This window comes from Oncorhynchus masou, chromosome 26 (genome assembly GCF_036934945.1).
Source record: "Oncorhynchus masou masou isolate Uvic2021 chromosome 26, UVic_Omas_1.1, whole genome shotgun sequence".
Taxonomy (NCBI): Eukaryota; Metazoa; Chordata; class Actinopteri; order Salmoniformes; family Salmonidae; genus Oncorhynchus; species Oncorhynchus masou.
Genome location: NC_088237.1, coordinates 22,543,217 through 22,664,932, shown reverse-complemented (window position 1 = coordinate 22,664,932; position 121,716 = coordinate 22,543,217). Strand labels below are relative to the sequence as shown.

The 121,716-nt window shown below is 42.8% G+C and overlaps 5 protein-coding genes and 1 pseudogene across 8 annotated transcripts; 4 read left to right on the top strand and 2 right to left on the bottom strand.

Annotated features, from left to right (window-relative positions):
* Nucleotides 1-7,453: 7,453 nt before the first annotated feature.
* On the top strand, nucleotides 7,454-20,062 carry LOC135515048 (diphosphoinositol polyphosphate phosphohydrolase 3-beta-like). Its single transcript, XM_064938858.1, has 5 exons — nucleotides 7,454-7,877; nucleotides 12,598-12,708; nucleotides 14,172-14,216; nucleotides 14,479-14,566; nucleotides 17,314-20,062. The coding sequence occupies exons 1-5, from the start codon at nucleotides 7,782-7,784 to the stop codon at nucleotides 17,520-17,522; spliced, it is 549 nt and encodes a 182-aa protein (XP_064794930.1). The 5' UTR covers nucleotides 7,454-7,781; the 3' UTR covers nucleotides 17,523-20,062.
* Nucleotides 20,063-25,937: 5,875 nt separating this feature from the next.
* LOC135515047 (plakophilin-2-like) lies at nucleotides 25,938-34,974 on the top strand (annotated as a pseudogene).
* Nucleotides 34,975-35,684: 710 nt separating this feature from the next.
* On the top strand, nucleotides 35,685-39,475 carry LOC135514570 (E3 ubiquitin/ISG15 ligase TRIM25-like). The gene is made up of 7 exons (XM_064938003.1): nucleotides 35,685-36,286; nucleotides 36,885-36,980; nucleotides 37,266-37,499; nucleotides 37,734-37,893; nucleotides 37,998-38,042; nucleotides 38,163-38,225; nucleotides 38,309-39,475. Exons 1-7 carry the CDS (start codon nucleotides 35,966-35,968, stop codon nucleotides 38,824-38,826), a joined length of 1,437 nt encoding a protein of 478 aa, XP_064794075.1. The 5' UTR covers nucleotides 35,685-35,965; the 3' UTR covers nucleotides 38,827-39,475.
* Nucleotides 39,476-39,880: 405 nt separating this feature from the next.
* Nucleotides 39,881-61,303, bottom strand: LOC135515046 (lamin tail domain-containing protein 1-like). Of its 2 annotated transcripts, none has more exons than XM_064938856.1 (10): nucleotides 61,233-61,303; nucleotides 45,492-45,544; nucleotides 45,329-45,402; nucleotides 42,877-43,060; nucleotides 41,862-42,045; nucleotides 41,530-41,649; nucleotides 41,139-41,314; nucleotides 40,876-41,012; nucleotides 40,627-40,706; nucleotides 39,881-40,383 (listed from the first exon to the last, which is right to left on the bottom strand). In XM_064938856.1, exons 1-10 carry the CDS (start codon nucleotides 61,245-61,247, stop codon nucleotides 40,270-40,272), a joined length of 1,137 nt encoding a protein of 378 aa, XP_064794928.1. In that variant the 5' UTR covers nucleotides 61,248-61,303; the 3' UTR covers nucleotides 39,881-40,269. The 2 variants fall into 2 exon arrangements, with proteins under 2 accessions (XP_064794928.1, XP_064794927.1); XM_064938855.1 differs by lacking the exon at nucleotides 61,233-61,303 and adding an exon at nucleotides 53,861-53,927.
* Nucleotides 61,304-72,329: 11,026 nt separating this feature from the next.
* On the top strand, nucleotides 72,330-109,272 carry LOC135515045 (ras association domain-containing protein 8-like). The gene is given in 6 exon segments (XM_064938854.1): nucleotides 72,330-72,561; nucleotides 97,736-97,909; nucleotides 99,602-100,539; nucleotides 104,959-105,043; nucleotides 105,046-105,087; nucleotides 105,367-109,272. Coding segments are annotated over 5 exon segments (1,317 nt in total). The 5' UTR covers nucleotides 72,330-72,561; nucleotides 97,736-97,773; the 3' UTR covers nucleotides 105,483-109,272.
* On the bottom strand, nucleotides 104,522-116,284 carry LOC135515043 (zinc finger protein 774-like). 3 transcript variants are annotated; one of them, XM_064938851.1, is made up of 8 exons: nucleotides 115,914-116,284; nucleotides 115,526-115,722; nucleotides 114,606-114,710; nucleotides 114,400-114,495; nucleotides 113,961-114,071; nucleotides 113,663-113,783; nucleotides 113,274-113,555; nucleotides 104,522-112,668 (listed from the first exon to the last, which is right to left on the bottom strand). In XM_064938851.1, exons 1-8 carry the CDS (start codon nucleotides 115,945-115,947, stop codon nucleotides 111,608-111,610), a joined length of 2,007 nt encoding a protein of 668 aa, XP_064794923.1. In that variant the 5' UTR covers nucleotides 115,948-116,284; the 3' UTR covers nucleotides 104,522-111,607. The 3 variants fall into 3 exon arrangements, with proteins under 3 accessions (XP_064794923.1, XP_064794924.1, XP_064794925.1); XM_064938852.1 differs by having other exon boundaries at nucleotides 116,176-116,275; XM_064938853.1 differs by having other exon boundaries at nucleotides 112,448-112,577.
* Nucleotides 116,285-121,716: the final 5,432 nt, after the last annotated feature.

The following is a 121,716-nucleotide window of genomic DNA, read 5'->3' as shown; positions in this document are numbered from 1 at the left end:
CCTGGCTACGGGGAGCATTCAGCCAGGTAGGGTTGGGCAGGCTCGGTGCTCGAGACCTCCAGTGCGCCTCCACGGTCCGGTCTATCCTGTGCCGCCTCCACGCACCAGCCCTCCGGTGGCAGCCCCACGCACCAGGATGTCTCTCTGTCTCCACCCTACAGGTGCTCCCGTTTATCCAGCACTGCCAGAGTCTTCCTCCTGCCCAGCGCTGCCAGAGTCTCCCGTCTGTCCCGAGCTGCCGGAGTCTCCGTCTGTCCCGAGCTGCCGGAGTCTCCCGTCTGTCCCGAGCTGCCGGAGTCTACCGCCAGTCCCGAGCTGCCGGAGTCTCCCGCCAGTCCCAAGCTGTCGGAGTCTCCCGTCTGTCCCGAGCAGCTGGAGTCTCCCACCCGTCCGGTGCTGCCGGAATCTCCCGTCCATTCGGGACCCGTGGCTCGGGTCCTCAGTCCAAGGTCGTTGGCGAGGGTCGCCGCTTTAAAGAGGCCACAGAGGCGGGTAGAGAGGCGGAGAAGGACTATGGTGGAGTGGGGTCCACGTCCCGCGCCAGAGCCACCACCGCGGACAGACACCCACCCAGACCCTCCCCTATAGGTTTAGGTTTCGCGGCTGGAGTCCGCACCTTTGGGGGGGTCCCCACGACAGCCGTTACAATAACAACTACAGCAGTGATGAATTAATATAATAATATATAATAATTAGAATTAGAATTACCTGTCCTGCTACATTCAAATAGAATTGATTACCTTTTTTTGTGTAGACGTACTGATTGCAGGGGTTGGGCATTTAGGGTCAAAGTGTTGTGACATCTATTAGAATACGATATTACTCAGTAGGCGAGCTTTGTGAGTGATTAGATAATAGCTATATGACACTATTTGAATATGTTGTAGATCAGTGCTTATGGAACACGCAAACCCAGTCCACACGTCTCAGAGGACAGAGATTAGGTAGCTAGTATGGGTGACATTGCCCAACAATGTCAACAGAGGAGGAATAATCTGCTTTAAAAGTGGAGAGAAATGAGTATGACTCTTAGCTAATTGCTAGCAACACACAACCAATGCTAGGATTTGTTGGGAGAAAGACAGATTTACGAACTGCAGTGAATTCCTGTTTTCCGACTGCCCATTTCAACACGGTTAGTGCTATCTATAAAAATTTAAAAAAATCCGGTATCCTTGGGCCGTCCCTGTCCTAAACCATAATCACTAACCTTAATCATAACCCTTGCCAAACCCTAATCCTAACCTTTACCCTTACCTTAACAATTTTAAATGTCAATCTCAATAGGGTAGGGATGTCCCAAGGATTCCAGATAGCAAGGACCCCTTCTACACTTCGAAATCCAGAACTGAGTCCGCATCTCATTTCCCAGCAGGCTGATGTTGATTTATGAATGGGGCATTACATAAGTAGCAAGGTACTCTGAACACTAGAGGGAGGGCTACAATTAGTGTCATGGAGCCTCTTATATTGTCACCTCTTCATCTTGCGAGTTCTATGGCTGACCAGGCAGGCAGGCCTGCAGAAATCAAGTCACAATGGTGGAAAATATTACTCTTATAGATAGATGATGCTGTCCTTCAGGTGTATCATCTGTTCACTCAGGCTTTAAGCCACAGTGTACTGCGCTATAATATAACCTGCTCAAGATTCCACTGTCCATCTAAACCCCCTCTGCAGTCACATTTGATGTGTCATTCTGCTTAGTGTTATTCATGGTAAAATTTGTCATAGATTGAAAATAATTTCTGTTTAGTTATTTTTTTTTAAAGCTATAAAGCCAGGTTAAAGCCATTGTGTCAGCACGGGGAGAGAAGTGCTGCCACTGACCAGATCTAGGCTTCCACTACAGAGGCTCATGAGACAGGGTAAAGTCAAAACAAAATAGCTTTATTGCCTATTAAGTTTACAACCTAAAGAATCAATAATGAATAAAACGTAAATGTTCAGCAACACAAACATGCGAACAGAGCTACCTGCTCTCAGTCCTCTCCTCTAAACCAGTTTTTCCCGACTCGTCCTTTAGTACCCTCAACAGCTCACATTTTTTTGTGAGCACACCTGATCAACTTGTCAACTAATCATCAAGCCCTCAATGAACCCCCGCATAAATCTAACTAGCGTAAAAAAAAAGCCCGTAAAATCTGTTAGTTTAAGAGAGATCTGTTTTTTTTGCATTGGATGAGTCTCTATTCGCCGATTTCGCACTTCCGCATCTGCGGTGAAATGTGACAGAGCTAAAGTGGTGTTTGTCAGACCATGAGACATCCCGAAAATCGTTCTTCTCACAAAATCTTCTGTAGAGTCCAAACGGTTTGGCCTTGAAAATATTATGATCTCACAAACACGTACTGTACATTTCGGTTGTTCTACTCTAGGACACCCACAGGCCTCTCAAGACTTGTCTGAAGGTCCCCGGTACCAGTTTAAAATATGTAAGTATATATGGAGAATGTTTAGCGGCAAAAATAAGGGGTATCTCTCAGATATAGGACAGACACTTCAGAACAAACTTCCTTAGATTTTATTTTGGTGGGGGGACTACCTGTTGTTCCATGTAGTGAATCTGTTATTCAATGCATTTGAATGGGCTCATAGCAGTAAGGCCAAAACATTTTTTTTTCATCAAATATTATTTTTATACTTCAAGGAGTCTTAATTTAGCTATTTGATTTGGAATTTTATCTTTGGACCTTCTTTAAAAAAATCCATATAGTTTAGTAGACTACCCCAGCATGAGCGTTCCAGGCTGACTACATGTCTAAAGTTACCCGTTAAGTTTCTACCCCACAAGACACCACACCATAAAAGTTGCTTTTTCAGTTCAAGTCTACTTCAGAAGCCCTAAGTATAATAAAACACATATTAATCCACTGCCCATTCAAAGAATGAAGTGAACTGCCTTTGTCTACCTGGAGGAGGTCAGACTGTTCTCCACAATATCCTCTGTCCTTGCTGTGTATTTTGATTCAGAGAACTTTCCCACAATCTAGCAATTACACTGTCGCTCCCTGGCCTTGTTTACGTCTCAGCACACTGTTCTGCCCATGATTACAGCATGTCCATGTTTGTTCCAGCTCAAGGAGACAGTGCTATCATTGTGAGTGTAACACAACAGAGGACTAGGTTGTTTTCCGCAGGGGGAGGTAAAACAGGCCTATAAGTAACTGTAGTTGGTAATATAATACCATTACACATACATGCGCACACACACACGCACGCACGCACGCATGCACACACACACACACACACCCACTCACTCACACAGAGACACCCACAGAGAGGCAGTGAGGCACATAAACACACACATATGCACACATATACCCACACAGAGAGACACACACATAATAGCGTAGCTTATAATGTCAGGTGGTCCGTGTCTAAGTGATGTTTTCCCTATCCTAATGAAAGGCCATGAGAGAGACCTGGCCGTGATAAACACCCATTGTTAGTCTTATATCTTTAAGAGCAGGTTATTGTGATGATATAAGGATTGTGAAAGCTGTGTTTACTTATGGCCTCATTCCCTGTCAAATAGTTGCTCTGTTTCCTTTACCTTATGACATTCCCTAATCCTATAATTTTGTTTGTTTGCTTGTTTGACCCTTCAATTTATAGAGTTAGGGTCAGAGGGCAATGTACTATTGACCTTAGGGTCAGGGAAGAAAAAAATAGATATCAAATTAAGCCAACAGCCATTTGTTTGGTATGGTATAGAACATCTACCAGGTTTCCTGGTGATCAGTTATGACAATTGCTGTGAGTACACGTGTACAAATGTTTCATGTAATGCTTATAAAGGCTTTTTAAGAGCCTTATATGGTAACCTAGAATGACGCTGCATGATTTTGCTCTTTGTGGTTCTATTTTTGGGTCAATGATCATTCATTTGTAAATACTGATATGGAGGCAGAGGATTCTGTTTCACACAGATAGAGGGGAGTTCTATATTCAATAGTGACAACAGCAACATTAGATACATCATGGCCGTCAAAGCACTTAATCATCCGTTATTTGTCTCTCAATGAGGACACACTTGTCAGAGTATGACATCAAGAAAAACTCGCATCAAGTGGATGGATATCTATTATTGCTCAGAAATAGCCTCACTATTGTTATTTTACTACAGCTCTTTAATAATTTGTTACTTTTATTTCTTATTCTTATTTTATTTGTAGATATCTTTTTTAAACTGCATTGTTGGTTAAGGGCTTGTAAGTAAGCATTTCACTGTAAGGTTGTTGTATTCGGCGCTTGTGACAAATACAATTTGATTTGATTTCTCTAGGGAGAGAAAAAAAACAACAGTCTCAACATTAAAACATGTAGAAATATTTTAAAGAATAGATATAACAATGATATTTTGATTACTGTTATTATTATTCGTAGTAATAGTGGTATTATTTCAAATTACACACACTTCAAATATCTAGATGTACGCATGATATATAGTTTCATTTTCAAGTTTTAAGTTTTTATTAGACGTATGTAGAGGATACACATGGTATACACTGTCCAATAAAATGCTTACTTGCAGTCTCCTTCTCGACAATCAACAACAATAATAAATAATAGAAGATAAGAATAGGAACATAAAGTAAATGACTCAGTAGAATAGAATACAATTTATAGGGAGCATTGGGGGACAAGTGTTTAAATTTAGCAGTATTAGCAATAGTAAATAAGAGTCTGGTTGCAGCATTTGTGTGTGTTTGTGTGTGTGTGCGCGTGCGTGCTTGAGAGAGAGTGTGGATGTGTGATATATGATAAATTATGCTTAAAGGACAATTAGCTTCCGCTAACCCATCCAGGCAGTAGTAGTGACCTATACATTACACCCCATGCTGCTTAACAAGCCATATATAAATATCCTAAAGTGACATTTTAGGGAAAGGTTTATGGGTCGTGGTGGGGGCTGTGCTATTGCTGCTCAAGAGCCTGCTGCTCTTAGAATTAACTGGCAATGGGCCATGCCCTCATGATTCTGGGAGATTCAAAGACCAAAGCACCTCCCCTTTAATACTGTCTAAAAGGGACTTACAGCAAGTGACTCGATCATCTCAAACTCAAATTGGCACAAAGGGCAATCCGAGCCGGCTGTGCTGAGAGAGTGGATCATTAGCAAACGAGGAAAGTGACAGAATAGATGAAGAACAGTCGGATTAGCCTAGCTGTGTGTGTTCTGTGTGTGTTTTGAGATTGCCTTGGCGATGGCAGAGAACAGATGTGTTAGACTGCGGCACTATCATTAGAGTGGTGACAGGAATGGGCAGAGGTTCAAATCTGGTACCTTCATACAAATCTTTCTGTCATCCTTAAAGCATGTGAAATCAAATCCCCCTTCTCCTTCTCACTTGGACTGCAGCTAATATTATGGGTTGTTGATATCCTTTCTACTTTGGGCAAGATGATGCTGTAGATGACTGCTTTTGGGTTAGATGACGATATTGACTTTTTGTCTATACTTTGGGAGTGTTGACTTTGAGACCCTGTCTATTCTAAGATAATGACAGAGATATACAGTACTTTGTGTAAGAGAAGAGGGTAGAAAGAAGTTATTATTTTGGTAAAAGTGATTTTAGAGACCAATTCAAGTTATGGAAAGATGGTAGAGATCCATTGAGACGGAAGATAACATTGAGGCATATGTTATTTTGGTGTTCCACAACACAGCCTGACATCTTTGCAATTCCGCTCATATTGTTACACATCAAAGGCTACCCCGTTGCCTTTCGTCACTCAACGCTCGTCGCTCAGTGCAGGCGGAATCATTGCTCTATCTGACGTAAGACCCTAATAAGATTTTTACTAGTAATTTCAAACTGTAACGATCAATTATATTTAAAAACCCCATGACCTAATCAATGTTTCTCTCTTTAAGTTCAATCCATCCTCTCTTAAAAACAATCACATCACGATACACTGGTTGTCAGTTCCAAAACTCTGATACTCTGTGAGTGACATCTCTTTGATGAAGAGTGTGAGGCAAGATGCTTGTCCTGCTGGCATACAGTTAGAAAAGTACATCGAGTTAATAGCTCTTTTGATTCAGTCATTGAATTCCAATTTTGACAAGAACACAGGTTTGACAGATGACTACACTGGCCTTACTGGTAGAGCAAAACCTTTAGAGGTGAAGGGTTAACACTTATAATTATATGCTTTTCTCGCTTGTGGTGCAGAGAGTTACAGCACCAACACACAGGTGTAATGAATGAACTCAGAGGTGTGTATATATACCATATATGCGTATGTTTGTGTGAATCTCACGTTGTCTTGACAAAGGTCTCTGACCGAAACATTGATAAAAGATTCTGCAGAGGAAAAACAGTGTTGTTCAGGAGACTTTGTATTTCAATACCAACTAAAGGATCTCTGTACCAGTAATGACAAATATAATATTCAGGTTCCGGTAGAGATGTTGTTGAATGTATAGCCTATACAATTTATCTACTGCTATGCAACACTAGTTTCAGTAAGTAACAAAACAAACTTGCATTTACAGTTGCTAAAACATTGGCTCAATAATAACTATTTTCTACTTTGACAACACCCTCAGCAAATGCTTGTCACATGCGTCGTAAACAACAGCTGTAGACTAACAGTGAAATGCAGTGACTAAGATAGAGGAACTCCTATACAACATGTCTTTGTATGTGTATACACTTAAAAAATAATGGTTATATCGCTTGCTTCATCTATGGAACCCCCAAAAGGTTCTATATAGAACATTTTTTATATGAGGGTAAGGTAGACCTGTCTGACCTGTCTTCTATAACGTCAAAACTATACATTGACACACAAAACTAGACCTCTTCAAGTGGGCCCACCTTCCTTTATAGGCTATAAACAGAACAAACCTAGAAGAGATCTATACCCCTAACTTGCTTCCAGTCAATAGCATGAATAGTCGTCACAGAGTAGCTAAGGTAGGCTATAAAATTGACAGTGCTTTATTTGTGAAATTATTATTCTGATGTGAATACAGAAAAAGTGGAAGGTCAGAAACCCTATTTTCCACCACCCCCAATCCCAAGACAGACGTTTATAGTGGAGGCTATTATAAGGAGTCTTTTAAAGATCTCGATTACTGACATTTCAGGGCAATACGTCACATTACACTTTATATTGAGAAAATACTCTGATGAAGTTATAGGTTTAAGGGTTAAAAATTGTAACCTTACTATTTTCTAGATTGCTTATCCATATGGGTGGGCCCATGATACAAACAGGATAGGATACTTTTTAAGAAAGCATGAAGTCAGATGGAGTGAGCAGTGCATAGGTGTTCAATCACAGCTAGATTTGTCCTACTTTTTTAAAATCCTATCCTCCAACAGTTATCAGACGTATGGTGCGGTGCGTAACAGCGCTCCGCTAGGTTGCCTTCTGGCTATGTACAGTCAGCGACTGCGCAAAGCCTACCTTGTAGGCTACTACCTAAGGTGGGAGGACTTCGGAGGAGGGTACATTATCGACTTACTCTACTTAAATAAGAGATTGCACATAGAAGTGGAGGTTATGGGGGACTGAACTGCATCCATTAACCCAACATCACGGAGGGAATTCCCTTACACGAACGCACTAAACGCAATTGGAGTGAATGGGAAAATACACAGTCGATGGGTAGATTGCCGGTATATCGCGTTCTTGTACCTCAGTGATACACATATGCCGGTTTTCTCTTCGCCATCCAGAATCTTGGTTTGGTGACTCACACTTCATTCGTTCATTTTCTGGATTTCGTTGCCTGCCCGGTGAGGAGAGGAGTAACCTACATAATGAAGTTCAAGCCGAACCAGACCAGAACTTATGATGGCGAGGGCTTCAAGAAACGAGCGGCATGCTTGTGCTTCAAGAACGAACGTGAAGAAGAGGTATAACGTTAGATGGTTATATTTCTCATTGACAGTTCAGGGGACCGATACTGTCCTGTCTTTAAACCAAACCACTGTTCTCGGCTATATCCTACACTTGTTAATATGCTATCCATAATTGCCTATTGTAATAGACTTAAATAGGTTTTTATTGTGGTTTTACCACTTAATTACTCAGAAAATGTCGATGTGCTGTCTTAATAAATGCTTCTGCGGGGTTTTCAAGCCGAATGATTAGAGAAGTAGGCTTGATGGTAAACACCCCCCCCCCAAAAAAAACAACAACAAACAACAACAACCCAGGAGTGTTATAGTCTATTTATACGCTTTTTTAGCCTCCGTTCCATGGCTTTTGGAATACGTCCTCAGTGGTGTTGTGTGCCTGCCCGCGGCTATCCAGTTTGGGCTAGTTTGAGAGAAATGCAAGGGGGTCGAGGCGCTCTGTTGCATGTTTCATTTGACGGGCGGGACATCAGTCCAGCCATTGCTACATTGTATGACGATACCACTGTACTAATGCATACGAGTTTAAATACTAGTAACAATATCACCGTCATCATTTTACACCTTGTAATCTCTGCTGCCTCATAAAAATGAAATGAAAATGCGTTATTGATGAAGTGGCCATTTTGTAAGACAGGTTTTCAAGTATCCTAGGCTGAAACCAAAGGTAGTCTACTGAAAAGTAGTCTCAATCAAGGCTTTGCTTTTATATTTCTGGTTTGAGAGAATATTCTTAACAAACTGCTGTAGACCTAGACATATTTCTCGTAATAGTTTCTGGTTTTTAACGGGCTTCACCATAGCCTACGTACCACCATGATGCAAGCCTTCACTGTCTATGGTTTGACAAAATGGACTATCTACCCAAGTCAATTTCCCCCGAAATTATAACAACATATAGGACTCGTTCCACACATTTTTAATAAACATTTTTTTGATTAAATCGGAAGCAATTATTTCCATGTAATTGGCTATATTGTTGTGCATGTGTCCTTTCAGTCAATATAGCATGTTCCAATTGTTTCTGCCTAGGTCTATTTAAATGTTTAAAGGCACACTTTATACAGATATGACTTATATCTATTACCGTAACAAGTTAAATTGGCCCACTTTAGCATAACCAAAATCTACGGACCTATTCCATTGTGATGTGTTACTATTTTTATTTAAACTGCATTGTTGGGTAGGGCTTGTAAGCAAGCATTTCACGGTAAAGTCTACACCAGTTGTATTCTGCGCATGTGACAAATACAATTTGATTGATTTGATTTGTTGTCATAGGAGACTTAGTAAGCAAATGATGTCATTTTTCAGTGCATGAACTAAAGTCGAGAAGACTATTAAGGCGGGTCATTATTGTAAAAGTGGCGATGCTTTTCATCTCTTACTGAGCCACACGCCTTGTTTATGAACAGCTCCTACATTTGGATTTGTACTGTCTGATAGAAATCCACATCTGTATCAGACAGTTCAAGACACTGCAGCCCCTGACTTCCCTGCACCACTGTTATGCAATAAATAAGATGCAGACTTTATCTGTCTGTCATGAAGAACTCTATCAGAGCACTCAAGTATTTGTACTACACACACACACACACACACACACACACACACACACACACACACACACACACACACACACACACACACACACACACACACACACACACACACACACACACACACACACAGAGAGAGAGGTGGCCTGAAGGAGAGACTGTTGTCCCTTATGACTGCGGGAGTTCTCTCCCTCATGTATAGCCGGTTCTTTCAGGAACAAGGAATAGAGATATATCAGTTTGCTGTGTGTCAGTGTGTTCCGTGCCATAGGCACATTGCATTGTGGTAGGGCAGCTGGGTAGCTGGAAGTTATATTAATGAGACTGCCCAATCTCAGTCTCAATGCTGCATCCCAATCTCCCTTTTGATTTTTACTTGGGAAATGTTTATTAACATTAGTAATTATCTACACATACAATCTTGTTGCTGATATTTAATTTGTGATGCTATAAAACAAGTCAACCTTTGTGTAATATGTTAGCTTGTTTTAATATTTAAGATACCTGTGGTGGAACAAATGGAGACCATCTTCAATCACCCACTTGTGTCTCTGGTCAAGGATATTGTTAGGTCAAGAAATGCTTCGCCCGTGTCTGTTCAACTGTTACTGAGCTGTTGTAATGTATAGAGCCCACCCCCAGGAACATCTTTACAGAGTTTGCTCTGGGACTGTCCAGCTACTCTGTCCTAATTGCATGAACTCGTTAAGCCTGAATAGGAGAAAAGCCTCTCTGGCTCCTGAGTGGCCGATACTGTCTATGCCAATGCCACCTCTTTGTGCCAATCCCATGCTGTTGAATCCCTGAATTCCCCCCCCCCCCACACATGACATGTTAGACATGACCCCCCCATTGAGAGGGCCTGAGTAGGTTAATAGGAACTCTGTGATGTCAGAGACTTTGTTTAAGGAATGGAAAAGGAGAAAGAGGAACCCCCTGGGTCAGGTGTTCAGTGACAAGGTTTAAAGTCCATCAAGGGAAAACAGGAACATGACATCCCTCAGGGCCAGTGGGTGGGTCATTTGCCTCCAACAACAGTAGAGACTAGAAGAGCGTTCATGCCGGAGGGTAGGAGCAGTCTGTTATGGGTGTCTTCATCCAGCAATGGGTGTCTCCCAGAGACTGTATTACAGTACATTGTGTGTTTTCAGTCCATTGTGTCACTACAAGACTAAGGGTTTGTTGACACTTGGTAAAGTTGAAGTACGGTTTATTGTTGGTCTGGATGGACTAAAGGGTAGCCTATTACTAGGCAAATGATGTTGCCCTACTTGTACATTGCTAGATAGAATTTAAAGCTGTATTGAATGTGTGGTCTGGAATTGGCATATATTTGGGCGTAGTTTTTTTATACCGACTAGGCTGAAAGTAGGTGTATTTGGTGTAAGGGGCAGCAAACTTCCGTATGTTGACTTCATACGTCTATTTTGGTTATGACTAACCACTCTCCTAATGCATTGAAATAGTCCCGTCTAAAACGTCAACCCTCCGTAGGCTGGCATGTGGGACACTGGTTTATTTGACAGCCACAGTGTTGCTCCTCCGAGAAAGTAGGTGTTTATTTCCTCCCTGAGATTTCTGGCCCGTTTAGCAGGCTTACAAAACACACTGGAATCTCGCTGGGAGACGCTGCTCTATTCCCTTTGATCTCCCCTCCTCCATCTGCACCTAACCTTTGACCTATCTAATATGTTGGTGTGGCGTTTTGCTCCTCACTGTGCCGAGTGTTCCTCAGTGGCATGATTTTTCAGTGGGGCATACCTTGTTACCCTAAGCTGTTGACATAAATGACATGAACATTTGTATATTGCATGAATTTGTATGAGGTGCTGACAAGCCTTGTGTCTTTCCTGGAATTAGTTAAATTCGTAACATTTCATTTCACATTTTGAGCAAGAAAGAGAAAAAATAGGACATAAAGTGAGGAAAAAATAACACTGGCAGGATGTATAACTAGCTTTGTTTTGTAAACTCCACAGCAGACACTGTCAAACACAGTGACATCCCTGAGCAGCTTAAAGCCTTGCTCCCCCAAAAATATATTTGCAAAAGGCACACAACGGTGCCCCACCCCCATATATAAACACAGGCAGTACCCCCCCAACACACACACACACACTTGTGTACACACACGTACACTCACATTCTGAAGCACTAGCAGTCTGTTATAAATAGGTTAGTCGGTTCATTCTATCTCCATGGTTTATGGCTTTATAATGTAGGGTACTAAGCAGACAGTCTGGTCTACCCCAGTTGGATCCCCTCATCTGTATGTGGTGCCCGTAAATATAGCTAACCGTCCCACTCCCTGTCCACCCTCCATCCCCTCTTAGCCCGGGACGAGCCAGATGAGATGTCGGCTCAGTTAAGGCCCGTGAACATGACATGGGGACCCAGAGTGGAAGGGTGACACGTGCCGTATCCACTGGGTGGCCTCTCTTGGCCACTTGAATTGTCACTACCTGGCTCCAAGCTCGGACCACAACAAGTCTGCTCCAGCAATCCCACAATCCCATTAGAGCAGCACAGAGGAGTGTCAAAGCCGAGCTGCTAGCTGATATTACATGGCTGTCAGGCTGACACACGGGTCCCGTATAGAGGGGTCTGGATGGGGAAAAGATGGAAGGTGAAAGCCACATTAGCTGCAGCTGACGCTGCATTACTGTCGTATTCGACTGACTTGAGTTGAATGTTTCCTCAGCATGGTGAAAGAGACAACTGAGCAACTATGAGCCCCATAGTTCATGAGTGTGTGTGTGTTTAGGTCATGTGTGTGTATTGCATCATGAAAATGCAGATACAGGCTCATTCAATCTGTTCGGATTGTTGTACACAGCAGACTGTCGTGTAATTTAAGCTCAGGCACCAGCTTCGAGGCTCCCAAAAGGACCTGATCTGGGTCAATCGATTAGCAAAGGTGGAACAGAGGGCCCTGTGGTGGAGCAGAGGGCCCTGTGGTGGAGCAGAGGGCCCTGTGGTGGAGCAGAGGGCCCTGTGGTGGAGCAGAGGGCCCTGTGGTGGAGCAGAGGGCCCTGTGGTGGAGCAGAGGGCCCTGTGGTGGAGCAGAGGGCCCTGTGGTGGAGCAGAGGGCCCTGTGGTGGAGCAGAGGGCCCTGTGGTGGAGCTGGACTTACAGAACTATTGTGTTTTCTGTTCCAGGTCTTGCTGGTGAGCAGCAGTCGGCACCCGGACCAGTGGATCGTCCCAGGTGGAGGGATGGAGCCTGAGGAGGAGCCCTGTGGCGCAGCGGTCAGAGAAGTGTTTGAAGAGGTGAGATCACCTGTCATCATCATCATATACAGGAAAGATCCAACCATTTTGAATGTTATATTGTTTTTGTGCATCTCTGAGTGATGTTGTATCAATTCCCGGGGTCATTTCATGTTTTCATATGATGCAAAACCTTTTCAGATACACATACAAATTAAAGAATGACCTGGGAGTCGATAGAGCATCGCTCAGAGATGCACAAAAACAATATCACATTCAGAATGATTGGATCTTTACTTTAATCCAATCAATCATCACCATAATCATCAGTGATGATGAATTTGAAATGAATCACAAAGTGGGTGTGTAACTAATAGCTATATGCACGCACAAAACACACATTGATCTGATGGTCATTCATGGATTTGTCTGTAAAGAACATGCCTTTTAGTGATGGGTGAGACTATTGTAATGTGTTAGTTGTAAACTCTGGCTTCAAGTCATGTAGTGATCATGTCATCTATATGAATATCAAAAGTATTGCTGGCCCCTGATTGGTCATTTAAAGGCAACGTGCAGGCCCTACATTTTCTCATATACACTATGAGAGAGAGAGACACTCTATAATTCACCACTGCCTTCCTTGTGGCATGTGACTGACCTTGTCGATCTCCTGGGATATCTCACTGGCACTTCATAGCATGTCCTCTCCAAAGTGGCTTCACAGCTAAAAAGGGTTCCATTCTGAGAGACTTGATGTATGCAATGATAGTGGGTGACGGGAACTCACTTATGACATGACACAATTGGGAGGTACATTTTGGTGGGTCCAAAGTGAGATTGTAGAGAAAGGACTGAGGAGCTTGTGGTATTCCAAAGGTCCAGCTGGTGGGAAACCTAACGTACTTGGGTACGTCAGCAGGCTAAACTTGGCTCCCTGCTGGATTCCAGCACATTCACAGGTCCTAAAGCCTGTCCAGTGGACGTGGGCAGATTCTTTGTGAAGCTTGATAAAGGGGCAGGAAGGGGAATAGGGGATGGGTCTTTGTGTTGTGTTTTTTTGGAAACAGTAACCTCTGATTTTGACCTTTAAATATACAGCAGGACTGGGTTTGTGTTGTGATATTCAATCATGTTATATTGGTCAACGTGTTCTGATCTCTCTCTCACACACACACACACACACACACACACACACACACACACACACACACACACACACACACACACACACACACACACACACACACACACACACACACACACACACACACACACACACACACACACACACACACACACACACACACACACACACACACTCTCTCTCTATCTTCACATCTCAACACACTCCTAACTCCAGTCAAAGGTTTTCATTCTAAACCCCCACACAGTATTGTCAAGTATTGAGATTTCTCTACTTTCCTTTTTAATCTAACACAAGTGTTTTGGTTTGTCAAATAGCCATAGGCCCAATACTTCATCTCACATCCCCCTAATGCCTCTCTTCTCTCTCCCACCAGGCAGGAGTGAAAGGCAAGTTGGGACGTCTCCTAGGTGTGTTTGAGGTAAGGTGTGACTCTGGGCTGACAGTAATTATAAGACAGTTACATTTTTACTCCCTGAAAAACTGTCATTGCTCTCTTGTGTAAATTGTCACATGAATAGAATTCAAGAATAGAAAATGAGTGGATTTGGCCAGGTCAAGGGTTGATAAACTACCCTAAAGCATGTGCACCCTCTGAAAGCAGCTGTTTTTTCTTGAGGTGCCACAGGTAGAGATTCTTCCAACCTGAATTTTGAAATGTAGTTTTCTTTTCAACTTTACAGCAGAATCAAGACCGGAAGCACCGAACGTACGTTTACGTATTGACCGTGACGGAGACATTGGAAGCATGGGAGGACTCGGTCAACATAGGTGAGTTTATGGTCACATGACATCAGGACTAGAGGTCGACCGACTAATAGGCATGGCTGATTCATTAGGGCCGATTTCAAGTATTCATAACAATCGGTAATCTGTATTTTTGGACGCCGATTACATTGCATTCCACGAGGAGACTGCGTGACAGGCCTGTTATGCAAGTGCAGCAAGGAGCCAAGGTAAGTTTCTAGCTAGCATTAAACTTATCTTATAAAAAAAGAATCAATCTTCACATAGTTACTAGTTAACTACACATGGTTGATGATATTACTAGGTTAACTAGCTTTTATTTTTTTATTTTTTTATTTCACTTTTATTTAACCAGGTAGGCTAGTTGAGAACAAGTTCTCATTTGCAACTGCGACTTGGCCAAGACAAAGCATAGCAGTGTGAACAGACAACACAGAGTTACACATGGAGTAAACAATAAACAAGTCAATAACACAGTAGAAAAAAAGAGAGTCTATATACATTGTGTGCAAAAGGCATGAGGAGGTGGGTGAATAATTACAATTTTGCAGATTAATACTGGAGTGATAAATGATCAGATGGTCATGTACAGGTAGAGATATTGGTGTGCAAAAGAGCAGAAAAGTAAATAAATAAAAACAGTATGGGGATGAGGGAGGTAAAAATGGGTGGGCTATTTACGGATAGACTATGTACAGCTGCAGCGATCGGTTAGCTGCTCAGATAGCAGATGTTTGAAGTTGGTGAGGGAGATAAAAGTCTCCAACTTCAGCGATTTTTGCAATTCGTTCCAGTCACAGGCAGCAGAGTACTGGAACGAGAGCTTGACCTGCGTTTCGTATAATCGATGTGGTGTCTGTACATTTTTTATTGAATCACAGCCTACTTTGCCAAACGGGGGATGATTTAACAAAAGCGCATTCGTGAAAAAAGCACAAACGTTGCACGAATGTACCTAACCATAAACATCAATGACTTTTTAAAAATCAATACACAGAAGTATATATTTTTAAACCTGCATATTTAGTTTAAAAAAAATAATGTTAGCAGGCAATATTAACTAGGGAAATTGTGTCACTTCTCTTGCGTTCATTGCACACAGAGTCGGTATAAGCAACAGTTTGGGCCGCCTGGCTGCTTGCAAACTAATTTGCCAGAATTTTACATAATTATGACATAACATTGAAGGTTGTGCAATGTAACAGAAATATTAAGACTTAGGGTTGCAGCCTGTTCAATAAAATACAGAACGGTTCTGTATTTCACTGAAAGAATAAACTTTTGTTTTTGAAATGATAGTTTCTGGATTTTACCATATTAATGACTCGAATTTCTGTGTTTATTATAATTAAGTCTACGATTTGATTGAGCAGTCTGACTGAGCGGTGGTAGGCGGCAGCAGGCTTGTAAGCTTTCTTTCAAACGTTATTGTGTTTTCCTGCTGCTCTTAGCAATGCTTTCTTCACAGTGCTGTTTCTGACTTCAAGCCTATCAACTCCTGAGATTAGGCTGGCAATACTAAAGTGCCTATTAGAACATCCAATAGTCAAATGTATATGAAATACAAATGGTATAGAGAGATCGATGCATCATAATTCCTATAATAACTACAACCTAACACTTCTTAACTGGGAATATTGAAGAACTGGGAATATTGAACCACCAGCTTTCATATGTTTTCATGTTCTGAGCAAGGAACTTAAACGTTAGCTTTTTTACATGGCACATATTGCACTTTTACTTTCTTCTCCAACACTGTGTTTTTGCATTATTTAAACCAAATTGAGCATGTTTCATTATTTATTTGAGTATAAATAGATTTTATTTATATATTATATTAAGTTCAAATAAAAGTGTTCATTGTTCATTCAGTATTGTTGTCATTGCCATTATTACAAATATATAAAAATCGTCCCATTAATCGGTATCGGCTTTTTTTGGTCATCCAATGATCAGTATCGGAGTTGAAAAATCATAATCGGTCGACCTCTAATCAGGACTTCAATGTCTAGTATAATAATATGTTTTTCTAGGAAGGATATTGCCAGTTCCAACAGGCCTCACAGACAAAATAATGAAATCCCACTCATTGACTAAAAGGCCTGGGATTGCAGAAAACAAGCAACAAACAAGTTCAATATTTTTCCAATAATATCCGGCTTCACCTAATCTAAAGTTTGGAGTCATAACACATCAATTCCAAAGTGGCTGATTAAGACTCAACTTATGCTGCTAACAGCTAAATCACACCAGCCTGCTGGCTTTGGAGAGGTGGACTAAAATAGCTGGTAAAAGGTAGAGTAAATGTGAACGTGCGATTGGATTACCGAGCAGTTGAAATCCATTAATCATCCTTTAGACTTAATCAGTCTTTTTCCTGGGTGGCTGGAGCTTTCAGTCCTTATAGATCTTACAGTAGGCAGAATATCAGCCTCAGTCTTTCTTTCGGTTTTGTACCGTTCACAAGACTTTAGATAGGCTGAAATGGATAGTGGCATTTTGAATGTTTAGATGACAAACGTTGGGCATGTTTGCAGATTGGTAAGGGGATACCAGAATATTTTATTGACAGTGCCACATGGGGTTGATCCTGATCCCATTTCTTTTCGAGAAGATCCCCATCCCTCAAAGGGCAAATGTCACACTAAGTTCATGTGGAAAACCCCAGTAGTTCTGAATGCTGATTGGTTATTGGGAGTGTATTAAAGACCCCCCCCCCCTGTGGTCAACAGCAGGAGTGATTGACACTCAGTCTCTGTCTCCCCCTGCAGGTCGTAAACGGGAGTGGTTCACAGTGGACGAAGCCATCAAAGTCCTGCAGCACCACAAGCCGGACCACGCTGAGTATTTGAAGCGGCTTCATCTCAGCTGCTCTCCAACTAATGGGAACTCCCTGCTCCCCAGCCAGCCCCCTAATGACAACTTCCCCCGTTACGGCCCCCTCACCACAGGATCTGTTCTGGGACCCTCGCGCAGATAGGACTGGCCCCTTCCCACGCCTATGAACTATCTTCTACCTGTACAGATACACTGAAAACTGACATTTTGCATGAATATACGAATTCTCAGAGTCACGGCTCCCGCCACATGTATGTAAATGACTGTATACTTGGACAAACCAAAGCCATACTTGGAACTGTGTCTGGATGATTCAGTTAAGGAATGCATTTCAGTAACGTCTTTAAGAATGTTCTATTGGGGTCAATTGTATTGTTATTTTCATCCATAATTAAGTAAATCACACAACATGGCTGCCACAGAAAAGGGGTCATTGGCTGACAATAGGATGGAAAATGGCAGTGTCACTGGACCTCGGGAGCTGGAGCAGTGTTGACAACAAAGAGATGCTACCTCAGTTGGACGAGCACTGGAAGGATGTCTTAGTACGGTGTCAGATTCCCTTTGGCTGGTGTTTAACCTGTACAAACAAACTACAGCTCAAAAATATGACTGTTTACCTACTTCAAGTAGTACCATACTGTGTGGGCAGAAGACAAGGGCTCACTATTGTCCCTCCCCGTTCACCTCAGTAATTGGTGCTCTTCTTCAAGTTTAGCTGTAAAAACAACACATTTTGAATTTCTTATATGGAGAATTTCACATTTAATTGCCTTTAATTGTGTTGCCTTGATTGTCATCAGTTTCTCCATCTATCATCATCATAAATAACAATAATTTGATATACTAATTTAATTTTTAACCCCCGCCCCATATATGATCTGGTCAACCTTCAAAAGAGTCTCTTTACTAGTTGAAGGCAGGCCCTCTTTAATATAATAATATCTATATTTCATAAAATTTCCAGAAATGATGTCTCCTCAGTGCTGAGATAATGTACCTTAATCCACAGTTGAGCATCTTGTCTGACCACTGAATGAGCATTGAACCCCCCCACACATGGGACCTTTAAATACTCTGCTGCAGAGAAGTGTAGAGTTGTGTGTCTGGTTAACAGAAATGCAACCATAGGAACTTTTCTCCTCCATATTTGCAATTGTTTTTCTAATGATGTAAAAAAAAAGTGTTTCATGGAGAAAATGCTGTGCCATGTAGTGAAGGTGTGACAGTAAACCTTTTCCTCCTTTCAGTTCCACCTAAAAACAGAGATGAGATGACATGGAACAACAAATAGGGAAGTAGTCTGAAAGAGAAAGGGAATGGATGGAAATGAGTGCTTTCCGTGTTCGATTCATGGTGGAACGACACTGATGGTTAGGCTGAACATGGAAATGTTCTTACGATGGACATGGATGTGAGATATTGTAGTGTTTTACAGGAGATTACACAAACATAAGTGGTTTCACTTTTTAATCTTATCACTCAACCACTATCTCACACAGACTCCCAGCATTAATTTTGTCACAAGAATACCCCTCTGAGGCAGACATGGTCAAATACATACCAGTATGTCAACTTTCAAATACGTAAGGTATTGCTGGGTGGGCGGAGTTTGTACTTTTGGGATTATTCCATTGGTTCAATTTTACTAGGTAAGCTAAATCAAGAGCACTGTATTTTACAAGTGTACTTGACCATTGTCTGCCATTGTGGATAATGCTTGTTTTAATTTGAGCTCATGCTTCATCAAAGCAGTTTTTTGGGAGGCAGTGTTTAGGAGCAAGTAAATAACCCAAGAAAGTGTTAAAAGATGAAGGTGGGGTCTACTGTGAGTTTGATATTGACCCTTCTTAAAATCTGTTGCATGAAAATATTTCACCGGCCTGTCTGATTGAACAGTCATCTGGCTGGTCCAGTCTTTCTATAAAACCCATTATTGGATAATGTCTGCCACTTGGTCAGACTACATGTGTTGTTTGTTGCATACATTGTGTCTGTGACAAATAAATATCCATCCTGTGCCAAATTACAAATGTTTGGTATAATTGGCCAGGCAGAATGAAAAATCTACTTACTCTAGCCATGTCTAATACATGATAATAATAATTGGTACATTTTGTAATGTTCTAAGGATTTCAAAACAACATGGTTATGACCTTGAACCAGTTGTATTTTTTATGGATATAACAATTTATGGAGATTGGATTTATGCATACTGGTACACTACATTCAGGAAGGAAAGTAAGGACATTAATGCTATTTGTTCTGAATTTTACCTTCTTTTTAAAAAAATGTGCAGGAGAAAAGTGGAAAATGTACAGCAGCTGTAGTTTTATTTTGAATGAATTACCCCCATGGTCCCTTATTACTGACACTAAACAGTCCCTGTATAATGGGTGGGTGGGGGACTGCTGTGAATGTGTGCTGATCAACTTAGTTCCAGGGACTCTCTCACTAAGGCGTCTTGAAGAACTCACTTGTTTATCAATGCAAACAGAATTTCCTTTATGATCATATGAACAGTGAAATTGGATAAAGTAGATTGAAGACTATTCTGTTTGGCATAATAATGAATTAAAAGGGCATTACTTGACTCCATTCTGTCTGTAATGTCTGTACTGTATCTACTCATTTTGTTCAGTGTTTTCCCAGTCTTTTGGTAGGTTGTTGGTGCATGGTTGTGTGAGGGAGGTGTTAGTGGGTGGGGTCAGGTGTTACTTTGTGTTTGTTTAAAAAGACAGTATCGAACAGGAAGTCCACAATGATGCTGCATGGAAAGGGACTCAAGATGACTGCTCCAGGGCACTAAGGAGGGGTGCACGAGACATACTGGCCTTCAATATTTTTAGGGTTGTTGAAAAAACGATAGGCTGCAGCCCAATGAACTGAAAATAAAGTTGGAAAAAAGTCAATCAAATTGTTATTCTAAAGCCCTTTTTACATCAGACATCACAAGGTGATAGTAAGGTGTCTGCTCATGCAACTACATCTACACTGAAAAAAATATAAACACAACATGTAAAGTGTTGGTCCCATGTTTCATGAGCCGAAGAATATCTCAGAAATGTTATACACACAAAAAGACAACATCCCTGTTAGTGACCATTTCTCCTTTGCCAAGATAATCCATCCACCTGACAGGTGTGGCATATCAGAAGCTGATTAAACAGCATGATCATTACACAGGTGCACCTTGTGCTGGGGACAATAAAAGGCCACTCTAAAACAACACAATGTAGATGTCTCAGTTTTGAAGGAGCGTCACAACACAATGTTGTCCATAGATGTCATAGATGCCATAGATCCTTGTCCCATTTCTGGGAGGGCGTGAACAATTGGCTCAGTGATTCCTTGTCCCATTCCGCTCTAGTGACTCCTGTGGCAGGCCAGGCGTATGCACACTGACACGGTCGCCAGGTGTACGGTGTTTCCTCTTACACATTGGTGCTTCTGGGTTAAGAAGACATTGTGCCAAGAAGAAGCAGTGGGGCTTGGCTGGGTCATGTTTCAGAGAACACACGGCTCTCTACCGTACGGGAGTTGCAGCGATGGGAAAAGACTGTAACTACCAATTGGATACCATGAAATTGGGGAGAAAAAAGGGGTAAAAAAATATACAAATACAGTTGAAGTCGGAAGGTTACGTACACCTTTGCCAAATACATTTAAACTCAGTTTTTCATAATTCCTGACATTTAATCCTAGTAAAAATGTCCTGTTCTAGGTCAGTTGGGATCACCACTTTATTTTAAGAATGTTAAATGTCAGAAAAATAGTTATTTCAGCTTTTATTTCTTTCATCACATTCTTTCATACACTAAATTTAGTATTTGGTAGCATTCCCTTAAATTGTTGAACTTGGGTCAAACGTTTTGGGGAGCCTACCACAAGATTCCCACAATAAGTTGGGTGAATTTTGTCCCATTCCTCCTGACAGAGCTGGTGTAACTGAGTCAGGTTTGTAGGCCTCCTTGCTCGCACAAGCTTTTTCAGTTCTGCCCACAAATGTTCTATAGGATTGAGGTCAGGGCTTTGTGATGGCCACTCCAATACCTTGACTTTGTTGTCCTTAAGCCATTTTGCCACAACTTTGGAAGTATGCTTGGGGTCATTATCCATTTGGAAGACCCATTTGCGATCAATGTCACATGCTGTTGTGCAAATGTAATAGACAACAGGTGGCAATTATAGGCAATTAGCAAGACACTCCCAATAAAGGAGTGGTTCTACAGGTGGTGACCACAGACCACTTCTCAGTTCCTATGCTTCCTGGCTGATGTTTTGGTCACTTTTGAATGCTGGCGGTGCTTTCACTCTAGTGGTAGAATGAGACGGAGTCTACAACCCACACAAGTGGCTCAGGTAGCGCAGCTCATCCAGGATGGAACATCAATGCGAGCTGTGGCAAGAAGGTTTGCTGTGTCTGTTAGCATAGTGTCCAGAGCATGGAGGCGCTACCAGGAGACAGGCCGGTACATCAGGAGACGTGAAGGAGGCCGTAGTAGGGCAACAACCCAGCAGCAGGACCGCTACCTCCGCCTTTGTGCAAGGAGGAGCAGGAGGAGCACTGCCAGAGCCCTGCAAAATGACCTCCAGCAGGCCACAAATGTGCATGTGTCTGCTCAAACGGTCAGAAACAGACTCCATGAGGGTGGTATGAGGGCCCGACATCCACAGGTGGGGGTTGTGCTTACAGCCCAACACCGTGCAGGACGTTTGGCATTTGCCAGAGAACACCAAGATTGGCAAATTCGCCACTGGCGCCCTGTGCTCTTCACAGATGAAAGCAGGTTCACACTGAGCACATGTGACAGACGTGACAGAGTCTGGAGACGCCTTGGAGAACGTTCTGCTGCCTGCAACATCCTCCAGCATGACTGGTTTGGCGGTGGGTCAGTCATGGTGCGGGGTGGCATTTCTTTGGGGGGCCGCACAGCCCTCCATGTGCTCGCCAGAGGTAGCCTGACTGCTATTAGGTACCGAGATGAGATCCTCAGACCCCTTCTGAGACCATATGCTGGTGCGGTTGGCCCTGGGTTCCTCCTAATGCAAGACAATGCTAGACCTCATGTGGCTGGAGTGTGTCAGCAGTTCCTGCAAGAGGAAGGCATTGATGCTATGGACTGGCCCGCCCATTCCCCAGACCTGAATCCAATTGAGCACATCTGGGGCATCATGTCTCGCTCCATCCACCAACGCCACGTTGCACCACAGACTGTCCAGGAGTTTGTGGATGCTTTAGTCCAGGTCTGGGAGGAGATCCCTCAGGAGACCATCCGCCACCTCATCAGGAGCATGCCCAGGTGTTGTAGGGAGGTCATACAGGCACGTGGAGGCCACACACACTACTGAGCCTCATTTTGACTTGTTTTAAGGACATTGCATCAAAGTTGGATCAGCCTGTAGTGTGGTTTTCCACTTTAATTTTGAGTGTCACTCCAAATTCTGACCTCCATGGGTTGATAAATTTGATTCCCATTGATCATTTTTGTGTGATTTTGTTGTCAACACATTCAACTATGTGAAGAAAAAAGCATTTAATAAGAATATTTCATTCATTCAGATCTAGGATGTGTTATTCTAGTGTTCCCTTTATTTTTTTCAGCAGTATATATATATATATATATAATTTTTTTTATATCTTGCGGGCCAGATTAAAGTACGTTGCCTCCCCTTGGGTTAGGGTATGGGCAGGCATACGCTACAGACAATAAATAAAATAGCATTTTATCGCCATTCATCTCATGTTTCACCATTATAATACACAGCCCTATGTTGCAAGGATCTGTACTCAATTCCTGGAAGCTGAAAATTGCCCAGTTCTTCCATGGCCTGCATATTCACCAGACATGTCACCCATTGAGCGTGTTTGGGATGCTCTGGATTGACATGTAAGGCAGCGTATTCCAGTTTCCGCCAACATCCAGCAACTTCACACAGCCATTGAAGAGGAGTGAGACACTATTCCACAGGCCACAATCAACAGCCTGATCAACTTTATGCAAAGGAGATGTCACACTGCATGAGGCAAATGGTGGTCACACCAGATACTGACTGGTTTTCTGATCCACGCCCCTACTTTTTTTTAAGGTTTCTGTGACCAACAGATTCATATCTGTATTCCCAGTCATGTGAAATTCATAGATGTAGGGCCTAATGAATTTATTTCAATTGACTGATATCCTGATATGAACTGTAAATCTTTGAAATTGTTGCATTTATATTTTTGTTCAGTATGGATAACCTGAAGGCTACCTACCTCTGTTTAGGTGTTCCATGTGTCTTTGATGCTGTAGCAGTGTCTTCAGGTTCTCAGGGTCAGAGACAGACTGAACACAATCCTCCAGGTCAGAGAAGGCAAGGCTGAGACAAGATGCTGTCTGAGGGTGAGAGAGGCAAACTTAAAGTTAAAATAGAAAAGGAGAGTGCAGTCCAATCCCAAATCAACCCCTAGCTCCTACCCACTGGAATCTTGTTGATGTTCAGTCCATTTATTAATCTATTAAAGGGGGTTCATTCATTCATAACTGTAAACGCAACATTTTTCACATTTGAATTGATAGGATGAAGATGCAGTCATATCAGTACCTGTGTAAAACTGGGCACCGGCAGCAGCTCCTCCAGTCTGGAGAAGAACTCCCACACCAGAATCTGCAGTGCTGTGTCATACTTAGTGCCGTACAGCACTGGGAACACCTCCTTTAATGAAAATGTAGAGAGCCATTACACAGTGAGGTGAATGGTCTTGCCTATAACACTTGTTACTACTAATGTGCATTAGTTTAATAAAATACTTGTTTTTTTCCATTTGCACTAATATTCTTGATATTTGTCACAGTACCCAACTTGACACACAACACACACATCACATGCTTGGGAGCATTATATTCCTTTTCAGGTACATGCCTGCCTGCTTGCTCTTTAGGCATAAACAAAACTTTTGCTTGATTATTACACAGAACTACCCAACTTTGGTATAGAAATCATAAAGTGTGACTTTGTGAGATTCAAATGGTATTAGTAATTGACAGGTGTGATACAGGTGTTGCATATCAGAAATGATTGGATAGTAAATGGAAACAATGGCAAAAAAAAGACCTCATCCAGAAATTCTGCATAATTTACAACAGTGGTTCCCAATCAGGGGTACTAGGAGCCCTTGGGGTACTTGGCCTATCCACAGGGGGTACTTGAGAATACTCAGAGACCATAGGCCTACTGTTAAAATGCATGAGGGGGTATTTCAGGGGTTTCGGGCACAGCAAAATTCAGTTGGTGGTATAGTGACCGAAAAAGGTTGGGAACCACTGATCTACAACAGGGATGGGCAATGTTGATGGGGGTGGGGCCCCCACAAAAAAACTGAATTAATACATTTGGCACTCATGAGGGGCCGCAGTGGTTCGCTAGTTTGTTAACCTACAAGTGCAGTCAATGCCGGCTCTAGCATTTTGGGGGTCTTAAGTGAAATTGCCCCTCCCCCCACCTTGCAAGCAAAACATTTGATCAGCCCCCCCCCCTTTCGACAGCAAAGAGAAAATTGAAGTTTGAATTAATTTCATGCAATTCTGCTCATTTTTTTCAATAGATTAGCCTGGTCTCAGGCTATATGTAACATAGTAAATGTAAATCTGAGACAATCAAATTAGTATGATATGTTATATTTGGTATGGTATAATTATTACACAAGACAGGTTACTTAAGACAAAAACAAAAGGAGGGTGGTTGGTCAGGGTGGATGGGTGGGTGTATAACTTTAGCAACTTTTCAACTACTTTTCATGTTAGCTAACCCTTCCGCTAAGCCCTAGCCTAGCTAGCGTGAGCCACCTAGCTAACGACAATCACAACAAATTGGAATTCGTAACATATCATAAGTTTAGCAAATTAGTTTCATACGAATTATCATTCGTAACATATATAAGAAATAGATGATGGGCATCCACAAAATAATACATACCATACTAAACATAACATATCATACTAAATGGAATGTCTCTAATTTACATACAGAATAATACAAAATGCTCTGAGACCAGGTTGGGCAGAGAGAAACATTTACAGTTTTACAGACACTTTCCTGCCATGTTTTTACATTTTGCCATAGGGTGGAGACATGTTTGTAGTTTTTTACATGATATCTGATGATCAATGGGGGCCGGTCGATAATTCGAACATGATTAGATAGCTGGGCGATAGACTAAAAAACCAATCTAAAAAGGTTTTGCTGATATGAACTAAGTGAGTGACAGTCAGTAACTGACTTAAGAGAAAAACTGCTAATGCACAACCACATTTCGAAATAGCATATTGTATTTTCTAATAGTCCAACTATCAACAGTAAATTGAAACCCTGACAGTTCCTAAAAAAAAGTGGTTTGGGGGAGATTTATCCACGGGCCTATAAATGGGAGGGTGCCAGTTGCCCATCCCGGATCTACAAGGGTTGCTATTTGCCAGAGAAGTGGCCTTGTAGCCTATCAACGATAATATTTTGGCATTCTCCCCAGCGTGTCCTCGCTTCCTTATTTGTAAAATTATATTACAGGTGTCGACTATACAGACAACACCGCAGTGACAATGAACTCAACTGTCTCACTTGCACTGGAACAGACTCACCCGAGTACTTCACTGTATATGAACGGGTCGGGAAAGGACGATAGTGACACTTTTGATGAATCTGCGGGATATTTTATGGAATTACATGTTTGGAGAGCTACAGAATCATGGAAGAGCCGCAATTTAATAAATCGGTTTTATCTGCACTAGACTCATTCACACTTAACGCAGATGACACGAGTTTGGCATTACCACCAGAGGATTCTACATATACCCATTCAAACGACCGGAGGTTTCGTGTTCAGCAACGAGTGCAGCTCACACTTGCTCGTAAGGGCAAAAAGACAACGTCCAATGGTAAAATAGTAGTCTAAAATGTTTTTCATTGAGTCTGAACGAAGAACCAAGGTCTGCAAGATTAGCCTATTGAAATCGCCAAGGGAATCAGAAGTTGATGATTGGGGGGGGTAAAAATGTTTCGGCATAGTCTACCAGGAAATACAGGACGGGTCGGAACCAGATGCAACCGAATGGACATGCAGGCCTGGTCATTGGTGTCAAATTCTTAGTGACATTGTATTTGTCATGATGTTTGCAATCATGTCAGCAAACTATTATATTCACTCTCCTCTAGTCTACTGTATTTGCAGTCCTCCCTACTTACCTTTCCAATAGGAGAAGGCGTGCATCCAAATGGTAATTAGGGAATTGGCGAGATGGCATGATCCTTCAGAACACATGTGGTGTATCTTTCAGGTAGTCTTCATCTATCCAGAAAGCCATCAATTATCACTGGTTCCAGAGATGGAACCTTGACGAACATGAAGGTAAGGCCAGTCCTACACTATCCACAGTCACGGGTGCGTTAGTTCATCAGAGAGCCTGAATGTTAGAATGAACAGCTACGCGATTCAACTCCGGAGCAAGGGACTTCACCCTACATGGCAATGTGTCTGGAGGTTACGTGAAGTGTGTTAATTTTTATTTAGTTTTTAAAACTTGAATTCCCTATTTAGTGGGTCACTGAGGTGATGAACTTCACAAGAAACAGCAGGAAAATGAGATGGTATCTATCTATTGTCCCTAAAATAAACTGTGGGCTGCGTTTGTTTTGAATGTACCGCCCATATGGTTTGAATAAAAACAAATTGGAAAAGTCTCCGGGATGTGCAGCTATTGTAAGCCCCAAGCCCATAGAGTTAGGGCAGAGATGGGTATCTAACTCAAAAATGTTGCAAATAAAGCCTTTCCTCCTGGCAAACTTGACATATTTATCGCCCCTTTGTCTGTTTAACCAAACGTTGAAATTATATCATCTCACATAGACAAATGAATGGAGCTGCATTTTATTGAATAATAGCTTTTATTATTCATAGAGGAAACCTAAAGTGTGGCTTTAAAACACACAATACGGGATGATGTAACAATACAAACAGTGGTTATTAAGACATCAGAGAGAGCATTTTGTATGATCTTTTTCCCTAAACTTTTTGTTGCTTTGAGTCATCAAGACTGTGTCCAATTATATGCAACAGCTTTACACAGATGTTTTAGCATTATTACCAGAAATGTCTTGATGGTTGATTCAGTTGTGAGCCTTCTGAAACGGGGCAACCTCTGCTTTTCACCTTTCCATGTAGACACACTGATCTTTGGGCCAGATCGGAGGCAGGGACTTCAGCAGCCTGTCGTCTTTCAAGGAGAATAGAAGAAGTCCATCTAAGAGGGTGGATTTGACCCCAGTCACCAGTCCTGAGTTACCTCGCTCCCATCTGGCTTACGGGAAACTCAGTTTTGGAACCTACACCCTCCCCGGCCCTAGCCAGCCACCCATGATGGACTTCAGAGGATCGGTCGTACGGGACAGACTTGATGCGACGTTATGCCCATTCGGAAGTGGCCCGTAGCACAAGGACGCACCCCATGGCTAACGGCGGCAACTACCACTGGGGCCAGTCCCTCAGACAGACTCGAGGGCCTCAGCCCCTCTCTGCAGACCACTCATTCCTGTGCAGCAGTCCTGCAATTCGCACCGACAACAGCCCCTACATGATGGAGGTTCAAAGGGGGGCGAGGAGACAAACAGGCTATGGGTCATTCAATGCTACCCAGAGAGCAGAGGGCCTGGCCTGGCTGGGTCAGGTGGGGAGGGAGAGCCAGGGGCATGTGGGAGCCAAATGGCCTCGCTCGTACCCGGCCTCGCTGGTCAGCATGGAGGTGGACATGGGCCAGATGAGGGAGGCGGCGGAGCCAGAGATCCAGCAGACAGACGTGAAGGAAGTCACTGCGCTGTAAGATGGCTTATGTGTTCTACACAAACCTGTAGTTGATTACATCTGGCAATTAATTTAGTTCTCAACAACTCAAATCAAATGTCATTTGTCACATGCACATAGACTAACAGTGAAATGCTTACTTTCAGGCTCTTCCCAACAATGCAGAGAAAGAAAATAGAGAAATAATACAAAAGTAATAATAAATGCACAATGAGTAAGGATAACTTGGCTATATACACGAGGTACCAGTACCGACTTGATTTGCAGCGGTACGAGGTAATTGAGGTAGATATGTACATACTGTGTAACTAGGAATAAAGTGACTCAGATAGATAATAAACAGCAGCAAAAAGGGTCAAGGTAGCAGTCTAGGTAGTTCTTTGGTTAACTATGTAACTAGCTATTTAGCAGTTTCATGGCTGTTCAGGGTCCTGTTGGTTCCAGACTTCGGTGGCTTATCTCGGCTGGCACTAAAGCTGTTATAAAAGAGTCTTCCAGAGAATTATCGGTGGGTCAGTTGCTTATCTGTCGTTTCAGATCAATGATTTACCTAGATTTTGTAATTTGGTGTATATAAATGAATACAATGGAAAGTGTTGTGGGGATGAGAAATTGGATGAACCAGCCTCTGGGATTGATAAAGTGAGTGTGTCATTGACCGGGAGTTCCTCTTCATTGCTCTCTCTCCCATCCATAGGAAGCCAGAGAGGAAGGAGCCTAAGCTGACATTGGAGAGGGCAGTGAACCTGCTGGACCAAGAGAATGAGGAGATACAGATCACTGCTGCCAGGTTTATTCAAAACCAACGTTTCAACAGCGCTGACGCTAAGAAGATGGTGAGCTGGGGCCCATCTCTACTACTGTTAACTTGGCCGCTCAATTAAGGTTAAAGGCTTCCAGGCTGGAGGCCTACAATACAGCTGATGTTGACTATACAGTATGTGCGATTTTCAAATAATTGGATTGGTAGGGGTATTTACCTTTCAATTTATATTGAGATTATGTGGGTGATTTGCATGAGAAATTCATGTTGAGCTCACTCTTCATAGGAAACCAGGGTAGATGAAGATCTCTGCCTGTCTGTCTCCAGGTGTTCTACCTTCACGGTATACCCAAGCTGATCAAACTGCTGCAGAGCGACAGCTAGGAGCTGGAGCGCATAGCGGCGGGGGCGCTCCAAAACGTTGTCTTCGAGAGCAGCGAGAATAAGATGGAGGTGAAGGACAACGAGGGCGTGGCCCCTGTACTGCGTCTGCTCAGGAGAAGTCGCGACATAGAGACCCGGCGGCAGCTCACTGGTTAGTTTGAACACCTGCTCATGTAGATCTGAAAGAAATCGTCGTAGAACTTTATTAATGGCCAGGGCGCGTATTTACAAAGTGCCTCAGAGCAGGCGAGCTGATCTAGGATCAGTTTATCTGTTTAAATCACAATGAATGGGGGGGGGGGGGGCTGATCCTAGATCAGCACTCTTATTCTGAGACGTTTTGTGAATATGTGATTGACATGAACTTACATGGTAAAATGGTAATGACACAGCAGTTACCTAAGAATGAAACATGTTCCACAGGGCTGTTGTGAAACCTATCCTCCCATGACCTGCTGAAGGAGCATCTCTCCAAAGAGGCCCTGGAGATCCTGACCACTTCTGTGCTGGTGCCCTGCTCAGGCCTGTCTGAGGGGGAGAACCCCAAAGATGGCATGCTGGCTGACCCAGGCACCTTTTACAACGCCACTGGCTGCCTCCGGTAGGTCGTCTGGTCTGGACAAAGGCATTTATTGGCCATTTGTGTGTTTGACACTGACCTATCTAGTATCTGTGGTTAACTATTTCTAGGGATCCATCTTCGGGCAGCCTGGGATAGACACGGCAGTGGGATGCAGAAAGGGGTATAGTAGTTATGTTTGGAATGATCATTAAATAATTTCTTGATTGATGGTCCTCTAGCTTAGTTGGTAGAGCGTGGTGTATTTCAAAGCCAGGACAGTGGGTTCGATTCCCGGGTCCATCCGTATGTAAAATGTATGCATGCATGACTAAGTCGCTTTGGTTAAAGCTTCTGCTTTCAGAAGGTATTCACACCCCTTGAAAAGTCTTTTTTTACCCATCTACCAATAGGTGCTCATCGCGAGGCATTGGCAACAAAAAGCAACTTTCCTGCTCTTTTTCGTTCAATCTTTGAAATTCTCTGTTCAACTGCGGGACCATACAGATAGTTGTATGTGTGGGGTACAGAGAAGGCGTAGTCATTAAAAAAATCATGTTAATCAATATTATTGCACACAGTGAGTCCATGCTACTTTATTATGTGACTTAAGCACATTTGTACTCTTGAACTTATTTAGGCTTGCCGGGTTGAATACTTATTGACTCAAGGCATTTCAGCTTTTCATTTTGAATTCATTTATAAACATTGCTAAAATCATAATTCCACTTTAACATTACAGGGTATTGTGTGTAGATCAGTGACACAATCTCAATTGAATTCATTTTAAATTTAGCCGAACTCAACAAAATGTGGAAAGAGTCGAGGGGTGTGAATACTTAAGGCGCTGATTATTATTATACGGTGACCCAGGCGGTTCATGTCCAATCCATCTCTCACCACAGTGTTACATCTCACACGGCTTTGTCAAGATGATTATATTAACTCTGACAGCTTCCTCGCCATGAGTGAGAACTGTGAGGTTCCTCAAAGGCCATCGTCATCCTGTTACTCCTTTCTACCTGGCAAAACAGGCATGATGACTTCTGCCTTGGCAGCATCACCTCGATGGAGCAGCAATGCGCTGGAAACAATATCCTGCATACCGTGTGTTCCTGTTGAACCAACTGCCTTTGGTTTGGCACAAATATACCACCTGACAAACACAACATGGTATAACAAGGAGTGTTTTGCTTTTGCCTAGCAACCGATACAACTGAAAACAGTCCGGGACTAAATTATTAATGGAGCCCTCTCCCTCTTCGTGGCTCTAGTAGAGTTGAGCTCTAGTAGAGCTGAATCCATATTGGCTGGTGCTCTCAAGCCCTGGCAACCATTGACTTGTGTAACGCTGAGGAATTCCTCAGTCTTTGGCCTGATTTTAAACGAAAACACACAACACTCCAACTCACAGCCATAACCTTGGGTCATCACTAATGTTACTGTATTTGGCTTGACGTTAACAAAAACACTGCAGAATTTTTAGGAATAAATAATGACCATTTGGTCACATGTATTAAGGCAACTGTCATGTTTTTTTTTCTCTACGTGCTGACTTCATCTAAAAGGAAGTGGAACAGTTGACTCATTGACAAGTGGTTGAAATTAAAGTCAAAGATTAACTCATGTTACTCTTTCTTACGTTTCCTTTGTGCTTGAAATACATGTTGCTATCTCTCAACGCATAGAGACATTTTATTACAATGACCTATTCTAATGGCTTTAACTGCAGACAACAGAAAACCTTTTTAAAGTACTCCAAATATCTCTCCGTTACATAAAAATTTGGCTCTTCCGGCCAACAGCTAGGATAGATATTTTGCCAGTTTGGCCAATGTCTGGAATGTAAAAACATGCTTTTGTTGTTGCCTAGTGGCGATAATGACAACCTGTCATTGTTGTTGTCAGAAACATAAGCTCGGCTGGTCCAGAAGGGAGAAAAGCCATGCGGCAGTGTGAGAACCTTATTGACTCAGTGGTATACTACATCCGCGGGACCATAGCTGACTACAAGCCTGATGACAAGGTACTGCATGTGAAGGACTAGCTTTTGTGCAAAGTGTTCACTTGTGTATTTTCGTACAAGCATTACTGAACATTTGTAGGTAGAATAAATATTGACACAGGGAAATTAAATAAGACTGTTTTTGCCTATATTTTATTAATTTGTGTCTCTAGAACAACTTATTAATCTCTCCTTTAGTGTTAAATATTGAGAACATCATGAACCAGCTCTGTTCTCCAATTAAATATTTGTGCAACAGACATCTGCAGAATGTTTGATCTTAAAATCATAGTCCTCTGAACAGAACCACTTCTTTCCTCCCATAGTCCACAGAGAACTGTGTGTGCATCCTACACTATCTCTCCTACCAGGTGGAGCTTCCACAGAATTATGCCAGCGAGCTCCATGAGTCGCGACTCAACCTGGCTCCAAAGACCAAGACCCCCGGCTGTTTCGTCTCCCGCAGTGCCAACATCATCCAGGTGGGCTCCCATGACCTCTATGTCGTGGCTGTTATCATCTTTGTGGCCCTTATGTATTTGACATGCACTGTTTATATCTGGTTATAAGTTATTACCACTAAAGAAAAAAATGAGCAATTCCTATGTTATGGATAATCCACCTTGGTAAGTGGTAAAGCATACGTTTTTAACTAACTCTTTAAGCCCGGTTTTCTTTGACAAATGTATTTGTTAAAAGCCTTATACACGTTAATTGAAAATTAATGTGAAACCTGGTATCTGGGAGTTAACTTTGAATTAAAGGGCTTCCTGTTTTCTGGTTGTTTTGGTCCTATAGCGTCTTGAACCAAAGCGCCCTCTGCTGGAGGAGAAGGGTAGTCCCTGTGGGATAGATTGGCTGTGGAGTGCCATCACAGTGCGCATGTACCTGTCAATCATGGCACGCAGCATCTGTCCCTACACCCAGGAGGCTGCCATCGGGGCTCTACAGAACATCACAGCTGGGAACGGCCTGGTAAGGCTATATCACAGATCTTAGCCCATAGAAATAGGATCTATGTACACTTCTGGGAGTGTGGAATTGATTTGCCCATGGGTTTGAATGGAATAACTACAATACAGCCACATCTATTATATTGTCATGACTTGACTGTATGGTAAGTATTAAATTGATGTGACTACTATATTATACATTACTATATTGACTGTCAGTTGATGTTGGGCTCATGGCTCTGTTTGGGCAGGTATCCCAGGCCATCGCCCACACCATAGTACAGCGGGAGAATGGTCTACTCCAGGCCATGAAGATGCTCCAGGAAGGAGGGATGGTTGTGAAGAAGACTGCTGTGTCCCTGCTATGTAACATCTCACGCTACAGAGAGCTTCACGCTCACATTGGTGAGCTGTGAATTGACTCATCAACCGCAATGTTTTAGTCCTACATAAGTCCCACAAAGTATTTGTCTTTGGACTTGTAAGTGTATGTAAAAGCACAGCAGCATAAACCTGCTGCTGTAGAAAATCAGTCTCTCACGAAGCGTTCCACTCTCTCTGTAGTCAAACAGTTGTTGCCACAGCTGGTGGTCATGTTACCAAACTCAGACACGAGCACAGACCTGCCTACAGAAGTGACTGTCCCTGTGCCACATCCTCATCAATGTGAGCCAGGATGAGACGCAGCACGTCAGGGCCATCGTCAACCACGGGGCGCTGCCCAAGATCATCAACATCAGCGCAAAGGACAGCGGGTCAGTGGGTAGCTTCTGAAGACCACGGCTGTGTTCCAGGCTGACTACATTGCCTGGATTTAACATGTCAACTAACCACATGATATACTGTACATAGTAATCTGATGCCCGACTGCGCAGTCGATGTGGCACTGTTGGTTGATGCTATGCAAGGACTGCAGGTGGCCTTAAAATGCACTGTATTATTCCTGAACATTATGAGTTGGATTGGAGGGAATTTATTTGAATCTGTTAAACCTCTTCTCCTTGCTTTCATTTTGCTGTTTTATGTCCAATGACTGTAACCTTGTGTCCCTTTAGGTTTGGTCCCACCCGGGCTGGCCAGGCAGCCTGCATCCTACTACACAGCATGTGGAGCCACTCAGAGCTCCACTGGGCCTATAGGAAGGTAAGGCCCCTACACAGTATAACCTCAAAGGATAAGAAACATTTTGTGTGGTGACAATAGTTTTTAATTAATTTGTGTTGCTTTTCCTCTCATCATTTGGTAGGCTGGATATAGAAAAGCAGACTTCGTCAACAGCAGGACATCAAAGGCTGTACATTAAATATGGGACTAAGTGGACGATCACAAAGCATTGTGCTGATTGAGGCAATAGTGTAGTTTCTCTTCTGTGTGGACTTGGATGACTCAATTCACTGCTTTATAAAATACTTGTTTTGTGTGTTGACTTCTCCACTGTGTGTGAGTGTGTTCCAGTAACAACAATTTCTGCAAGCTCTTGGTAGCAGACCAAGTTGTCTACAATGGGGAAAAACAATGATTAAAAACTGAAGTGATGGAGGATCAGCCATGACTTGGATTCCTTTTGTAGGAAGGATTTTGAGGAAGAAAATGAATTCGCATAGAAGTGGAAGGCAAGATAAGGATAACATTATCTACTGTATGTTATGAATTAATATCATAACTGAATTAACTGACGTTGTAAAATATAGTTTTGAAGTTAACATAGTTGGGGTTGTAAACTATATTAAATTACTACTATTAGTAGTTAAAAATGTGGTGGTCAATCAATCAAAAACAGAGCCACGAACGTTGCAGATAGACATGGTTTCTTATTCTACATGCCAAAGGCCATGTTTGTTCTACATAGCAGAGATCTATCTGAATGTTGCGTCCTGCTGAACGCACCCCTGGTGTGAGCTCTGTAATGCAAACAGTGACGAGTGCTGAAAAAAATGCCTAAACAAGCCACAAAATATTTTATCAATCTGAAGTTGACAGCTGTGCTTCAGTTTGAGTAAATATTTGTATATACATATTTGTTAGCCTACACATTGCATTACTTGGGTACTTTTGTTACTACACTGTTTTAGTACTTTGCTTAAAATAAAATATAATTAGGGTTTAATCATGAAGGTTGAGTGGTTATTTTTGTGGTGGTAGTCTTGGCAGCAAAGACGCAACACTTTATACGCCAGGCCACCTCCCAGTCCCACTTTTCAACTGCATTGTCTTGGCGCGCTGGAACGTTGATCGGCTACGCTTGTATGTCATCCCGGCAAACGTCACATCCATTTATGCCCATAGATGGCTTCTCATTTCTATTTTTGGCTCATAGCCAGACTATGTTTTCCATGATTGTCATTGAGTCTGATGGATGTAAGTGACAAATCAGTGCTTCGCGCTATACATACATGACAACGGCAAAACACACGAACTACTCTGGACAGACGGGTTGCCTGCCACAATGTTACCAATGGGCAGATTCGATTATGCTGAAACGCGGAGCACCGGGCATGAACCAGTAACGTAATTGGGCGAAAGCGGGGAGGGAGGCGTTCCAGTCTCGAATTGAATAGTCATCTCCACCACTCGGTAATTTTGTCAAGGCATCGTCCACAAACATAAGTCTTATCCATAAAATGATAGAATTGCCTAACTAGTTTTCATTGGGATGGCATGCACATAACGCGTTGTTATCAAAAGTAATCAATTTTACATGGGTAAACACAATCCTTGTTAATTACTATACGTGCTTAATTAAGCCTACGTCACTTTTGTTTTGAGCCGATTTCACCCTGACCTTTGATCGGGGCACCCGGTTCACACATGGGAGGCAGCCCGGTTCCAAATCGAATGCAATACATTTTCAGCCGAAGCAAAACACGCCTACACGGGCGCCCGGACAGGATGAATCGAACCCCCTCAATGTTCCGTCAAAGCGGACACAAATCTGGGTTTTCCGAGATTACCCACGACCCAACCCAAACAGGAATGTAAACACTTCTCACGTAACAGCAGCGCATGTGATAGCCCTTCTCTTCGACTTCTCAGCATTCACCACTTGGGACTCAGTTGGTTGGTGTTTGCACCAGAATAGTCGAGACCATGGACTCGATCAGTTGTTCGATCTGCCTGGATCTACTGAAGGATCCAGTGACTATTCCCTGTGGCCACAGCTACTGTAAAGGCTGTATCAAGGAATATTGGTCTCTTGATGACCAAAAGGGAATTCACAGCTGCCCCCAGTGCCGACAGACCTTCACCCCAAGACCTGCTCTGAATCGAAACATTCTGCTGGCTGAGTTGGTAGAGAAATTGAAGACCGATTTCAAAACGGTTCCCTCTGCTTCTTGTTTCCCTGGACCTGAAGATATGAAGTATGATCATGATGACTCAGCCGCAGCAGCAGAGATAACTGAGAAACAGGTAGGCCTATGGATCTGGAACATACTACTGCCATCTATAATGTTTTATATTTAGAGATCAGCTTCGTTATTGCTGACTGTTTTGCCAGAAACTGGAAGAGCAGGACATTCCAGCCAGCTCCAAAGTTGAGTTGTTCCAGTGACATACACTCAGGGGTCAGTATCACATAATCCACAATTAGGCTGTTATTTGTAAATTCTCTATTCTGCTTTCAAATTGACTGATGATCGAGTCAAAAACCAACTATGTTAGACAAAATAGGCTGTCACAACAAAATCACTTTAAAACTAACAAAGGATGGAGTAGATTACAGAAAACAGCATGATGGGCCAGATAACACCCAGACCATATCCTCAAAAGTCAAAGGTCACTCATTTACATACACTGCAGAGGCATGAACTCTGAACTATCGTAACCTTTGTCTTGAAGGCACTCATTTATCAGTTAAATTAGTCTAAGTGATTTGTTTAGCATAATCATTTTGTTTCCATATGACAAGTGTCGTTCCATAACTATTTCCCCACTCAAAAACACAACTTGGTCTATTATGAAAACTGTTTTAATTTTGGTAATCATTTGAAATGGTTATTCTCTACAGGGGCAGTTGAGGGAGAAACGGCAGCAAGTCGGGCTGAGAATCTGTGTGAGAGAGAAGGAGATGCAGGACATAAGACAGGCGGTGATGTCCCTTTCAGTGAGTATTTATTAACCATTTAGAGTATGTACATTTATTTTGCAGAAAGTTACATACTATTCCTGAACTAAAACCAGGGAGGAGCCAAATACCACTGGGACACACTATAGGGAACAGACAGATTGTCTGGGGTCTAGGTATAGAGAATGATAGAGGCCTCCAGTGGCCAGAAGGCCGAATTAGCTTGGGCAGCGCCGTTAAGGGCTTCCACTATTTTAATGTAGTTAACTAGGTGGGACTTCTAATTTCATTGCCCCCCCCCTCTCTCTTCTTCTCTCGTAACAGCTTTCTGCACAGGCAGCAGTGGAGTACTGTGAGCTGGTCTTTGCTGAGCTGATCCGCTCCATTGAGAGAAGGCGCTGTGAGGTGAAGGAGCTAATCAGCGCCCGCCAGAGGGCGTCAGTAAGCCAGGCTGAAGGACTCCTGGAGCAACTGGAGCAGGAGATAGCTGAGCTGAAGAGGAGAGATAAGGATCTGGAGCAGCTCGCACAAACAGAGGATAACATTCATTTCTTCAAGGTGACATCTTTCTATCCACAGTGGCAGGGTGGTGTTCAGAGCTAGGCACGAAACTACCCAAGCTTGTTCAATAAGAATGTTTATTTTTGTGTCATAATATGTTCCCCGTTTGTGCCCATTGAACATGACCCAGGATTCCTTACTTCTACACAACATATAACCTCTGAGCTCCAGAATTCTTCATATTTTCTTATTGTCTATTTTTCCTCTCTCACTCTCTCTCTCCCGCTGTAGACTTTCCAGTCGCTTTGTGTGGCTCCTGCATCTGAGCTCTTACCCTATATCACTGCCAACCAGCACTTCTCCTTTAAGGAAGTGAAGAGCTCCATCTCTGGAATGATGGAGCGACTGGAGGATGTATTGAGGGAGGAAATGGTCCAGATACCTGGAAAAGGTAAGCATTACAGATATAGTGAAGATAAAATATTTAGTTAACTTTCTGTTAAATGCTTTTTGATTTTAAATGAATACATCCATTTGTCTGCCTATCCTGTATAGTAACGGCTGCCTCCAAAGTCTGTGTCCTCAGCCCAAGACCAGAATGTGAGTAATACACACACACAATGAGTTAATATTTAATATTGGTTTAATTTTGTATATATGTGTGTTGAATGCTTCTTAATTAAACATGAATGAATTAATATACCTCCCTACTCTATATAGTAATGGCTGCTGCTGAAGTACATATTCATCATGAGCCCAAGACCAGAGTGGAGTTCTTGGAGAGTAAGTAATACCGTCACACACACACACACACACCGTATCACGAATGCATATTTCACCTTCATTTAATTTTTTCACTTTCTTAGACTACTGCCATCTCACGTTGGATCCCAACTCGGCGTATCAACACCTGCGTCTGTCTGAGTGCAATAGAGAAGTGTCATGGAGTGACAAGGCTCTGTCTTATTCTGACCATCCAGACAGATTCACAGACCACTACCAGGTGTTGTGTAAAGAGGATCTGTCTGGAATTCGCTACTGTGAGGTGGATAGGAGGGGGGAGTGTGAGGTAGCCATCACATACAGAAGCATCAGCAGGAAGGGCGGATTGGAATGTTGCTTTGGTTCCAATGATCAGTCCTGGAGTTTGGTGTGTCGCAACTCGAGTTGTTCCTATTGGCACAATAAGAATAGGACAGATATCCCTGTCCCCTGCTCCACCAGAGTAGGAGTGTATCTGGACAGCAGGGCAGGGACTCTGGCCTTCTACAGCGTCTCGGATACAATGACCCTCCTCCACAGAGTCCAGACCACATTCACCGAGGACCTCTGTGCTGGGTTTTGGGTTGGTCCTGGTTGTGGATCATCTGTGGCTCTGTGTTGACTGAACGTCATAGAATACAGTGCATTTCAAATCAAATTGTATTTGTCAAATACGCCGAATACAACAGGTGTAGGCTTTACTGTGCTTACTTACGAGCCCTTTCCCAACTATACAGAGTTAAAAAGTAGGGAAAAAATAGGGAAAAAATGAAGGAAACAGTAACACAATAAAATAACGAGGCTATATACAAGGAGTACCTGTACCGACTCAATGTGCAGGGGTACGAGGTAATCGAGGTAATAAGTATATGTAGGTAGGGGTAAAAGTGAATAGGTAATCAGGATAGATAATAAACAGAGTAGCAGCAGTGTATGCGAAGAGTTTGAAACTCTGTCTGTGTGTTAGTGTGTGGCATCAATGTGTGTGTGTGTGTGTTTGGCGTGTCACTGTAGTATGTGTGGGTAGAGTCCAGTGAGTGTATAGAGCCAGTGGTCAATGAAAATATGAAGGAAATATAAGACAGATCACTTGGGGAAACTGGAGAAAGTTGATTTGCTTAAAATCGTGACATGGATGAAGGGAGTTGACACTACATTTAGGAGTCCTGCTGCGAAGCCGCTCTTTATCTACAATGTTTGAGTCCAGCTTTACTATTGGGGAGGGCTGGGACCTATGTTTTAAAGATTACATTAATAAATAAAATACATCATTTTTGTTTATAGTATAATTTCTAACTTGATAAAATAAAGAACAAAACTAAAGTTCCGGGGAGGGGAGGGGAGGGGAGGGGGGTGTTCGAGTTAGTATTGGGGAGTTGTTGTTTTGTTATGTGAGAAAAACCAGGAGATAGAATTTGGATGATTGACAGTTCTAGATCCACTTACACTGTTGTAGTGCTTCCCCTCGACCCTGTTCCATTCCCTGTGCTTTTGTCTTGGTTTGGTTCAATCCATTAATCAAATGTATTTATAAAGCCCTTTTTACATCAGCAGTCATAAAGTGCTGTACAGAAACCCAGCCTAAAACCCCTAACAACAAGCAATGCAGATGTAGAAGCACCTTATTGACCTTGTCAATTGACTGTCTTTTTAAATTACAGGGAATGCTTTTTGATAAAGGACAGGTTATAGTTAGACTTTTTATTGAGAATAATACATTTAAACTTCTTACACCTCGTTGACCTGGAGGAAAATAAAATACATCCCAACTTGCAACCTGCCTATTAAAAAAAAAAAAAAACTTTTATTTTGTCCAATTTAATAATATTGACATTTGTGACTATTTAACCATGTACATTGTATTTTATTTTTAAACAGGCAACCAATAGATGCCAAAGCTGACAGTACAGAGGATCTTCTGTTAAGTAGATGTAATGAAACAGATGAAGATTAGAGTGGGGCTCTGTTTCTGCTGCTTGCCCAAGGTGGCTTCAGTCTCATGTCCGTAGTCCCTGGACAGTCATGTGCCTGTACAGCAGTAGCTACCGCTTTGACTTTCATGCACCTAAGCGGTAATAACCATGTTGTGGCTGTGTAGTTTAGCTGCAGTGCGGTACTGCTGGAGGGGGGAGGCGCAGGGGGGCTGAGAGCCAAGGAACATCATGCCTCCTACACAGGGCTGAGACAACACACAAAGTAGCCATATGTTTACTGTACTCTGGGTAATGGTCATCCCACTCGGCACACACTGGTTGAATAAACATTGTTTCCACGTCATTTCAGTTAAATTAACATTGAATTGATATCTGTGACTTTGAATTGTCCCCTACTGAATCATATAGTTTCTCTATCCACAAAATTACCGGTTACATTGTTCAGTGTCAGCAGCAAGAAAAAAATAGCATGTGTAATATCTACATACCCCTGCTGATCGAACAGGCCCTCCCCCCACTCCAGTCCCCTGGGAACGTAGGGTGGCAGGTCTTCTGGCCTGGACACCAGCTGGATGTGATGGTACACACACAGTTTGACTTTGAGAACCATACTATGATACACTTATCTCTCAAGTTCAATGTGTCACGCATTCTAAATTCAATTAAGGAATCAGAAAAAAAGTAATTCAATTCAATGACGGAATAAGAGTTCTGACTTGAACTATGGAGATCTGTACCGGTGTGCTTCCTTGCAGGGTTGCCCTGGGGTTGGGCCCGGAAGTCTAGCAGAGCACAGGGGGAGCAGGAAGGATGGGTTATGGATGAAGGGTTCTGGGTCCACGGACTGTGGCACACCCTAAACACATGCTTCTTCCTGTAGGAAAATCAAACCACGCATTAAAGAAATTGTATCACTTTATGTAATGCTTCAATCAATTCTTGTTCTAATGGTACATCAACAGAGCATTAATTGAATGTTGCATTTGAATACACAGATGACCTTTTAATCAGAAGAAAGGGTGTGTTGTCAGGGCAGTTGATCTCTGTTGCAGGGATGCTTGCCTCTTCACAGGACAAAGTGTCCTCTCTGCAGCTCTCTACTTTTTCATGATGCTCAGCCCAGGCCTTTTGTGACTTTATCCCAGTACAGCGTGCAGGTGTGTACCATGCTATGGCCTAGCCACCCACCAGAGTATGCAGATCATTACATGTTATGTATACAGCACATTCAATGCTAACATACAAGACTTGTAGGAAATGTGTTTTTTAGATTAATTATGTGAAAAAGGGCAAATAATGTAGTCCTGTATCAATTATATACTGTACTATCAGTCTATCAAACCATAGGGGAAGAACACTCAATCATCCTTCACCCCTCACAGAGTTCTCACTTGGCCATTGTCTTTGCATAGGACTGTGGTGCACTCTGGTCTCAACATGATGCGCTCCAACCCAACCCAAAGGAAGTCCCCTGGGCTCTGTGTCTTCCTTCCAGAGGCTTCAGACCAAACCTTACAGTACAGTACAGTACAAATCACGGTCAAAACTGAGTTGACTTCATAGACTTCTGTCAAAGCATAAACTACCTCCTAGAATGATTGATTAAGTTGTTCAATTGAAAATTAAATGAGGCTTTTTTTTGTAAACAAAAGTCGATATACTATGACAACCTATACCAATGTTCACCAAAGGATTAATGTCTGTGTTTTCATCACAGGCCTACCGTAACAGAGCTAGCTGGCTGGAGGAGTGTTCTGGGAGGGAAGAGGAACTCTGCGATGGGACGTCCTGCTACGTTCTGCTGGAGACGGAACCCCCCGATGTCCTGCTCTCTCTGGGAGGAGTTTCCCAGCCTCACTAACAGACCCTGCAGCTGGACATCTGTGATCCGCACACTGCCTGAGGCACTATTGCATAGCACCGCAGTCATCATCCTCAGAATCACCTCCATCATCATCACTACCATCATCTCTATCACCTCCATCCTCATCACCTCCATCATCATCCTCATCACCATCACCTCCATCATCATCACAATCCTCTCCATCACCTCCATCATCATCACAATCCTCTCCATCACCTCCACCATCACCTCCATCATCATCTCCATCCTCATCACCTCCATCCTCATCACCACTGTTAGGTCCTTATTTTTCAGAGTAAATTACTCAGACACTATAGAAGCTTTAACCAAGTTTAATCATTCCCCAAAGGTTCTGTACAGCTGAAAACAGACAGCAAAAGATTTCAGACTTCACAGTTTATATGCATCCTACTTAAAACACTCCAATTTCTCCCCAATCCTTACATTTTATGGCTCTACAGGAAGCTAATAAAGAGGGTAACAGGATTCCAAACATTTATTACTCTCTTAAGAGAATCTGTCCTCACTTCCTGACCACAACCCCTCTTTCATCTAATACACAGATGTCCATCTGTCTCCCCTGTATCAACACATCGCTCTCCTCTCCTCAATCAAACACATTCCAAAGCCTTCTTTCTTCTGAGACCCATTCAATTCAAACATAACCCAGTCTTTTTCAGTTCCTATCATTCATTTAATATCTCAATGTTCAAAGTTTAGCACATCCCAACACCACCACCATTATCATCATCATTTCCATCACCATCACAATCATCACCATCTTAATCATCATCACAGTAAGCCAGCACCACAGTCACCTTGGCATGACTTGACACTTTCCTACTCCCAAACTTATTGTGTTCAAGGGTCATACCTGGAGTATTCATGCCTGTGTTGCCTGGCTGTGGACGGCCTCCTCTTCATTTCCTGTGTCCCGCAGGGAATGCTCTCCTCCACCAGGTCCTTTGTCAGGGAGTGCCAGATATCTGTGGTGCATCCGGCTCGACTGTCCTCAGCCGACTCAGAACGCCTGGCACGAGCAACCATTTTGTCCCTACCTGCGAAGGCATTTGAAGTTGATTGGAAAATACTTAACAGGTAAAAAATAATATGTTGGAAACTCAGTATTAGGTTGGCTTTCACCTGGTAAAGAAGAGGAGAGTTTGGATTTTTTGTTTCATTTTTGTGGACCATCACTTTTTTTAAACAATTGAACATTGGCATGGGTTGTCCATCGAACATAGTCCAGATTGGACACACCTCGAACTAAGATTCCGCCTCGATCACACCGACAGTGAAAATGCATTTTGGTACACCAGAAGTACATTCATTTCCAATGGAACGCTGCATTTTCCTTGCTTTGCAGAGGCAGTTTCAGTGAGTTCTGTGTGGTGCACAGTTGGATTTATCAAACATATGCGTCAAACTGTACAGTCGTGGCCAAAAGTTGAGAATGACACAAATATGAATTTTCACAAAGTTTGCTGCTTCAGTGTCTTTAGATATTTTTGTCAGATGTTACTATGGAATACTGAAGTATAATTACAAGCATTTCATAAGTGTCAATGGCTTTTATTGACAATTACATGAAGTTGATGTAAAGATTCAATATTTGCAGTGTTGACCCTTCTTTTTCAAGACCTCTGCAATCTGCCCTGGCATGCTGTCAATTAACTTCTGGGCCACATCCTGACTGATGGCAGCCCATTCTTGCATAATCAATGCTTGGAGTTTATCAGAATGTGTGGGTTTTGTTTGTCCACCCGCCTCTTGAGGATTGACCACAAGTTCTCAATGGGATTAAGGTCTGGGGAGTTTCCTGGCCATGGAACCAAAATATCGATGTTTTGTTCCCAGAGCCACTAAGTTATCACTTTTGCCTTATGGCAAGGTGCTCCATCATGCTGGAAAAGGCATTGTTCGACACCAAACTGTTCCTGGATGGTTGGGAGAAGTTGCTTTCGGAGGATGTGTTGGTACCATTCTTTATTCATGGCTGTGTTCTTAGGCAAAATTGTGAGTGGATCCACTCCCTTGGCTGAGAAGCAACCCCACACATGAATGGTCTCAGGATGCTTTACTGTTGGCATGACACAGGACTGATGGTATCACTCACCTTGTCTTCTCCGGACAAGCTTTTTTCCGGATGCCCCAAACAATCGGAAAGGGGATTCATCAGAGAAAATGACTTTACCCCAGTCCTCAGCAGTCCAATCTCTGTACATTTTGCAGAATATCAATCTGTCCCTGATGTTCTTCCTGGAGAGAAGTGGCTTCTTTGCTGCCCTTCTTGACACCAGGGCATCCTCCAAAAGTCTTCACCTCACTGTGCGTGCAAATGCACTCACACCTGCCTGCTGCCATTCCTGAGCAAGCTCTGTACTGGTGGTGTCCCTTTCCCGCAGCTGAATCAACTTTAGGAGACGGTCCTGGCACTTGCTGGACTTTCTTGGGCACCCTGAAGCCTTCTTCACAACAATTGAACCGCTCTCCTTGAAGTTCATGGTGATCCGATAAATGATTGATTTAGGTGCAATCTTACTGGCAGCAATATCCTTGCCTGTGAAGCCCTTTGTGCAAAGCAATGATGACGGCATGTGTTTCCTTGCAGGGAACCATGATTTACAGAGGAAGAACAATGATTCCAAGCACCACCCTCCTTTTGAAGCTTCCAGTCTGTTATTCCAACTCAATCAGCATGACAGAGATCTCCAGCCTTGTCCTTGTCAACACTCACACCTGTGTTAATGAGAGAATCACTGGCAAGATGTAAGCTGGTTCTTTTGTGGCAGGGCTGAAATGCAGTGGAAATGCTTTTTGAGGATTCAGTTCATTTGCATGGCAAAGAGGGACTTTGCAATTAATTGCAATTAATCTGATCACTCTTCATAACATTCTGGAGTATATGCAAATTGCCATCATACAAACTGAGGCAGCAGACTTTGTGAAAATTAATGTGTCATTCTCAAAACCTTTGGCCACGACTGTATGTGTAGAAGGCTTGGCATAAATGGCAGCAGAAGGTGAATGCTGAACTTTTGTTGCAAACATATCAAGATGATGCTGTGTGCCATTTTGCGCAAAAACACTGTTGGTGTGATCGGGGCGTTACTGGTGAGCAGCTGTCTCTACTAGGTATACAGATGCCACCCCAGCATATGCTGATTTACACGTCTTTCACACACACTCGGTTTAGGTTTTGGAAGCAGAAGAACAATGTATAGAAACTAAACAATTAGTTTGTTAAATATGACAGTACTTGACTTGTTGCCTGAATGTTTTAGTCTGCGTTCTCAATACTTATATTCAAATGCAAAAATACATACTGCTATCTGCTCCCTGATGCGGTTTTCTGGGGCAGATGTCTGCAGCTGTAGCAGGTCTCTTCACATGGGCCTGTCTTTGGGGATGGACCAGGTGGAAAACTTGAAACTTTGTGCACACACAAATGCACATATATTTTTGTGTTATGTGGCCAGTCTTTCCTACCTGGGGACCAATGCTGAAGTCCCATGGGTATCCCAGGGCACCTTCCACATTGCCTGTGTGGAAGAGATTATATTCCATATGTATACTGAATTAGGTCTGGTACAGTTAAAAAAATATATCCTTGATAAGACAAGGTATTCTTTCAAATACCGTATGTCAACTTAATTTAATGTGTATCAGTAAAGTCTAGTTCAGAATGGAAACACCACGTGTACGTTTAACCATTTAATCATATATTAGAAAAGAGTACAATGCATTGTCTTGGCATTAGGCTCTGCTCCTTCAGGGTAGCTCACTGCCAGATTGAAGCGTCATATAAAGATCAAATAACTACAGGTAGTGAGCACGATATGCTATACCAAATCCCCTGAATGAAGAAACACAGAACCCTGGGATATCAGAAAACAGCAAGCATAGCGAGTAATAGCTAGTTACAGCAGCAATAGCAGCAAGAGACACCAGCACGTGTGTGTGCGACATCCGGCATCGAGGTAGCATGTGTAGAACTGGTCAATTTACATGGACGGCATGTAAGTGCGGATCCAATTTCTTGCAATATTCTCTGATGCAACAGCTGCTGCGCAATGTTTTAATATTAAAGAAGTCTCGAGGTATTGCTCACCTGAGGTAGATGATAAGCTGTAGACCACACTATCTACCAAGAGAGTTCTCATCTATATTATTCGTAGCCGTCTATTTACCACCACAGACCGTTTCTGGCACTAAGACCGCACTCAACCAACTCTATAAAGCCATAAAGCAAACAAGAAAATGCTCACCCAGAAGCGGCGCTCCTTGTGGCCAGGTACTTTAATGCAGGCAAACTTAAATCAGTTTCACCACATTTTTACCAGCATGTCACATGTGCAACCAGAGGAAGAAAAACTCTAGACCACCTTTACTCCACACACAGTGTCACGACTTCCTCCGAAGTCGGTCCCTCTCCTTGTTCAGGCGACGTTCGGCGGTCGACGTCACCGGTCTTCTAGCCATCGCCGAGCCACCTTTCATTTTCCACTTGTTTTGTCTCGTCTTCCCACACACCTGGTTTCAATTCCATCAATTACATGTTGTGTATTTAACCCTCTGTTCCCCACATGTCCTTAATTGTTTATTGTAAGTGCTTGTGCACGTTATGTCTGGTGGGTTTTGTACCCATTTATTTATTGTTCTAGTTTCCGGTGGGTTTTTATTATTAAACTGCGCCGTTGGAAACATAGTTTTTGCTCTCCTGCGTCTGACTTCTCTGCCGCCAGTACGCACCCCTTACACACAGAGATGCATACAAAGCTTTCCCCCGCCATCCATTTGGCAAATCTGACCATAATTCTATCCTCCTGATTCCTGCTTACAAGCAAAAACTAAAGCAAGAAGTACCAGTGACTTGCTCAGTACAGAAGTGGTCAGATGACGCAGATGCTACGCTACAGGACTGTTTTACTAGCACAGACTTAAATATGTTCCAGGATTCATTCAATGGCATTGAGGAGTCTACCACCTCAGTTATCGTCTTCATCAATAAGCGCTCAAGTGTTTTAGTACTATATCTCTTGACACAATGATGAAAATAATCATGGCCTCTAAACCTTCAAGCTGCATACTGGACCCTATTCCAACTAAACTACTGAAAGAGCTGCTTCCTGTGCTTGGCCTTCCTATGTTGAACATAATAAACGGCTCTCTATCCACCGGATGTGTACCAAACTCACTAAAAGTGGCAGTAATAAAGCCTCTCTTGAAAAAGCCAAACCTTGACCCAGAAAATATAAAAAACTAATCAGCCTATTTCGAATCTTCCATTCCTCTCAAAATCTTTAGAAAAGGCTGATGCGCAGCAACTCACTGCCTTCCTGAAGACAAACAATGTATACGAAATGCTTCAGTCTAGTTTTAGACGCCATCATAGCACTGAGACGGCACTTGTGAAGGTGGTAAATGACATTTTAATGGCATCGGACCGAGGCTCTGCATCTGTCCTCGTGCTCCTAGACCTTAGTGCTGCTTTTGATACCATCGATCACCACATTCTTTTGGAGAGATTGGAAACCCAAATTGGTCTACACGGACAAGTTCTGGCCTGGTTTAGATCTTACCTGTCGGAAAGATATCAGTTTGTCTCTGTGAATGGTTTGTCCTCTGACAAATCAACTGTAAATTTCGGTGTTCCTCAAGTTTCCGTTTTAGGACCACTATTGTTTTCACTATATATTTTACCTCTTGGGGATGTTATTTGAAAACATAATGTTAACTTTCACTGCTATGCGGATGACACACAGCTGTACATTTCAATGAAACATGGTGAAGCCCCAAAATTGCCCTCGCTAGAAGCATGTGTTTCAGACATAAGGAAGTGGATGGCTGCAAACTTTCTACTTTTAAACTCGGACAAAACAGAGATGCTTGTTCTAGGTCCCAAGAAACAAAGAGATCTTCCATTGAATCTGACAATTAATCTTAATGGTTGCTGTCCCCAGTCCACCTGGCCGTGCTGCTGCTCCAGTTTCAACTGACCTGAGCCCTAGGACCATGCCCCAGGACTACCTGACATGACTCCTTGCTGTCCCCAGTCCACCTGACCGTGCTGCTGCTCCAGTTTCAACTGTTCTGCCTTATTATTATTCGACCATGCTGGTCATTTATGAACATTTGAACATCTTGGCCATGTTCTGTTATAATCTCCACCCGGCACAGCCAGAAGAGGACTGGCCACCCCACATAGGCTGGTTCCTCTCTAGGTTTCTTCCTAGGTTTTGGCCTTTCTAGGGAGTTTTTCCTGGCCACCGTGCTTCTACACCTGCATTGCTTGCTGTTTGGGGTTTTAGGCTGGGTTTCTGTACTGCACTTTGAGATATCAGTTGATGTACGAAGGGCTATATAAATAAATTTGATTTGATCAACAGCATCATTCCCACAGTGACCGTACGTACCCCAAACAGAAGCCATGGATTACAGGCACCATCCGCATTGAGCTAAAGGCTAGAGCTGCCGCTTTCAAGGAGTGGAACACTAATTTGGATGCTTATATGAAATCGCGCTATGCCCTTAGACGAACCATCATACAAGCAAAGCGTCAATATAGGATTAAGATTGGTTTGGATTATCAGGACGTGTACTCAAAGCATGCGCAGACCAACTGGCAAGTGTGTCTCTTCACTGACATTTTCAATCTCTCCCTGACAGAGTCTGTAATACCTACATGTTTCAAGCAGATCACCATAGTACCTGTTCCCAAGGAATCGAAGGTAACCTGCCTAAATAATTACCGCCCCGTAGCACTCACGTCGGTAGACATGACTGACTTTCAATTGAGAGACGAGCTTATAATGTTCTTTACTGACCATAATTTTCACTTGTCTGACTGCTTGCATGATGACGAGTTTCTCACACGACTGGCCTTTCTGGGTGATGTTTTTTCTCACCTGAATGATCTGAATCTAGGATTACAGGGACTCTCTGCAACTATATTCAACGTGCCGGACAAAATTGAGGCTATGATTAAGAAGTTGGAGCTCTTCTCTATCTGCATTAACAAGGAAAACACACAGGTCTTTCCATCATTGTATGATTTTTTTTGTGTGCAAATGAACTCAAGCTTACGGACAATGTCAAATGTGATATAGCGAAGCGCCGAGTGAGTTGGGTGCACAATTACGCAGGTACTTTCCCAAAACGGATGACACAAACAACTGGATTCGTTTTCCCTTTCATGCCTTGCCTCCAGTCCTCTACTGATATCTGAACAAGAATGCCTCATCGCAATTGCAACAAGCGTTTCTGTGAAAATGTCATTTAAATCAGAAGCCACTGTCAGATTTGTGGATTGGGCTGCGCTCAGAGTATCCTGCCATGGCAAATCACGCTGTTAAGACACTGATGCCTTTGCAACCACGGACCTATGCGAGAGTGGATTCTCGGCCCTCACTAAATACAGGCACAGACTGTGTGTGGAAAATGATCTAAGACTGAGACTCTCTCCAATACAACCTAACATTGCAGAGTTATGTGCATCCTTTCAAGCATACCCTTCTCATTAACCTGTGGTGAGTTATTCACAATTTTTGATGAACAAATAAGGTTTTATATGTAAGATGGTTAAATAAAGAGCAAAATAATTGATTATTATTATGTTATTATTTGTGCCCTGGTCCGATAAGAGCTCTGTCACATCCCACAAGCCGGGTTGTGACAAAAACTCACACTCATTCTTATGTTTAATAAATGTATCGTATAGTGTGTGTGGCAGGCTTACAATGATGGCAATAAACAACATTTGAGAGTGCGCTGACCCTGGTGCTAGAGGGGGTACGCAGCTGGAAGCTGAATGTTTTGAAGGGGTATGGGACTATAAAAAGTTTGGGAACCACTGCCTTAGATCATACCTATGTGAGAATGCTGTTCATTGACTACAGCTCAGCGTTCAACACAATAGTGCTCACGAAGCTCATCACTACGCTAAGGATCCTGGGACTAAACACCTCCCTCTGCAACTGGATCTTGGACTTCCTGACGGGCCGCCCCCAGGTGGTAAGGGTAGGTAACAACACGTCTGCCACGCTGATCCTCAACACAGGGGCCCTTCAGGGGTGCGTGCTAAGTCCCTCCTGTATTCCCTGTTCACCCACGACTGCGTGGCCAAGCACGACTCCAACACCATCATTATGTTTGCTGACGACACAACAGCCAATAGAGAGGAGTTCAGAGAACTGGCAGTGTGGTGCCAGGACAACAACCTCTCCCTCAACATGTGCAAGACAAAGGAGCTAATCGTGGACTACAGGAAAAGGCGGGCCGAACAGGCCCCCATGAACATCGACCGTGCTGTAGTGTCCACATCACCCACGAACTACCATGGTCCAAACACACCATGACAGTTGTGAAGAGGGCACGACAACCTTTTCCCCCTCAGGAGACTGAAAAGATTTGGCATGGGTCCCCAGATCCTCAAAAGGTTTTACAGCTGCACTATCGAGAGCATCCTGACCGGTTGCATCACCGCCTGTTATGGCAACTGCTCGGCATCTAACCGTAAGGTGCTACAGAGTGTAGTGCGTATGGCCCAGTACATCACTGGGGCAAAGCTTCCTGCCACCCAGGACCTATATAATAACCAGTGTCAGAGGAAAGCCCATAAAATTGTCAGAGACTCCAGTCACCCAAGTCATAGACTGTTTTCTCTGCTACTGCACGGCAAGCGGCACCGGCGAGCCAAGTCTAGGACCAAAGGGTTCCTTAGCAGCTTCTACCCCCAAGACATAAGACTGCTGAACAATTAATCAAATGGCCACCGGACTATTCCATTGACCCCCCCCCCCATTTGTTTTCTACACTGCTGCTACCCACTGTTTATTATCTATGCATAGTCTCTTCACCCCTACCTACATGTACAAATTACCTCAACTAACCTGTACCCCCTGCATATAGCCTCGCTATTGTTATTGTTATTGTGCTACTTTTTATAATTGTTTTTATTTTTTACTTTAGTTTATTTGGTAAGTATTTTCTTAACTCTTCTTGAACTGCCCTGCTGGTTAAGGGCTTGTAAGTAAGCATTTCACGGTAAGGTCTTCTTGAACTGCCCTGCTGGTTAAGGGCTTGTAAGTAAGCATTTCACGGTAAGGTCTTCTTGAACTGCCCTGCTGGTTAAGGGCTTGTAAGTAAGCATTTCACGGTAAGGTCTTCTTGAACTGCCCTGCTGGTTAAGGGCTTGTAAGTAAGCATTTCACGGTAAGGTCTTCTTGAACTGCCCTGCTGGTTAAGGGCTTGTAAGTAAGCATTTCACGGTAAGGTCTTCTTGAACTGCCCTGCTGGTTAAGGGCTTGTAAGTAAGCATTTCACGGTAAGGTCTTCTTGAACTGCCCTGCTGGTTAAGGGCTTGTAAGTAAGCATTTCACGGTAAGGTCTTCTTGAACTGCCCTGTTGGTTAAGGGCTTGTAAGTAAGCATTTCACGGTAAGGTCTTCTTGAACTGCCCTGCTGTTTAAGGGCTTGTAAGTAAGCATTTCACGGTAAGGTCTTCTTGAACTGCCCTGCTGGTTAAGGGCTTGTAAGTAAGCATTTCACGGTAAGGTCTTCTTGAACTGCCCTGCTGGTTAAGGGCTTGTAAGTAAGCATTTCACGGTAAGGTCTTCTTGAACTGCCCTGCTGGTTAAGGGCTTGTAAGTAAGCATTTCACGGTAAGGTTGACACTTGTTGTATTCAAAGTTTGATTTGATGCCAACACACTCGGGGTTCCTTTCTGAACTGGCTTCGCTTTATTTATTTGTTAAAATGTCACTTCAAAAGACCAAGCTGGAGCATCAACAGAAACAGTCATACTGCTTCCTTTTAGTTTGGAAATCTGGACATTAGAAATGTAATATGCAGAACTGACACAATGATCTGACTGTCTTTTTCTACCACAAGTCAGGCATTCCTATATCTTTCCTACAGAGGGCAATGTTGCAACAATAATTAACACTACCACGTAACATCAGCATCTGTGCCTTGATCCATTTCACAAAGCAAAACAACATACAACTATTTTTCTAAAAACACTACGGTGGGCTATACACTATATCACTACCTATCATTCTTCCAATCAAGTAATGTGTTATCTTGTTTTCTCATTCCTCAGAAAGTGATACATTACTGAGGCTACAGACATATTTTCCTGGAGGGAAATGTGTAATCCCTGAAATCATTCCACAGAGCTCGAAATGGATCAATCTGTATCGAGTGATGTAATCTAATACAATTAGCCGACAATGTTACCTCAACAACTGCATGAGCACACTCAGGACCTTTAAGTTTATTCAGTTGTCACGTAGACTTGCTGAAGCCAGGTAACGTCAGTCACATCCCCAATGAAATGCTCTTGCAGATGCTTTCCAAGTAGCTACATACCTATAACACCAAACCTTTGATAACATGCTCAAGTTATACTTTAAAGTCAACTCTCATTTGTATGTCAAGCCTTTTGTTTTGTTACTGATACCACAATGAATGTGTTCATTTGAGGCTCCAATTTGGATGTTCTAAGAACTTTTGGAACGTGAAGAGCAGTCTTTGTTTACAGTGTTTGGAGCTTATGTTTGACTAGCAAATGTTGTGCAGTAGCCGACTGTGTCTATATCCATTACATGACTGAAAGCATTCCACGAACGTGTGCTTGACTTGACTATGCGAGAAGTGATGTAAACACAAGCATTATGTCGAGGCATTACTTCACATCTCTAAGGGTAACCACCAGTCATATCTGGCACTCACTCAAGATGTCTACATTAAATAAACGCCAGATGTTTTCAATCAACTATCTAGTTTGCTTGGGTGGAGCACTGTTTTTGTAGCAGTGGTGTAAAATACTTAAGTAAAGATCATTTAAAGTACTACTTCAGTAGTTTTTGTGGGTATCTGTACTTTACTATTTATATTTTTTACAACTTATACTTTTACTGTACTACATTCCTAAAGAAAAAATATACTTTTTACTCCATACATTTCCCCTGACATCCAAAAGTACTTACATTTTGTAAGTAAGTTACATTTTGAATGCATGAAAAATGGTCCAATTCACGCACTTGTCAAGATAACATTCCTGGTCATCCCGACTGCCTCTGATTTGGCAGACTCACTAAACACACATGCTTTGTTTGTAAATTATATTTGAGTGTTGGAGTGTGCCCCTGGCTATCAGTAAATAAAAAAAATAAAAATGGTGTCTTCTGTTTTGCTTAATATAAGGAATTTGAAATTATTTGTATTTTTTACTTTTGATACTTAAGTATATTTTCACAATTACACTTACTTTTGATACTTAAGTATATTTAAAACCAAATACTTTTAGATTTTTACTCAAGTGGGGCGGCAGGTAGTGGGGCGGCAGGTAGCCTAGTGGTTAGAGTGTTTGACTAGTAACCAAAAGGTTGCAAGATTGAATCTCCGAGCTGACAAGGTAAACATCTGTTGTTCTTCCCCTGAACAAGGCAGTCATTGGAAATAAGAATTTGTTCTTAACTGACTTGCCTAGTTAAACAAAAGGGAGATACTTTTCTTAAGTAGTATTTTACTGGATCATTTTCATTAAAGATATTTTTACTTTTACTAAAGTATGACAGTTGGGTACTTTTTCCACCTCTGCTTTGTAGTTGTTATTCAACTCTCAGGCATAGATGGAGAAAAAAAACAACTGTATTTTAGGGATCTTTTGAAAGGCAACCCGCGATGAAAGCCAAGGCATGCAGAGTCTTGTCTCTTTTCCTAATCCCCCACACTGAATTTCACTGCTAGTGGTGTTCTGCATAGAGGGAATTATCATCCACTGAATTACGTTCACACAGAGGAGGACTCTGGAAGATAATGAAGTCATTGAGACCTGTACTATGCAGCACTCACCCCAGCATTGTGGAGAGTTGTTCCATATATCAGCTTCATGAGGTGGAACCCATATAACACGGCAAAATATCCCTCTGATCTCTTAAGAATTTATGGAATCTAGTAACACCCTCTATGATGTAACAAACACTGCGAGGCCGTGCCATGGCAACCACTAAGTATGCAAAGGTTTTTGGTCTTTGTCGAGAACCTTTTTGAGAGGGGGTTTGCAAGTGTTTTTAAACACCATATTATCTTGTTGAGGTCACCGTTTCTTCCTGGCGGGTTTGACCACAGATTGAAACTTTTGGGGAGGAAATCGCAGCGGGGGTTTGAGAGAGAGAGCGGAGATCTTATTGATTATACTATGAATCAGTGTGTCCTCCCTACATCCCTCCTTTTCAGTCCAGCTCTTTCCTGAGCAGTGACACACACACACAGAGAACGATCTTGAAACTATTGTACAAAGCAAGCTATGCTATAGAGAATAGTTGATAAAATAACGTTTGACTTACACACACTATCTTGTTTGTGTGAGTAGAGTAGGTCAGTAACTTACACACACTATCTTGTTTGTGTGAGTAGAGTAGGTCAGTAACTTACACACACTATCTTGTTTGTGTGAGTAGAGTAGGTCAGTAACTTACACAGACTATCTTGTTTGTGTGAGTAGAGTAGGTCAGTAACTTACACAGACTCTTCCGTCTCTCATCTGGCTCTCCTCCAAAATGGGAGTCACAAAGGCAGGACATTTCAGTCACAAATCAAGTTAAAGGACAAGCTTAAAGTAATTTCATATACCATACAAAATTCTCAGGCAGTCTCACTTTAATATTTTATTTGCATTTGTTTATCACTTGTGGTGTACCGTGTATATAAAACACAAAAATATTTTAACATGTGCATGGATTTTTGGCACTGTGGATTTTCTTTAGTATTCCTCTATGTCTGTATCTGGCTTTAGTGAACTGTTATATACCACATATGTCCTTATGTCAACCAACAGTAGATACTAAATAAATCAAATGAAATACTAAATCCACCCACAGTATTAACGTCCAACAATACTGTAATAGCAAACAGATGGCATTGCATATTGCCTTTGGGATCTTCCACAATTGCAAACACGATAAAACATCATCCAATCTCGTAATCCAAATCCGAGCCTAGTTTCTGAATGAAAGAGCTGATCATGGACTTTGTACCATAATGACATCATAGCCAATGCACTTACCCCTGCAGATCGACTCCGCAATGGTACCTTGTATATATAGACAAGTTATCGTTACTCATTGTGTATTTATTATTACCTTTACTACTACGTGTTATTACATTTCTATCATTTTGCTATTTTCTTTCTCTCTGCATTGTTGGGAAGGAACTGCAAGAAAGCATTTCACTGTTAGTCTATAACTGTTTTTTTCCGAAGTATGTGACAAATAAAATTTGATTTGATTGGAAGACTGGTGTAATTTAAAATAACCAGGTAATTGAGCGGAGGTATTTAAGTCTTGAGTAGTCCGTTATTTTGTAACATTGACTATATCCTGAAAGCTGTCGACAAACATCTGTCAAAGATCCTAGAGGCTTCATCTGGTTAGGCAGGCAAGGTCAAAACATGGAGCCTTTTAATTCCTGTAGGTTCAGAGGGTGAGGTCAAATAAAATCCCTTCTACCCTATTGGAACATAACACAGGTCATTGGGAATACCTGAACAACCTTGATGGGGTGTCCGTAATAAACATCTTGCATGATACAATATGTAATGACTTAGAAAAACAGATTGGTACAATCTAAGGCCAAGTGGCAAACAATAATGCAAGCACTAGGGATGGGGGTGTGAGCATGTTGGTCTGTCAGGTTGTGCTACTGGTGTCAGGTGCAGGAGAGCAGAGAGTTGTGCTCTACTGGTGTTGAAGTCAGGTGCAGGAGAGCAGAGAGTTGTGATCTACTGGTGTTGAAGTCAGGTGCAGGAGAGCAGAGAGTTGTGCTCTACTGGTGTTGAAGTCAGGTGCAGGAGAGCAGAGAGTTGTGATCTACTGGTGTTGAAGTCAGGTGCAGGAGAGCAGAGAGTTGTGATCTACTGGTGTAGAAGTCAGGTGCAGGAGAGCAGAGAGTTGTGATCAGGCGCACACTTTATTCGGCAGAAGCAAACAACAGACGGACACAACAGTGTCCAACAAACCTCCAGCCAAAGGAAAGAGTGCAAAGCACGACAGTCACAAATAAGCAAAAATGTTTAACAATTAAACATCCTCCGGGTTGAACCATAGTACCCGGGGGAAAAACCAGTTAGGCGCGTCAATACAAAACATGTAACAAAACAATCCCACACAAAGACATGGGGGGAACAGAGGAATATATATACATGCAGTTGATTAGGGAATGTAAAACCAGGTGTGCGGGGAACAAGACAAAACAAGTGGAACAATGAAAAATGGAGCGGCGATGGCTAGAAGGCCGGTGACATCGACCGCCGAACACCGCCCAAACAAGGAGGGGTGCAGACTGGGGCGGAAGTTGTGACAGTACCCCCCTTGATGCGACTCCAGCAGCGTGCTGACACTGGCCTCGGGGACAACCCGGAGGGCGAGGCGCCGGATGATCCGGCCGGAGACGGTGGAACTCCCGCAGCATTTCAGGGTCCAACACGTCCGCCACCGGAACCCAGCACCTCTCCTCTCTACCACTCAACAAGGTACTGAAGGCCCCCCGCCCGACGCCTCAAATCCAGGATGGAACGGACGGAGTACGACGGGGCCCCCTCGATGTCCACCTCAGACTCATGCAGCGGACCAACCACCACCGGCCTGAGGAGAGACACATGGAACGAGGGGTTAATGTGGTAGGCGGGGGGAGAGCCAGACCTGGTGTGAACACCGGTCCGCGCTGTTTTTTTTTGGCGCAGAGCGGCCTGCTGGAGGTGAACATGGGTGGCTTCCCATGTCTCCTCTGCACGCCGGAAACAGTCGTCCACCGCAGGAACCTTGGTCTGACTCTGATGCCATAGCGTCAGAACCAGCTGGTACCCCAATACGCACTGAAAGGGGGAGAGGTTAGTCGAGGAGTGGCGGAGCGAGTTCTGCACCATCTCAGCCCAGGGCACGAACGCCACCCACTCCCCCGGCCAGTCCTGGCAATAAGACCACAGAAACCTACCCACATCCTTGTTTACTCTCTCCACCTGCCCATTACTCTCGGGGAGAAAACCTGAGGTGAGGCTGATAAAGACCCCCAGAGGTTCCATGAACGCCCTCCAGACTCTCGAAGTGAACTGGGTACCTCGATCAGACACTATATCCTCAGGCACCACGTAGTGCCGGAAGACGTGTTTAAACAAGGCCTCCGCAGTCTGTAGGGCCGTAGGGAGACCGGGCAGAGGGAGGAGACGACAGGACTTAGAGAAACGATCCACAAAAACCAGGATTGTGGTGTTTCCCTGTGAGCGGGGAAGATCGGTTAGAAAATCCAGCGACAGGTGTGACCAAGGCCGTTGTGGAACAGGTAAGGGATGTAACTTACCTCTGGGCAGGTGTTTAGGAGCCTTACACTGGGCGCACACTGAGCAGGAGGAAACATAAACCCTCACGTCTTTTGCCAAGGTGGGCCACCAGTACTTCCCAGTCAGACAGTGCACTGTCCGTCCGATCCCCGGATGACCAGAGGAGGGTGACGTGTGGGCCCAATAGATCAACTGGTCACGGACAGCAGACGGAGCGTACAGACGCCCGACGGGACACTGGTGGGGAGCAGGCTCTGTATGCAACACATGCTCAATGTCCGCGTCCAGCTCCCACACGACTGGCGCTACCAGGCAGGAGTCCGGGAGTATGGGAGTCTGATCCATGGGCCGCTCCTCTGTGTCATACAGCCGGGACAGTGCGTCAGCCTTAACATTTTGGGAGCCTGCTCTGTAGGACAGGGTAAACACAAAATGGGTAAAAAACATGGCCCACCTTGCCTGACGAGGATTCAGTCTCCTTGCTGCCCAGATGTACTCCAGGTTGCGGTGGTCAGTCCAGATGAGGAAAGGGTGTTTAGCCCCCTCAAGCCAATGTCTACACGCCTTCAAAACCTTGACGACAGCCAACAGCTCCCGGTCACCCACATCATAGTTCCGCTCCGCCGGGCTGAGCTTCTTTGAGAAAAAGGCAAAGGGGCGGAGCTTCGGTGGCGTGCCCGAGCGCTGAGAGAGCACGGTTCCTATCCCAGCCTCGGACACGTCCACCTCCACTATGAACGCCAAAGAGGGATCCGGATGGGCCAGCATGGGAGCTGAGGTAAACAGAGCCCTTAGGTGCCCAGAGGTCCTGTCCGCCTCAGCCGATCACTGCAAACGTACAGGACCCCCTTCAGCAGTGAGGTAATTGGAGCAGCCACCTGGCCAAAACCCAGGTAGTAATTGGCAAACCTTAAAAACCTCCGGTCACTCTCCATCTCCACCCCTGATGTGGAAATGCGATAGCCTAGGAAGGAGACGGCCTGCTGGAAGAACAGGAATTTCTCAGCCTTGACGTACAGGTCATGCTCCAACAGTCGTCCAAGTACCCTGCGCACCAAGGACACATGCTCGGCACGTGTAGCGGAGTATATCAGAATGTTATCGATATACACCACTCCACCCTGCCCTTGCAGGTCCCTGAAAATCTCATCTCCAAAGGATTAGAAGACTGATGGAGCATTCATCAACCCGTACGGCATCACAAGGTACTCATAATGCCCTGAGGTGGTACTAAACGCTGTCTTCCACTCGTCCCCCTCCCGGATACCAACGGAAACCCCTACACACCTCCCCGATCACTCTCGCGACCACCCCGTTAGAGCCCTCTGTTGTCATGAAATGGTGGGGTCATGACTAGCCAACCAGGGAAGGCCTAGTACCACGAGAAATGCAGGAGAGTCAATGAGGAAGAGACTGATTCTCTCGTCGTGACTCCCCTGCGTCACCATGGCCAGGGAGATGGTGGCTTCTCTAATTAACCCGGACCCTAATGGTCGACTATCCAGAGCGTGTACCGGGAATGGTCTAACCACAGGAACAATGGGAATCCCTAAACTAAGGGCGAACGCTCTGTCGATAAATTTCCCAGCCGCACCTGAATCGACAAGCGCCTTATGCTTGGAATGTGGGGAAAACTCAGGAAAACAAACATGCACAAACAGGTGGTCAACAGAGGGCTCTGGATGAGAGTGGTGCAGATTCACCTGGGGTGATGCCAGAGAGCCCTGCCTGCTGCCTCGACTCCCAGAGGGAACAACCCGGCACCGACCGGCAGTGTGCCCTCTGCGGCCACAGATGGTGCACGTGAAGGCACCTCCTCCAGTCTCCCTAAGCGCAGCCCCTCCCAGCTCCATGGGCACCGGAGCGGGGGTGCTGAAAGACGGAGAGACTCCCCGTCTTTGGGAATGCGGGGATAACCAGGTGTGTGGGGAACAAGACAAAACAAATGGAACAATGAAAAATGGAGCGGCGATGGCTAGAAGGCTGGTGACGTCGACCGCCGAACGCCGCCCGAACAAGGAGGGGAGCCGACTTCGGTGGAAGTCGTGAAAGGGTCTGGGCAGATGAGATGTAGTCATTGTTTGTGTGTGTCTGTAAGTTGTTGTTCATAAAAAAACGGTTTATGTAAATGTAAAATAAATAGTAAATATTATTCCCCCAATTTGTAATATATATTATATATATATGTATCGTTCTGAGGTAATATATTGATTCCCTCCAAGTGCTCTTAATCACCACATCATACTCCCACACCCTCTCTTTTTCTGCTTACGCATGTATAGGGAGTGGGCTGGATAAGCGGAAATGAGGGTAGCGAGAGAAGTGATTAAGGATTCTGCCTGATCAGCACCACACGCAGTGCTCATGATTAATGCTCATACTACTCTAGAATGAGAATTGCTTTCTACATCCCTCAATCTAGTTACCAGTCTCAGAGTTTACAGTGGAAATACACTCACTTCTAAATCTAATACTGCCATGTTGTGTTGATCATCTTTTTACAGGCTTTAGGATCAGTGATATAGCCAGGATTAAATATATATCCCAGTAATAAAACAACCACTCTACAGGGTCAGTTAAGGGCACATTGCTATAGCTACAACGGTGGTTGCTGGATTGATGGATTCCTAATGTGCAAGTTAAGGGCACATTGCTATAGCTACAACTGTGGTTGCTGGATTGATGGATTCCTAATGTGCAAGTTAAGGGCACATTGCTATAGCTACAACTGTGGTTGCTGGATTGATGGATTCCTAATGTGCAAGTTAAGGGCACATTGCTATAGCTACAACTGTGGTTGCTGGATTGATGGATTCCTAATGTGCAAGTTAAGGGCACATTGCTATAGCTACAACTGTGGTTGCTGGATTGATGGATTCCTAATGTGCAAGTTAAGGGCACATTGCTATAGCTACAACTGTGGTTGCTGGATTGATGGATTCCTAATGTGCAAGTTAAGGGCACATTGCTATAGCTACAACTGTGGTTGCTGGATTGATGGATTCCTAATGTGCAAGTTAAGGGCACATTGCTATAGCTACAACTGTGGTTGCTGGACTGATGGATTCCTAATGTGCAAGTTAAGGGCACATTGCTATAGCTACAACTGTGGTTGCTAGACTAATGGATTCCTAATGTGCAAGCCAAACGGTCCCTCTTTGCGGATGCAATCCAGCTGGTTCCTAGTGTTCCTTACGAACACTCTTAAGAAACTGCCATGATGCTTCAGAGGAAATCACTTCAGTGTCATTGCTTGTCATTTCATGTACTGTCAGGTATATAGTCATTCCTATGACAATGTTACAACAATGTTTAGCGTCTACTTACAGTAGGGTTAGCCTCGCGCGACCATCCTGATCTCGCAAACATACATGAAGTGAAAGGAAAGTTCAGCACAGTGGTCAGGCAGGTGGATCAGGCTAACTTAGCCTCTAAACAGAACACTAAACACAATACTACAATACACAGCATAAAGTCATGTTTTGGTATCACCCTGACCCTACCTTAAGAGCAAATGTACTGTATAACGTAATGAGTAGAAGAGCCCTCCTGCTCTGACCAAGACAAGATAGATGGATATTTCCTCCTCCCCTGATATGCCACATTTCACTGGTCATGCTACAGATTGCTCGTAATCAAACTGAAATTAATACTGAAAATAGACCAAAATGATCCACCATGTAAACATTGAAGTCTATATAAAGAACATAATTTCGGTCCACAGTAATTCAGTGATGAAATATTCAAAACTGTTTATGTTTTTGTGCATATATGTCCATCTCCCTTTATATGAACAGTGTGACTGAACAAGAACCTAACCTTTCTCTCTCTTAGAAAGGCTCGACAAAAAGAGTCAAGTTTCTGTAAGGCGATTGAAAATGTCAAACTCACCAGCATGTGTGACATATTTTCAGGCACTTTGTAATGTAACGTTAATGTGTGCCTTGTTTTCTGGACCTCTCTCTCTCATGCTGCAGGAGTTTCTTTGTCAAGGGCTTGTTTGTCGTTGCCATGGGGCAGCTTGAAGTCCATAAGACCAGGCAACAATAGAGGGTTTAAGATATGATTTACAGCAGCCTACATACTGTATGCTGACCCACACCCCTACTGCCATTGGTGACATATTTTACCTGCCATCTTGTGATAGTCAAACCATCTGATCCTACGGATGAAACCTAAATGTTACATTTAATACAATGAGTGAAATCCAATGTTGATGTGTCTATTATTAGAGATAAAACAATTAAAGGGACATTACATCCCAAAATCACATTCATTTCGTGAAATCTATTCAGACCTCAAAAGTGGTCCTCTGTTGAGATAAGTCCATGTCTTGGGTCATCTGATGTAGTCATACACTGAGTGTACAAAACATTAAGAACACCTTCCTAATATAGAGTTGCACCCCTCCCCCCTTTTTCCCTCAGAACAGCCTCAATTCATCAGGGCATGGACTCTACAAGGTGTCAAAAGCATTCCACAGGGATGCTGGCCCATTTTGACTCCAATGCTTCCCACAGTTATATCAAGTTGCCTGGATGTCCTTTGGGCGGTGGACCATTCTTGATACACACGGGACATTTTTGAGCATGAAAAACCCAGCAGCGTTGCAGTTTTTGACACAAACCTCTGTGCCCGGCACCTACTACCATACCCTGTTCAAAGACACTTAACAACTTTTGAATGGCAGACATACACAATCCATGTCTCAAGGCTTAAACATCCTTCTTGAACCTGTCTCCTCCACTTCATCTACACTGATTGAAGTGGATTTAACAATTTAACAAGTGACATCAATAAGGGATCATAACTTTCACCTGAATTCACCTGGTCAGTCTATGTCATGGAAAGAGCAAGTGTTCCTAAAGTTTGTATACTCATTGTATGCATGTGACTGTAGGTGTGTGAGTACCAATAAAAATAATTATTAGAACAAAACAGGAGACATTTTGACCCCAACAAACTGTCCAGCAATTAAGAGATCTAAAGGCTATCATAATGTGAAGTAAGTAGCCTTATGCGAGCCAGACCAGCTCATACGGCAGGAGCCTATCTCCTGTTTCTATATCATGAGGCCGCTTTATGTAGAAGCACACCCCCTGGACAGGACACTAGTCTATCGCAGGGCCTTACCATGAATCTATCTCTTTAATACCAAGCAGAGACACATCAGGTAACATTTTTAGTCTTTGGTATGACTCAGCCAGGCATCAAACTCACAAGCTTCCAATCTGAGGGCAGATGCTCTAACCACAAGGCCACAGAGTCATAATTGCAAGACCACTCCAAATTCCAAAAGTACTGACCTCAAGGTCTCTAGTTTACGGTGTGATTGTTTCAGTCCAGCTAAGAGTACACAGTCTGCCCTCACCATAACTCTTCTCAGGTCCAGCTCTTTTAGAAGTGAGTCTGCTGATTGGAGTATGAAGGCCAGTGATTCACAGCTCTCAACTGAAAGACTAAGTCTAAACAATCTATAGAAGCAAAGAAAATATAATTCCTACAGTGTCATATATTTGTCCCCAATGCTGTTGTGTCTCGTACCGTATTGATGTATGAAAGTGTCAAAGTGAATAAAAAAAACAAACACACCAAAGCCCCTAAGGTCTAAAATTGTATGATTATTTATAGTTATGTGGTATGTGTGAGTTTGGCATTTTGTTATTATTGTACTTACATTGCCTTTTCTTGTTTCCTCACAGCAGGGATCAGTCTCTCACTGCCCCAACCAGATATGTTATATTTTCTCATGTCAAACTCATCCAGCATGCCCTTTGACATCAGCATAGCATTGGGCAGTGCTGAGCAGTGTGTACCTGAAAGCTCTTTTATTGCTTGCTCGCTAGCCTAACTTCCTTTCATGGGCAATGTTAGCTAGTTAACATTGGCCTTCTACATCTAGCTACATACTGAACTTCAATCCTCTCAGTCCGGGGGCACAATGTATGAATTAATGGTTGGATCAGAATCACTGTTATAATCATTGGCCGGTAAAACCACAAGTCCAAATCCCTATCTCCATCCATGGCTAATTTAGAAAAGGGCCAAATTTAGTTAGCTAGCTAGCCTCCGAAGGACAACAACACAACAAAGTGCAACAATTCAAGTTGTTTCTGTCAATTACATATTTCTCTCGATGTGATAGGGGTGAAGCCAAATCAAAACTGGCTTCCCTTGATACTTTTTTTGGTGGTCCAGGACCATTAACAGTTTAGCTCAACACTGATTGGCTATTAGTTGTTTTTTTTTAATCAATGGAGGCCAAATGCTCGCTGGTGGAAAAGGCTATGGGCGGAAACAATGTCATACTCTTTCTGACCAGACAGCATCAGATAGAATGCCAACACATACGGAGATGAAGGGGCGCTGTGTCGCTCGCTCTGATGCTTTCTCTCATGAGATACATTCAGCCTCTTGCAAATTGTAGGAAAATTATGAAACACAGAGAGCCGAAAGAGACGAAAGAGAAAAAAATATATACATACAATATATACATTTTTTTCTTGGTAAATGTTTTGGGGAAGCTTGGCTTTCCTTGGAATCCAATAATACATGCCACTGCAACTGTTTGTGGTTGGATTCCAGTGAGATGCCAAGAAGGAAGCGGAGGAACAAGTCCAGATATCCATTCTCACTTTTCAAGGTTATATCCACTATCATCTTCAGCAACTCATGAACAAACAGAGCTCTGTAGACACATTTTCCTCAAGGGTGCTTGAGGAAAAACTCAAGCACCCTAGTGTTCATCTCACACAGGACACATATAGAGAAGCAATGAACTCCTGAAAGCTCAGATGAACATAGCAGTACACCTTCCTCTGATGAAACAAAAAGTAGTCTTGAAGAGTTCTGTGCAAAACCCAGAGTATCCTGAAGCATCATCGACATCATGCCCTATTCTTCCAGGTCTTTCTTATAGAACAGGATATTGCCCTTCACCAGCTGTTCAAATGCCAGCTGGGCCAGTTTAACAGTTATTTCTTTGTTTGGTTCTTTGTTTGGTTTTAAGTCTAGATCATTTCCGTATTGATTTTCAGGTTTGTCTGAATGAGCAGGAGGTGATGTACATCTCAGTCAGAGTTATAATCTCTCCACTCTCATGTCCAACATTTGCTCTAGAACCATGGAATAAATAGGACTGGCATGTGACGTGGAGGCTCTCTTCCTGAAGTATTCTTCTTTCTGTTTGTCAGTGAACTCTGTTGATATACTGACGGGGGATCTGATTGGTTGCTGCTGGCCGTGAGGTTATCCAGATGAGAGTTTTGGGAAGCGGATTCCCCTTGAGGAGGTTTGTTAGCAACACATCCACTGATGATTTCTCAGTTAATAAATCACTCAAATTCTTGTTCTGATGAAAATGTAAAGGAAATCCGCTTTCACCCAAACCATCAAAGATGAACATTATATTATAGTCATGGAATTTCGGTGCTGTAATGGCTGTCGTGAGTTGAAGAAGGTGAGGACGAAGGTGCAGCATGGTAAGTGTTCATTATAAATTTAATTAAATAAACTGAACACTGAATGACAAAAACAACAACGACGAGCGTGAATGACACGAAACAGTCCTGTAAGGTGAAACAACTACCCACAAACACAGGTGGGAACAGGCAACCTAACTATGGTCCTCAATCAGAGACAACGATTGACAGCTGCCTCTGATTGGGAACCATACCAGGCCAAACACATAGAAATACAGCACACAGAACAAAACATAGAATGAAAAACATCAAATGCCCACCCCAACTCACGCCCTGACCAAACCAAAATAGAGACATAAAAAAGGAACTAAGGTCAGGACGCGACAGGTGCATTGTTTAGCTCTTGAAGACTACTGGTCATCTTTTATCAAATTCAACTCTCTGAAAGCGAGCACAAATATGAAATCAACTTCCTGCTAGCACAAAGATTAAATCAACTTCCTGATTGGCTTGATCTTTTACCCAGTCAAGGATGAACCTCTGAATATATACTGTTTTTCTGATACCAGAAATGCCCTTCGTCATTACAGCTCTGTTGGGCTTCTTATTCTCTTGTCTTTGACCAGGTTTGAGTTGGAAGATGTCTTTGCAGTTGAGTGAAGTGTCTGATGATGTTTTTCTTCTCTATGTATCCTCAATTTGCAGAATCTCATGCTCTTTATTAACCCCTTCACTCTCTCCCGGTGTGATGTATAGCTCTGTGTAAATGCAGTTGAGGGACATTTAATCCACTGACATGCCTTCAAACACAAATTCAGACTTCTCCTTCTGCTGGGCTTTATGTTGATCTTTAACTCTCTGTATGACGTCTGTAAGGAGGGAGAATACAACACAATATACAATCTTATCAGAATCGTCCTTTCGTCACTTGTATGGATGAAACTACTCAGCCACTATAAGGTACAATGTAGTGCTATGTGGTTTAATGAACTTTATATATAAGTAGTGTCATCCTCTGCAACAAAATCAAAACCATTTAGCCACATTTACTTATACTGTATGTATGGTAGCACCTCCTATCTATCAGTGCTCTCTTTATAATAATGCATGATAAGCACATGCATATACAAAATGCAATATAATGCACAATACAATATAAGCTATTAGCGCACCCATGCATTACAATGCCTTATGCATATGCACTTATAATGAAATATGTTATTTTACTTTGGTTTGTCTTTATATTTATCTTCATATTGCAGTGGTACTGGATGCAGCACAATATGGGTTCTACGTCTCTCTGCACACTGGGGGTAAGTAAAATGGACCAATTCACACAACTCGCTGCATAGAGACACAAAGAGAGACAGAGAGAGAGCGAGAGAGAGCGAGAGACAGTGAGAGAGCGAGAGACAGAGAGAGAGAGTTAATGTTAAAAGAATCTCCTCCAGTGAGTTGTTGATTACTGGAGCAATTATAGTGCTACCATCCTGAGCAGTGATGGTAGATTGGAGATTGGAGGCTGGTCTGTTTACAGACCCCCCCCCCAAACACACACACATAAACACCTCCTGCTAGCTTTTCATTTTAACAAAAATTGTTGAATATGCAGAGAATCACAAAGGCCTTTTTTGTTAAAGGCGGGTGTCCTCAAAAGCATAGCATTGGTAGTGTTGTAGATCATTTTTTCATCGTCAACCAAAAGTTCACCACACATCCATCGTTTATGTTGGGTTAGAAAACAATTTTAGGATGATGCAGATGGGACAGTTAATGAGTTTACTGATTAACAGCACATTCCTGCACATTGCTGACTGTTAAGTGCTCAGAACCTGAGGAAAAGTGGATCTGCGGTTCCAATTGGTATGTGCGGCTTTAAACCTGTTCACAATGCCTTGCCAGTTTCCCATCTACATTACAATGTATTTTACAAGCATGAGCAGTGAGAGATCTGTAATCCTGGCAACAATAACCAACAACTAGCAATAATAAACTTCTTATTCCGATAGCTGCCATCAAAATAAAAGTCCCCAGTGAAACTGCTTAGTAAATGATAGGAAATCCATGTTTTTAATAAAGGCTCACGTTGATACATTCTGTGCACATCCCAAAGGAGTGGGGTATTGTATTGTAACGAACCTAGCCTGCGCCCTGGACTCAAACTCAGGTCCCTCTAGTTCTAAGGGTAGGCTACCAGAGGAGGCTGGTGAGGGGAGGACGGCTTATAATAATGAATCTAGTGAACGGACACATAGAACACATAGAAAACAGGTGTTTGATGTGTTTGAGACCATTCCATTTATTCTGTTCTAGCCATTACTATTAGCCGTCCTCCCCATTTTAAGTGCCGCTAGCCACCACTGGAGGCTACCTACCCTTAGAACTAGACTGGGACCTGAGTTTGAGTCCAGCCCGCAGTTCAATCTCAGTTTAATTGCTACGTTATATTATTAAAATGTAATTTTTATTTTGTTGTATTGCAAAAACATATTGGACTGTACAACAAATGAATTGTGCTTCCATGAAAGTAGGGATCTACCCAGAAACACAATCAATATTTGTTTTCTATTCCGCTGGTGTAGCAGTCAGGCCTCTTTGTCTTCGTCTTGTCGTGTCCCATGTATATATCTTTTTAGAACTTTTTTCTTCGCATATATTATTAACCTCAACTAACCTCAACTTCAACATACTCTCCTGCAACCCACCTCACCCAATGTGGTATGGATCTGCTATTTTCTTTACTTTAGAACCGGAACCCCCAAAGAAGCTAGCCAGCTAACTAGCCACTAGCTTGTAGTCAGCTAACCACTGCTAGCGGTCATCCGCTAACCTTTAGCCCGGACAACTTTGTGCCAGTCTGCACAGCGAAATTCAACCCATCGGACTTCTTCTCCATATCTCCAGATTCCTACCGCAAGCTCTGAACATTTTCACCTGGATCATTGCAGCTAGCTAGCTGCAATCCGAGTTGCTACTACTGGCTAACGTCTCTGTCCCGAAAGAAAGCATAAATTAGCCTGGAGCTAGCCCATGCTAGGCCCATCTCCCAGCAAGCTGAAGAGGTCCATCAGCCACTCCTTGGGCTACATTACCTATTTTGCCAATTGGCCTGGACCCCTTTTAGTACCAATACAGAGCCCAGCCGATTCATCACGACTGGACTACCGACGTAATCTGCCCAAGTTTTTTTTTCAACAGGCTTCTCCATTGCGACGTCCCCTGAATGTCCATCTGCTAGCCTGCCAGCCGCGGCCCGCTTGCTGTATAGAGCATATTGGACGGTTAGCTGAAGAGGTCCATCAGCCAATTTCTTTGGCCACTATACCTATTTTGCCAATTGGCCTGGACCCTTTTACTACACGGAGCCCTGCTGATCCATCACGACTGGTCTGCCAACGTAACCATATGAGGGGGCTACAACAGACTTCTTTCGTCGCGACGTCTCTCTAAGGCCCTTCAGCTAGCCCCGGCCCGCTAGCTGTCTGAATCGCAGTACCTCCAGCTCGCCCAGCTACTCACTGGACCCTATGATCACTCGGCTACTCATGCCTCTCCCTAATGTCAATATGCCTTGTCCATTGCTGTTTTGGTTAATGATGGTCTTATTTCACTGTAGAGCCCTGCTCAATATGCCTTAGCTAACCCTTTTGTTCCACCTCCCACACATGCGGTGACCTCTGTTCCTCTGGTGATGTAGAGGTTAATCCAGGCCCTGCAGTGCCTAGCTCCACTCCCATTCCCCAGGTGCTCTCATTTGTTGACTTCTGTAACCGTAAAAGCCTTTGTTACATGCATGCTAACATTAGAATCCTCCTCCCTAAGTTTGTTTTATTCACTGCTTTAGCACATTCTGCCAACCCAGATGTACTAGCTATGTCTGAATCCTGGCTTAGGAAGACCACCAAAAACCCTGAAATGTTCATCCCTAACTATAACATTTTCCGACAAGATAGATCTGCCAAAGGGGCGGAGTTAGCCTGCAGAGTTCTGTCTTACTATCCAGGTCTGTGCCCAAACAATTTGAGCTTCTACTTTTAAAAATCCACCTTTCCAGAAACAAGTCTCTCGCCATTGCCCTGGACACCATATGTGAATTTATTGCCCCCCCATCTATCTTCAGAGCTTGTGCTGTTAGGTGAACTAAACTGGGACATGCTTAACACCCTGGCCATCCAACAATCTAGGCTTGATGCCCTCAATCTCACACAAATTATCATTGAACCTATCAGGTACAACCCCAAATCCGTAAACTCAGGCACCCTCATAGACATCATCATAACCAACCTGCCCTCCAAATACACCTTTGCTGTCTTCAACCAGGATCTCAGCAATCACTGCCTCATTGCCTGCATCCGTAATGGGTCTGTGGTCAAACGACCACCCCTCATCACTGTCAAACGCTTCCTAAAACACTTCAGCAAGCAGGCCTTTCTAATCAACCTGGCCCGTGTATCCTGGAAGGATATTGACCTAATTCCATCAGTAGAGAATGCCTCCTGATTATTCTTTAAAAGTGCTTTCCTCACCATCTTAAATAAGCATGCCCCATTAAAAAAATGTAGAACCAGGAAGAGATATAGCCCTTGGTTCACTCCAGAGCTGACTGCCCTTGACCAGCACAAAAATATTCTATGGCGTATTGTATTAGCATCGAATAGGCCCCGCGATATGCAACTTTTCAGGGAAGCTAGGAACCAATATACAGTGGGGCAAAAAAGTATTTAGTCAGCCACCAATTGTGCAAGTTCTCCCACTTAAAAAGATGAGAGGCCTGTAATTTTCATCATAGGTACACTTCAACTCTGACAGACAAAATGAGAAAAAAAATCCAGAAAATCACATTGTAGGATTTTTAATGAATTTATTTGCAAATTATGGTGGAGAATAAGTATTTGGTCTAAATTCATCAAAAATCCTACAATGTGATTTTCTGGATTTTTTTTCCTTCATTTTGTCTGTCATAGTTGAAGTGTACCTATGATGAAATTTACAGGCCTCTCATCTTTTTAAGTGGGCGAACTTGCACAATTGGTGGCTGACTAAATACGTTTTGCCCCACTGTACATACACAGGCAGTTAGGAAAGCGAAGGCTAGCTTTTTCAAACAGAAATTTGCATCCTGTAGCACAAACTCCCAAAGGTTTTGGGACACTAAAGTCCATGGAGAATAAGAGCACCTCCTCCCAGCTGCCCACTGCACTGTGGCTAGGAAACGGTCACCACCGATAAAGCCACGATAATTGAGAATTTCAAGAAGCATTTTTCTATGACTGGCCATGCTTTCCACCTGGCTACCCCTACCCTGGTCAACAGCCCTGCACCCCCCACAGCACCTTGCCCAAGCCTCCCCATTTCTCCTTCAACCAAATCCAGATAGCTGATGTTCTGAAAGAGCTGCAAAATGTGGACCCCTACAAATCAGACGGGCTAGACAATCTGGACCCTCTCTCTCTAAAATTATCCACTGAAATTGTTGCAACCCCTATTACTAGCCTGTTCAACCACTTTTTCGTATCGTCTGAGATCCCCAAAGATTGGAAAGCTGCCGCAGTCATCCCCTTCTTCAAAGGGGGAGACACTCCAGGCCCAAACCCGTATAGACCTATATCTATCCTACCCTGCCTTCCTAAGGAATTCAGAGTGTCAAATCGGAGGGCCTGTTGTCCGGACCTCTGGCAGTCTCTATGGGGGTGCCACGGGGTTCAATTCTCAGGCTGACTCTTTTCTCTGTATACATCAATGATGTCGCTCTTGCTGCTGGTGAATCACTGATCCACCTCTATGCAGACGACACCATTCGGTATACTTCTGGCCCTTCTTTGGACACTGTGTTATCTAACCTCCAGACGAGCTTCAATGCCATACAACTCTCTTTCCATGGCCTCCAACTGCTCTTAATTGCAAGTAAAACTAAACGCATGCTCTTCAACCGATCGCTGCCGCACCCGCCCGCCTGACGGTTCTGACTTAGAATATGTGGACAATTACAAATATCTACGTGTCCGGTTAGACTGTAAACTCTCCTTCCAGACTCACATTAAGCATCTCCAATCCAAAATTAAATCTAGAATCAGCTTCCTATTTCGCAACAAAGCATCCTTCACTCTTGCTGTCAAACATACCCTCGTAAAACTGACTATCCTGCCGATCCTTGGCTTCGACGATGCCATTGACAAAATAGCCTCCAACACTCTAGTCAGCAAATTGGATGCAGTCTATCACAGTGCCATCCGTTTTGTCACCAAAGCCCCATATACTACCCACCACTGCGACCTGTATGCTCTCGTTGGCTGGCTCTTGCTTCATATTCGTTGCCAAATCCACTGGCTCCAGGTCATCTATAGGGCTTTGCTAGGTAAAGCACCGCCTTATCTCAGCTCACTGGTCACCATAGCAGCACCCACCTGTAGCACGGGCTCACCCCCAAAGCCAATTCCTACTTTGGCCGCCTTTCCTTCCAGTTCTCTTCTGCCAATGACTGGAACTAATTGCAAAAATCACTGAAGCTGGAGACTCTTACCTCCCTCACTAGCTTTAAGCACCAGCTGTCACAGCAGCTCACAGATCACTGCACCTGTACATAGCCCAGCTGTAAATAGCCTATCCAACTACCTCATTCCCATACTGTTATTTTTTTCTCTACTTTGCACCCCAATATCTCTATTTGCACATTCATCTTCTGCACATCTATCACTCCAGTGTTTAACTGCTAAATTGTCATTATTTCCCTTATCTTACCTCATTTGCAAACACTGTATATAGACATTTTCTATTGTGTTATTGACTGTATGTTTGTTTATGCCATGTGTAACTCTGTGTTGTTGTTTGTGTCGCACTGCTTTGCTTTATCTTGACCAGGTTGCAGTTGTAAATGAGAACTTGTTCTCCACCTGGGACGGCAGGGTAGCCTAGTGGTTAGAGCGTTGGACTAGTAACCGAAAGGTTGCAAGTTTGAATCCCCGAGCTGACAAGGTACAAATCTGTCGTTCTGCCCCTGAACAGGCAGTTAACCCACTGTTCCTAGCCCGTCATTGAAAATAAGAATTTGTTCTTAACTGACTTGCCTAGTAAAATAAAGGTACAATAAATAAATAAATAGCCTACCTGGTTAAATAAAAAAAAATAATAAAATAAAAGTTCAACATGTGCATAACACATGTAGGCATAATGTGCTTGATTAAAACAAAACTTACAAACCTCACTTATAGTTGACTAAATATAGCTTAATATTGTATTAGAGCGTAGGGCCAGTAACGAAAGGTTGCTGGATCGAATCCCTGAGCTGAGAATCTGTCGTTCTGCCCCTGAGCAAGGTGGTCACCCACTGTAGACGTGGATGTCAATTAAGGCAGCCCCACCCACCTCTCTGATTCAGAGGGGTTGGGCTAAATGTAGAAGACACATTTCAGTTGAACAACTGACAAGGTATTCCCCTTTCCCTTTATAGTGCATTTTTTTAATTATACGAGGGACCTTTATTGTGAAGGCTGAAGGAATTTACCCGGAAGGGATACATACTCCGCGGTCCCCTTACAGTTGCCAACATTACACAAAAAAAGAGCTGGAATCAGATGTCCTATAACGGATTGCACAGTAAACACGCGTGGATATGCAGAGCGCAAACTTTAATTAGGTAGCCTATTTGCACAATATATAAACCTTTGGATTATGCAATAAAATAAGCCGCCGAGAACAATTATATATAACCGGATTGAATGTCTGAGAGCATTCAGAGTGGGACCAGAGAAAGAGGGGAGCTTCTCATACACTTTTAGCCGGAGGACTGCGGCTGGAAAGAGGTAAATGGATTTTGCTATAGCCGTAGCCAATACTTAACACGGTACTGCGAAGACCGCTCCTGATTCCAGCTCCTGCGATGGCTACTTCGCAGTACAGCGTTAAGAGCAAAAAAAGAGCCCACCATAACTCAAGTATGATGGTGCTTATAGCTGGAAATGTAAAATGACCTGTGGTACAGCCAATGCATTTTCATTCTCACTAAATTATTTAATCTATGTTATTTCTACCAAGAGAAATACACCCAGATACATTTTGTTTGGCCTCAAATATTAAGTTTGGGTTCCAAAAAAAGAATGATCATATAAAAATAAATACTGCCAGATGTGATGAGGGACATTTCCCCTAATTTAATAGCCTATGGATGTAGGGCCCCCTTGAGTAAGCTATGTGACCTAAACAAATCTCTGGACTATCTGGACTGGTTGCAGAGAGAATACCTTGCCAATTTGAATGTCAATAGAATTTGGATTAATAAGAAAAAGTGTGTGCGTGTGTTGTCACTACTGTAACTCGCTTCAACTTGTCAACAGGACCTGAAAATGACTACAAAAATATATTAAACATTGGTGAGCAATTTCTTAATAAATGTATCCAACAACTAGAAATATTGTGTAATGCTCCATCCCGTGTGAAAGTTGTGTGTGTGTGTGACAAGGGGCTGCATTCAATCAAACCTGTCATCATGTTCATGCAATAGGCTTTTTCAATGACTGTACTGTGCCATAACTGGAAGCATCTATGTTGAAAATAATCTACAGTGCCTTCAAAGTATTCACACACCCCCTTGACATGTCCACATTTTGTTGTGACAGCCTGAATTTAAAATGGATTCATTTGAGATTGTGTGTCACTGGCCTATGCGCAATACCCCATAATGTCAGGGGAATTATTTTTTTAGAAATAAAAAAATGCAAAGCTGAAATGTCTTGAGTCATCAGTAAAAATGTGTTGCGTGGACTCACTGTGTGTGATAATAGTGGTCATCATGATTTTTGAATGATTACCTCACCTCTGTACCCCACACATACAATTATTTGTAAGGATCCACAGTTGAGCAGTGAATTTCAAACACAGATTCAACCACAAAGAACAGGGAGGTTTTCCCAATGCCTCAAAAAGAGCACGTAATGGTAGAGGGGTAATAATAAAAAAGCAAACATTAAATATCCCTTTGAGCATGGTGAAGTTTTTATTTAAACTTTTTGGATGGTGTATCAATACACCCAGTCGCTACAAAGATGCAGGTGTTCTTCCTAACTCAGCTGCTGGAGAGGAAGGAAACCATGAGGCCTGTGATAGAAAACTGAGGATGGTTCAACATTACTCCATAATATTAACCTAAATGACAGAGTGGAAAAAAGGAAGCATATACAAAATACAAATATTCAAAAACATGCATCCTGTTTGCAATAAAGTACTAAAGTAAAACTGCAAAAAAATGTGGAAAATAACTTAACTTTAAGTCCTGAATAGAAAGTGTTGTGTTGGATTTGCCCAAAACATATCAGGGAGTACCACTCTTCATATTTTCAAGCATGGTGTTGGCTGCATCATGTTATGGGTATGCTTGTCATCGGCAAGGAATAGGGAGTTTTTTAGGATATAAAAATAAATAACGGAATAGAGCTAAGTTCAACCAGGTTTTCCTCTAGGATTTTGCCTAAGTCTGCTTTCCACCAGACACTGTGGGACAAATTCACGTATCAGCAGGACAATAACCTAAAACACAACGCCAAATATACACTGGTTGTTTACTAAGATGACATTGAATGTTCCTGCATAACCTAGTTACAGATTTGACATAAATTGTCTTGAAAGTCTATGGGAAGACTTGAAAATTGCTGTCTAGCAATGATCAACAACCACCTTGACAGAACTTGAAGAATATTGTACAATTGAGGTTTGCAAAGCTCTTAGAGAAAGACTAAATTGCTTAGAGAAAGACTAAATTGTAATTGCTGCCAAAGGTGATTCTACAAAGTATTGACTCTGCTGTGAGTACTGACATAAATGTTTTATTTCATTTTCAATACATTTGCAAAAATGTCTAAAAACATGTTTTCACTTTGTCATTATGGGGTATTGTGTGTAGATGGGTGAAAAAACAACAATTTAATCAATTTTGAACTCAGTTTGTAACACAACAAAGTGTGGAATAAGTCAAGGGGTGTGAATACTTTCTGGAGGCACTGTAGATGCCTTTCTGTATTTGACCCCTAATATTCTGAACCTATTTTATAGATCTATTGATTGTTTCAATTCTTATTTACAATGACGGCCTACCTCAGACGACGCTGGGCCAATTGACTCAGGGGTGTGAATACTTATGTAAATGAGATATTCCTGTATTTCATTTTCAATGAATTTGCAAACATAATAGTGTAGAAGAAGGTGAGGGTGAAAAATCTATCTAATCCATTTTGAATTCAGGCTGTATCACATCAAAGTGTGGAATAAGTCAATTGGTATGAATACTTCTGAAGGCACCTATTTTATGTGACAGTGGTGAAAAAAAACAAGCATAAGTGCTTGTTTGAATTGAACCTTCCGTCTCATTTATTTGTTTGATGTGGCAGTTATGTTTTCTGCTGACTGTTTGTCTAACAAGTTGGAGTCTGTCCCTATTGAGCTTCTTGCCAAGGACATTTAGAGTAGCACTTTATTACATGGTACATAAGTTACCAGGTATTTACTGAAAAGTTACAGGGTACCATGGTAATCACACAATGCAATAACCAATTAATTGTTTGTTTCTTTGGAATTCATTTGAACAGGTACCACTAGGCACCATTAGATACCATGCCATGTTGTTACCAGTTATTTACCAAAAAGTACACATTGTTACTACATATATACATATATACGTAATTTCCTATTAAAGCAGTGGAAATAGTAGGCCTATTGTAAAATAAAGAGCCACTGAAAATAGAACTAAAAGTTGTAAAAGGGACAGCAGAAGTTTCAGAAAAAGCAAACACTTACATCTTTTCAAATTGTTGCTGTTTGCTCTTACAATTTAAAACAGTCCAGAGGGCCTCCTGAGTGGTGCAGTGATGTAAGACACTGCTAGCTGTGCCACAAGAGATTCTGGGTTCGAGTCCAGGCTCTGTCTTGTGCACAATTGGCCCAGGGTCGTTCAGATTAGAGGAGGGTTTGCCCGGCAGAGATGTCCTTGTCCCATCGCACACTAGAGACTCCTGTGGCGGGCCAGGTGCAGTGCACGCTGACACTGTCGCCAGATGCACGGTGTTTCCTCCGGCACATTGGTGCGGCTGGCTTCCGGGTTATGTGGGCATTGTGTCAAGAAGCAGTGAGGCTTGGTTGGGTTGTGACGTACGGCTCTCGACCTTTGGCTCTCCTGAGTCCGTATGGGAGTTGCAGCGGTGAGACAAGACTGTTACTATCAATTGGATATCACAAAATTGAGGAGAAAAATTAGTAAAAGTTAATCAAATAAATACATCAAAAAGTGTCATAAAATACTACAATATATTTTGGTTTGGTTATTTTGCCCTTCAAGTGAACAACCAGCTACTGGATGATTTACATGATATGACAATGTGCAATCAAACACAGACAATCCACTGAACTCTAGCAGACTACTGTAAGTACCAACACGTGTTTGTACTGTCACTGACAAACTTCCATGCACTTTTCTCCTCACATCAATACACTGTCTTTGTATGGGGCTGTGTTAGTCGTGAATTTACATTGTGTAATGGTCCAAAGCTCTTTTAGGATTGGTGCTAATCTGTGAGGTAAAGGACTGTGAAACTGCTTGTAGCACAGCCGGTGAACAACACAAACACAGGTTTTATGGAATCCCTGTTAATGGTGACACCTGATGAGTGGCATCACCTGAAATGAGGCATTGTTCGTGTTATACTGGTGGATTTGCTGAATGTTATCAGCAGTGATTAAATATTCCAGTTTGCCATTAAAATACTGGGAAGAGGTGAACGGAGGCATACAGTACCGCTGGAATGAAACAACACTAGAAAACGTCCTTTGCTAAACCTAAAAGAGCAGACCAGCTTTGGGGATGAAGTACTTTTTATACTGTCTTTTAGCTAAAACAAATTTGAATTATCAGAGGGTCAAACATCTTTGAGGGATTACTAGGGTTGTACAGTGGGTGGGGCAGAAACGGTTGTTTTCAGGCAGCTTCAGATATCAAGAGAGACCAGTATTTACTCCCCTGCACTGTAGGCCTCCTCTTACCCCTGTGGGGAGACTGAGCATGTTTCTCCAGAGTCGTGGATCTTATTTCATTGCTAGAGTATATGCACTGGGCTGTAATTACAGGTGGCCTACCAGGACCCATAGTTGGAATTAAAGTTCATCCTTGAAATAAACCAAAGGAATGAGGACTACTTTTTAACCACATACATGGAAAATGTGACAAAAACACATTTACTTGAAGTACAGTGCAGATGCAAAGTTTGGTAACAGAATGACTGTTTGTGCTGTCTGTCTGTGCTGTCTATCTGTGCTGTCTGTGCCGTCATTCTGTTACCAAACATGGCATCTGCACTGTTCTTCAAGTAAATGTGTTTTTGTAAAATGTTCCGTGGAAATTGTTAAAAGTAGTCCTTGTGCATAGAATTGTACTTTGCAATCATTGGTTTTTGTTTGGCATACATTTTAAAGTGAAAATTGCACATGGGCTAAAACTCTACTCTGTTGAGCATAGCTGGGGTGGTTTTGGAAGGTTGCACATGTTTAGGGCTCATTGTTTTTGGATGAAACTATTTTTTTTAAAGGTAAAGTGTACACACTCCATATAGCAATGAATTATTAGCTAAGCTAGTTATTATTTCAACTAGTGTGTCTTGAGGGTCTACACACCAGGTCTATGAAAGGCCAAGGTGGAAAACCCGGCATATACTGTGGTCCTCTAGCCGGACAGGAGTTGTGTACCCCTGCCTCTCACCCATGTATGGAATCTCTGATCTAGATGCTGTTATACATTAGCACAAATTGCTAGCCTACTTGAAATCCTCCTCATACAATAAGCTCACAATAGCGGCCTAGGACAGTGTTTCCCTAACTCGGTCCTGGAGCCCTCTGGGTGAATGTTTTGTTTTTTGACCTAGCACTACACAGCTGATTCAAATTGTTAGCCTAGATTCACAAGTATATGTAAGGTCCCTCAGTCATGCAGAGAATTTCAAACACAGATTCAATCACAAAGACCAGGGAGGTTTTCCAATATCCTTCAAAAGTGTTGAGATGGTGGCCCATGTTGACTCCAATGCTTCCCACAGTTGTGTCAAGTTGGCTGGAAGTCCTTTGGGTGGTGGACCATTCTTGATACACACAGGAAACTGTTGCATGTGAAAAACCCAGCAGCGTTGCAGTTCTTGACACACTCAAACCAGTGTGCCTTGCCCATTCACCCTCTGAATGGCACACATACACAATCCATGTCTCAATTGTCTCAAGGCTTAAAAATCCTTCTTTAACCTTTCTTCTCCTTCATCGACAGAGATTGAAGTAGATTTAACAGGTGACATCAATACGGGATCATAGCTTTCACCTGTATTCACCTGGTCAGTCTATGTAATGGAAAGAGCAGGTGTTCCTAATGTTTTGTACATTCCATTAACTATTGAGCGCCTTGTTATACCAGTTACTGAAAGGACTATTGAGAACCCAGATGAACTTGTGAAAACACATGACAGATTGCACGCTGTGGCTTGTTTACTACTACTTGGCTTTCTCCATCCCTGTTGTTAACCCTGTAAGAGGAGCTTATGTTATCAGCGTATTGCTCTCCCCAAGCTGCTTACGTTCAACCTTTTGAGTCTCCACATTTTCTCACTAGGAGTGATGCCGTGGAAGATGATTAGGTGCGCCATCCTGAGTGATGGGAGTTTAAGCATGTGACCAACAGAGTGAGCAGATTTAGCCATGTGTCTTAGTTCACTATTCATTAAGTTTGGCCTTAGAACTGGAAAAGGCGGCTGTGCATTTATAAAAAAAAACTGTTATGAACCAAACATGCAGATTCAAACATCTATTTTGTTTTTACGCTGGTATTGTCATCAGTAGTGGAAGATATGGGTTTGATAATGTCTGCCGACTACAATAGACCACCAGACTGTTGTAGAAGTAGCAGCATCAGTTGAAGGCACATTGTGTTTTAATTCGAAGATTCTTCATATCGTGTCCTGTTGAACTACCCCTGGCCTCCTGAAATTTGAGATTCATTCGAAGCTGCAGTCTTTCCCTTCAATTACTCCACGAGGCACTAATCCTGCAACCCCCCTTCAGAGCAGACTAAGTTAGATCTTGACAGCCACACTTGGTCATGTGGGACTCTACCATGTGTCTCTTCTTTTGTACTGAACCCTTCCAAAACAAGGTTCTAAGCATGTACTGAACCCTTCCAAAACAAGGTTCTAAGCATGTACTGAACCCTTCCAAAACAAGGTTCTAAGCATGTACTGAACCCTTCCAAAACACAAGGTTATAAGCATGTGCTTTGGTTATAATTTGAGGCAAATCTTCCATTATTCAGGTAAAGTCATCTAGTAAATCTGGCCAAGCAAGACTAGCCAGTACCACCTTGTCAGTCCAACTACGCAACATTTTAGTGAGCTCATTCACGCGTCCTGTGATCTTTCAAGAAAAGGCCTACTAGGAAAGGTCATTTATTTTTGGAACTCTTAAAGCCTATATAATGGAATTGATTTGAACGTTAATCTTGTCCAACTATAGATTAACAGCCAAGTGCTAGCATTTTTCTAGGAGCAGCATTTGCTCAGTCATTTCCAGCACTGAATGAGATCAAGAAATAGATTCTCGCTGTGCCCAGTGAGTCACCACAACGGCGCAGTAAATTATTGCCTCATTAACCTCACTCTGTGAATTTAAATGAACTTCTCTGAACTGAGTGTAAGGCTACCAATCTACTAGTAATAATAATATCCTCTGATTCTAACAAAACTGACATCTCTCTGTATGGCAAAGTGCATATTGTTTCCTTTTTTTCCCTCCTCTCACTATGAATTCTTGCCTGCCTTCATTATAAACTGAACCTCTTTAAACTCTGATGACAGTGAGGCATTTGGAAATACTGATCAGACTGGCTGAGTCGGTCCAAAGGAGCAGAATTACTTTCTCCCTTCCTCCATCGGTCTTAAAGGGCACCAGAGAGACCAAAACTGTCTGTTTGGTGACTGACTAAGCTGAAGCTCCCTGTTTATATAAGTAAAAACAAAATTCACTGCTGGAAAGGTAAGTCTAGGCTCAAGTTTCAGGTATTGTGAGTAAGAAATGTCAGTCACGTGTTGTAACAAGTGTTGAAAACACCCAGTTTGAGACATTTTGGGAAATCTTTGTGATATAATTCCAGGCAAGACCATCCTAGGAACTCCTCTGCAGAGAATGGGACAAGTCTGTGGTCCTCGTGCTGAGGGGCTTACCTGTGCAAATCTCACCTGTTGAATAGGGCATGTCTTGTGAAGAATGCAATGGTTGGGGATGGAGATATTTGACAAATGTCTGATGATGTCGACTGCCAATCAGCAATACTATCCATTTTATTTCCAGTACAGCACCCTAACATCAATTGTCTGTTTAGGCCTTCTTCTCGCTATGGTGGAATGAGTCAGGCATTTTACACGTTTCAATTTCAAACCATCTTTGCTTCAAAATGAAATATCACTTTATCCAAGGGATATGTTGAGGTAAAATCTTGACATTTCCAGTTTTTCACACTTGAAAGACTAGCTGCCCACTTTGACATTTCTATTAGCTGTTTCAAAGGACAGAGTTCCCTTGGCTTGGTTTCTGAAGCATGAAGGCATCGTCACCATACCAACAATTAGTATAAAATACAGGCAAAAAATTTCAGCACAATTAGGCTGATAAACTCTCTGCAATGGAGAGCTTGTAAATCTAGAATCCTTAGTTGCTACAGCCATTTTTGGACTTCTAAATGAAAGATATACAGTGCCTTCAGAAAGTATTCACACCCTTTGACTTTTTCCACATTTTGTTGTGTTACAGCCTGAATTTAACATTTATTCAATTTAGATTTTGTGTCACTGGCCTACATATAATGGTGAAGTTATTAATTACACTTTGGATGGTGCATAAATACACCCAGTCACGACAAAGATACAGGTGTCCTTTCTAACTCAGTTGCTGGAGAGGAAGGAAACCGCTCAGGGATTTCACCACGAGGACAATGGTTTCTTTAATACAGCTACAGAGTTTAATGAGTGTGACCAGAAAAAACTGAGGATGGATCAAAACATTGTAGTTACTCCGCAGTCAGTAGTGGTGTGTGGGTAAAACATTTTTTAAAACCTTTTATTTAACTAGGAAAGTCAGTTAAGAACACATTCTTATTTTCAATGATGGCCTAGGAACAGTGGAACAGATTTTTACCTTATCAGCTCGGGGATACGATCTTGCAACCTCTGTCTGGGGAAGTCCACAAAGCATATTGCATGTAAAAAACAGTTGCATGGTCAAGCAAGTTGTTTCCAAATTTTCAGACTACTTAACAACTATTGATTTAGAACCATGGAGAGTTACCGCAAGTCACAAAGAAAACAGGAGCTCCCTCCACTATTCCAGCACCATTTCAACTTCAACATCATCAAATCACCTCTGCTTAGTCTAATACAGTGACAACTAAAAGATACTAAAAACTTTTTAATCCAATCAACATAAGATAAATACGATGTGGTTGTCCATGGTTCAGATTTTTTGTGTGCAAGCATGCAAGTAGAAAAAACATGTTGACTCACCCTACTTGTAGAGAAACACCAATGCCATCCTGTCTATGACTCTGTTATACAGTACATGCTTTTATTTTTTGTTGTCCTAGGATACCTGGCTAAAATGCTTGCTCGCTAGACTAACTTCCTTTCATGGGCAATGTTAGCTTGTTAACATTAGCCTTCTACATATAGTTTCATATTGAACTTCCATCCTCTCAGTCCAGGGGCTCAATGTATACATATATGGTTGGATCAGAATCGCCATTATAATCATTGGCCAGTATGGAGAATTAAGTAAAACCACAAGTCCAAATTCCTACCTCCATCCATGGCTAATTTAGGAAAATAACACAAGATGCAACAATTAAAGTTGTTTCTGTCAATGACGAATTTCTCTCGATGTGATACTCTTTCACATAGAACCCTTTTCCACACTCTGTGGAAAAGGGTTCTATGTGGAACCCAAAAGGGTTCTACCTGGAACAAACATGGTTATACCTGGACCCAAAAGGAGTTCTTCAAAGGGTTCTCCTATATATATTTTGGGTTCCACATAGAACCTTTTCCACAGAGGGTGGAAAAGGGTTCTATGTATGTATGTATGTATGTATGTATGTATGTATGTATGTATGTATATATACATACATACATAGAACCCTTTTCCACCCTCTGTGGAAAAGGTTCTATAGGAGAACCCTTTGAAGAACTCCTTTTGGGTCCAGGTATAACCATGTTTGTTCCAGGTAGAACCCTTTTGGGTTCCACATAGAACCCTTTTCCACACTCTCCTATATATATTTTGGGTTCCACATAGAACATATAGATGACTAAGATGGCGTAGCAGTAAGACGTGTCGTGTCCCTTGTCCCGTGTATATTTTGTCTTTTTTCGTTTTTACATATATTTTTTTTTCGCATATCTTTTAAAACATTTTGCTAAACCTCAGCTTCCAAATACTCTCCTTCAACCCGCCTCACCCAATGTAGCTATTTTTTTTCCTAAAGTATTTAGTATTTATATTTACTTCGGAACCGGAACCCCTCAACTGAAGCTAGCCAGCTAACTACCAGCTATGCTAGCGGTCTTCAGCTAACCGGTCATCAGCTAACCTTTAGCTCGGAAAGCTCTCGCCAGTTCGAACAACGCGACTCTAACCAGAGCATAACGGACCTATTTATTTTTTATCCCCGGATTCCCGCCGCAAACGGAACATCTTTCAGCTGGATCTTCACAACTAGTTATTTAGCTACACCGCAACCCCGGACGATTACTGCTGGCTAGCGCTTCCACCCACTTAGCCTGAAGCTAGCCCCGCCAGAGCACCTGTGCTACCTCCATAGCATACACCTGGGCTACAATACCTACCACCGTAGCATACTCCTGGGCTACTATTACCCGGACCCACGGCCGGTCTATCGATGTCACCGCATGAAGGGGAATAAACAGACTCACCCCATCGCGACGTCCCCCAAAGGCTAACTCTCTAGCCCTTGCAATCTCCTGCTTGCTATTTCGGCCTGCTAACTGCCAGCTTGTTTAGCCCCGGTCCGCTAACTGCTACCTTGTTTAGCCCCGGCCTACTAACTGTTAGCTTGTTAGCACAGGCCTGCTAACCGTCTGAATCGCCTCGTCCCAAACACTCACTGGACCCATATTTACTCTCTTATCTCTTTTCGATTTTGAATTTGTTTATACCTTCCGGTAACCTGCCTCACCCAATGTGATACGGAATCGCTATTATTTTAAATTTTTAGAACACACTCAAGAACCTCCAGAAGCTAACTATCTAACTAGCTATTTAGTCATTGTTAGTTTTTTAAAACCTGGATAACACTCACTAATCCAGCTTCCCTGCCCCCTGGACACTGATCACTTGGCTACATAGCTGATGCACGCTGGACTGTCCATTAATCACGGTACCTCATTCTGCTTGTTTATGTTTTATCTGTCGGCCCCGTTGCCTAGTCAACACCATTTTACCTGCTGTTGTTGTGCTAGCTGATTAGCTGTTGTTGTCTCACCTACTGTTTTAGCTAGCTTTCCCAATTCAACACCTGTGATTACTGTATGCCTCGCTGTATGTCTCTCTCAAATGTCAATATGCCTTGTATACTGTTGTTCAGGTTAGTTATCATTGTTTTAGTTCACTATGGAGCGCCTAGTTCCACTCTTCATACCCCTGATACCTCCTTTGTCCCATCTCCCACACATGCTGGTGACCTCACCCATTACAACTAGCATGTCCAGAGATACAACCTCTCTCATCATCACCCAGTGCCTGGGCTTACCTCCGCTGTACCTGCACCCCACCATACCCCTGTCTGCGTATTATGCCCTGAATATATTCTACCATGCCCAGAAACCTGCTCCTCTTATTCTCTGTCCCCAATGCTCTAGGCGACTAGTTCTGATAGCCTTTAGCCGCACCCTCATACTACTCCTTCTCTGTTCCGCGGGTGATGTGGAGGTAAACCCAGGCCCTGCATGTCCCCAGGCACCCTCATTTGTTGACTTCTGTGATCGAAAAAGCCTTGGTTTCATGCATGTCAACATCAGAAGCCTCCTCCCTAAGTTTGTTTTACTCACTGCTTTAGCACACTCTGCTAACCCTGATGTCCTTGCCGTGTCTGAGTCCTGGCTCAGGAAGGCCACCAAAAATTCAGAGATTTCCATACCCAACTATAACATCTTCCGTCAAGATAGAACTGCCAAAGGGGGAGGAGTTGCAGTCTACTGCAGAGATAGCCTGCAAAGTAATGTCATACTTTCCAGGTCCATACCCAAACAGTTCGAACTACTAATTTTGAAAATTACTCTCTCCAGAAATAAGTCTCTCACTGTTGCTGCCTGCTACCGACCCCCCTCAGCTCCCAGCTGTTCCCTGGACATCATTTGTGAATTGATCGCCCCCCATCTAGCTTCAGAGTTTGTTCTTTTAGGTGACCTAAACTGGGATATGCTTAACACCCCGGCAGTCCTACAATCTAAGCTAGATGCCCTCAATCTCACACAAATCATCAAGGAACCCACAAGGTACAACCCTAACTCTGTAAACAAGGGCACCCTCATAGACGTCATCCTGACCAACTGGCCTTCCAGGTACACCTCCGCTGTCTTCAACCAGGATCTCAGCGATCACTGCCTCATTGCCTGTATCTGCTACGGAGCCGCAGTCAAACGACCACCCCTCATCACTGTCAAACGCTCCCTAAAACACTTCTGTGAGCAGGCCTTCCTAATCGCAGTCAGTCAGGAAAGCTAAGGCCAGCTTCTTCAGGCAGAAGTTTGCATCCTGTAGCTCCAACTCCAAAGTTCTGGGACACTGTGAAGTCCATGGAGAACAAGAGCACCTCCTCCCAGCTGCACACTGCACTGAGGCTAGGTAACACGGTCACCACCGATAAATCCATGATTATCGAAAACTTCAACAAGCATTTCTCAACGGCTGGCCATGCCTTCCGCCTGGCTACTCCAACCTCAGCCAACAGCTCCGCCCCCACCGCAGCTTCTCGCCCAAGCCCTTCCAGGTTCTCCTTTACCCAAATCCAGATAGCAGATGTTCTGAAAGAGCTGCAAAACCTGGACCCGTACAAATCAGCTGGGCTTGACAATTTAGACCCTCTATTTCTGAAACTATCCGCCGCCATTGTCGCAACCCCTATTACCAGCCTGTTCAACCTCTCTTTCATATCGTCTGAGATCCCCAAGGATTGGAAAGCTGCCGCAGTCATCCCCCTCTTCAAAGGGGGAGACACCCTGGACCCAAACTGTTACAGACCTATATCCATCCTGCCCTGCCTATCTAAGGTCTTCGAAAGCCAAGTCAACAAACAGGTCACTGACAATCTCGAATCCCACTGTACCTTCTCCGCTGTGCAATCTGGTTTCCGAGCCGGTCACGGGTGCACCTCAGCCACACTCAAGGTACTAAACGATATCATAACCGCCATCGGTAAAAGACAGTACTGTGCAGCCGTCTTCATCGACCTTGCCAAGGCTTTTGACTCTGTCAATCACCATATTCTTATCGGCAGACTCAGTAGCCTCGGTTTTTTGGATGACTGCCTTGCCTGGTTCACCAATTACTTTGCAGACAGAGTTCAGTGTGTCAAATCGGAGGGCATGCTGTCCGGTCCGCTGGCAGTCTCTATGGGGGTGCCACAGGGTTCAATTCTCGGGCCGACTCTTTTCTCTGTATATATCAATGATGTTGCTCTTGCTGCGGGCGATTCCCTGATCCACCTCTACGCAGACGACACCATTCTATATACTTCCGGCCCGTCCTTGGACACTGTGCTATCTAACCTCCAAACGAGCTTCAATGCCATACAACACTCCTTCTGTGGCCTCCAACTGCTCTTAAACGCTAGTAAAACCAAATGCATGCTTTTCAACCAATCGCTGCCTGCACCCGCATGCCCAACGAGCATCACCACCCTGGATGGTTCCGACCTTGAATATGTGGACACCTATAAGTACCTAGGTGTCTGGCTAGACTGTAAACTCTCCTTCCAGACTCATATCAAACATCTCCAATCGAAAATCAAATCAAGAGTCGGCTTTCTATTCCGCAACAAAGCCTCCTTCACTCACGCCGCCAAACTTACCCTAGTAAAACTGACTATCCTACCGATCCTCGACTTCGGCGATGTCATCTACAAAATTGCCTCCAACACTCTACTCAGCAAACTGGATGCAGTTTATCACAGTGCCATCCGTTTTGTCACTAAAGCACCTTATACCACCCACCACTGCGACTTGTATGCTCTAGTCGGCTGGCCCTCGCTACATATTCGTCGCCAGACCCACTGGCTCCAGGTCATTTACAAGTCCATGCTAGGTAAAGCTCCGCCTTATCTCAGTTCACTGGTCATGATGGCAACACCCATCCGTAGCACGCGCTCCAGCAGGTGTATCTCACTGATCATCCCTAAAGCCAACACCTCATTTGGCCGCCTTTCGTTCCAGTACTCTGCTGCCTGTGACTGGAACGAATTGCAAAATCCCTGAAGTTGGAGACTTTTATCTCCCTCACCAACTTCAAACATGTGCTATCTGAGCAGCTAACCGATCGCTGCAGCTGTACATAGTCTATTGGTAAATAGCCCACCCATTTTCACCTACCTCATCCCCATACTGTTTTTATTTATTTACTTTTCTGCTCTTTTGCACACCAATATCTCTACCTGTACATGACCATCTGATCATTTATCACTCCAGTGTTCATATGCAAAATTGTAATTATTCGCCTACCTCCTCATGCCTTTTGCATACAATGTATATAGACTCCCCTTTTTTTGTACTGTGTTATTGACTTGTTAATTGTTTTCTCCATGTGTAACTCTGTGTTGTCTGTTCACACTGCTAAGCTTTATCTTGGCCAGGTCGCAGTTGCAAATGAGAACTTGTTCTCAACTAGCCTACCTGGTTAAATAAAGTTGAAATAAAAAACTAAAAAAAATAAAAAAACATTTTCCACAGAGGGTGGATACAATATACAATATACAGAGAGCTCTACAATACATACATACATACATACATACATACATACATACATACATACATACATACATACATAATAAGGAATTAGTGCTCTTGTTCACCAGGGTAGGGGTTCCAAAGGAGATCCTTACCGACCAGGGGACCCCCTTTATGTCCCGAATTATGGCGGACCTTTGTAAACTGTGGCAGGTGAAACAGTTGAGGACATCGGTTTACCATCCTCAGACGGACGGGCTGGTCGAGAGATTCAACCGGACCCTGAAGTCAATGCTCAGGAAGGTAATCGATAAGGATGGGAAGAACTGGGATTGCATGTTGCCGTATCTGATGTTTGCCATTAGAGAGGTTCCTCAAGCCTCGCTGGGGTTTTCTCCCTTTGAGCTGGTATATGGGAGGCATCCCCGGGGAATCTTAGACATCGCACGGGAATCCACCCCGTATATTAGTGTCATAGAGCACGTCACGGCAATGCAAGACAGGATAGCCACAGTCATGCCCATCGTCAGAGAGCACATGAGACAAGCACAGGAGCACCAGCGGCACACTTATAACCGGCAGGCTACCCTGAGGGAATTTCAACCGGGAGATAAGGTGTTAGTGCTGATCCCCATGGTAGAGTGTAAACTACTGGCCACAAGGAAAGGACCATATGAAGTACTGGAGAGAATAGGAGAAGTCAATTATCGGATCCGACAGCCAGGTCGACGGCCCCAGGAACAGATTTATCACAAAAACCTGTTAAAATCATGGAGAGAGAGAGAAACACTAATGGTCACATACCCCACACACACTCAGGAGACAGCCGAAGTAAATATCTCACCCACTCTGTCCCCAGCACAAGTACAGGAAGTAAAGACCCTGATCCAGAAGAACAGAGATGTGTTTTCAGAGGTACCTGGCCGAACTGAGGTTACGGCTCATGATATCGTTTCCCTACCAGGGAGAAAAGTGAGTATGAGGCCATATCGGGTACCCGAGGCTCGACGGGCCACGATTAGAGCAGAGGCGGAGAAAATGTTGACAGCTGGAGTGATCGAAGAGTCACATAGTGAGTGGTCTAGCCCAATTGTGATGGTCTCCAAGCCCGATGGGTCTTTGCGGTTCTTTCGGAAGGTAAATGAAATCTCCAAGTTTGATGCCTACCCCATGCCCCGAGTAGATGAACTACTGGAGAAAATTGGTAATGCTCGGTACATTACGACTCTTGATCTGACAAAAGGGTACTGGCAAATTCCTCTGACCCCCAGGGCCAAAGAAAAGACAGCCTTTGCAACACCTGACGGTTTGTTTCAATACACCGTCATGCCATTCGGCTTACACGGGGCCCCAGCCACCTTTCAACGGCTCATGGACAAAGTCCTAAAACCGCACAAAGCATATGCCGCAGCTTATTTAGATGACGTGGGGATCAACAGCCCAGATTGGGAATCCCACTTACCCCAGGTACAGGCAGTGTTAGACACCCTTAGAAAGGCAGGGCTCACGGCAAACCCTGCCAAGTGTTATGTGGGGTTAGAGGAAACAGAGTATCTGGGATACACTGTGGGAAGAGGGTTAATCAAACCCCAACATAAGAAGGTGAAGGCAATTAGAGAATGGCCGAAACCAGTAAATAAGAAGCAGGTTCGAGCCTTCCTAGGGCTGACGGGTTACTACCGGAAGTTCATCTCAAGTTATGCCACAGTGGCCGCCCCACTTACCGACATGACTAGAGCCAGAGGGCCAAACATGGTCAAATGGGATGAAAGGGCCACCAAAGCATTTAGGACATTACAGGAGGCTCTCTGCTGTAATCCAGTGCTGGTGGTACCAGACTTTAAGAGAGAGTTTGTGGTTCAGACGGATGCCTCAGAGGTCGGCTTGGGAGCAGTGCTATCCCAAGAGGTAGAAGGGGTGGAACACCCCATCCTGTTATTAAGCAGGAAGCTGGAACCACGGGAAACCAACTACTAAACCAACTACTCAACTACTCAGCCTCTTGCGAATTGTAGGAAAGGTATAAAATATATATATATATATACACACACACACACACACACACACACACACACACACACACACACACACACACACACACACACACACACACACACACACACACACACACACACACACACACACACACACACACACACACACACAGTGGGGAGAACAAGTATTTGATACACTGCCAATTTTGCAGGTTTTCCTACTTACAAAGCATGCAGAGGTCTGTAATGATTATCATAGGTCCACTTCAACTGTGAGAGACAGAATCTAAAATCCAGAAAATCACATTATGATTTTTAACTTCTTGAAACTCCCCAAACCGGATCCGGGTTTGTGACTAAGCCTCAGGCTCATTAGCATAACACAACGTTAACGATTTCTGAAAATCGCAAATAAAATTAAAATAATGCGTTTGCTCTCAAGCTTAGCCTTTTCTTAACAACACTGTCATCTCAGATTTTCAAAATATGCTTTTGAACCATAGAAATTGACTAATTTGTGTAAGAGTATGCAAAGCTAGCATAGCATTTTGTGTAGCATGTATTTCACAAAAGCCAGATAACCAAATAAATAAAATCATTTACCTTTGAAGAGCTTCTGATGTTTTCAATGAGGAGACTCCCAGCCACATACCAAATGCGCAGTGTTTCCTGAAAGCGTCTGTGTGTAGGAGAAATCGTTCCGTTTTCTACATTGCGCCTGGCTACCGAAACGAACCGAAAATGCAGTCACCTACATCGTGAAACTTTTTCCGGATTAACTACATAATATCGACCGAAACATGGCAAACGTTGTTTGGAATCAATCCTCAAGGTGTTTTTTCACATATCTCTTCATTGACATGCAGTTCATGGAAGCTTGCTTCTCTCTCTGTGCCCCATGGAAAAATACTGGCAGGTGACTTTGCGCACCAATTTCGGCGCAGGACACCGGGCGGACACGTGGTAAATGTGGTCTCTTATGGTCAATCTTCCAACGATCTGCCTACAAATACGTCACAATGCTGCAGACACCTTGGGGAAACGACAGAAAGGGCAGACTCATTCCTCTTGCTTTCACAGCCATATAAGGAGATCATGAAAGACAGAGCCTCAAAAATCCTTGTCATTTCCTGGATGCCAAGTCATCTTGGTTTTGCCTGAAGCTCACGTTAAAGGGCACGCACAGAGAAGATATTTGTATTTCTGGACACGTCAGAGTGTTTTCTTTCGAACAGTAGCAATTATATGCATAGTCGAGCATCTTTTTGTGACAAAATATCTTGTTTAAAACGGGAACGTTTTTCTTCCAAAAATGAAATAGCGCCACCATAAGTGTAAGAGGTTAAGTAATTAATTTGCATTTTATTGCATGACATAAGTATTTGATACATCAAAAGCAGAACTTAATATTTGGTACAGAAACCTTTGTTTGCAATTACAGAGATCATACGTTTCCTGTAGTTCTTGACCAGGTTTGCACACACTGCAGCAGGGATTTTGGCCCACTCCTCCATACAGACCTTCTCCAGATCCTTCAGGTTTTGGGGCTGTAGCTGGGCACTACGGACTTTCAGCTCACTCCAAAGATTTTCTATTGGGTTCAGGTCTGGAGACTGGCTAGGCCACTCCAGGACCTTGATATGCTTCTTACTTAGCCACTCCTTAGTTGCCCTGGCTGTGTGTTTCGGGTTGGTGTCATGCTGGAAGACCCAGCCACGACCCATCTTCAATGCTCTTTCCGAGGGAAGGAGGTTGTTGGCCAAGATCTCACAACACATGGCCCAATCCATCCTCCCCTCAACACGGTGCAGTCGTCCTGTCCCCATTGCAGAAAAGCATCCCCAAAGAATGATTTTTCCACCTCCATGCTTCACGGGTGGGATGGTGTTCTTGGGGTTGTACTCATCCTTCTTCTTCCTCCAAACACGACGAGTGGAGTTTAGACCAAAAAGCTCTATTTTTGTCTCATCAGACCACATGACCTTCTCCCATTCCTCCTCTGGATTATCCAGATGGTCATGTCCAGGCCCGTCAAACTTCAGACGGGCCTGGACATGCCCTGGGCAGGGGGACCTTACATGCGCTGCAGGATTTTAATCCATGACAGCATAGTGTGTTACTAATGGTTTTCTTTGAGACTGTGGTCCCAGCTCTCTTCTGGTCATTGACCAGGTCCTGCCGTGTAGTTCTGGGCTGATCCCTCACCTTCCTCATGATCATTGATGCCCCACAAGGTGGGATCTTGCATGGAGCCCCAGACCGAGGGTGATTGACTGTCATCTTGACCTTCTTCCATTTTCTAATAATTGCGCCAACAGTTGTTGCCTTCTCACCAAGCTGCTTGACTATTGTCCTGTAGCCCCTCCCAGCCTTGTGCATGTCTACAATTTTAACCCTGATGTCCTTACACAGCTCTCTGGTCTTGGCCATTGTGGAGAGGTTGTAGTCTGTTTGATTGAGTGTGTGTACAGGTGTTTTTTATACAGGTAACGAGTTCAAACAGGTGCAGTTAATACAGGTAATGAGTGGAGAACAGGAGGGCTTCTTAAAGAAAAACTAACAGGTCTGTGAGAGCCGATATTCTTACTGGTTGGTAGGCTATCAAATACTTATGTCATGCAATAAAATGCAAATTAATTACTTATAAATCATACAATGTGATTTTCTGGATTTTTGTTTTAGATTCAGTCTCTCACAGTTGAAGTGTACCTATGATTTTTTTTTATGACCTCTACATGCTTTGTAAGTGGGAAAACCTGCAGTGTATCAAATGCTTGTGCTCCCCACTGGATATGTTTTCTCCTACATATACCTGGACCCAAAAGGGGTTCTTCAAAGGGGGCAGCCGAAGAACCCTTTTTTGGTTCTAGATAGCACCTTTTTTTCCTAAGAGTGTAGGCGTGAAGTCATCCAAACTGGCTGCCCTTCACACTTTTTTTTGGTGCGCCAGGAACATTTCATATTTGAGCTCACTTAGTTTAGCTCAACGCTGATTGGCTATTATTTTATTCTTTTTTTCTATCAATGGAGGCCAAATGCTCACAGGCTTCCCTTGCATTCAACGCTATGGGCAGCAACAATATCATACTATTTTTGACCAGACAGATTGCCTACACATACACATGTAGAGGGGTGCTGTTTCGCTTGCTCGGATCTCTTCTCTGGTGAGATACATTCAGCCTCTTGCGAATTGTAGGAAAGGTATAAAATATAGACAAAATATACTTTATTTTATGTTCTTTTCTAGGTACATGTTTGGGGGAATCCTGACTTCCCTTGGCATCCATGAATACATGCCAATGTCCACAATACTAACTTAATTGACATTGAAAAGGAAATATTCCAAAACATGCATCCTGTTTGGGAAAAAAGGCAGTACATTTATACTGCAATTAACTATATGTCATGAATACAAAGTGTTATGTTTGGGGCAAATCCAATACAACACATTACTGAGTACCACTCTCCATATTTTCAAGCATAGTGGTGACTGCATCATGTTATGGATTGCTTGTAATCGTTAAGGACAGGTGGTCAGTCCTTGCAGCCTGAACTCTATGAATTTGAGAGTGGTTACATTTGTCCAGCCCCATCCCTCAGCTTTTTACCAAAACCGAGGAGATGTGTCACTTTGTTTCAACTGTGAATTCCAGCTTTAAGAGGGCTCTGTTTGGCCCCCTTAAAAAAATACTCGCACCAAGACCCCACCAAGCCAGCCCAGGCATCATTAACATGGCTTCTGTTTTTATTGTCTGTTGCTGTGGCTGTGTTTTTGTCTATGATTCTGCAAATGTGTCTGTGATGTAGGCCAGAGTCAGTGTGTGTGATGAGTATGTAACTGTGACGGTCATCAATTGCTGACATGGGGTAAAAATGCTGAATGATGTCATTGTGTTCAATGTCATCCACTGCACCACTTTTCCTCTCCTGTATTATTTAAAAAAATAAATATTACCCAGACAAAACCTGCACTGAGGAACTCTCTTACCTCAAGCTTTGATAAAGAGAGTTTATGCTTGTCCACTCCACTCTGACCATATTGTAGAAAAAATGTGAAGTGACAGAAAAACATGGATTATTTCCTAATTGCCCGTGAATGTTTGTTCTTTCCCAGGGCTGAGCCAACCAATCCGGTCAGCGTTGTTGGGGCCTTACAAATCTAGGGGCCAGTTGCCATGGCGAGATATTGTTTTCATCCAGTCATGCCAGCACTGCCCATGTGGGCGGTCCCCTCGTCAGCATGCTTCTTTGTTTGTGTGCCACTTGTTAGAACAACCAACCTCCTCTGTGAACAAATCCTTGGACCCTTTAAAGTTCTCTCCGTAGTGCATTAGTCTATCACTCAGGTCCATCTTTAGTTTTGCCAGTGGAAAATCTGGAACAATATCTGTATTTTATCAACTGTTCTTTCAATGGATTAGTATTTGGAATTCCTATTTACTAAAGAAATAACTCAACTTAACAGGCAACATCATGATATCAAAGAGCAATTTTATTATGTGGCTCAACCACACCAACTTCTATTCTCACATTATCTCTCCTGCGAAGCTTTGCAAAACAGCCAACCTTTTATTCTTCTGTGAGCTTACTGTGCAGTAGAGTCCTTCCCCTCCCCCTGCCTTTGAGGCATGGAGAGAATGTAGGTTGAATAGAGGGCCAGGCTAAAGGGAACCCTAAGTTTAGCTCCAGGTTTTCAGTGGAGGCCAGGCCAGACGGCCACCCTTCTTGGGTAAACTGTAGATACTGTGGCCCCTCAGCTGTCAGGGAAAGCAGGCTTCAGCCATGTGCTCAGACCCTCAGCAGGGATCCACCAAAGGAGACCTGCCATCTTTTGGTCATCGTGCTTCACAATCTCTTGCCTAAACTGACCCCATGATTTAGTTATAGTCGGTAGGTCTGTACAGAAGAAAAGTCCAGATTTCCCACTCCTGACTGAAAGTGAATTTGGTACCACCAGAATTGAGGTATTAAGGAAAACACACTATCAAATGTTTTATGCATGTAGGTATACTAATTTGTCTGTGAAGCATTCAAACACTGCAAGTAGGCTAAATGACGCTCAAGGGCTCAAGTTTCTCCACGGCCTATTCTGAGGCTGTGCTTGCATCTGGTTGCCTAATGCCCAGCACTAAGTGATAATCTTACGATGGAGGGGCGAATGACTTCAGCACAAATATTCTCATAGATGTGTCCATACCATTTCTTGTTGGTAATTAGAAACACACAATATTGTGTGTATGTGGTCTTTGGTAGTTCAACTCGGGTCAAAACTATGATGGAGTGTCAGTTGGCATTAAGACAGTAACAGTAGTACTGTGTTTGATTAGCAATGTGTCATCCATTACAGCGTATTTTCCACATTGATGATAATTGACTATGTATTTCATTGTTTCATAACATCTATTAAAGGCATTAGGCATCCAAATTCACATCAATATTTTGATGAAAGACAGATGTTTTCTACAAAGTCAATTTGAAGAGTTCTGAGTCAGATGACATTTATACATGATCCACCAAAGAACCATGACTGTTGATATTCATCCCAAGCAAATAATTTGGCATTGAAGAAATAACTTTGATCTAAGTGCTAATTCAAACATTTTGTAGTCCCTGTTGTAACGGTTTTGACTTGAGGTTATTATTTATAGGGGTGCCAGATAGGTTGTGCCTAACCAGATAAAACATTGGTTTCTCCTTTTGGTTTGGGAGGGAATGAGTCCCATCTGGTCCGTCAAGTCTACACCAATACAAAGGACTTATGTAAAAGTCAGGATGGAAATAAACTTTTCATAAACCCTTAAAACATTGGAAAGAACTTCAAAAACAACTAGATTATTTTGCGTGGGTTGTATTACCAACATAAATGATTACACACACATATAATAATATAACACAATGAGTTCTGGTTCCTCCAGAAATGTACTGTCCCCGGTGCCTAAAGAGTCCAGCCCGGTAAAGGAGTTCAGGGAACTCAAGTGACCTTTGTCACGCAATGTTTGTTCGTTCATTCAAGTATAGCGTAAACCCAGTATTAAATCATACAATCAATATAACAATTATTTTACCACAGAACTTTAAAACATATCAACTATCAAGACCTCAACTACAACCAACTACATAAATCATCACAGTATACATCACATCAAAACAAATGAAATACCGTATACAAAAAGATATTAGTAGGTCAGTCAGACAATCCAATCCGCTAACAGATCTCCAGCGGAGAAAGGCCACCAAGAACAGAGGTGTAGTCCACGGACGCAAAGAGTGGATCCGATCCTGGGTAAAACTCTTATTAGGCTACAAAACAAACGGAATAGAGACGCTTCGGAACTGAGGGTTGAACACATCCTCATTCACGTCTCCATCACAACCCCACTTTTGCGCAGCTGATGCTGGCTATTTAATTGGGGATTGAAGGGGAAGCGCCCTATTGGAAGGAGAAGCACTGAGATGGTTCAGAAAATTTCATGGCCCTCACACTGTGTATGGGTGCTGATGTTGAGTGTGAGCCTTACAGGATGAAGTAACAGTCAAAATTACCAAAGGGGACCAAAATCTGCACCCAGAGGGGGCCCCTGGACCGAGTTTGAAAAATCCTGCTCTAGTGTCATATTACTTTGTCATATTCCTCTCCTATTACTGCTACAGTCAATATTGGCAGTCAGCCAATTCCATAGAATCAGAGCATATACAAAAAATATATATACAGCACCAGTCAAAAGTTTGGACACCTACTCATTCAAGGGTTTTTCTTTTATTTGTACTATTTTCTACATTGTAGAATAATAGTGAAGACATCAAAACCGTGAAATAACACATATGGAATTCCATATGTGCAGACTGTCAGCTTTAATTTGAGAGCATTTGAATCCATATCGGGGTGAACAGTTTAGAAATGACAGCCCCATTTTAGGGGAGCAAAAGTATTGTGACATTCACTTATGTGTATTAAAGTAGTAGAAAGTTAAGTATTTGTTCCCATATTCATAGCACACAATGACTGCATCAAACGTGTGACTCTACACATTTGTTGGACACATTTGCTCTTTGTTTTGGGTTTTAAAAATGTCCCCCAACATGCCCCCCCCCTTCCCCGCCAATATGTACACCACAATTTCGCCCTTGTGAAGTAATGACATCTTTCATCCTTAGTAGTCAAACTTCTTTTTCCATCAAGGCTCTCAGTTGAAGAAGGGTGGTTTCAGTTCAACTTAACACGTGACAGATGTTGAATAGAGGATGGAGAGAGAATCTCACAGGGAGCTCCTCAGTCTGACACCCAGCCCCTGCCTTCAGAGGTCCTGTGGTTAAAGATTATATAACCCAATCCATATTTCTTAGTATTCCACAAAGGGTATTTTTTTATGATCTTATCAAATGCTTGAGGAATGGAATTTATTAGATTGGAAAATCACCAAACCTCCACATTGTATCATATAATCCCACATATTTACACCTCTGCCACCCAAAATATAATTTCCATGTGAATGTTTAATACCTGGTAGTCTGCACCTCACTCTCCTACCCTTGGGCTGTGTGCAGCATGGGAATGGCCCTATTAACAGCCAGTTACCAGGTGGCTCTGGCCTGGGGATTCTGCAGTAATTGTCTACAGGGAGTCCAAAGGCCTGTATATGTAGCGTGGTGCCCCTGAATGGCTAGCTCAGTCAAGGAAGGCCTCAGTAACCAGAGGCGTCTCGGAGGGATACCCGCGGCAGGATGGTGTCGAACCAGAGGGAACGTGACATGGAATTGTTGTGAGGCTGGCAGCAGGTGTGATGAAGATGCTTAAAGAGGCAAGGGAGCTGTTGCCGCCTCACGTGTCATTAGGGAGTTAAGGATCAGAAAGTGGATAATGGGACGAAACGGGAAAACGTATGGCCGTTCCGAGAGAAGGATAAAAAATGACGCTTAAACTCCGGGCATCTGTGTTTCCCTAGCCCGGGAGGCTGGTGGTTCAGAGCTGCACTGTTGCATCTGCCTGATGCCTTGCCAGGTCTGTAATGAGTGCCTTTCAGCTCAGTTGATTGTGTCGGCAGTTTAAAGGGTTCCTCATGCAAGCGACCAGAGAAAGCTTTCCCGTAGGCATTACCAAATAGAACCACCATCGTCAGATAGGGCCTTTGAGACAGACCGACAGACACTGCATTAAACCCATTATTCCAATGATTAAATGTGTACCTCAAAATCAGAAACTGCAACTGAACTTCTGCTGAAGTTTCTTCTTCGTCCTTGGTAGTAGCTACAGAGTGACTCCTGAACTAGCTTTAAAGTGCATATAGTGCAGCAACAGATTCCTAATTGTTGAGAGAGTGCGGTTTTGATTTCTAAGCTTTTTTTCTATCCATGTAACCCGCATCGGTTTGGAAATTCAATGCTCTGATTCTATGGGATTGGCTGGCTGCCACTATTGACGGTAGCAGTAATGGGAGAGGAATATGACAAATAAATAAGACACTCAAACTTGGTCCTGTGGCCCAACCCTGGGTGCAGGTTATGTTTTTTCCCCAGCACTACACAGCTGATTCAATAACAACTCATCATCAAGCTTTGATTTTTGGAATCAGCTGTGAAGTGCAAGTGTAAAAATTCAAATGTGCACCCAGGTGGAGGGGGCCACAGGACCAAGTTTGGGAAACCCTGCACCAGAGTAGGTTTGTTATTGTGATTATTGGCACAGCTGCAATGTGGTCAAAGATACGAAGCGATGTTGGCATCGAAGCGATGAACTGGCATCTTCTTTGCTGTCTCATCTCAATTGTAGTCATCAAGAAAGTTGCAATTTCCCAGAACCTCTGATTTGTACATTTTTAAGCTTACTGAGCAAGATGGATAATTTAGCATTGTTTGTGAGTGTCTGTATTTCAGTGTTTGTGTGTGTGTGCATTTTGGAATACAGTGAACTCACAGAGCTATATACTGTAGTAAACCCAGCATTTGACAGTCTCTCTGTGCTATAGAATGTTGGAGAGATCCTGTGTAGCGCCCCCTTGTGTGGATGAGGAATGACGACGCCCCTTCGATGAGAGCCATGGAGCTGAAAGTGTGGGTGGATGGAGTGCAGCGGATCGTATGTGGCGTCACAGAGCTCACCACATGCCAGGAGGTGGTCATCGCCCTGGCCCAGGCCATTGGTGAGTCAATCCATCCTGCAATATTTTCCAAAACTCAACAAAAAATATATAATTAAATAGAGTTCAAGGGATAAATTGAAAATAAGATTAAACTAAAGTGAACTACTGTACCCCTTTTAATTAAGCCTTACCACACTTCATGTGAGAATGGATCCTTTTGCAGGACACACATCCACAGAGCATGCAGCATATTTGACAGTCCGTTTCTGAGAGATGCTAAAGATGGTGGAGTGCACCAAGATTAGAGTTGTCTGGGAGTGAACGGAGATTGTGAGAATCAAGATGAAAGTTGACTGGGAGTGAACGGAGATTGTGAGAATCAAGATGCAAGATGACTGGGAGTTGATCACGAGAATGTGAGAATCAAGATTAGAGTTGACGGAGTGAACAGATATTGTGAGAATCAAGATGAACTGTGTTGCAATGATTCGTAGATGTCATGGAGATGCTCGCTGAGGAGAAGAGAGAACTACATGTTGACTATTGTATTCCCATAATGATACCGCATTTATGTATGAGAAGCTATTACCCCATCCCACATGTAGAGGCAACAAAATAAGATTGAAAGAAGCTGCCTGTTCCCACCGCTTCTAGGGAGAAATAGCTGTAGAATCAGCATGGAGCTGGGTAAAACATTTTTTTTAAATACTGTTGTCATTTCATACTGTTTTCAGTTCATACTGGCACAGTTTTGCACTTGCACTTTGTGCTGCTTAGAAGCAAAATGATGTGGAGATGTCATGGTTTACATAGGTCATTTGCTCTTAGAGAAAATACTGAGAGGTCCTAGAGGTAGCATGTTAAATGAATCCATTAGATTTGTACATGCTATTCCATTGTGATCCATGCACAGATACATAATTGTAGGACTAATAGCTAAATGCTGTGTCTTCATCAACAGTACAGGAGTTATGGTCCAGGGCCTCTTTTGTATGTGTTCAGTCTTTTGTCTGGCCCAGGGTACTTTGATGTGAAAGGTCTTCAGCCAGATTCAGCTGTAGTGACAACTGTGTTCCCTTCATAGGGGTTCTGCTGTTGAGAGGGGAAAGACTGTGGCTTGTGCTCTTATCTGCCGCAGAACACACACACACACACACACACACACACACACACACACACACACACACACACACACACACACACACACACACACACACACACACACACACACACACACACACACACACACACAGAGAGAGATTTGGGTCTGGAGGAATTTTTATTGAACCTTACTTCAACCCTAGCATGAATGGGAACTGAACAACTGCTCCTATATTTCAATAGAGAAATCACTGTTCTTCCTAGAAAAAACAACCCATTACTCTGAAAACTCTGCACAGTGCCCACCCAATAAACAGTGTCTGAAAGCAAGTGGGGTAATTGTGAATGGTTCTTCCATAGTTTCCCTGTTCTTAGCGGAGGTAAAGAGTTCAGAATAGGGTTGTAGCTGTGTTTTTGAATGCAGGAGGGGATAACAATGACACAGTCAATGGTAGATGATCTCTAATCTGCTGCTACTGCAGAGTGTAGTCTAACTACTGGTCTGTATGTAACTGGTCACCGGCTGGTATTTGGCAAGAAATAGCAAACAACGTTGCCGTGTGACTACTGTACATTGGTCATCTAAGCCCAGTTACTTAGTAAAGCTCCAATTAATTAATCTGATCAAATCATTATTTCACTCTTTTGCAGGGCGCACTGGCAGGTACACGTTGATCGAGAGATGGCGGGAGACGGAACGCCACTTGGCTCCTCATGAGAACCCTGTGGTGTCCCTCAACATGTGGGGCCAGTATGCCAGCGACGTGCAGTTGGTTCTCCAGCGCACCGGCCCCTCCCTCAGCGAACGTCCCAACTCCGACGGCACATCCCGTGTGCCCGAGCGCTGCCTCTACCGCCAGAGTCTGCCTCCTCTGGCCAAGCTGCGCCCGTCGGCCAATGACCGCTCACTCAAGCGTCGGGATCCCAAACGTAAGTCCCTCACCTTCACGGCTGGGGCCAAGGGCTTGAGGGATATTTTTGGGAAGGGCAGAGATGCCGAGGCCAAGCAGCAGCAGAGAGCACTGAACCAGGGCAGGGGGGTGGTGTCTGTGCCCCTCAGTCCAGCCCGGGAGCTGGTGCGCCTGGTCCAGCTGCAGAAGGACAAGCTCCAACTACTGGAGAGCCGGTTGCAGGGCTGTGAGGCGGAGCTACACGGCTGGGAAAGCGGTGATGGTGGTGTGTGCGTCGAGGGTCAGGAGGGCGTCGGCGTGCTGGAGGAGGAGCTGGCGCGTCTGGAGCAGCAGTTGCAGAGGAACGAGGTGGAGATGTCCGAGGAGGAGTTCTGGCAGAACGAGCTGCAGATCGAGCAGGAGAGCGAGCGGCAGCTGAGGGAGCAGCTCCAGGAGCTGATTGGACGGGTGCGGGAGTGTGAAGCCCGGCTGGGGGAGTACCTGACCCGTATCCAGGGCATGGAGGCTGGCCTGGAGCAGGAGACTGAGCAGAGCAGGCAGGTGGACGAGGAGGAGGCCCGGGCACAGCTGGGGAAGGTCAGGGCGGAGCTGGAGCAGCAGGTTCAACACAGCGTGCAGCTAGAGAGCAGCTGCCGGGCTGTGGACCGCTCACTTGGACAGTCCAGCAAGAAACTACAGGTGAGCTTTGGTAGAAGGAAAAATGTATAGGAAAACAGTGATTGTACATAAACCACAAATTCTGCAAAATAGGGTTGAAAACAACATTTATTAAAATGGGTTTGAAAACAACATTTATCATTGATTGGAAGACACACAAACACCTTATGTAAAATGGATGATTGGGATTATACTGTGATGATACCTTTTGCAGAAAAAAAGAGAATTCTTTGAAGAATCTCAAATATATAAATTTATTAAACCGTTTTTTTGGTTACTACATGATTCCATTTGTGTTATGTCATAGTTTTGATGTCTTCACTATTATTCTACAATGTAGAAAATAGTAAAAATAAAGAAATACCCAGGAATGAGTTGGTGTTCCAAACTTTTGACTGGTACCATATATACACTGCTCAAAAAAATAAAGGGAACACTAAAATAACACATCCTAGATCTGAATGAATGAAATATTCTTATTAAATACTTTTTTCTTTACATAGTTGAATGTGCTGACAACAAAATCACCCAAACATGATCACTGGAAATCATATTTATCAACCCATGGAGGTCTGGATTTGGAGTCACACTCAAGATTAAAGTGGAAATCCACACTACAGGCTGATCCAACTTTGATGTAATGTCCTCAAAACAAGTCAAAATGAGGCTCAGTAGTGTGTGTGGCCTCCACATGCCTGTATGACCTCCCTACAATGCCTGGGCATGCTCCTGATGAGGTGGCGGATGGTCTCCTGAGGCATCTCCTCCCAGATCTGGACTAAAGCATCCGCCAACTCCTGGACAGTCTGTGGTAAAACGTGGCATTGGTGGATGGAGCGAGACATGATGTCCCAGATGTGCTCAATTGGATTCAGGTCAGGTCTGGGGAACGGGCGGGCCAGTCCATAGCATCAATGCCTTCCTCTTGCAGTAACTGCTGACACACTCCAGCCACATGAGGTCTAGCATTGTCTCGCATTAGGAGGAATCCAGGGCCAAACGCACCAGCATATGGTCTCACAAGGGGTCTGAGGATCTCATCTCGGTACCTAATAGCAGTCAGGCTACCTCTGGCGAGCACATGGAGGGCTGTGCGGCCCTCCAAAGAAATGCCACCCCACACCATGACTGACCCACCTCCAAACCGGTCATGCTGGAGGATATTGCAGGCAGCAGAACGTTCTCCACGGCGTCTCCAGACTGTCACGTCTGTCACATGTGCTCAGTGTGAACCTGCTTTCATCTGTGAAGAGCACAGGGCGCCAGTGGCGAATTTGCCAATCTTGATGTTCTCTGGCAAATGAAAAACGTCCTGCACGATGTTGGGCTGTAAGCACAACCCCCACCTGTGGACGTCGGGCCCTCATACCACCCTCATGGAGCCTGTTTCTGACCGTTTGAGCAGACACATGCACATTTGTGGCCTGCTGGAGGTCATTTTGCAGGGCTCTGGCAGTGCTCCTCCTTGCAGAAAGGCGGAGGTAGCGGTCCTGCCGCTGGGTTGTAGGCCTCCTACGGCCTCCTCCACGTCTCCTGATGTACTGGCCTGGCGGCACCTCCATGCTCTGGACACTACGCTGACAGACACAGCAAACCTTCTTGCTACAGCTCGCATTGATGTGCCATCCTGGATGAGCTGCACTACCTGAGCCACTTGTGTGGGTTGTAGACTCCGTCTCATGCTACCACTAGAGTGAAAGCACCGCCAGCATTCAAAAGTGACCAAAGCATCAGCCAGGAAGCATAGGAAATGAGAAGTGGTCTGTGGTCCCCACCTGCAGAACCACTCCTTTATTTGGGGTGTCTTGCTAATTGCCTGTAATTTCCACCTGTTGTATATTCCATTTGCACAACAGCATGTGAAATTTGTCATTTATTGTCAATCAATGTTGCTTCCTAAGTGGACAGTTTGATTTCACAGAAGTGTGTTTGACTTGGAGTTACATTGTGTTGTTTAAGTGTTCCCTTTATTTTTTTGAGCAGTGTACATACACACAGTTGAAGTCACAAGTTTACATACACCTTAGCCAAATACATTTATACTCAGTTTAACAATTCCTGACATTTAATCCATGTAAAAATTCCATGTGTTAGGCCAGTTAGGATCGCCACTTTATTTTAAGAATGTGAAATGTCAGAATAATAGTAGAGTGATTTATTTCAGCTTTTATTTCTTTCATCACGTTCCCAGTGGGTCAGAAATTTACATACACTCAATTAGTATTTGGTAGCATTGCCTTTAAATTTTTTAACTTTGGTCAAACGTTTCAGGTAGCCTTCCACAAGCTTCCAAAATAAATTGGGTGAATTTTGGACCATTCCTCCTGACAGAGCTGGTGTAACTGAGTCAGGTTTGTAGGCCTCCTTGCTCGCACACTCTTTTTCAGTTCTGCCCACAAATTTGCTATGGGATTGAGGTCAGGGCCTTGTGATGGCCACTCCAATACCTTGACTTTGTTGTCCTTAAGCTGTTTTGCCACAACTTTGGAAGTATACTTGGGGTCATTGTCCATTTGGAAGACCCAATTGCGACCAATCTTTAACTTCCTTGAGATGTTGCTTCAATATATCCACATAGTTTTCTTGCCTCATGACGCCATCTATTTTGTGAAGTGCACCAGTCCCTCCTGCAGCAAAGCACCCCTACAACATGATGCTGCCACCCCCGTGCTTCACGGCTGGGATGGTGTTCTTCGGCTTGCAAGCCTCCCCCTTTTTCCTCCAAACATAATGATGATCATTATGGCAAAACAGTTCTATTTTTGTTTCATCGGACCAGAGGACATTTCTCCAAAAGTACGATCTTTGTCCCCATGTACAGCTGCAAACCGTAGTCTGGCTTTTTTTATGGTGGTTTTGGAGCAGCGGCTTCTTCCTCGCTGAGCGGCCTTTTGGGTTATGTCGATTTATAGGACTCGTTTTACTGGGGATATAGATATTTCTGTACCTGTTTCCTCCAGCATCTTCACAAGGTCCTTTGATGTTCTGGGATTGATTTGCAGTGTACCAAAGTACATTTGTCTCTTGGACACAGAACGCGTCTCCTTCCTGAGTGGTATGATGGCTGCGTGGTCCCATGGTGTTTATACTTGCGTACTATTGTTTGTACAGATGAACATGGTACCTTCAGGCGTTTGGAAATTGCTCCCTAGGATGAACCAGACTTGTGGAGGTCTCCGTCTACAATTTTTTTGCTTAGGTCTTGGCTGATTTCTTTTGATTTTCCCATTATGTCAAGCAAAGAGGCACTGAGTTTGAAGGTAGGCCTTGAAATACATCCACAGGTACACCTCCAGCTGACTCAAATGATGTCAATTAGCCTAACAGAAGCTTCTAAAGCCATGACATTTTCTGGAATTTTCCAAGCTGTTTAAAGGCACAGTCAACTTAATGTATGTAAACTTCTGACCCACTGGAATTGTGATACAGTGAAATAATCTGTCTGTAATCAACTATTGAAAAAATTACTGTGTCATGCACAAAGTAGATGTCCTAACCAATTTGCCAAAACTATAGTTTGTTAACAAGAAATGTGTGGAGTGGTTGAAAAACGAGTTATCATGACTCCAACCCAAGTGTATGTAAACTTCCGTCTTGACAAAACCATCTTTACAATGAAACAGAACTGTTTTATTAATTCAAGCATCGTTTCTCACTGCTTGGGACAAATGTTTTTGAAGTTACTGTGTTTGATTGAAAAGGGCCCTGTGTTTTTAGTAGGAACATTTTGGAGGCCTCTTATTAGTCCTCATGATGTAATGTTTACTTACAGGGTGGAGTACACCATATAGGCTGCGTTTTGACAGGCAGCCAATACTGATCTTATTTTCACTTATTGGTCTTTTGACCAATTAAAACGGATCTTTTCACATCAGCTCTTTATCATGGCTGATCTGATTGGTCAAAAGACCAATTAGTGAAAATAAGATCAGTATTGGCTGCCTGTCTAAACGCAGCCTATATGGTGTACTCCACCCTGAGAATTGGACTGCCCGTCTAAATGCAACCAGTGTGGGCGTGAGGTAAAAATGTATTTTTAAAGAATCGGGTGGTGAGTTTTATATACAACTGGTGATGTTGAGGCCTGAAAAGAACTGCAGATCTACTCCACCAGACTTCCTTTCTGGGCCCTGGAAAACTGCTCCTTTATTAGTGGGTTTAACAACCTGCAACATGGATGTAACGGTAAACTGTCTGATTTTAAAGGTTCTTCTCAATGCAACAATTCCACCTGCAAATAGCCTTAAATGTAAAGGAATAACATTCCACAAGAGAAAAGTATAATATTTTAAACATCGTATGAATCTATAAAGTTGCTTGTTAGGCGTGAGTGGCCAGGCGGGCCCCCATCAGTGGACAAACCAAGTATACAGGGAAGTGGAACTGACAGTAGAAACTGCAGGGCAAGTAAATGACTAGTTGAGTGGTTGTTTGTTGCAGGAGAAGGAGAAGGAGTTGGAGCAGTTGACCAGGGAGCTGAGACAGGTGAACCTTCAGCAGTTCATCCATCAGACGGGCACCAAGGTCCCGTTCTACCAGCCCAGCCCAATGGCCAGAAGAATAAGACCGGTACACACAAGCATTACAAAGCATCCTGGTCAGAATGTTTTTGCCCAATCTTGGCTCAGACATTTCAAACATTGTGTTATCCAACACTACCCCCTAGTGGGAGTTAGTACACCATGTCAGGTTTTTGTAAAACTCTTTATTTGGCTAGTAATGTTACGTTTTGTCACGCCACAGTCCAATCTACACACTAACTGCTCAACCTGAAAGTAAAGAAGTATAATTTAAAATAAAAAATACTACTTAATGTAGACTTTGATGACTTCCTCCTCCCCTCTCCAGACCTCCAATCAGGCTCGCTGAAACGGCTGGGCTCCTCCCGCCTCCTCCCCAGTGACCTCCGGACTCTGCAGAGTCCAGTATCTTCAGGCCTCAACCCTGAAGGCATCTACGTCTGACCCCTGACCTTTACCTTCTGCTGGCTACTATCAGTGACCCTCTGCTGGAGTTGAGTCAGCTTCTCCCCTGGAGGATTCATCTCTTATCATCTCCATTGGAGCTCCACCAGAGGAGGCTGGTGGGAGGAGCTATAGGAGGACGGGCTCAATGTAATGGCTGGAATGGTACCAACCATTACAATGAGCACTTGCGCCGGCAGCTCATCCCACTAGCCTCCTCTGATCTTCACTCTGTCCTCCCACAATGCCATCCTTACTTCTCTCTGCTGAGTTTTCTCCATCTTCCACAAGAACAGAGACCCCCAACAGTTTTGTCAAGACTACAGGATTTAGAGTGTTTGCCTCGTTTTGGCTGTTCTGCCACTGGTGGAGAGCTCAACCATGTCCTTGCATGACTGTTTGAAAAGCATAGCATCTTTTGAGGTATAGAAGGCCCAATTTCAAACTAAGTTTTCACCTCACCTCTGTGCATTTCTCCATCTCCTCTCGAAGATTGAGTACCACGCCTGAGTAGATATGAGAAATATGATATTAACACCACCTAGCACCCTGTTACCATCATATAGCAAGCGAATGGTGCACAATCACAGTCATGTGATGACTTAACTAAACAACCATGAAGAAATCCAGATGTTTGTAGGGGTTGAGACTGAAGAAAGTCCCTTGGAGATCAGGCGATATAGAGGAAATTAAAATATCTTCAGACAACCATGATTTACAAAGACAGAGGTCTCAAAAGTCTAATGGCCATTTGTTACAGAAACATAATGGGTCAGAAAACCATATTTTACACAGATAGGCCACCTTGTGTGAGACCTGTGGTGTGTAGCAGAGCCATATCTGACTGCCTTATTTGAACAATTTTTCTGTTTTAAAGACTTTAAGAACAGTAAAGGCTGTTATAACAGATAGTTTTAGTCATGGCAGCTATGCTCCAGAGATCTGATGCACCATTTATTGTCAACACAGCAGTCTAGTGACTAATTGTTGATCAGTTTTGTGATGTTTTTTTGTGTGACTGATGTCAATAGCTGTAGAATCTGGTCTGCCACTGGGTGGCAGAATACATCTTACAAAACATTTAGCTAGGATCTTAATGTTGGTCATTTCATATTGATTATACATGCAAAAATGTTACATTATGCAATTTATGTGGTTACTCACTTTCATCGTTGGAATCTTTTAGTATGCTGTAAGTTTACCGTTGCACTTTTACTTTGGAAGGGCCTGTAGAATTTGTACTTACCACTTACATTTTTTATAGATAATGTCTTGTTTGTGTTGAGTGGTTTTCTTTTCTCATTTGTAACCTCTTGAAGAATTGTGGGTTTGTCTATTGTCTTACATGGCTAATCATTTTTATGAAGTTAAAAAGATGTCTCACATGAACCAAAGCAAGTTAGACAATGTGATTGGTAGTGGTCAACCTGAATGTACTTAATTTGTTAAAACAGAACATGCTCTGTAAATACCTTTACAGGGGCCACTGTATCTGCCGCCACTTTAAAAGTGATGCATTTGTAATGGTGAGAATTGTTATTGGACTGTATCTGTCAATAGATGGAACTCCACTCTGTGGCTCTTCAGCCTCGTGGAGAGGACTGTGTGAGATAAGAGGTTGTTGTGGACTAGTTGATACCAGGGAACCCCAACAACGGCTAAGCCGGTGGACACACGTCAAGGTCAACAGGCTGACCTAAAGCTCGTTCCATTCAGTATTATTGATGTCCTAGTTTGGATCATGAAGAAGGGTTGAGCTGTGTCGCTGAAATGTAAACCACTAACACAAGAACAATAGCTCTTAACTTACACAGCGGAGACTAGCATGCCTTACTGAATTGTAAATAATCACTACATAGTATTGCAATATTTTTACAATATTTAAAAGAATGCATAATGCTGACAAAGACAATAGTTATAAGTAATATGAATTAACTTTTGTTTTATCCTGCTACTCTGTGGACAGCTTGGTGCATGCACTGATGGCTTGGTTTCATTGATGTTTTTGTATTGTTGAAATGACTAGAGGCTTACGATGATAGTGGAGTTATAAGTATGGAAGTATAATGTTTATCACAGTGTATGTTACTGACTGCATGGCTCTGTCTTCTACAGTGGCATGTCTTGGTCCCAGACTAGTGCATTCACACATATGTCAGAATAGGTCAGAGGACATCGAAATGCAAACCGTAAACAAATAGGGTTTTTAAACCCTAAAAAGTGCCACATCTTTTGGTGTTTATTAGACACAATTTACCACTAAATGCCCAAAGATGCAGGGTCGTTCCACCTCAAAAAGCGCAAGAGGATTGACACCAATCTCCAGATTTTTCTGAAATAATTTCAGTAGTGAGTAACTGATACGATTAGCATTCCTTAAACATTATTTTGTTGAAATAGAATTTAATCTGAGAAATTAAGAATTACTCCAATTGTCCATTTTAATTCATAAGATTCAGATAATATTCAATAAGCAAAGAACCCAACGTCTGGACCAAACTTCTTCCTACCAATTAATATTTTTGGTCCAAATTGGATGTTGGGTACTTTGTGTATTGAATTTTATTGGAATCCTATACATTTAAATGGCCAATTTGGGTGCAATCAATTAGCTTAATTTTTCAGAGATAAAATTACATTTCAACAAAGTAATGTTTCAGGAATGCCGATCTTAACTGTTTCTAAAAAAACTATTTCTGAACAATCTGCAATGGTGGGTGTCATTGTTCGCTAGAATGACTCTGCACTGAAATCTCTTGGGGTAAAAATAAATCTAATCTACGCATCTATTAGGACAGTTCTTAAATGTTGCACCAACGGAATATGGTTTTCTTAGAAGTCTTTTAAGGGCCCATCTTTGTAAACATGTCTGAAATCAACGGTTTTTCAGACGCAGATTAAGGGCTGGATTCAATCTGTAGTGCTCTAGTGCGGTTTAAATGTTTATCATTTCTGATTGGGCCGACATATGCAGCGTTTACCATGAATGTGGTCTCCACAAACGCGGGAACATTGCCTTTACATCTCGATTGAGCAGCCAAAGACAGTAACGTAGGTGCAAACTGCTTCTCCAAAAGAAATCCCTGACCATACTTGTTGGCGATGTCATGGTGACATTGGCTAGCTATGCTCTGTGCAGAAACACGTCATCAGGTCTAACGGTCGTCTCACACCGTACTGCACATGTGCAGGCCTCAAATCTAAAGGCACAAAAATGTAAACGTGTTAGTTTACGATTTTGGAGTAATAACATGTTCAACTACTTAAGATATTGTCTCGAAGCTATGTTGTGCCTTTAAATTGAGAACAACTAATTAATAATTTTTCACTTCTCTCATTGACTTCTCAAACCCCAGCCTGGTTTGCTTGGTCTGTTTCACAAGCATTCCCTGGAAGTCTCTGGGTTTAGAAACTCTGTGGCGCAGCTCTTCAGCGATACGGATTAAATCCAGCCTTAAACCTAGTTTTGGATTGAGAAGAACGTTCAATGGAGAATCTCCCGTGAACAAAGTTTTTAGTCTAGGACTAGGCTAACGATGAGTCCGGGAAACCAGCCCAAAGTGTAAATGATTGGGAGGAAACTTTGCCAACATGTCAGACGGAGCTGTCATGTATGAGAATGTCATGTTCTACTTTTCCCCACAAACATCTGAGAGAAATGACTTTGCCACATCTATGACATCATTGTAATATGAAATGCTTAATACATTTAAACCAGTGTTGAAAGTTTGTCCTTGTGTTGTTTTCTGTTGTAGTGGATTTCAACTCAAATAAAAAGACAATATTTGAACTTTGACTGCAAGAAATTGTTTTGTTGTCCTGCAGCACTAATATTATGGCACAGCTAACTCATTCAATGAATGATATTACCTAATGTAAAGAAATAAGGAACAGAGGATTAGAAGCTACAATTTTGTCTGTCCAAACATGATTTTGTGTCTTGGAACAATCCTAATGCACCACTTGGATTGGTAGATTTGTTGAGTCATATTGTATATCTCAATAACCCAACAAACAAGAAAAGATGGATTTGAACCCTGGACCTCAAACTTTGCACCACTGGTTTTGCAAATCTGGGAGAGAAATGTATAGACTGGCTGGATTCAATCTGTATCAGAGAAGATCTGTGCTCAGATTTAAAGGTTATTTCCGATTGAGTCGACATATGCAGCATTTTCCGTGAAAGCAGTCTCCGCAAACACAGTAACTTGGCCTTTAAATTTTAATCGAGCTATAATGGAAATCTTCTGTGATCATTCTGCAATACAGATTGAATCAAGCCCGTTTATACCTTGCTCTAACATACGTTCTGATCTTCAACATTCTGATTGTGCCCACATTTTTAGAAGTGTAGGCAATTAAAAAGACATCATGAACCGGATGCGATCAAATCTTCCTGAAAACCTCTGGAGAAGTTGGGGATGCATTGTTTCTCCATATTTTACAAGTGTAAAGGAATCTGGAGGTTTAACTTCTTATGGCTGGGGGCAGTATTTAGTAGCTTGGATGAATAAGGTGTCCAGAGTAAAGTGCCTGCTACTCAGTCCCAGTTGCTAATATATGCATATTATTAGTATTTGGATAGAAAACACTCTGCAGTTTCTAAAACTGTTTGAATGATGTCTGTGAGTATAACAGAACTCAAATGGCAGGCAAAAAACTGAGAAAAACCCAACCAGTAAGTGGGAAATGTGAGGTTGGTTGATTTTCAACTCATTCCCAATTGAAGATAGTGGGATATTGGTCCTGTTGCACTTCCTAAGGCGTCCACTAGATGTCAACCGTCTTTAGAAACTTTTGAGGGTTCTACTGTAAATGAGGGGTTCATAAGGGCTCTTTGAGTCAGTGGTCTGGCAGAGTGCCACAAACTCGTGACGCTTGTTCATGTGAGAGGTAGCTCCCGTTCCATTGCTTTTCTACAGACAAAGGATTCTCCGGTTGGAACATTATTGAAGATTTATGTTAAAAACATCCTAAAGATTGATTCTATACATCATTTGACATGCTTCTACGGACTGTAACAGAACCTTTTGACATTTTGTCTGCCCCTAGTGAATGCGCTTTGTGACTTTGGATTTGTTTACAAAACATGCTAACAAAAGTAGCTATTTTAACATAGATGGACATTATCGAACAAAACAAACATTTATTGTGGAACTGGGATTCCTGGGAGTGCATTCTGATGAAGATCATCAAAGGTAAGTGAATATTTATAATGTTATTTCTAACTTCTGTTGACTGCACAATATGGCGGATGTCTTTTTGGCATGTTGGGTCTCTGAGTGCCGTACTCAGATTATTGCATGGTTTGCTTTTTCCGTAAAGCTTTTTTAAAATCTGACACAGCGGTTGCATTAAGGAGAAGTTTATCTAAAGTTCCATGTATAACACTTGTATTTTCATCAACATTTATAATGAGTATTTCTGTAAATTGATGTGGCTCTCTGCAAAAATCATTGGATGTTTTTGGAACTACTGAATATAACGCGCCAATGTATACTGAGATTTTTTTATATAAATATGAACTTTATCAAACAAAACATACATGTATTGTGTAACATGAAGTCCTATGAGTGTCATCTGATGAAGATCAAAGATTAGTGATTAATTCTCTCTTTCTGATTTTTGTGACTCCACTCTTTGGCTGGAAAAACTGCTGTTTTTCTGTGACTTGATTCTGACCGAACAATCGTTTGTGGTGCTTTCGCTGTAAAGCCTATTTGAAATTGGACACTGTGGTGGGATTAACAAGAAGATTACCTTTAAAATGGTATAAGATACTTGTATGTTTGAGAAATTTTAACTATGAGATTTCTGTTTGAATTTGGCGCCCTGCACTTTCACTGGCTGTTGTCAATTCGATCCCATTAACAGGATCTCAGCCCTAAGAAGTTTTTAAACCGTTTAAATTGGGTCAATCATAATCCCGCTTCTAAAATCATTATCATTATTTGTAGTCTCGAATGTCATGTGTAGACATGACAAATCTGAAGAAATGGATTGAAAAACATGTTTTGGTATGATAATCTGATATACAAAAGAGGACCTGTAAAATCATGTGTATAGTACTAGTATTTACATTGGAATTAACTCCTACATGGTTTCTTTCGATCTCTTCAATCTTTTTATGAGACTTTGTCTGTCTTTCTGTTGGACTGCTTTTGGAGAATCTTAACCGGTTTATGAACTCTTCTCATATGATTTACCATATTACCCCTTTGAGAAAATGTTTTCCCACACTCTGAGCACTGGTGAGGTTTCTCCCCAGTGTGAGTATATACGTGCTTTCGAAGAGCGTCTGAAGTAGTGAAAGACTTGGGGCATTGGGTGCAGGTGTAAGGACGCTCGCCTGTATGAGATCGCAGATGAACCATAAGATGGCAAGATGCTTTGAAACCCTTTCCACAATGTTTACAGGTGTGGGGGTTTTCTCCTGTGTGCGTTCGTGTATGCAGACGCAGTTCTCCTGAGGTAAGGAATGCCTTACCACATATGCTACATAAATAATTCTTCTCCCCAGCATGCATTCGCATGTGTCTCACTAATGCACACTGCTGGGTAAACCTCTTACCACAGATGGTACACATGTGACGGCGCTCCCCAGAGTGAATGCGTACGTGCACTTTGAGATCATAAGCACTCCTGTACCTCCGGTCACAGTGTTCACATGCAAATGGTCTTTCTTCTGTGTGAAGTAACTGGTGTTTTTTCAAAGCCCCAGGAGTAGCATATTGTTTGGGACACTGGTCACAATGATATGGCATCGTGTGAACTCCCATATGTAGCGTCAGCAGTGATGGTTTTTTGAAAACCTTCCCACACTCACATGTATGAGTCCTGTTTTGGGGTGCAGGGAATCCCTCTTGTTTCTTGTCATTCTTTTTGTCCCCCTTTCTGACCACCTTTGTTTTCTTGTCAACCTGTTTGATCTCATTCTTTTTGTCCCCCTTTCTGACCACCTTTGTTTTCTTGTCAACCTGTTTGATCTCATTCTTTTTGTCCCCCTTTCTAACCACCTTTTTTTTCTTGTCAACCTGCTTGCTGTCCTTTTCTACTTGGTCGGTCTTGATGTCCTTGCAGAGGTTAGCCACTTCACTGTAAGAGAATGGAGGTAGAGTGCAGTTAAGAACCTGGGATGGCTCGTCAGCATTCACCATTACGTTGAGAGAATGATCCAAGTTCAATTCTGTAAGGAGAAAATACAGGAGATATGATTACATAACCACTATATATATATTTTTACTTTACACAGGTAACTGACAAACTAAAGGAAACACCAATATAAAATGTTTTAAAAGGGCTTTGGGCCACCACGAGTTGGGCACCTTGGCATAGATTCTACAAGTATCTGGAACTCTATTGGAGGGATGTGACACCATTCTTCCACAAGAAATTCCATAGTTTTGTCCTTTGTTGATGGTGGTGGAAAATGCTATCTCAGGCACCTCTCCATAATCTTCCATAAGTGTTCAATTGGGTTGAGATCTGTGACCGACGGCCATGGCACAGTTAACATCGTTTCATGCTCAAACCATTCAGTTACCATTCGTGCATTGTGGATGGGAGCATAGCCATAATAGCCTGCCCAGCATTTTATACATGACCCTAAGCATGATGTGACTTTAATTGTTTAATTAAATCAAGAACCACACCTGTGTGGAAGCACCTGCTTTCAATATACTTCATATCCCTCATTTACTGAAGTGTTTATATTATTTTTCCAGTTACATTGTAATTCATATACTTTATTTGTCAAACAATGGATGAGTGACCTTTTTTTATTTTCCTTACCATCACAGGGTACTGGAGTAACCAACACTGAGGTCTCTGCAGGTGGCAGACCCTCCTGTTGCTCTGATGTTGACAGTCCTAGATCCTCCAAACATCTATCAGTGCTTTCATCCAGGATTTCATTGTGGTCTTCATTTTCACAGACCCCATTATCTATGCATTCATCTGAGTATTGCCTCCCATTGTCAGAGTTGTCTGGCTCATAGTTAATAACAACTCTCACTTTTGGAGGGAGGGACAGTGTGGACAGGATGGTATCTGCAGTGTATTTAGAGACAGGACCTGGGTAGGAGAGAACAGTTATACTCACCTATATTGCCAAGTACAAAATACAAGAGGTGTCCAATTGGACTATTTACTTCATAGCCATTATCTGGTAGGAGACTTACTCTTGTTCAGGTTTCCATGACGCTGATGGTGCTGCAGCACTGTCTTCAGTTGTTCAGGATCAAAGACAGTCTGTCCACATTCCTCCAGGACAGAGGGGGCAGCACTGAGCCACGCTGTTGTCTAAGAGGAGCAGGGCAAGGGGAATACAGCATAATAAAGAGTTCAAATACATTGTACCAGCCACTTGAGGTTCTAGACACATTTTGAAATGACCAGATACACCACTAAATTCATCTGTGGAGCCACATTACGCCATGTTCCGTCAATCTTTTAGAACGGAGATGTTTTCCTCAGTACCTGCGTGAGGTCTGGTACAGGCAGCAGCTCCTCCAGTCTGGAGAGGAACTCCCACACCAGTGTCTGCAGCGCTGTGTCATACCGAGGGCCATAGTGGACTGGAAACACCTCCTGTGAAATAACAATTTAGCATGAAATGGGTCCATTAAAGATGCACTCCAGCTATTTGGTAACTTGCATACCTGTTGAGAAACAATATCCCAAGTATAAGTAGAGTAATATACACACATGTAAGGGTGTGTACATTCAAAACATTAAGCACAATAGTGCAAACTTCAAGCGTAGGCCATTCAAGGAGTTGGTCTGATGTCGTCAGCCTCCTCCCTTAATTGTGGGAACAATGGAGGAGCAGTTGAAGTAGATGTTCAACTGGTAGCCTACTTCAGAAATATATTCAAGCAAAAGGATCATAAAGAAGTCTAGAGAGAAAGTTCCTCACCTGGAAGAAATGCTCCCTCTCAGAAGGGTCTCCCAGCAGGGTTTGGACTAGCTCCACAAAGTTAGAATCTGAAGCCTCCAATTCATCACCATGACTCTGTCATTAGGTGCAAGCAAACAAAACATCTGACAAATGTACAGGAGTGTATCTCTCACAAATAAAGTTCTCCAGTGTCTCATTCATAAAATGTTGTCTATTTAACCTACTTCTTTGTGTAAGGATTTTTCTGTCAAAGTGTGGATTATGTCCAGGTGGGCCTGGATGGTCAGGAGGTCAGCTCTGCTCGCACTGCAACACAACTCTAAAACCATCTGGAACAGAGGTGGACATGTGAAAAGCAGGACTAGGGCCAGGGTAGTCTGATTAATCAGGCTGTGATACACAATTTATTGGTACATACAGCCTGAAATGAATGCCTGCAAAATTGTGTAAGTGTTCCTTACATGCCAGAATGTTGAATAAAGTTAAATGTAAACTTACTCTACCAGTTGTCTGTGTGGTTTGTCCTTCAGATGCTTGACATTTTAGATAAAATATCCACAGGAAAGTATTGTCTAGGGCCTACTAAGGTAAAGTTAATTGTACATTGGATTTTTTTTCTCTTTCTTTTTTACAATCTTGCCATGACAATGAAAATTGTATATTCAGAATCGGGAGGACGGAGAATTTTGTGTGGAATTGTAGGGGAAAAAAATAATGAAAATATTCACACAAAAAGGTGTGGATTGTTCTCCATCCTCCCCTGATTCAGAATATACATTTTCCCATTGTCATGGAACGGTTGGTTCTTTAGCTATTGACAAGTGAATGACAAATATCCAATGTAAAACAAATGTTACCAAGGTGCTGAACCATATCTCTAAATGGTTGGGTAAACAATGATTTCCTGTGGAAATTTTTGGCGCTATAGCAGAAGGACAATCCACCAGAGAATTTTATTCAACATTCTGGCTTGTAATGAACATTTACATGATTTTGCAGGCTGTATGTACCAATGAATTGTGTATTACAGCCTGATTAATCAGACCAGGGCAGACATACAGTAATTGCAGCTAGTAGCTGCCCATAGTTTGTTCCATCAGAAGACTCTTCCCATACCAACCCTCAACATTTCCACCTCTCTCACCCTTGCTCTCAGTCCTAGAATGAGTTGGGTCCTCTGCCTGGAGCTCAGCAGCTCTGGAACCATCTCTGTCACAAAAGTCACAAACTCCTCCAGCTTCCCATATTGCATCACATTACGTTGTTGAGCCACTTGCCACATGAAAGCAGACATCAGGCGTAGAGGTGGAACCAGGAGACGCAAGGAGAAAGAAGGGAGATCTGTCACCGAAGAGAAGAGGAATTAACAGATAAACAAATAAATTCCATAACTCAGCTAGTTAATATTACAAGAGATGTGTAGGCTATAGGACATATATGAATGGTCCATGTAAAAACAAAACAAAAATGTAATGAGTCATGACATCATTTTTCTACATTTAGCTACTTGGCTACATTTAACACAAACTAACCTTGTTCTGATGCTGGATCAATAATGTTATCCATAGATAGTTTGCAAAGAAAAATAGCCACTGGAACAAGCTACTATTAGCTAGCTAAAGAGTTTGATGCTAAGGTTAGATAGTGACCAAGCCTAGAATATACACTAAGCGCTTACAACGTGGCTAAAAGGTTGATATCTGCATGCAAGCTAGCTAATACTATACTAGTTAGCTAGCAAACTAAACCCGTTTTCTATAGATAGCCAACATTTGCACATGCAATTACATTTACCAAAGATATTCTACTCATCTATTGGTGATTTTACTGACAACAAACAAATCATTGACATCGACGAAGTACTGTACTTCCGAGTGATGTTTAAAAACAATCCTTCAGAATAAAGGTCCTCATTTAAAAAAGAAAGATGCATACCACAAAATTTTATTCTCTTTGTATTTAGTCATTGCAATATATAATTTAGTTTAATTGAGGGTTTATAATATTGCCCACTAAAATAGCCTAATTCTCCCAACCTGCTGCGTAAGTTCTCCCAACCTGCTACAAAACTGTTCCTGTATACCACCTAGTCCAAACCCTGACTGAGACAGCTCCACTTCCGTAATTAAAATGCATTATAACGAAATATTATAAATGGTATATATTTTTGTTTCAAATGTCAACAAAATTGCTGTTACTGTCCTCTTACCATCTTACCAAGAAAATTAGACAGCTCATCATTGTGGATAAGACTTGTCCAGCCTGCTTACCTTGTCAGACAGATGTCAAAGTCATCTGCAGTTTTCTGGGGAACAGCCTCTTATCCATTAACATTATTTAATATGGATGAAAGTAGAGCTAGCCAGCTTGTAGCCCTAAATGACAGAAATGAGTTACAGTTCAAGTTGGAAGTTTACATACACTTAGGTTGGAGTCATTAAAACTCGTTTTTCAACCACCCCACAAATTTCTTGTTAACAAACTATAGTTTTGGCAAGTCGGTTAGGACATCTACTTTGTGTATGACACAAGTCATTTTTTCCAACAATTGTTTGCAGACAGATTATTTCACTTATAATTCACGGTATCACAATTCCAGTGGGTCAGAAGTTTACATACACTAAGTTGACTGTGCCTTTAAATAGCTTGTAAAATTCCAGAACATCATGTCATGGCTTTAGAAGCTTATGATTTGAGTCAATTGGAGGTGTACCTGTGGATGTATTTCAAGGCCTACCTTCCAACTCAGTGCCTCTTTGCTTGACATCATGGGAAAATCAAAAGAAATCAGCCATGACCTCAGAAAACATTTTTGTAGACCTCCACAAGTCTGGTTCATCCTTGAGAGCAATTTACAAACACCTGAAGGTACCATGTTCATCTGTACAAACAATAGTACGCAAGTATAAACACCATGGGACCATGCAGCTGTCATACTGCTCAGGAAGGAGACTCGTTCTGTGTCCTGGAGATGAATGTACTTTGGTGTGAAAAGTGCAAATCAATCCCAGAACAACAGCAAAGAAACCTGGGAAGATGCTGGAGGAAACAGGTACAAAAATATCTACTTCCACAGTAAAACGAGTCCTATAACGACATAACCTGAAAGCCCTCTCAGCCAGGAAGACGCCACTGCTCCAAAACCGCCATAAAAAAGCCAGACTACGGTTTGCAACTATACTTGGGGACAAAGATCATACTTTTTGGAGAAATGTCCTCTGGTCTGATGAAACAAAAATAGATATGTTTGGCCATAATGACCATCATTATGTTAGGATGAAAAGGGGGTGGGGCTTGCAAGCCGAAGAACAACATTCCAAGTGTGAGGCACGGGGGTGGCAGCATCATGTTGTGGGGGTGCTTTGCTACAGGAGGGAGTGGTGCACTTCACAAAATAGATGGCATTATGAGGCAGGAAAACTATGTGGATATATTGAAGCAACATCTCAAGACATCGGTCAGGAAGTTAAAGCTTGGTCGCAAATGGGTCTTCCAAATGGACAATGATCCCAAGCATACTTCCAAAGTTGTGGCAAAATGGCTTAAGGACAACAAAGTCAAGGTATTGGAGTGGCCATCACAAAGCCCTGATCTCAATCCTATAGAAAATTTTGGGCAGATCTGAAAAAGTGTGTGCCATCAAGGAGACCTACAAACCCGACTCAGTTACACCAGCTCTGTCAGGAGGAATGGTCCAAAATTCACCCAACTTATTGTGGGAAGCTTGTAGAAGGCTACCCGAAACATTTGACCAAAGTTAAACAATTTAAAGGCAATGCTACCAAATACTAATTGAGTGTATATACATTTTTGACCCACTGGGAATGTGATAAAAGAAATAAAAGCTGAAATAAATAATTCTCTCTACTATTATTCTGACATTTCACATTCCTAAAATAAAGTGGTGATCCTAAATGACCCAAAAAGGGAATTTTTACATGTATTAAATGTCAGGAATTGTGAAAAACCGAGTTTAAATGTATTTGGCTACGGTGTGTGTAAACTTCCGACTTCAACTGTAGCTCTCATACGTTCAGCCATTCCCATTGGGAAAATGGATAGGGAAAAATAGGGTTTTGGAATAAATGCCAGAAATAAGGTCAGAGGTTAACACAGGCTTAGGAGATCTTGAACGTTTTGTTCTTTGAGATAATATCAGTCATTTAACATGACCTTTATGAGTTATGAAGCCTTTCTGTGCTTAGTCCTTTTTCTGATTACATAATTACTGCAAAATTCACAAAAAGTAACGTTAGCTGATGAAGATGATTTCATAGAACAAAACATATAAAATCTCCTAAGCCTGTGTTTACCACAGAACTCATTTTTGGCGTTTATCCAAAAACCCTCCAAAAACTCCACTAATTTCCCCATAGGCTTTGTCCAACGAACCATGGCGGAGTTAGTGCCTACAAAAAGGCACCATTACTGTTGCTCTCTATGTCGGACGGAGCTGTCGTGAATGAGAATGACATGATCTACTTAATTTTCCCCACAAACATCTGAGAGGAATTGCTTTTCCACGTCTATGGCATCATTGTAATAAGCTGATGTTATTATATGAAATGCTTAATTAATACATTTAGTCCAGAGTTGAAAGTTTGTCCTTTCTTGTGTTTGTCTCTGTTGTAGAAAAAAATCAAATATGAAAAGACAATATTTGAAAAAATATTTGAACTTTTGGACTGCAAGAAGTCATTTTGTTGACCTGCAGCAATAATATTAAGACATAGCTGACTCATTCAATGAATGATATTACCTAATGTAAAGAAATTAGGAACTGACAGGATCAGATTAAGCTACAATCTTTTCTGTCCACACATCATTTTGTATCTTGAACAATCCTACTGTACTATGCCACTTGCGCATTGGCAGATTTGTCGAGTCATCGTGTATCTCAAACACCCAATACAAGATAAGAAGACAAGGACTAAGTATCAGGATAGATAATAACACTAGTAAAATAAATAACAGAGCAGCAGCAAATGATGAGTGTAAAAGTGTGTGTGAATGTGCATGTGTGTTCAATGTGTATGTATGTGTGTTTGCGTTGTGTCGGTCTGTGTGTGTGTGTGTGTGTGTGTGTGTGTGTGTGTGTGTGTGTGTGTGTGTGTGTGTGTGTGTGTGTGTGTGTGTGTGTGTGTGTGTGTGTGTGTGTGTGTGTGTGTGTGTGTGTGCATTTTTTATGTATGTGAATGTATGTGGGAGTGTCAATGTAGAGGTGTGAGTGAGTGTGTATATGGTTTGTATATACAGTGCCTTTGGAAAGTATTCAGACCCTTTGACTTTTGCAAGATTTTGTTAAGTCACAGCTTTATTCTAAAAATTGATTGAATTGTTTTTTCCCTCATAAATCTACACACATTATCTCATAATGACAAAGCAAAAATAGGTTTGTAGAAATTTTTGCTAATTTATAAAAAAATAAAATAAAGGAAATATCACATTTACATAAGTATTCAGACCCTTAACTCAGTACTTTGTTGAAGCACCTTCGGCAGCAATTACAGCCTCGAGTCTTCTTGGGTATGACGCTACAAGCTTGGCACATCTGTATTTGGGGAGTTTCTCCCATTCTTCTCTGCAGATCCTCTAAAGCTCTGTCAGGTTGAATGTGCGTGTTGCTGCACAGCTATTTTCAGGTTTCTCTAAAGATGTTCAATCAGATTCAAGTCCGGGCTCTGGCTTGCCACTCAAGGACATTCAGAGACTTGTCCAGAAGTCACTCCTGCATTGTGTTGGCTGTGTGCTTAAAGTCGTTGTCCTGTTGGAAGGTGAACCTTCGCCCCAGTCTGAGGTCCTGAGTGCTCTGGGGCAGGTTTTCATCAAGGATCTCTCTGACCTTTGCTCCGTTCATCTTTCCTTTGATCCTGACAAGTCTCCCAGTCCCTGCCGCTGAAAAACCATCCCCACAGCATGATGCTTCACCGTCGGGATGGTGCCAGTTTTCCTCCAAACGTCATGCTTGCCATTCAGGCCAAAGAGTTCAATCTTAGTTTCATCAGACCAGAGAATTTAGCTTCTCATGGTCTGAGAGTCTTTAGGTGCCCTTTGGCAAACTTCAAGTGGGCTGTCATGTGCCTTTTACTGAGGAGTGGCTTCCGTCTGGCCACTCTACCATAAAGGCCTGATTGGTGGAGTGCTGCAGAGATGGTTGTCCTTCTGGAAGGTTCTCCCATCTCCACAGAGGAACTCTAGAGCTTTGCCAAAGTGACCATTGGGTTCTTAGTCACCTCCCTAACTAAGGCCATTCTCCCCGGATTGCGCAGTCTGGCCGGGCGGCTAGCTCCGGGAAGAGTCTTGGTGGTTTCAAACTTCTTCAAATCAAATCAAATTTTATTTGTCACTTACACTCAGTTAGCAGATATTAATGCGAGTGTAGCGAAATGCTGGTGCTTCCATTTCCGACAGTGCAGTAATATCTAACAAGTAATCTAACAATTCCCCAACAACTACCTAATACACACAAATCTAAAGGGGTGAATGAGAATATGTACATGTGAGAAAAACAAGAAAAGCCACAAAGGCAAGGTGCAATAGATGGTATAAAATATGGAATATACATGTGATATGAGAAATGTAAGATATGTAAACATTATTAATGTGGCATTATTTAGAGTGCATTGCAATGTAAAGTGACTAGTAATCCATTTATTAAAGTGGCCAGTGATTGGGTCTCAATGTAGGCGGAAGCCTCTCTGAGTTAATGATTGCTGTTTAGCAGTCTGATGGCCATGAGATAGAAGCTGTTTTTCAGTCTCTCAGTCCCAGCTTTGATGCATCTATACTGACCTCGCCTTCTGGATGGTAGCGGTGTGAACAGGCAGTGGCTGGGGTGGTTGATGTCCTTGATGATCTTTTTGGTTCCTGTGACATTGGGTGCTGTAGGTGTCATGGAGGGCTGGTAGTTTGCTCACGGTGATGCGATGTGCAGACCGCACCACCCTCTGGAGAGCCTTGCGGTTGAGGGCGGTGCAGATGCCATACCAGGCTGATACAGCCCGACAGGATGCTCTCGATTGTGCATCTGTAAAAGTTTGGTAGGGTTTTGGGTGACAAGCCAAATTTCTTCAGCCTCCTGAGGTTGAAGAGGCGCTGTTGCGCCTTCTTCACCACACTGTCTGTGTGAATGGACCATTTCAGTTTCCATTTAAGAATGTTGGGGGCCATTGTGTTCTTGGGGACCTTCAATGCTGCAGACATATTTGGTATCCTTCACCAGATATGTGCCTTGACACAATCCCCTCTCGGAGCTCTAGGGACAATTTCTTCAAGCTCATGGCTTATTTTTTGCTCTGACATGCACCGCCAACTGTGGGACCTGATATAGACAGG

Excerpts from the sequence above, each read along its gene's own strand:
- LOC135514570 (XM_064938003.1), top strand. The coding sequence starts at position 35,966 with ATGGACTCGATCAGTTGTTCGATCTGCCTGGATCTACTGAAGGATCCA. Across the intron at positions 36,981-37,265 it reads AGGCGGTGATGTCCCTTTCA|CTTTCTGCACAGGCAGCAGT; the intron begins GTGAGTATTTAT and ends CTCTCGTAACAG. Across the intron at positions 38,043-38,162 it reads CCTCAGCCCAAGACCAGAAT|TAATGGCTGCTGCTGAAGTA; the intron begins GTGAGTAATACA and ends TACTCTATATAG.
- LOC135515046 (XM_064938855.1), bottom strand. The coding sequence starts at position 53,899 with ATGAAGCTGATATATGGAACAACTCTCCACAATGCTGGG. Across the intron at positions 40,707-40,875 it reads CCCTGCAAGGAAGCACACCG|CTGGTGTCCAGGCCAGAAGA; the intron begins GTACAGATCTCC and ends CATCACATCCAG. Across the intron at positions 40,384-40,626 it reads GGCCTGTTCGATCAGCAGGG|CCCTGTGTAGGAGGCATGAT; the intron begins GTATGTAGATAT and ends GTGTTGTCTCAG.
- LOC135515043 (XM_064938851.1), bottom strand. The coding sequence starts at position 115,947 with ATGGATAACATTATTGATCCAGCATCAGAACAAG. Across the intron at positions 115,723-115,913 it reads TGATCCAGCATCAGAACAAG|ATCTCCCTTCTTTCTCCTTG; the intron begins GTTAGTTTGTGT and ends CTTCGGTGACAG. Across the intron at positions 113,556-113,662 it reads TCATGGAAACCTGAACAAGA|GTCCTGTCTCTAAATACACT; the intron begins GTAAGTCTCCTA and ends TCTCCTACCCAG.
- LOC135515048 (XM_064938858.1), top strand. The coding sequence starts at position 7,782 with ATGAAGTTCAAGCCGAACCAGACCAGAACTTATGATGGCGAGGGCTTC. Across the intron at positions 12,709-14,171 it reads TCAGAGAAGTGTTTGAAGAG|GCAGGAGTGAAAGGCAAGTT; the intron begins GTGAGATCACCT and ends CTCTCCCACCAG. Across the intron at positions 14,567-17,313 it reads GGAGGACTCGGTCAACATAG|GTCGTAAACGGGAGTGGTTC; the intron begins GTGAGTTTATGG and ends CTCCCCCTGCAG.